The sequence below is a fragment of the Cupressus sempervirens genome, chromosome 2 (assembly GCF_028749045.1).
Source record: "Cupressus sempervirens isolate cs-2001-9-10 chromosome 2, ASM2874904v1, whole genome shotgun sequence".
NCBI lineage: Eukaryota > Viridiplantae > Streptophyta > Pinopsida > Cupressales > Cupressaceae > Cupressus > Cupressus sempervirens.
In genome coordinates, this window is record NC_143119.1 from 482,674,304 (window position 1) to 482,818,482 (window position 144,179).

The following is a 144,179-nucleotide window of genomic DNA, read 5'->3' on the forward strand; positions in this document are numbered from 1 at the left end:
TATAGTGAACAAAAACACAATCCTATAGAAGACTATTTAGAATTTACTCTCAAATCTCTTATTTCAGAAAGTGAGAAGTGAGGAATACAATTTCTTTTTGGATACTTATTCACTTTTCAAGTGAATAATAGTTTAGGATAAATAACCAAGTCACCTAGTTAAATCCTAAATCGACCCAAATGAAAATAGGCTATTCCAAGTAATTGGAATTCATCTATGACAAAGCTGATGGGAATTAAATTAAATAAAAATAAAGTCTGAAATTCCCTTAAACCAAAATCACAAAATTCCTTAAAAAATTTCTCGACAAATGTGAACCTTTAAATGCACTGACATGCTCACAGGTCTAATCACATAATGTAAATGTGCCTGGATTTATTAAATCACCAGAGGATTTAATTTAAATAATTAAATAGGATACATCAACCATACAGGGATGACATTGGTTAAATATGAACAACTATATCATTAACTCCATGTGTCACTACCAGGGATATAAATACTACACTCTAAAAGACACAATTAAGTGTAATTGCATATAATAATGTAGCAAAAGAAATAATTGCATTAAATGACCTAATTTAACCATTTATTTAATTATATTGAAATAATCCATTTATGTTGGTCGCTTTCACATAAAGCATCACAAAGAAAGAATGAAGTAAATAACCATAACATCAAATCCAACATATAAATGTAATTAGAGGGTATGTCCAAATATGAGATAACCAGATATCATTATATAACATACTATCATTTCAAAAAGGGCATCATCATGCAAATATGATCAAATAAACAACATAGTAATCTAACATCTATGATACTGGAATCAAAGTATAACATCTGACCATCAGGTCATCTTAAATGTAAAAATAACATGAGTAACAAGTATCTCTCAGATCAAAATATAATAAGGTATAGACTGCAAACACTAGAGGCACTACAGGGGTCATAGGATAACTTATGACCACTTTCTACACTTTTGATGATGACATGTGCCTTATGATTCTTAGGACCCCTAGGACACATTGTGCTTGTTCATATGGGTCAAAAGGGGTCATAGGATAACCTATGACCTCTTCTGACACATTTGATGATGATATGTATCCCTAGCGACACATTATGCTTGTTCAAATGGGTTGAAAGGGGTCATAGTATAACATATAACTCCTTCCAACACATTTTATAATGACATGTTTCCCTAAGGGTCCTAGGACCCCTAGAGACACATTGAGCTTGTTCATATGGGTCGAAAGGGGTCATAGGATAACCTATGACCCATTTTGACATATTTGATGATAACATGTGTCGCTAGGAGTCCTATGACCCCTAGGGACACATTATGCTTGTTCATATACCTATGACCCCTTTCAACACATTTGGTGATGACATGTGACCCTAGGAGCCCCAAGACACATTGTAATTCTTCTTATGGGTCAAAAGGGATCATAGGATAACCTGTGACCCCTTCTGAAACATTTGATAATGATATGTGTCCCTAGTAGTCCTAGGACCCCTAGGGACACATTGCACTTGTTCATATGTGTCGAAAGGGATCATAGGATAACCTACGATTGCTTCTAACACATTTCATGATGACATGTGTCCCTAGGGATATTGCACTTGTTCCTATGGGTAGAAAGGGGTCATAGGATAACCTATGACCCCCTTTGACACATCTGTCCCTATATATAATATAGATTTAATATCCTATATACTATATCATATAATATAATAAAAATATTTTCAAAATTTTATATAATATATTAAAATATAATAGAATATAATAGAATATAATATAATATGTATATATATACATGTATATACATGTATATATATGTATATATACATGTATATATACATATATATATATATATATATATATATATATATATATATATATATATATATATATATATATATATATATACATGTATATATAGATATATACATGTGTGTGTGTGTGTGTGTGTGTATATCAGAATTTTTAATCACATGGATCATAGAAATTAAAAAACACACTTGGACATCACATAGATCATGGAGGGGATAATCATGACCCTTCCTCAACTTTCAATCCCCACCCTCCATTTTTCATGTCATTAATTTTAATATTTGGGTGGGAGGATATCAGGTATCCGATTAGGCTTGGTAATCACCAAGCCTCCTTGGTCAACTCAAAAAATGTGAATTTGTAGGGTTTAGGGGTGTTTCAAACTTCGATGATGTATCTAATGACTTTTAAACTCATGGAATTCACTGAAATAAAAGGGTTTATAGAGTACATCCTTAGCTTTACAACAATATATTTTTTGTCAAGATTTTAGTCCAATAAGTATTCATTACTTGTTTTTAAACGAAGATACCTATAAGATGTTGATTTACATACTAATTGAAAAATAGCTACAACTTTCAAACTGTAAAACATTTTTGAAATCCAAAATATGTGTCACATTTTATGTTTTTCCTAATACAATTTAAAAAAAAAAAAAAAAAAAAACTAAACTTTTTAATTTCTTGAATTAGTTAAGGTGCTTAGATATAAGTCATTATTTTTCCTTATAATGTTGTAACAAAAAATTCATAATTAATTATTTATTTGGAATAAAAATACCCAAAAATATGTGTCACATCTAGGCATGAGTCTACTTTTGATATCTAAAATCTTAAAAAAGTTATTATAATTTAATTATGATTAAGGTGGTCAAACATACACCTACTTCTTATTTTTGTCCTAAAATTTTTGTAAAACTGTGTTAAAATATGAAATTTTGACCGATTAGATTCAATTATTTTCAAATAAGGCCTAGTAGTATAGAAACTACATTCACTTTCCTACAGATTCTACTCACAAATTTTTAATATATAAGTTATATAAATAGTTCAAAATTGTGTGTAAAGTTGACATAAACATGATTTTCTGATTTTGCACTACCACTTAAGGGTATAGTTTGTCCCACCATGATCTTTTACATACTCATTACTAGTTGTTTTTCTAGTCTAATATTAATGGCATGTTTTGACCTTATGTTAAATGGCATTTCTGGTCTATCTTTGTAAAGATCAACACCCTTGTCATGTTGATTTTTAATATAAAAAATATGTGCTCATTTTTTTTTTTTATTGACTTTATTAATACTCTACATATTACTTTGTAATGATCAATGCATATTACACTTAATTTTCTAATGAGTGACAATATTTAATTTGAGTTCCATGTGCCTCCTCCCATAACCTTGGCTTCAAAAGAACAATGTTGGGGCTCTTGTTGTTGATTTTTCTAGTGTATTTCTAGTTGTTAGTGAAGTTTTAGTGGTAGTCCTAGGTGATATTGGACCTATTGTGTCTCCTAGTGCCTACGATATGGATACTAGTTTTGTTTTTGGTTCTTCTCTACTTGTTGTTGGGCTTCTCTCTCAAGTGGTTTATGGTTCTTCCCATGCCTATTTCTTGGGTGTTGTTGGCCATGTCTTCTAAGTGGTGGTTGTTGAGATCCCTTCTCCTAAGTTTACTCAATCTCGACCATTGGATTCTTTGGATTGGGAGGAAGTTGTTGTGAAGATGGAAGAGGGACTGATTGTGGTTAAAGGAAAAAATTCAAAGTCCTCCTTTCCCTCTTTTGACTTGATCCTTCATTCCCACAAGAATTGGTCTAAAGAGAAATCTTAATTCTTTTTAGATAGTGAGGTTGGATTTTTTTTTGGTCCTTTATAGGTTTTTAAATGTACATGGGATTCCTCATAAAACAGTTGTATTATGTTGTGGGAGCTTGCTAGTGTTACCTTCTCTTTCTTTTGGTCTAATTCATGTTGTGCACTTTCAAGAAATATTGTTTTTACCTTTGTATAGGGTTTTGGGGTCCCTTTAAAACCTCTTTTTGAATTAATTGAAAAATTAATGAATTTGATAAAAAAAGACATTCAACTTTTGAGGACATATAACTAGGGCTTTTGAGTTATAACTAGGGTTAATAACACCTATAGTTTCATTCTGATAAAATAAATTCAATGAATTGAAGAATACATTACTTTCATGAATGAAAGAGATTTGAACTAGAAACAAAGAAATAAAATAACTTCAATTAATAAATAATATATATGAAATTTAGAACAAAGCAGAATTTTGCATATCTAGTATATGGTGTAGTTGAAGTGAGATGTAGTGTATGGTGTGCACAAGCTTTCTTAATTGAAAATCGTCTCCTAGCTTCATTCTAAAACTTTTCATTGTCAATTAAAATAATAATATAAGATATGTATCAATACAAAGATTATATATTTTCCCAAGAATCAAGGAGATAATAAAGGTTTTCTCAAAGTTGTGATTGAGAAAATAACCACTAATTCCTACCAACCACTCCCCCCCCCCCGCCTACCAAATAAAAAATTAAGTTAAATGTATTTATTTAAATAATGATGCAGTTAGAGGCCTTTTTTTGAATACATTCTCAATCAGACCTTCATTCTAGCTAGGGTATTCAAACGAAGGCCTACGAGTTTGAGAAAAGGATAAAATGAGCATTTATTCAGCATACTAGTACAAAAAATGGTTGTTTACCACAAAAAAATTGGCAACATCAATTTTTATTCCTGGGTAAAAGTGTAACTTGCTATTATGGGATCACTCCCTAAAAATGTGTGGACAGTGTAGTCTTATTTTTGCATTATAGTCCTAGACATGCATTATGTTTTTGGTGAGAAATTAAAATTATGTCTTAAAAAAATTAAAACAATGAAAACTCACACAAATAATAGTGCAACACAAATAATTTTGAAATGGTAAAAACAAACCATGAGACTAAGAGTGACAATCTTACCCAATATTTAGGTCACTAACCAACAATATATACTCTCCACAAGTTGTGAGGTATGACATTATTTCTTGGACATAAGGGATACTTTAAGAAATTTTTGGAAAAGTTGGGAACATTTTAGAAAGTTGATCACAAATAAATTTTTTATTGTTGATAATAACATGCTTTGTGTAGAAAAATCAATATAATGTACAACCTCAAACATGTTGATAAGTCATTAGCTTTCATCCAGGGTTTCTCTAAAAGGAGTTGGGCCAGCAAGGGTGTAAAGAACTTTTTTGATACCATCTAAGTGGGCAATATTATCAATTGGTAAGATTTTAAAAATAAAATTGATATTCCTCAATCAAATTAGAGAAAATATTCTATGGTGAGAGAAGCATACTATAAGTTGATTCCTCCAAAGAACTATGAAACAAAAAATGATATAATAACTAATCTTAAGTGGCTTGATGCTACTAGTCTTCCCAATACTAAATCCAAACACATTTGCATAATATTTTCTAATAGCTAAGAAATTTTTGAACATCTTAACTCCCAGTGGAACATGAACCTTAAACCCTTCTAATAGAGAAAAGACCTTTCTTACTTATGGTATAGACCTGTTGAACAAAAGAAAACCTACTTCATGTGGCACTTGTTCCTACATAAAATGTTTGTTAAAAATAAAAATGGGGATTTTAATATTTATTCTCTCTATTTGGTTTGTCAAATGTTCAAGAAGCTCGCCATATTCTTTATACTCTTGATCTTTACTCAGTAGTGTCTAGTCAGATTATCAATGCTCAGAAATCAAAGATCTATTTTTTCAACACTATCAAAATGGTTTTCGATAAAATTAAATAGATCCTGGGCTTTTCAGAAGACTTCTTACCCTCAGTCTATTTTGGCATTCCTTTCTTCATGGTTTCAAATAAATCTTTGTATTGGTCTTCAGTTATTCAGCATATTCAGAGTCAAATTGCATCTTGGAAAGTTAGATGGTTGTCACTGGCTGGAAGAATTTTGCTGATCAAATTAGTTTTAGCTGCAATCTCTAACTACTTTATTATTGTCCTTAAGATCCCACCCAAAGTATTAGCTACAATTCATAAATTGATCAAAGGTTTCCTATGGTCAGGTAATATGGATGAGTCCCGAAAGATTCCACTCATCTCTTTGCAAGATATGTCACATACTCCTAATGTTGGAGGGGTAGAAGTCCATGATCTTTCCTATAGAAATGAAGCATTTGGTGGGAAATTAATTTGGCACATGTTTTCTAAGTCTCGATCCATGTGGTGCAAAATTATGTAGCAAAAATATCTAGATAACAATGATCCTTCTAGAATCTTAACGATTTCTAATCCTCCAAAAGGCTAGGTTATTTGGGACTTCATGATAGCTTCATACAAAATCATAGTTGATTATATTTCATGGGAAGTTAATAATGGACTAAGTATTAATTTTTGGAATGATTCTTGGAATGGTCAAATTCCCCTATCTAAGAGTGGATTTTCTTTGAACATTATTCAAGTTGTTGAAACCCATTGGGGGAACTAGTTGAATCAATATGTGGAATATGTTTCTAAATTTTCAAAGAAAATAGTTTGGAAAGATCCAAATATTCTACCTCTTTCATCCCAAGAAATTAATCAATTTCAAAATTTACTGAGTTCAAGGCAAGTCTACTTCTCTGAAGTCCAAGATCAGATTTTTTGGGCTCCAACTAAGGATGGTAATTATTCAGTGAAAGAGGGGTACAAAATTTTGTAGTAGAATGGTGTGAATAAATCTACTTCCAGAGCTTTTTCATTTTGTTGGAATCCAGTAGTTCTTCTTAAAGTAGGTTGTTTCTCATGGTTGGCACTAAAACACAAGATTTTAACTAGTGATAGATTGAATAGACTACAACTTGCTTCACCATTTAAATGTGTTCTTTGTGGGGAATAGGATGAAACTATGGATCATTTTTTTGTTACATGTTCATTTTCTTACCAATGTTGGTGCTTTATTTTGAGTAAGCTTAAGTATTGTACTCCCTTGCCAATTAATCTCTGGGATCTCTTTCAAGCCTAGCCAGTTCTCTACCAAAAATTATTGTTTGCAAACCTTTGGAAATGTATCCTAGCCTTGGTAGTTTGGGCTATATGGTGGGAAAGAAATAAGTGCATTTTTAGAAAGGAATTCCTTCCGTTAGAAATTGTTTTGAATGGTATTGAAAGATCTATCTCAGAAGTGACTAATTCTAGCTTGAAAATGATTAAATTTAATCTGATTGTGACCCATTGGGATTCTCAAATTTTCCAAGAATGGAAATTATTATTTATTCCTAATGGGTGGAAAATAAGTCCTTCACTAGCACATATCTTACCCCTAAAGAATATTTGGAGAGCCCCATCATTTGGTCTTTGGAAATTGAATTTTGATGGAGCCTCTAGAGGAAATCCAAGTCCTTCAAGTTTAGGGGCATGTATTAGAAATTATTCTAGAGAGGTTGTAGAAATCATAGTATCCGCTTTGCCTATTGACACAAAAAACATTGCTGAGGTTCACGCCTTGTTGGTTGGGCTTTTATTAGCTAATGCAAGTTGTTTCAATAGGCTACATATAGAAGGGGACTCATCAGTTATTATTGATGTTTTTATACATAGGCGCATCATTTCTTGGAAACTCAAATATGTATTGAATCAAATTTGGAGACTCCTTGAGGATTGTTTAGATGTTTTCATTTTGCATATGTATCGAGAAGGGAATAAAGTTGCAGATTTCTTATCAAATTTGGGTTGTGATGGGGTTACTATTTTTACTTTTCATTCTCTACCATTTATTGAGCAACATAAGGCTTTAAAAAATCTTATTCATGATGACATGGAAGCCTCTACTAGTAGTAATGTTTAAAGTGTCGAGCTTAGCAGGTAAAATTTGAATGTTGAGGTAAATTCCAAGTGCTAAGTTGAGCTAGTTTATTAAGATGATGAGAAAAATTGCTTTGGTGCTGAGCTATTCAAGTAGTAGGTACTAAGTTCTTCAAGTGTTGAGTGTTTCAAAATTGCTGAGTTAATAGGATATTTTTAGGTGCCAAGTAGGCATAAAGGTAATCATTGCTGAGTCACTCTACTTAGTTTTGAGTGCCAAGTAACTAAGCCTTAAATCAGATGCCGAACTCATAAGTTATTATTGATGTTGAGGTAAATTCCAAGTGTTGAGTTGAGCCATTTTATTAAGATGCCAAACAAAATTTCTTTGGTGCCGAGTTATTCAGGCAATAGGTACCGAGTTCTTCAAGTGCCGAGTAGGCATAAAGGTAATCGGTGCTGAGTTACTCTGCTTAGTACTAAGTGTCGAGTAACTAATTCTTAAATCAAATGTCGAGTTATTTAAGATGCCAAATTTATTAGGTGTCAAGTTTTGTAGTAGAAAGGAGTGCCCAGGTTAGTAAGGTTGGTCAAGTGCCAAGTTGAATAAGTTATTCTCTAGTGTCGAGTAAAGCAAAGGAGGTTGTCAGGTGCCGAGTTGCCCTGTCATCTTAAAGTAAATTTAATGCCACATGTTTTTCTTAGGTGCATTTATAATGACACAAATTCTAAAGTACAACTTGTATGCTCCAAATATTTTATTCCCTGACGGTATTCAATTTTGAAGTCCTATTTTTTGATTGCCTCATGCGAATAAATCTAAGTCATTAAGGAGTATCATCTTTAGTACCATTTCCAGGCATGATAAGGACAAAATTGGTGATAGTCTACATGGAAAATGACAAGTTGCACTATGATTATTTATTGAAGTTGCCTGTATGTATCTTTCATTACACACTTTTGCAAACATCCTACAAATGCTTAATTAGGCAAATTTATTTTGTGAGCTGAGATTGTGCTTCAAGATGAATTGTGGGTGGAATATTGCTTTGGCTTGCAAAATGTGTCATAAACAACATTGTACCTTCATGCCAAAAAAATTTTGTATTTGGTTGCCACCGACATTAGAGGAAACTGTGTTACCCAATCATGTTACAGATGAGGTGATGAACCAAATGTTCATATTGCATTCACAAATGATCACAACAACTATCTGGCATATCATTGGTGAAGATCTTCTATGTCCATCAGCACATGTGTTTTTCTATCCTTCTCAGGTCATATCTATATTTCTATCCAATGCCGTGGATTTTTTACAATCTCCGGATAGGCTTCAAGCCTTGTCCTGAAAGGTAATCCTGCCACATTTCCTAGTGGATAATAAATTGACTATGGCTATGCAAAAGTATGATTGTGGAATGGTATGGCTTTAGTTGGTGGTCTATTTTCACATTCTCAACTTCTGCAAAAACATGAATTTTATGTTGTTTTTGAGGCTATGAAGAAATCTATAGATACTTGTAGTTTCATTTATCTAAAACATACTCTTCCATCTGATCCAAGATTGATGGGCATGCAATTGGTGGAAGGAATAAAATCCATACAACCAAATGCACCATTAGTAAATCTACAACCAATTGAACAAAGTTTTTGGGATTTAATTGGTGTGATTAATTCTGATTGGCTTGTAGATAGTTCAAAATTTTGATTTGGCTTGGGAATTCTTTTTGATGGACTTGGATTTTCTGGTATCTGGTTGGGCAGGATTGAAAGGCAATGTTTCTAAAGGTCCCTTTCAAGATATGTCATCATCAACTAGTGTTATATTTTGTATGTTGCAGCTCTATGTCTAAGTACTTCATGCCAAAGCTATTGTATCTGAATTTTGTAGAAGTTTAGATTTGGTTATCTTTAGGGCTATACTGTTGGGTGATAACCCTTTGTAATTGCTTGCTCATAATATCTAAATATATGTAAACATTAGGGATGATGTTGGGTTTTCTTCACTAATTCTTTCCCAATTGACCTCATTGAATTAGATTAATAAATATTATAGTGGGTTCCACTTTTGCCTAAAACTTATATAAAAAAAAATTATTCTCTCTGTGAAATCTAGGGGGCCTATTCCATATTTTGTTTGATTATTTTTTATTCCAAATAATTTTGGGTTATCTTTGGCCTATATTTGTACCATAATTTTAGTTTGTTGCATATACTAATTGGAAATTTCTTTAGCCTAAAAGGATTTAAAAAATTGGTATATCCTTTCTTGAAATAATATGTTCTATTTAAAAAATGTGTAATGAATACTTTTTTACTGGTAGAGTTAGAAACCTTATTAGATCTCTTTGAAGTTTCATATATCATAATGTTGTTATGAAAGTGTCTATTATTATGAAGTTAGATGAGAAGAAGTTCATTGAGTTGTTGAATGAAGGTGTTCTTAAAGTGCCAAAAAAGGAGGTAGCATACATATACACCACTTCCTCAGCATAGACAAAGGTACCACCATTTGATCATCCTCTGAATAACTCGAAGAAACAATTGCATGATTTGATGGAGAAATCCATACTTGAGAAGGGTGAAAAAGTGTATGTCACTCTAATGGCTGACTTTCCTATAATTGACATTCCTCCACAAAAAAGAGTTGTTGTATAGAATGAAAAGGTACTTAAATGGACTTAAGAATCATATGGATGAATTTCATGGTTAGATCATATGGGAAATCAAAATTGAATTGAGATATCAATATCTTTTTGTATTTTGCAATATATATATAATTATTATGGTGTGATATCCTCAATAGACTAGTCTACTTATCAGGGGCTTATCTTTTTTATATGGCCAACACATAGCCTATTATAAATGTAGATGTTTTTATTATACTCAATTGAAAAAAATAGTAATTTTACTTTTTCTTTATTTCCCAATATTTTGATTCCTAGTGCATCAAATATCATTAAGAATCAAGATTTATTTTCAAAATATAATTGTATATGAACAAAAAAAAAGGAACCATAATCAAAATCATGTAATTATGGGTCTTTCATATCATAGAGGATCTAGAATGAACATCAATTTGGATATGAACCTATAATGGAAATCAAGACTCATCTTGATCTCAAACTGAGTGCAATAGTGGCTACTAACTCATTATCCTAAATTGGAATTTCCAATTGAGAATTATTGGATAAATGGATTAGATGTACAAAATTAGGTGGACAAATAAAAGCCTACTACATACTCAAGAATAAATTCAACATAACTACTTTGAACATAATAGTCAAAGCAATACACAATTGTCCAGTGAGGTAGAATATATCATGCATTGTATATATATAGAAAAATGTAACAACAATGATCTATAGTGCCAAAATAATGATAATAACAATCATCTATGTCAACATTTGTATATCTATAGAGGTGAAATATAGGATTTTGTGATCATTAAATAATCACATATAAAATAAAACCTATGTTAATAATGGGAAAAATGGTAACTAAGGGAAAGGTAGTAACACTGATGTTCCCATAGAAAACTTTGAATTCAAGTAGAACCATTCCAAGGCCTATGATACCCAATTATTTTGAGGAACCACCAATGGAGATAATAGGAAATCAAATTTATAGTGAAGATTGGGAAAATATATGTAGAAAAAATGAGAAAATAGGAGATAAATTTCATGAGTATATTTCTACAATATTTATTTCAAAGTAAAGTACATAAAGTCAATCGATAAGTGAGGACAAGGAAACAAACAAGAATTACAATAAAAGGTGCATATAATATCTATTTCTAGTTATTATGGCTCAAGAAAATTGTATTGTATGTGCATAGACATAAAATTTAGATGGTTGTTCCAACTTAGCCCCATAATTAAAATAAAAGCTATAAAATTGCTACCCCTTATTTAGATGAGTAAGCCCACAAGTGGTGGTATTAGTAACATTAGGACATAATATCATAACTTAGTATTGAAAATTAATGTAGAAATTGATTAGAAAGTTTTATAGAAAGGATCACACACTATGCTTTAATGATTTATCTTAATTGAAGTAATTCAATTAGTTGATTATATAGAGGCTTCACTTAGTGAACCTAAAGGATACTATGTGAATTCATGGCATACTAAATAATCCCCCTATTTTCAAAAATAATTTCCCTAGCTCCTTTTTCTCATCCCCTCCAATATCTACCCAATACCTCCTACACCTTTTTCTCTATATACATTCCCCCTGAGTCTGCCCTTGCCCCCACCCCCCTCATTTTAAACCCCTAATACTCAAATGAGATTATGAAGACCTTCTAGTTGATTTGTATATTTCATATTTCTATAAATTATCACCTATGTTCACTAATGTGTAATAATATATAAAGTTATTATTGTTTATAGAGAGTGTGTACGAACTTCTCTATGTATTAAAGCATTTATTCCCAATAACTTACACTATATCATAAAGGGGATAGAAATATGGAGACTTTAGCCCCTAAAACCAAATTTCAAATCAAGCTCTTCCAACATAAGAAGGATTAGAAACCTTTTTCCAAAGGATCAAACTAGAAAGAACAATATGGATTATGAGGTTTGAAATAAATTGAAAAAATATATTGATATTTAAACTCTATAGGTCTTTGAAAATAGGACCATATGTGGTTTGGATAGTGTAAGGTGCATTATATCAATGAAATCCTTTTATCACAAGAATGTGCACCCTTTTTGAACCAATTTCAAATATTTGATGAAACATTGGATGCCCTCTTAGATTGTGGGTTCTAATAATAGAGGTCAACCTCGTAAGAAGGTTGATTACTTCCAATACCTCATCTAAAACTATTGCTTGTTTGAAAAAAGGAAAAGAGGATAATTAATGAATAAATCTAGTATTATATGGGTTAATGCACCAAATTTGATTGTGTTCATGGACAAATCAAGATTTACCATACTCATTAATTAGTTTTTTATGATAAGGTTAAGTTATTTAAATTTTAATGAAAGATAAATCAATAATTATTCACAAATAGAGGCTATCGAACATTAACACATAATATAATCTACACAAAACATGTCTTCTTTATTCTATAATACGTGATGATCGAACAAGATATTTACTTCTGGATTTTTTAAATGAAATTACAAAAATATTTTATTTTTATCAAGTTGTATATAATAGAACAAGTTGTTGAAGGCCAAAAGTTATAATTTCATTGCTTGATAAGTGTTATAGTAGCAAGTAAAACTCTTGATATGGATATTCACCTTGATCACCTCAAATTCTTGCCTAAATATTCACAATATACCCCTAACATTTGTATTAATGGGATCCTCTATACTCAAACAAAGAGTGGTATAATAATGTGGTGGGAGATTGGGAGATAATCATTGGGAAAAAAATATCATAATGTCCATGTAGATAGGATCAAAGGTTGGAGATAAGCATTTCATCCAATATTAGGGTATATCACTAATTGAGGTTTTCAAAAATTTGTCATAAAATTAAATATCCCATTTAATACTAAAACCACGATGCATATGAGTTGATTCATTTGAGTATGTATTATTGTCAAGTATTTCGATAAAATGTATTTGAAGTTCAAATTCCAAAGGGTGCATTACATATTGAGTGATGAAAATATAGTGAGATCCCACTAGGCATATAAAATAATATCATTGATCCCTAAGAATCTCACACTTAAATAAGGTTAGTCCAAAGGTCTTATCGGTATGGGACTTAGTGTATCTTGTAAAATGAGCTCCAATATTCTAGAAGTTGGCTCTTAATTTTGGTGGGGTTTTGAAAAGGGGGGTGATTAAACTAAGTGAAACCTACACTAAGTTAATAATCTAATGCAAATAATTTTTAAATATTTAAAATTTCCTCAGAGATACTATATAACTACTATTTTTGGAAGAGAAGACACAATGCACCATAACCCTTCATTGTTGGAGAGGAGGAAGAAATATATCAAGTGATAGGCACATAGAGTTCGATCTTCAAATCCTCATTATCAGCACCTATAAGAGTCTAATGAAAATTGATAGATCCCTAAATATTTTCACAATAATTAACCATTATAGGATTCCTATGATAAGCAATATAGTATAACCCCTATTATGGGCACATTATCCAAAATTTATCAAAATCTTAAGAAGATAGTGGTGTGGGAGCAGCGTGGATGTTCCTCACCATTTCCTTTAACTTTGGTGTATGATTCAATAGTAAGATATTATTTCATGTTTGAATGTAGATGAGATGGTTCATTGTTTATTTGAAGTCATTTGTGTATGTTTTGTCACAATAAGGCTATGCTAGCCACTTGATCAAACTAGGTCAATGTCAATCAAAAGTCAAACCTGCATCAAATGTGGTCATGCAATGAAATTTTATGTCTTGACATTCCATTATGGCCCTTTGGTCATGTTTATATGTTTCTTAGTTGGTTATGTTAAAAATACAAAAATGCTAGAAAATTGCAAAAAATTTACAACTTGTGAAGGCTAACAATAACATTTATGTTTCTTGATGGGGACACCTTCATGGAAATTCAAGGGCCATCTACCACACTAGATAATGTATGGAAGAAGAAAATTTGGCAAGTTAATGAGGTTTTGGATTGAGATTGTTTGTGGAATTTTGTATTGCACTAAACTGTAATTCATTGTTCTATTTTCCATAGTATCCATATTTGCTTTGTAGTTAATGGAATATATGTAAGGATGTTTTCATTGCATTTTGGATCGATTATAGGAATGCATTAAGATTTTTTGATGAACTCAATAGCTTGTAACTGGACTTAGTGCCCATTGTTACTGGTAGGACTACAACTAGGGTTTCAACCTAAAATGGGCTATCTCTCACTTTTGGACCATTAAAAAATGGAGTTCTACAACAAAATGGGAGGTGGTCAAATATTCCATAATATTTGGCAGTCAATAGTGTTTCCACTCATCATATTCAAGCCAAATTTAGTTAATTAGGTTAGGAAATTTCATGTGACTAATTCTACCATCTTAAATTGGAAGCACTCCAATTTATTGATGATTTAGCACCCACTAGTGCGAGGTCATCGATCTCCTTGCTCCTCTTATTTTTTCTACCCTTTTTTGTCCTCCCTTCTAGGTAGAATTGGGGTAGAAGCTACTAGATCCTCTATAAAGCTCCTATTTTCATGGTGTTAAGATCAAGGTAGGATCTATCCTCCTAGGTCTTCTTTTTCCTTCATTTAGTCATTTTGAAGTTGCTCTCTACATCGAAATGCCTATAACTCAGATTTTGTACTTGATTTTTGGGATTCAAGACATGTTTTAGGATCCTTGAGGGATCCCTAAGGTTTTGGGACCATATTATTAGGGACATAGTGCACCCTTGACCAATTAGAGATGTAGTGAACCCTTGATGGGCCAATTAGTGATGTAATGCAAGGCAGAAGAATCCCCAATAGAGATGTTCTAGCTCCTAGAGAATAACCACAAAGAGGAATATAGATAATAACACAGAGATTTAGATCCAAAATAGTATCAATTATCTTAATAGAATCATAAGATTTACATCCAACATGACCAACTGTAAGGCCTTCTAGGTTATGGCCAAATGCATTAGCAATTACAATGATAGTTTTACAAGACCTCACAAGATAAGACACCCCAGGATGCTCCTACATCACACACTCTAGGTTCAAAGAAAATATGTTCTTAACAACTGAAAGAACATATTTTAGGGTTCAACACATAAATCTTGAATTGGTTCTTCACATGTATGTCCTCCAAATTATCAATTTGTATACTCTTACCTTTGTTCCACTTCAACAATTCTTTTCCTACAACAATCAAATTCACAAATTTTTTTGGTGTATAACATGTTTGTTTCACATGTTGATCTCTAACCCTTTCAGAATCTTTCAACTCAACCCACCTTCCAAAACTTAGGTTCCTCCTACCAAGTTTTGCATTCTATAATGGAATAAAGGAATGATTGCATCTACCCTTCTAAATAGTAAGCATGTTCTTGACACAATCATACACTTTCATGATATCATACTACCAAGGTTGACCAAGCGATATGTAACAACTTCTCATGTCCACAATATCATCTAACACTTGATCAATATATTGTCCAATCTAAAAATTAATAATACATTTCTTCCTCACTTTCAAAGCATGCTCATCTTGTAACCTACTGATCCTATAAGGATAAGGATGTATCATTCTCTTCAATCCAAGTTTCTGAACCATCTCTTCAGCATCTAGGTTATCAATACTACCACTATCCACAATCACATTCTATCATTTACCTCTAGACTTACAATGATTCTTGAACAAATTCTTCCTTTGACAAGGTTCTAACATCTTCTTTCCAAGCAACACTCTTTGAATCATCAAATTATCCCCCTCTTTCTTGAGCTCATTCACTAAATCTACATTCTCATTCACCACAACAGCTCTTTTATCACCAACTTTCTACAAACACTCAAAAGATCTATGACCTTATTCACCACATTCTAGAAAGTACCCTTAAATGCACCTCTACATGTTATTCTCTTTTGCTCAATAGCTTTTGGTTCATCTTCAACAATCTATTTATCCTTCACCAAGTGATACTACTTCTCCTTCCCTCAAGAATTACCTTGATTTCTTCTCTTTAACTTATCTTCTTCCCTCAAAGAATATTGATAATCATCCTCATTTGAATCAAGATTCATTGTACCAATATTATCCTGAATATTGAATCACATGCCATCAATATATCTAGCCAACTTTTCCTTAGAGAGTTCTCTATATGTCCAAACTAGATTGTTAACTTATAGAACTTTTTAGTATAATCTTTTACATGCATATCCTTCTCCCTCAAATTCTACAACTTCTTAAACAATTCAACTTTATAATCATCACTTTTGAACTTATCCTTCAATTTTGCCACCATTAATCTACATCTAGTGATCATCATTTCACCTTCCTCTTCTCTATCTCTTGCAATTATTTCCACCATAAAGAAACATGTCCTTTCAAATTAGTTTCTATCAACCTCACTCAAAGTGGGTTTCTAATATCTTCTAACTCAGAGTAGTCTTCTAATTCACCAATCCAATTAATTAGGTCTTCAGGATTCAAAGTACCTAATAAATTAGAAACATCCATCTATGCTTCAACTTGAACTGAGCTACATATGTATCCAACTAACCAGTTCTAACTTCCACATGTCTCTCCATTTGATCGACTTTATCTTCACCACTAGATCTAATAGCCTCAAATTCTTCAAACTTATTCACATCCATCTTTAATTCCCACATTCCTAGGTACACTATCTATAGCTATAATGATCTTTGTGACCATGTCATTCTTCATCAACTCCATCTCAAATCTGAATTCTGATCTAATCTTCTATGTTATCCTTGACTCTACAAAATTATAGAAATCTACAATTTCCATAGGGTCCAATTTTATCAGAGGTATCTTCCAAAATCTTTACAAACCCAAAGCAATAAATCCACAAGAACAATCAACTTTACAAGATCAAGTGGCTCTACAAAAACAACTATCTCCATAAGATCAACCTAGCTCTAATACCACTTGATGTAGTGCAAGGTAGGAGAATCCCCAGTGGAGATGTCCTAGCCCCCAATAATAACCACATAATATAATATAGACAATAACACAAATATTTACATCCAAAACAATATCAATTCTCTTAATAGAATTATAAGGTTTACATGTAATATGATTGGTTATAAGGCCTTCTAGGTTACAACCAAATACATGAGAAATTACAATGATCGTTTGGCAATTACAATTTGGTACAAAACCTCAAGAAGAATATCAACTTGTGCTTGCAAGCTACCAAGAAATATCCTTATTTTTTCGAGCCCACACTTAGCTACTATCCTGGCTAAACTTTTATCCTCTTAGTTACTCGGTAAGTGCACCAAGTTGTGGTGCCAAAAGGGGGGTATAAGTGGACACCTTTTTCTGAAATCAGCAATTTCTAAACTTCAACAATAATTTGAAGATAGTTACACTCAAAATTATAAGATATGACAAAAACAAAAGTAGTAGTCCTTTGAATCTAGTTTCTAAACTACTAATTTTTTTCATAATGGTTTAATTTTTGGTGCTCAAAAAAGGGGGCCATAGAAAGTGATACTGTTTATTCCAAAAAAACGTAACACGATACAAAGTGTGGCACCCCTAAAAAAAATTTGAAAATTTTGAAATTCTTTAATCACTTCGGTCAAAAGTTACTTAACACTATGTAGTTTATCCCAAATTTTTCAAGTAATTTAATAATGTGCATTTTATTTTTGATGAATTTTTTAACTAGACATGTCCCAAAAACATGAAATATCTATGTGCTACCCTTAGAAATGATTGAAAACTAATTTAAAATCAAAACTTCTTTTTTTCAAAGTGTGTAGAATGGAGTCTAGTTTCTGAAAAACTAAGTTGTTGCAACATTTGATGAATGAGCTAAAATCTACAACCCAATAAGCACATGTTTTTTTTTTACCAAAAATGGACATACATTCAAAATAAATTATAGATGAAAGGTTTGAAATAGTCCAAATAAAAAATAAATTATGTGGTTATATAGCTAACATAGAGACCTACAATGTCATGTAACATGATCTTATGGATGCTCAACCATGAGGAATCTTGAAGGAGAGCACACACAAAAAAAATCATTCTTTGTATGTTTGTAGAAAAACATGTCTCAGACCAGTTTATAGACTCCAAACCTTTGGGTTGGATCCCCAAGGAGAAATCAAGCCTTAAGTTTGGTAGAATGCAAAGGTTTGAATAGTGTGTATGCCCTATAGTGCATGGGCACTATAGCACACACATGATATTTATATATTTTTTAATTTGGGTGTCAATAGCATGTGTGTGCTATAGTGCACATGCATATTGAGAACTAAATAGTGCATAGAGAGGGAAGAAGAGAGGAAAAGTAAGAGCAAGAGAGAGAGGTGGGGATGGGTGTGTGTGTGTGTGTGTGAGAGAGAGAGAGAGAGAGAGTAGGGGATGGGAGAGGGGAGAGAGAGAGTAGGGAATGGGAGAGATAGGAAGTGAGAGAGAGTAGGGGTAGAAAAGAGAGTACAGGATGGGAGAGAGAGAGAGAGAGAGAGTAGGGGTGACAAAGAGAGAGTATGGGATGGGAGAGAGAGATTGAGAGTAGGGTATGGGAGAGAAAGGAAGTGTGAGAGAGTGAGTAGGGGTGGCAAAGAGAGTACAGTATGGGAGAGAGAGATTGAGAGTATGGGATGGTAGAGAGAGAGTAGGCAATGGGAGAGGGAGTGAGAGAGGGAGAGAGAGAGGATGATGGGAGTGTGTATGAGATAGAGTAGGGAATGGGAGAGAGTGTGAGAGAGAGTAGGGGTGGCAAAGAGAGAAATTAGGGGATGGGAGAGGGGAGAGAGAGTAGGGGATGGGGGAGAGAGAGAGATAGTAGGCAGTGGGAGAGGGAGTGGGAGAGGGAGAGGGGGGATGGGAGTGTGTGTGAGAGATCTAGAAAGTAGGGGATGAGAGAGGAGAGAGGGGGGTGGGAGTGTGTGGGTTTGTGAAAGAGAGAGAGTAGAAGATGGTAGAGGGTGGAGAGAGAGAGAGTAGGTAGTGGGAGAGGGAGTGGGAGAGGGAGAGAGAGGGGGGGATGGGAGTGTGTGTGAGAGATCTAAAGAGTAGGGGATGGGAGAGGAGAGAGGGGGGGTGGGAGTGTGTGGGTGTGTGAAAGAGAGAGAGTAGGGGATGGGAGAGGGGAGAGAGAGAGAAGGCGATGGGAGAGGGAGTGGGAGAGGGAGAGAGAGGAGGGGAATGGGAATGTGTGTAAGAGAGAGAGAGAGAGAGAGAGTAGGGGATGGGAGAGAGAGGAAGTGTGAGAGAGAGTAGAGGTGGTAGAGAGAGTATAGGATGAGAGAGAGAGAGATTGAGAGTAGGGGATGGGGGAATCGAGAGAGTACATGATGGGAGAGAGATTGAGAGTAGGGGATGGGGGAGAGAGAGAGCAGGCGATGGGAGATAGAGTGAGAGAGGGAGAGCAAGAGAGAGAGGAGGATGGGAGTGCATGTGTGTGAAAGAGAGGGAGTAGGGAATAGGAGAGGGGGGAGAGAGAGTAGGAGATGCGAGAGAGAGAGAGAGAGTAGGTGTTGGGAGATGGAGTGGGAGAGGGAGAGAGAGTAGGTGGTGGGAGAGGGAGAGGGGGAATGGAAATGTGTGTAAAAGAGAGAGTAGGGGATGGGAGAGAGTGTGAAAATGTGAGAGAGAGTAGGTGGTGGAAGAGAGAGAGTAGAGAGGGAGAGAGTGAGAGAGAGAGTGAGAGTGTGAGTGAGAGAGAGAGAGAGAGTAGGCAGTGAGAGATAGAGTAGGGGATGGGAAAGGAGAGAGAGGGGGGGATGGGTGTGTGTGTGTGTGAAAAAGAGAAAGTAGGGGATGAGAGAGTGAAGAGAGAGATAGAGAGAGAGAGTAGGGGATGGGAGAGAGAGAGAGTAGGTGGTGGGAGAGAGAGTGGGAGAGGGAGAAGGAGAGAGAGAGAGGGATGGGAGTGTGTGTAGGAGAGAGAGAGAGTATGAGATGGGAGAGTGTGAGAGTGTGAGAGAGAGTAGAGGTGGTAGAGAGAGAGTAGGGGATGGGAGAGAGAGAGAGAGTAGAGAGGGAGAGAGTGAGAGAGACAGTAAGTGGTGGGAGAGCGAGTGGGAGAGGGAGAGAGGGGGGGATGGGAGTGTGTGTGAGAGATCTAAAGAGTAGGGGATGGGAGAGGAGAGGGAGAGGGGGGGATGGGAGTGTGTGGGTGTGTGAAAGAGAGAGAGAGAGAGAGAGAGAGAGAGAGAGTAGGGGATGGGGGAGAGAGTGGGTAGTGGGAGAGGGAGTGGGAGAATGAGAGAGAGAGTAGGGGATGGGAGAGAGTGTGAGAGTGTGAGAGAGAGTAGGGGGTGGTAGAGAGAGTACAGGATGGGGGAGAGAGAGAGTGAGAGTAGGGGATGGGAGAGAGAATAGAGTAGAGAGGGAGGGAGAGAGTGAGAGAGAAAGATAGTAGGTGGTGGGAGAGGGAGTGGGAGAGGGGGAGAGAGAGGGGGTATGAGAGTGTGTGTGAGAGGTCTAGAGAGGAAGGGATGGGAAAGGAGAGAGAGGGGGGATGGGAGTGTGTGTCTATGAAAGAAAGAGAGAGTAGAGTATGGGAGAGGGGAGAGAGAGAAAGTGGGGGATGTGGAAGAGAGAGTAGGCAATGGGAGAGGGAGTGGGAGAGGGAGAAAGAGAGGGGGAATAAGAATGTGTGTGTGTGTGTGTGTGTGTGTGTGTGTGTGTGTGAGAGAGAGAGAGAGAGAGTAAGGGATGGGAGAGAGTGTGAGAGTGTGAGAGAGTAGGGGTGGCAGAGAGAGAGAGTATGGGATGGGAGAGAGAGAAAGTGAGATTAGGGGATGAGAGAGAGTCTGAGAGAGAGTAGGGGATGGGAGAGAGAATGAGAGTAAGGGATGGGAGAGAGAGAGTAGAGAGAGAGAGATAGTAGGCAATGGGAGAGGGAGTGAGAAAGGGAGAGAGAGAGGGGGGGGGATGGGAGTGTGTGTGAGAGATCTAGAGAGTAGGGGATGAGAGAGGAGAGAGAGAGGGGATGGGAGTGTGTGTCTATTAAAGAGAGAGTAGGGGATGGGAGAGGGGAGAGAGAGTAGCTTGAGAGAGTAGCAGATGGGAGAGAGAGAGTAGGTGGTGGGAGAGGGAATGGGAGAGGGAGAGAGAGAGAGAGAGTAGGTGGTGGGAGAGGTAGTGGGAGAGGGAGAGAGAGAGGGGATGGTAGTGTGCGTAAGAGAGAGAGTAGGGGATGGGAGAGAGTATGAGATAGTAAGAAAGGGGATGGGGGATGGTGGGATAGGGAGAGATGTGTTTTGACATAGTGTGTACGCACTATGTAAAATCACCTAAAAACTATCAAAAAGCAAGTTTGGGTCCCTTTTGATGCATATTCTACTTTTTGTCTATTGTGCATTTTGTTATTCTGATAGAAAACATGAGTTTCAAGCTATTGGAAGTAAGCAAACACTATTTGAAGAATTTTTGAAGCTAGAAAACACCAAATTCAATCATTAGACTGACTTTTTGAATATTATTTCTATAGAAAAGGTTAGTGCAGTCATTTTTAAATATTATTTGTTGATATATAGAGACAAATTTGATTATAATTTGACATGTTTAATATATTGTGAATTCATTTAAATTTGTATGTTTGAATGAATTGTTATTTGGAAATGGTTAAAAATTTGACAAGTTGTTTGATATATATTGTGTATTCATTGAAATAATTGTAATTTTTATATGTATTTGAATGATTTGTAATTTACAAATTGTAAGTAATTCAGATGTTTGAATAATTTGACATGTAGAAATCATCATCATGCTAAGGAAGAAACCAAAAACTCAAAAAAATGAAGATAGGGAGAGAGATTTGGAAATTAAAAGAGATAAAATTAAACTACTACATCAACAAAAAAAATTGCAAAGCAATAATGAAAATTTAACTTTTGAAGAGGATCAAGAACCACTAATACAAAAAAACAAAGAGGAAGAATTGGAAAGACAAAGAGAACAAATGAGACTGTTACACTCAAGAAGACAATTGAATTGTAAAGCTACACTATCTTCCAATTTTGGATTCATATCATCCTCTCATGTTGAAGAGACACTAATTTGTAGATCCGACGATGTACACACTCCATCATGTCATGTTGACATCAACATATCAAGTAGGTGATATTCCATCTTTTGCATCTTATTGCCAAGGCACATCATCTTCGGTTCAAGGTATGCAAAACACTCAACTTTATCTTGATGTTCAAAATGTTGAGGGAACGGAAGAGATTATAACACCACCTAGAATTGATGCAGGAGCATCTAGAGGTATAGGGGCAATCTTGTGTCACCCAAAAAAAATGTACTTAAAATTAGTTTCTATTTCATGTGTTTTCATTTTTGGATACCCATTTGAGTCAAATAAAGGTTCCAACTCTCATAGTTCCACTATTAGTGTTTTGGGTTAGAGTTTTTAATCACCTTGGGATACGTGTAAATGCCAAAAAAATAAGAGTATGTAATTGAGCCATAATTTTGGTGAACTAGAAGGTGTAAGTTGGTTTGATGATTGTCACTATAATTTAGAGCATTCTAGAAAAAGAATCAGGTCAAAAGGCCCCACGGTTTGAAAGTTATCGTAGTTTTTTGGTTTCTGGAGATATCGTAAGAATGCTTCAAAGTCACATTAGGGCCATTAAATGACCTCAAATAGGGCCAAAAAATGGGGTACAATGAAGCTGGTCAATAGGGCTATAGAGCACTTCGAGATCTTTCTAAAAATGTAAATGGTTCATCAATCGGAGCTACGGTTCAAAAGTTATGCCTCCCGGAAGTTCAGTTATCATTTCTGGATTCTTCTAGTTTTGCACCGACTTCTAATGCAACTTTTGGAGCCTTCTATTTGGTTGGTGGATTCCAAATAGAACTTTTTAGAATGTATTCCTAATCCTTAACCCTTCGAGGTCTATTTAAGAACATTTCTAACATTGTAAAAGGCAGTTCGGAGTGGAGTTTGAGAGCAGGTACTGGGAGAAGAATTAATCTCCAGATTTATACTGTTGTAAGCCCATAGGGCATATTTTGAAGTCTATTTTCTCTGTATTTAATGTAATAGCATATTTACATAGTTAATAAAATTTTCCCCTTTCTTGTTGTGTCCATTCTATGCTTGGGTTGTGTCCCCATCAAGAATTCATTTTAGAAGACCAAAATATTTGAATGCTATTGATACTAATATTTTGAAATCAATGTCTGACAAGATTAGCAAGCGTACTTGTCAAAGAAAAGTTAATCATATGTGGAGATTTTATTTGAAGAATTAAATATTACAGGTCAATGCTAATTTTTTTTGAAATGATGAGAATTTTGAAATTTAGGCCTATCATGAAGATTCTTGAGCTAAGAACAATGGACGATTCAAATGAAAAAAATATTATAAAGAATCTAATGAGTGCTTATGACAAAGTGGGTTATAAATCATGCACCAAAGATAGTAATATCACAAGATGAGTACTTACATTTATAATAGTAAGTACCCAAATGAAGAAAGCTCGACTCATGAGAAAGACAAGAAAAATATTTTAAATTGGTAGAGGTACTCTAAGGAGAGCCATGTTAAGGCGTGAGAGATTGGAAGATCCAACCAAAAATGAGTTATGGAAATTTTGTGGTAGACTACTTTGAAAGGATAAAGAAGTTAGTGAAGCTTTGAAATCATTAATCAAAGATTTTTGAAAAAATAACACACATGTTTCCCCTAATCAAATAGATGTTTTAAGGAGGATTGGTGGCCAAAATCGTGACCCACATGCAAAACATTTTTTGGACTCAACTTAGACACAATTTTTTGCAAATTTTATTGGAATGTATCCTCAAATTTGAATAAGTCAAATATTTTTTGAAATGGGTAAACCTTTTTATGTGAAGATAAATCACACATGTACAACTTGTTGTTGTAGGATACATATTGAATTTTCTAACCATTTTAATATTTTTAGGCATATATGTGTGTTTTTGCATTCTAAGTTTTTTTTGTAGGATTGTGACATGAATGAGCCACCAAGATCTTCAAGGAAATTCATATCCAACATTTTATGTGAAATAGGGGATGGCCAAAAAAATTACAAGACATCATGCTTGGATGGTACATGCTTAATTTGTGGTTCTTTGCAACTTTTATCAACTTGTGAACATATGGATAGTACACATGCAATTGGAAATGAAATAGTAGATTAGGAAAAATTTAAGATAGTGACATATGCTCTAAAAGATGGGAAATAGGGTAAAAGATGTGATTTAGTCATTGAAAAGATTTCAGTGTATGAGTTCATGAAGATTTTTTGTGAAAATATTATTTACAAGTATGCAAAGCATATACATAGAGCTCGATGGTTGGATTTGCAATTCAAGTTGTGCAAGGATACATTTTCACTAGATACCATTGTTTCAGTTGTAGACTTCGTAGAGAACTACACACTACAATCACAAAATGACCTGCAAGAAAAGTATTATACTTCTCAATAGGTTTCCATATTTGTTCACATAACATTCATGCATTCACCTACAAGTATAGAGGATGACAAGAAGATTTTGAGGGAGTACCATTTTTACATCAGCGGTGATTGATCACATTTTACGAAGTTTGTACATGGTTGTTTTTAACTATTTTATAGAGATTTGGCTAACAAGGCATAACATATCATTAACACATTATTTAGTCAAATAATTGTGCATCTCAATTCAAGAATGCACAGATGTTCTATTGGTTGAATAGGACGCATAGGTTGTGTAGAATTCAATATATGTGGAATTTCACAAAGGTTGGCCATGGAAAGGGAGAGCATGATGGTGTAGGCACATGCATCAAAAGAGCCTTAGCTCATGGAGAACTAAATTACAAAGATGGATCAATATTGACAGATGCAAAATCCATCATCTAATGGTGTAACACTACAATGAGTCTAGGTAAGGAAGGTGAGTCTATGGTTCGTAAATTTTTTTGGTTGATAGATAATACTAACATTACACCATATGAGGATTGTTGCACACTAACAGTATCTAGTGAGTTGCACTCTTTTAGAAGCTCTGATGTAGGTTCATGGAGTATCCACACATGAAAAATGGCATGCTATTGTCCATCATGTGCAGAGGAAAATTGGGATGACTGTGAGTCAACTAAATGGGTGGATAAATGGGATATATGAGTTTTGGACCCAATTAACACCTATCATCCCCCACAAGCACTGAAAATGGTAGAGATGGATTTGTCTATTGACTTTGACCACTTTTCTAATCTAGTACAACCTAGTAATATATATATTTATATATCTTTTTAATTTCAATATGTAACTTTATAACTTTTACCTAAGTATTTTCTGAATTAATGATTGCATTTTATACATTTTTCACTGTAGGCCACATTTTTGTTGTTATTGCACCTGAAGGCAATGAAGAAGGGACATATTATTATTTGTGTCATTGTGTCCAAGCCAAACAAAAATTGGATCACTCAGTTATAGATGGTGAAGGTTTAGAGTACCATATCAGTGTGGTGGTTGTAACCAACACATGGCTTAGATGATATCCTATGAAGAACCCTAACTTGTGGTTATTCAAGGATTGGCAAGTAGAGAGGAAGATTCTTCATTATTCAAACCTTTTTTTCGCATCAAATGTCCACTTGATAAAATATGGTGGAAAATCACATAATAAGATTCTTTGAAAAGTTTACAAGTCAGACCATGAGGCAATACTTGAGAAATTAAAATGTAGAGCAGATCTAGTTGGTTCATTAGATTGAATAAGGAGAGAGGGAGAGAGAGAGAGAGAGAAAGAGTGATCAATTGGATCTAAATACAATGTTGCAACCTCTCCCCCAAGAATGTCCACATGACAAGGTGGGTGGTGCTATTATGTGTAAGTGATGAGATAAGTTTAAATCATAGATTTTATGTTTTGATTTGTTTAGAATCTAGATACATTATTTGAATTTATATTAGATTCTTTAATAGGACCCATTTTCAGATTAGTCATTTGAATAAGTGAAAGTTTTGGATTTTTTGTTTAGATCAAAATGTAATGAAAGAACATGAAAATTGTTAGAATTTGAATGCTTTGTGATGTAAAGTCATGATTGTGTGCATGTAACTAGAAAATTCAAACTAGTGAAAGCAAGGATACAATGGGAGAAGTTTCCAAGACTCATCAAGCCATTTAGTAAGCCACGTGATCATTGCTAGAAGATCAAACAAATAATTCTTTGCATTTGGAACATTGTTACCAATAATGATTTATGACTAACATGTTTTTATCTTCTTCTTCTTTTTTCATCTATAATTATTTTAGATAAACTTCAAAACAAATTTATATCCAAATCATAAACTTATAAAACCCATCTTATAATTTTTTTAGATGTTGTCTATTTGGAAGTGTTAATACCAAAGTGTATGATCTTTGGTTCACTCCTAATCACAAGATTCAAGTTTTTAGTATGTGTATGGGTTTGGGGGTCAAATCCTTTAAGGATGACCATATGATGTTATGTTTGTTCACTCTTAGTCTCAAGATTTCAAGGTTGTGATTGTGTGGAAGAATCCACACCCTTAAGGATAATCATAAGTGGATGATCAATGTTTAGGCTTTAGGTATTAAACACAGTGGTTGTGCAATATATGTTCATGTAAAACTCAATATTCACAATTCTGACCTATTGAAAAAACTTTTTTTTGTGGATGGAGCTATTTTATGTGCACAATTACCTAAAATGCTTATTTGTGATTATATCTTTGAGGATCTAGCTAGAGATGGGAAATTGATGCAAGGATGGTGGTGATGATACTTGTTTCTTAACACAAAAGCTCTCAAACTAAGATAGGCATCTTCCAAGCCTACCTAAGCATAACATATGCTATCCCTTTCAATTATCTAAGGTTAGAGACAAGGTAAATGGCCTATTCCTTGTGCCAATTTCACCTATTCAAGTTCTCTCCATCTAAACCTTCACAAAATCACACAACAGCCCCCTTACACCTCACCATAGAATAACTCAATCACCTTGCACCTCTAGGATCTTTATCAAAACCATCTCCCTATAAGCTTCTAAAGGAATTAAGTCACTTCCAATATAGTACCTTTACTATTGATAAGGTTCTAGACACCTTAGAGACTTAAAAACACCAATACAAACTACTCTATCTCATAGCCTACCTTGGAATGTAGGTTAAAACTTAAATCCCTTAAATCATCTACCAATACTAAAATTAGATTCTAATACCTTTTACTGCACTTTTTTTTTCAATTCTAAAATCTAAGATTCTGACTTGCTTATTCAAGCATATAATTCAAAGACTTAGGCCTATGCTATTAGGCATACAATCCTCACTCAAACTATGACTCTTAACAACCTCAATAAACTCTACCAAATGAACTCATATACTTCATTACCTCATTAAAGTCTTTCAAATTGGTAATACTTGGCTCCCAATTATTGAGGAGATCTTTAAACTGCCAAACCCTTGTATTGATGAGAACTTTATTGCCAATTACTATGGTTGGCTTCTAAGCTCCAATATCCTACCTTTCCTTCTCTTTCAAATGGTTCTTTTGTGTCATATGAACAAAATAAATCTCCCAACAAGCATGTAGACCACACACCAAATTCTGCCACATTTTCTTTATTTTCAAATTGTTGATTCACTGTTAATGTATGCAGCAACAAGTAACTTGCTGATTTATGGGCATCTCCCTTACAAGGAACAAGTTAAGGTGTTAACTTCGTAAGAGGAAAAACTAGAAAAACCATGGGAACCATTAATACCTTCCACTATATCCACAAATGAGATTATGCAATCATTATCACACCATATTCTGAAAAATTATAGAATTTACTGTCCAAATAGCAACTAATGTATTCCTAGTAATAATATTTAATCATAACATAAAAATGTTCTATCAACCACAGAAGTATTATGCTCTTCACCATAAATAGGAAACTTTAAAGATCATCATAACCATGAATTCCTAAGAGAGGATAGAAGGACTATAATCTAAATTGCAATATAGAAGCAATATTACATCAAAATATTGATTTCCATTTCACAACTATATACAAAACACTTCATTTCTCTTCTCCACAAATTCTCCCCTTCATTCTATATCACTTTTGATATGAGATTACATTTATTTATAGCATAACATGACTCTTTACCTTCCTAATAAGTTCTAACAATATGAATTTCTATTCATCTTAGACTACACTTTCTCAATTTTATAGAATTTGTTGATTGCACTTTTTAGCAATTTTACACCTTTTTCCATATTTTTCATTTTAAGTTCTAATATACTTTACTATGTAATTTAAAAGGTTTGTCATAATCTTATAACATCTTAATACTATCATATATTCCATTTATTCTTTTGCATGGCATTTTTCCATATTTTATTCACTATGACTCATAACACTTAAAACATGAAATCGGTCAACATGACCTTAGTTTGAACACCTAATAACATGATATGAAACAACTAATTCATAATCTATCAAGACTCAAACCATACTCAATAAGATTCAAGATTACATGGGAGATGTTCAGAGTGCCCTACACTAGAAATTCTTGTTGAAGACATGGAATTTAAACAAAAATATTAGGTTGATGGATGTCTTTGATTGCCAAGGTGTAGGATGGTGCAAAGTTGAGAAGAAATGATGGTGGCATTTATTCATCAAACCTTGTATACAATGATTTTTAAAGATCTCATTACAACCAACTAACTATAAAATAGTCAAAGAGAAGAGTAGACATGATTGTAGTCAGTGAATTTCACATTTGGCATTTGAATTTTTGAGGAGTTTGAAGGCATTTTTAGAATAAGAATAAATGAAAATAAGATTTTGGACAAAATTCAAGACTTTAAAAATCATAAATTCAAGCCTAAAGAGGTGTAAGCTTGTAGATCTAAGAAAGAAAATTAGAATATAAGGAAATATCACACAAGTATTAAAGTGGTTAACTCAAATTCTATTTCTACTCTTAGCATTTCATTTCATGCGGTAGTGAATTTTTAAGCACATACTTGATGATAAGAAGAGATGACCATCAGTCCATCCTACTTTCTCACTACATGAATATTGAGTTGTGGAGAGAGATAGAACCAAACCATGTAGTTAGACAAAGAAGTTGTTCCAAGACATTGTTTTCATTTAAGTTGTTCTATTGTTATGAAATGGGTAGATGTTCACTATCATTTGTCAAGATTCAAATTTTGATCTTTAATTGCTAGTGTTTTGGTGGATAAATTCTCTATACAACTAGGTAGTATGTTAGTTAATTTGAAGATGCTACTAAAATAATAATTTTTCTCACAAGTTGAAATCAACTTGAAAGAAGAGGAAAACCAAGATTATGGATTCCAATAGGAGAGTTGTCTTAGTCTTGGTAGTCAAGATTTAGGAGCATGTAGATGGTCTAGATTCCAGAGAGAGGTATTTCAATGAGCTTGGCTACAAGTAAGAGATTCAAGAAGAGAAATGAATTTATTCAATACTAAATCATGACCTTTGATTTCCACAGGAGTGCATAAATACTAAATCATTACCAACTGGATAGTAGTCTTTGGATGTTTATGGTTGAATTTTCGTATTATGCCTATAAAAATTGCAAACCACTGCCAAAAGCCTTCAGACACTTAGCATCAACTTTCAGATTAGAAAGGTCATCATCCACCCCTTATTCTTTCATACTGTACTTGCAAAATATCAAGAAATTGCACTGAAATAGGTATATTTTATTGATTTGAAAGCAATTTTACAATTGGATCTTCCCTCTTTGTCCATTTTTGAACAATGTCTAGAAATTTAATTGGTAAATCCTTGAGAAAATTGTCATGCTTCTTCCATATAGCCTTAGGTCACTTTCCTTGGCGAATCTTATATCTAGTTGTAACTAGCATGAAAGAAGATACAATGATTCAATTGGATAACTAGAATAGATTTGATTTTCAAACTAGGTTAGTAATATTTCCACTTTTTCAAAGTGATGATGTAAAAAGAGAAAAAATGTATAAAATGTTGTCCTCTTGCATTTTTCTCCACATTTTTTCATAACATCAAGAAAATAAATTGAAGATTAGGATACCCATTTTGCTTCTCTATAAAAAATCAAAAGATGGGGTATGGTTATTTTGGACCAAGTCTCTGTTGTTACACTATGAACCACTTTTTAGGCATAAAAACCCCTCTATTTACAAAGGAACTATGTGGAATAATTATCCCCAAACCATACAACTTGGTAAAGTATCTTAATATGATCCTAAAGTGAGGATTATTCAATTTTATTGAACCCATCAACTCTCTATATGTGTTTTTTATGAAACTCTCACCAAACAAGGCCAAAAACTAAGGTCTCTTCAAATCTGACCAAGAAATCACTTCCATGACCTGTTAGTTGATCCTACACCATGTTTATGATTGTTAATTTGACTATTTTACATAAAACCATAGCCTCCTTTAGGAAAATCTCCTAATGCTATACCTATGGCATCAAATTTGATGTAGAGTCTATAGCCACAATCTACCACCACCTCCTGTAGTGCCTAGCAACACCCAACCCACTACAAGATGCCAAGAAAAGTTACCAGCCTCTTCCCAATGTTGACCTCTATCTTTCCAAGTGGAATCCACTTCTCCAAGGTCTTACCCTCTCCCTAGGGTTCACAACAAACTTGGGTCTCAATTAGGCTTTAGGGACACTAGTCCTCAACTAGGCCAAAGAGGGAAAATTAGAGAAAATGCTTTCAAAGGTTCAAAAAAAGACTTTTTTTTGTCATACTCATACCTATTCCACCATTATTCATCCACTTTCAAGGTTCAAACACTACCAATAGACCTAGTTCCCAAATTTAGGACTACAAATCCTAGTAGGTCTATTTCTAGTTTTTAAGGGTTAACTCCCAAACTCTCCAAACAAAGTGATAGAAAAAATACATTTTTGGATACCCTTTTCTAGACTCTTGAAGATCCCAAAGTCTTATGGGTTGATCCTACTCTACCATACCCAAACACCAACTAGGTTCATAGTCCTAATAGGCTTAATTAGGTTGGCTTTCCAAATAAAGTGCCAAGAGACGGGGTCATAGAATCAACAAAACCACTTGAGACTCTTTCTCACCATGCCAAAAAATAATTCCACCCTTCCCCTGGGTCACAGCGATAAGTTTGGGAATTTTAGACCACTTCTTTAAAAATAGGGCTAAATACATAGTGATATTTAGCATAGGGCTTGCAAGAAAAAATAGTAAACCACATTTTCTGCCCTTAAAACTCTGCCATATGTGAAAATACTCCCTTAACTTGCTTCCCACAAAAAATTAGCCTAGTCTCTCCGTTGGGTTGCAAGTTAGAGGTCCATGAATGCAGACTAGTAACGTTACAACACTAACTAGGTAGCCCTTAGTAAAACAACAATAACTTGCACAAATGAATAGATTAAAACATAAAAACAAATTCAAATGAAAGGTAATTCAAATACCTATCCAATAAGACCCAAGATATAATAAGACCCAAGACATAAGGTCAATTGGACTCTAGGTGCCATTATAAGGCAGAGTGCCAAATTGAACCAAGCAGTCAAAAATGAGCAATATAGGTGATTTTTCAAGGTAAAAAGAATTTTTATGTTTCTTAAAAGGTTACAAAGGTTCTTAGGGTCATTAGGTTAAGTTTTAGGCATCTAGGAGGTAAGATGTCAAAAATTGCAAAAAATTGCAAAAGTTGTCAAAGCAAAATTGCAAAAATGTTGACAACTTTGCAAGAGTTTTGGAATTGGTGAAGGGCTGAGCATTTGGAAATAGGTTATTTTAGTGTTGTCAAAAATTTTCCAAGTCATATAAGTTGAATCAAGTCAAAAATGTAAAAATTTCACTTTTTGTGCTAAGTTGCATTGTTGACAGTTGTAAAATTTGCTTAAATTTGCAACTTAGTGGAAAAAGGGTTGTGGGATCGAACTATCTATTCTGTCAGCTCTGGGTGGCTAGGTAAACCCTATCCTAGGCTTCTCACATCCTCTTGAGCACTCAAACATTCTTGGGCATGCCAAACCAAAATGTCCCTAAGGGTCACTAAATGCCATAGGGTAGTGATCTTTGATAGGGCATATCTCGAAGCTCGTGTGAGGTATGGATACAATTCTAGTTACTATAGGACCATGTTACAAAGACCTAAAATAATATTTCTCACTTTTTGGAGATCTTACTCCATTTTAATTTTGCAATGCCATCTTGTGTGATGCTGAAACTTGTAGTGTTGGCCAGTACAAAGTTGCAACTACGAAATCTCTCTCACCTTTCGTTAAAGGATCAAACTGTCTATTCTATTAGCTCTAGGTGGCTGGGTAAACCCTATCCCCAACCTTGTCCCATCCTATTGAGTGCTCAAACATTCTCAAGCACATTGAACTGAAATGTCCCTAAGGATCACTAAATACCATAGGAAAGCAATCTTTGATGGGGCATATCTCAGAGCTCATGAGAGGTATGGATGAAATTCTAATTTCTATAGGAATGTGTTGTGGAGACCTACAATAACCTCTCTCACTTTTTGGAGATCTTACTCCATTTTGATTTTGCGATGCCATCTTGGGTAATGCTAAAACTTGTAGTGTTGGCTAGTACAAATTTGCCAACGGCCAAATCTCTCTCACCTTTTTTCATGGGATCAAACTGTCTATTCCATTATCTCTAAGTGGCTGTGTAAACCCTATCCCCAACCTTGTCCCATCCCATTGAGTACTCAAACATTCTTGGGCAAATTGAACCAAAATGTCCCTAAGGCTCACTAAATACCATAGGGCAGTAATCTTTGATGGGGCATATCCTAGAGCTCGTGTGAGGTATGGATGAAATTCTAGTTCCTATAAGATCATGTTGTGGAGACCTACAATAACCTCTTTCTCTTTTTGGAGATCTTACTCCATTTTGATTTTACGATGCCATCTCGGGTGATGCTGAAACTTGTAGAGTTGGCCAATACAAAGTTGCCAACTACCAAATCTCACTCACCTTTCATTGTGGGATCAAATTGTATATTTTTTTATCTCTAGGTGGCTACATAAACCCTATCCCCAACCTCATCCTATTCCATTGAGTGCTCGAACATTCTCGGGCATGCCGAACCTAAATGTCCCTAAGGGTCACTAAATGCCATAGGGAAATGATCTTTGATAGGGAATATCTCAGAGATTTTGTGAGGTATGGATGTGATTCTAGTTCTTATAGGACCGTGTTGTGGAGACCTACAATAACCTTTCTCACTTTTTGGAGATCTTACTCCATTTTGATTTTATGACGCCATCTCGGGTGATGTTGAAACTTGTAGTGTTGGCCAGTACAAATTTGTCAACTACCAAATCTCTCTCACCTTTTGTCATGGGATCAAATTGTCTATTATGTTAGCTCCATGTGGCTGGGTAAACCCTATCCCCAACCTTGTCTCATCCCATTGAGCACTTGAACATTCTCAGGCACGTCGAACTGAAACATCCCTAATGGTTACTAAATGACATAGGGGAGCAATCTTTGATGGGGCATATCTCGAAGCTTGTGCAAAGTATGGAGGTGATTCTAGTTCCTATAAGACCATGTTGTAGAGACCTACAATAACTTCTCTTTCTTTTTGGCTATTTTACTCCATTTTGATTTTGCAACGCCATCTTGGGTGATGCTAAAACTTGTAGTGTTGGCTAGTACAAAGTTGCCAACTACCAAATCTTGTTCACCTTTTGTTGTGGGATCAAATTGTCTATTCCATTAGCTCTGAGTGGCCAATCAAACTCTATCCCCAATCTTATCTTGTCTTGTTGAGCACTCAAACATTCTCGGGCACGCCGAACTGAAACATCCCTAATAGTCACTAAATGCCATAGGGTAGTAATCTTTGACGAGCATATCTTGAAGCTTGTGCAAGGTCTAGATGCAATTCTAGTTCCTATAGGACCATGTTTCAAAGGCCTACAATAATCTCTCTCACTTTTTGGAGATCTTACTCCATTTTGATTTTGTGATGCCATCTTAAGTGATGCTAAAACTTGTAGTGTTGGCTAGTAAAAAGTTGCCAACTGCCAAATCTCTCTCAACTTTCATCGCGAGATTGAACTATCTATTTTGTTAGCTCCAGGTGGCTAGGTAAACCCTATCCCCACCCATTGAGTGCTCAAATGTTCTCAGGAACACTAAACCAAAACATCCCTAAGGGTTACTAAATGCCATAGGGCAATGATCTTTGGTGAGGCATATCTCAGAACTCATGCAAGGTATGGATGCAATTCTAGTCCCCATAAGACCATGTTGTAGAGACCTACAATAACCTCTCTCACTTTTTGGAGATATTACTCTATTTTGATTTTGTAATGCCATCTCTAGTGATTCTAAAACTTGTAGTGTTGGCCAGTACAAAGTTGGCAACTGCCAAATCTCTCTCACCTTTTGTCATGGGATCAAACTGTCTATTATGTTAGCTATGGGTGGCTAGGTAAACACTAGCCCCAACCTCATCCCATCTTGTTGAGTACTTAAAAATTCTCGGGCATGCCAAATTGAAACATCCCTAAGAAAGACTATGGAAATTGTTACATTCCAAGAAATGATTGGTTGGGATGTACATCATAGACTAAGGGAGATGATATTCATGAATGATTTCAAATAAAAGGCTACTATAATTGTCAAAACAATGTTAATGATAATCAATGCATAGGGTAAAGGCATTACAAAGGAATGAGATAAAAGGAAAATATTCAAGGGAACAATAGTGAGTGTGATGAACAACTTTTTAAACCTTTGTAGTAGTGTAAATATCAATATCTCTAAAAAAACTCTTATAACTTTATCAAAATGCTAATTTCCATAAAAATAATGACATGGTATTAAACTTAAAATTCATGTTCATTTCTAGGGCTTTGTGGTAGGGTTAAAGAAAGTGGAATCATTTCCTATGTATATGGAATAAGTAAAAGAATATCAAGTGGCAAAGTATGATCATGACAATCTTTAAAATCATTCTGATTTTTCTTTCAACTAAGCACAAAAATAATGTTTGGTCCAAACAAGTGAAAAAGTACATGTGAGAAGCCTATGTAGTAGTTATTTGCAAATGCAATAGAGGTGTCCAATTGAGATCAATGATTGATTAAAGTATAATAAAAAACCTCTTAAAAGTATGGAGAAACTTTATAGTAGAGGTATATAAGAACTGATTTAATGGATCATATGATAGTGAATTTAAAAAATAATAAGACATAGTGAGACAACAATCTTAATAAATCCAGTAATCATGTGTAACAGAATAGAAGACATTTAGTACTATTTATAGTAAGGGTAATAAATTAAAATGTTTCAAGGATCTTTTAAAAAAACACCTAGTTTTGTACATGCAAGATGACTCACAATCAAATACTACAATGAGTTGAAAAGTTGTGAGTTAGTTCATAAAGGGATAACAACAAAGGAACAATCATAGTTCTAAAGCTATGAAGAGGAGCTCCAAATGCCATTTAGGTGGTGGTAGGTTGGTAGTTTGAGGAAGCTTATTATCTACTCCTATTTTTTCAATGTTGAACTCTATTAGAATAAATTTACAAGTTTCACCTAGCATGAACTGAGAATTCAACAAAGGCTTTCAAATATTTTTGCATACATATCAGTGCACTAGTGATATATGGTGATTTTGAGGCTACACTATATCAATATATTATTATATTGTTATGAAAAATGGTGATCTAATGAATAAGAACCTAAAAAATCTAGAGGTCCAAAGTTATGCAATTTTCATAGCATTAAGGATAAGACATTGAAACAGTGAAGTTTTCCCTTTGGAGAATGTGATAGTTATAACATTATGGAAATAGTAGTGTTAAAGAAGATGAAAATAGGTGCTCCAAAATTCATGGCATAAATGAGAAAATGGATTCCAAAAGATGTCAAAACAATGAAGTTCATGGTTGTCTTGTTCATGGTGATGTGAAAGATGATTTAAATAGTAGACAAAGCCTCAAATTCAAGAAGTTAAAGAACAAAAAGTTTAGGAAAGTAGTTTTGGTGTAGATCACCTAACTCTTTTTAATTTATATATTGTAATTAGGCCTAATGGTAGACCTAATGATCTCCCTATAACCCATCCATCTTGTAAAGGACACAAGACCCCTTGGTATGACTATAAACCTTAGGCATCATTTGGTCCTAATGGGTGATTTTTTTTTTCATTTTATGTTTTTAGGGTGTGTCTAGAGGTTTGGGAACCTAATAAGGTTCTAGGACTTAATAAAATCCAATTTGAAACACTTTCTTGCAATTTTTTCAATATTTCTTGCTATAGCGCAAGAATTCCAAAAAGCTGTTAAGCAACTTTTACAATTTTGCTAAGCAACTTTTTGTTTCAGCAACCCAAAGGTCCAAACTATTAGGTGGTTGGGAAAAGTAGTTGAAAATGGCCTATATAGGCTTAGTAAATTTGAAGATGGATCAATGGAGAAGATCAAATTGTTATATTTCTTTCAAATCAATAGAAACTGTTGTGTTTCAGTGCATTTTCCTAATTTTGCAAGTACAGTATAGAACTTAAGGCCTACAAGATGAACTTTATGTACTGAAAAGTTGATACTATCTATCTAGGATATTTTCACTTTGGTTTGAAGTCTTTACCTATTCTCTTGCAAAATTTATTGAATTTATTAGTATTTTGGTCTGAGAAACCCTTGATTTTAGGGTTTGGGCACTTAAATGACCCTAACTTGTTAATCCATAGGTGGAATTCCTTCTCCACTAGCATGGACCAAGTTAAGGGTGTATACTATAGGATTTTTGTAGCTTTGAAATAGGAGTTGAAGTTTGCGATGTTTGAGAGCGAGCCCTAGGTCAAATATCCTCATGTATTTGACCTAGTTTTGAACAAATTAGACTAATCAGAGTGATGAAGAGAGTTTGAAGACTTGATGATCAAACAAAGTACCCTTGTTTAAGCTAGTATAACATCCTAGGAGTGGAGATTTGATCCTATACACTCATTCTTAATCACTTGCCTTGAAAACCAAGTCTAAACTAGTGAATTAGGTCTATGTACTTGGTTATGGTTATGATATGCTAGAGTAGAATTGGTCTCTGCAACTTTGGAGTCTATGAGAACTTGGAAAAGGGTACTTGAAACTATAATTTTTTCCTCAAATATTTTGGAGAGTTTTAAAATCATTGGCAAAAATCAGTGTTTGGAGACCTAATAGGATTCTAGGTCTATTCTTGCAAATTGGATTGTGGGTTGTTGGGAGTGCAACTAGCAGTTGATTTGGCTTAAATGGGTTGAAACTAAGTGGATCCAAGCCTTTGTTGGAAGTTGTAAGGTCTAGAACCATAAAATCCCCATTTTTCCCTATTTAAGGGAGTTTGTCCTTATTGCTCATTTTTGGATCAAGTTGGTTTTTGTCTTACTTGTGGGTGGTAAGATTTGAAACCTTTCTCAGTGATTCCTAGGATGGGTAGATAGTTATAAAGAAGAACAAGCCATAAGTTCAAACCTTAAAACATTTTTGATGTGTTGATTAGGGATTGGCCTTGTATTGTGTTTCATTTTTGTGCACTCTACATCAAGATTTTCACAGATGAACATGGGATATGCATCCCATTATCTTAAAGCACTGGCATAATACACTTTTAAGGATATTAATGCCATAAAAGTAGAGCCTTAAGCCAGAAGACATGGATTGAATGAGGTCAAGCAATAGATATATGAAAGTTCTCTATAATAGCTAAAAAAACATTAGATACTTGTAGCCTCTATATTCACCATGCATTAGTTATACTTTGTGACCAGGTTTTGAAAGGTTTTGTAAATTTCTTCAAAGATACCTATCTGATGCTAGTTTTGGAGTTGTTTATCATGAAAGGGTTGTAAGTCTTGTCTCCACCTTGGAAATTCCATGGTCTTCTAGGTTTCAAGGCCACAGACCCTAATGTATTATATTATGCAAGCAAGGGCCCTGAAAGTGAGTGCAAAGAATTCTTTGACCAAGCCCTAGGAGAGCTAGGCAATGCCCAACTAGGGACTATCAACAAAGAAAGAGCTCTTGAGAGAAAAGCTTTAAGAATGAAGACTTTCCATTTTGACAGATTGAAGAGGGGTATGAGGAGGTTCTAACTTGTGGAGGAGGATTTTTTATGAAGTGTGGAAGGTGTCTTAAAAGTGGGGACAATAGGCATCCAAGAAAACCCTACCAAACCCTCAATTTTGCTATTTTTGTTGTACAGCCTGTACACACCCTGAGACCCTAAAAATCCTTGAGCATGGGTCCTATGTATCAATTTTTATTAAGGCTAGAGGTGTTGAAACTCTAAGACAAAGGAGTTATTGGCCCTAGAAATCTGGGTGGAGGCCTAATTAGGGGCTCTCCTTATAGCCCTTTTGTGAAGAAATCTTGAAATTGGTTACAAACCCATTGTTTTTATCCATTCAAGCATAGTAAAAGTGTTCCAATAACACCTTAGGACATCATGGAAACCTTGGTTGGCCTGGGGAGTGCTATAGTACCCTAGTAGACCTATAAAACCTTTAGAGGGATACTGTTCCTAGAAGAGTAAGGGAGTGATGCTGCAAGTTTGGATAAATTAACCTGGTGAGGAGGTTGGGAAAGGTTAAGGGATGTTCTAAGTAGAAAGAGATCCTGTAGAAAACATAGGTGTATAGAAAACACCAAGATCCACATATAATATAGAAGGTTGCACAAGGACAAGGGTACTTGGGGTACTTAGGGTACGTGTATGGGTATGGGTATAGGTACAACTATTTTTTTATAATAGGGGATGAGGGTACTTGGGTATGTAAAACTTTATTTTTAATTATACTTTTTATATTTATAGAAAACCTGAATTTATGAGTCATGATAATGATTTTTCAAATCAAGAACAGTGATAAAGTTTACAAATGTAATGCATTGTTTTCAATTTTAGATTTGTTATATGTTTATAATAATAATTTATGATAAATTTTTAGATGCATAATATAGAAGGGAGGTTTAAATATGAACAAGAAGAACATAAATTATATGACAATGACATATTGCAAATGATAAATTTCTAGCTTTAACACCGATAAATTTTATTGTTGATCAATATTGTATCAAAGTTTCAAATTGATTAGGTATTTAATTAAGCTTGATAAACAAATAATAGAGAAGGAAAACTTTAAACATGAACAAGATCATAAATCATATGACGATGACATATTGGAAATGATAAACTTATGCTTAAACAATGATAAAGTTTATTATTCTATCAAAGTTCTAATTGATTAGGTATTGAATTAAGCTTGATAAACAACAAGCTGATACAAAAAAAAAAAAAATGCAAAAAAAAAATCTGAAATCTCAATCAAGGTCCTTTGCTATGATGCTCTCCACCGAGTGCCCAGTACTTGGGTATGCAGGTATGAGAACCAAGGGTGTCATACATGAAGGAACATATAATATGTTATGATAACCAATAATGTCATACATGAACAAACATATAATATAAAATGATAACCAATAATATCATACATTAACAAAAACATAATATAATATGATAACCAATAATTTCATAAGTCTAATAATGTCATCCATCAAATAAATCTCATACATCAAATATAAAATGTCATACATACATCAAATGTATATCAAATATGTCCACTGACATAAAATCCAACATATATGTCTATTGATGCCTATAAATGTACATCTATCAACTATATCTTCTCCTTCCCATGAGGGGAAGGAAACAAATCTCTAGAGGTCTTCAGTTGTCATGTAGAGGGAGATGATGGTGATGATGGGGTCTTCCTCACACGCTCACTCATCCTCTTGTTGAGGCTCTTTTCTAACTCGAGATGACACAAACAAAGTTGATATGAATCAATAATTATTATACATTGAAATCAAATATATGTACACACAAAATTAATTATTTTCTTACTGCCATCATATAGTTGCTCTGCAAGTCCACCTCAAAGGCTCATGGACAATCGAGTGTGACAAGACCATACAACAATTTAATCAATATAATCACTTATAAATAACATTAGAAATTTTGATACTAACTATTATAAACAACAAATAAAACCAAGAAAATGCTTTCATACCTTAGTCAATGGTTGTGAACCAGCCATAGCTGTAGCCACTCCATGATTGACAAACTGCCAAAGATGAGGAGGAGTCTCAGATGTCAAGAGTTGCATGTCATACAATACACATTACATGTAACATCAAACATGAAACAAATATAATCAAATGAATTAAATTAACATGAAACAAATATAATCAAATGAATTAAATTAACATGAAACAAATGTACTTCTATGAAGCTCATATCACGTCTAGACTCGGAGTCTATAATGAATGTCAATGGGACGTCCTGTAGAGAATTGATGCACATGCATAAAAAAAAAATTCAATCCTTCATATAATTACTTAATAAATATATGTATTAATTTAAATGATTAAATTGATACATACCTCTAGACTCATTGATGAGATGGAAAATGGGGTTGGGGGATCACAACTAGGGCTACCAACACTCTAACCCTAAATTTTGAACAATGTCAATACATGCTAATTAATTAGTCATTCACTATACATATGAAATGCGATCAAATTATTTTATTGTAATTGTAATATACCTATGTGTTAATGCCAAATGTCTCATTCAAGAACTGATCAGTCACTAGCCCATCATTCGCACCATCTTCAACATGACTGCCAAATGTGCATAAGGATTTGCATGATGTGCACATGTGACTGCAATGTGTAGAAGGCTCCTCCTCAACTAATGGACTCATGTAATGAATGAGGTTCTGCATCAAAGCACTAATAGTCCCTAGAGTGCTAGCCTCTACATTTTCCTTCACAACTAAAGGAACAATCACATGCTCACCCTGTGGGTTCACCATAGGTGCCCTAACTACATTAGGGTCATGACATGCCTTGACCTCTCAAATGATGACCCCCCACCTCTACCCTAAGAGTCTAATATATCAAAATAATTAGGGATCTCCCCAAGGACAAACTCACAATACAATTTCCTTAAGAAATACATTAGGACCTCATGATTATTGCAAGGAGGGGCATCAAAAACCATCCACCATCTATCCCAAAAATTATTTCTAATACCATCGTGTGTGCACCAATGGATGGGGAACTGTTTAGTTGTCTCTCTAGCACTATCTTGTTCACCGGGCTTTTTAAATAATACACAAATCCTCCCTTTTGGTATATCTTTTTTTTTAACATCTTGATATGATAATTTATTTCCATAATATATCTTTTGTTCATCCCTCTTAACCTGCCAAATTTCTAACTGACCACTAACAGAAGCTATGTGGGTCTTAATGGACTCGAGAGAGGATGCCAATTGATCTCTCATTGGATTGGTTTGTCCACAAGCTTTCAACCTAAAAATGAGTGCTTCTAATTCAATTTTTGCTCTTTCTATTTCATTTATTATGTTTTCTTGTGTGTTAGGAGGAAGTTTTCCAATTGGTGCAAGTTACAGAATTTTTTGTTCTTGTTGTGGAGGGTTTTGGTTTGGATCTTGTTGAGGGTTTTGGTTTTGATCTTCTTGGGGATTTTCCAATTCATTATTCACATTTCTTGATAAGAAATGAATTGAAATCTAAATAAATAAATAAATTTAAAGAAAATTTGAAAAAAAACCTACAAAAAAATATTATTAAAAATGCAAAAATAAGGTTAGATAGCATATGACGTGCTCGTGATCTTGAACTTCGATGGCGAGGAGGCATATTGACAAGGTAGGTGGTGAAAACCTTCAATTTGTTCAATCTATGTATGCATTGCAAGGAGGGGAAGTAGGAAAATGGAGAAAAATGAATGGGTTGTGGGTATGTAGCCCATTTATAAAAATTTTGATTTTTTAAAAGTGCATACATGCTATAGTTTGTACGCACTATAGCGTGTATGCGCTATTAAAAGTTAGAAAAAAAGGGTGTCACCTTTTTGGCACTACAACATGGTGCACATACCCTACTCCATGTTTAATTTTATGCTTTATAAATATGACTCAAGACATCGCAAGACCCTCTACTTATACTAAACCAATCCATAGGTCACCCTAGCAAGTTACATTAAATAAACCCTCAAGCCACAAGTCGACTTGGCAACAAATATTAATTACATGAAATAATCAAATACTTAGGGCACGCCCCAACTTTATGATGCATAACTAACTCATATGAAAACATGAAAGTATGCACCATTAGGCATAGGTCCACATGCCATCCGATGATCCAAATTCATGAGTGCACACACCAACTCCCTCATATTGAAGCTTATAGAAACAATCTCCAAAGTCTTCTAGTAAATCAGGAATACATTACCAGTAGTCACCAAAATGGTTCTAACTTCAAGATGATTAATCCAACCATTATGCACACTTAGGATAAGGTTCACCAATATGCCTCAAACACATCCCCAAGTGCACAAGTCATAAGTACACAAATCCAATTTTGATGCTCCTATAGACAAAATTATTGACTACCCTAGGATGCTCCTACATCAATCAGGGATGCAATGCATCCCTAATTGGGCCCTACTATGGGTCATTTTTTTAGGTCCCATGTCCAGATAGCTTTAAGGTTTTAATTTTTTAGGGAGATCACCATATGGGAGTTAGTCAATTCTAAGCCTTTTATAAACCCTTTCATTTCCTATATTTGGCATCTCTTCTCTCATATGTGTGAGCACTCAAGATCAAAAGTTATAAAGTATTCTTCCCACATTCAAGGCATTCAAGAAATCTCTTTATTGAAGACAAAGGATTTATACATTCAAGTAATTATATGAGTTTATGCTAGATCCTCTATTGCAATTTCAACATTCAAGATCTCCCTTCATACATTCTAGATCCTTTGTTGCATCTTCTATATTCATCCTCTCAAGATATACATTCATCTACATTCATAAGGTGGATTTCAAGAACATTAATTCATGAAGGTTTTGGTTTCACTTTGATTTATTTTCTATGGTTTTTGAAGTTGAGTCAAAGATATTACATATATATATACTTGATTATATTTTAAATTCAAGAGCATATTCATATATTTACATTGCTTTGTGTTAGATCTATCACTACTACTTGCTAGAATTGTATCTTTATTTCAATTCAAGGTTAAATCCTCAACTCAGGGTTGACTAAGTAAAATGACCCAACAAAAATATAAATAAATCCTTTATTTTGTAGGTTTTGGATCTTATATTAGAAAATAGGTTATGGATATGGATATTCTTTTCATCTTTCTTCAAAATTGAGAAATGATAATCAATGTCATACTCATTCCTTCAAGGACGATAAGGTCACCCCTAATGCTTCAAAAGTGAACTAGTCACCCTTGATGATCTGGTTTAGCCTTGATAGATTTTCAAATGAGTTAAGTTTTTTGTCTATCACACATTTTTAATCTCAAATCATAGATTATAGAAAATTCTAACAATGTTTGGCAACATGTTTTTAGGTTTTTTATTTTTTGAGGTGTATTGTTTTCCTCTTTTTTATTTCCATACTTTACATTTTAGAATTACATTATTTATCTTCTTTCTTGAACCCTCTTAAGGTAGAGGTGAGGGGGAAATAAACTCAAGTTATTCATCCTTTTGAATTTAGCTTTGCATTGATATCTCCTCTTGTGTCAATGGATCTTGGTCTCCCTCTTCATTAATGTGTGGGTTGATCTGCTCCCATTTCACAACCCTAAATTAATTGGTGAACTTGCAATAACTACTTTAATATACACATTCAAAGCCAAATCTCTACGTGTATCTAAATAATAAAGATTAGGGGTAGGTAAGAGAAGATGAAGAGGAGGTCATCCAGGATGTTCTTACACCATTTTAGAAGGATAAGTAACCTATTGGCCTAGTTTTCCACCTGGTGAAGAAACCCTTAAAATTCATTGTGAAAATCTAGGTAGCCTATAGGTGATTAGGGTTTATTTTTCTCTTGATTAAATCATGCCCTAGAAAATCCCTAATTGTTATGCCCTAATATTATTTGTTCCTATGGTTCTTTTTTTAAAATTGTTAAATTGATCACACCTTTCAAATTAAGGTGGGAGATTTGAAAAAACCCTAATATCTTTCAAATTTTCTTATTATAAGGTTTTTTTCTACAATCTTTTTGAATTCTTTCATGAAATTATCGCTTTACCCTAGCTTGTAATTCATTTATTAACCCAAGGTCATGTTTTGGTTAGCCTGTGTCTTTTTTTTCCTTCTTCAAACCCCATTTTATGAGTTATTTATGTGTTTTTCTTGATCAATAGATGTCACTTTATCACACAGTAAAATTTTTTGAAGTTTAACCAAAGAGAGAATGCAAGAAGTAACCAAAGAAAGAATGTGATAAGCTACCACTTATCCATGTGATCCACACTATGCATATAACCATGGGAAGAGATATTAACCATATGTTTGATGAAGATCAGCCAAGGTTGCATCCTTGCATGATGAAGATGCATGATTTTTAACTAAAGTGAGAATGCAAGGAGATTATGTGTGTTTTAGTGGGCCTAAGTTTTAAAATGAATGTAGTGACAACTTAGATCTTTCATGATCGTAGGATGTGAAGGATTGATGGTGGTCATATTCTCACATAATAAAGGTGCTCAATTTTTATCCAAAGCAAGAATATGAGGTCTTGACATGTGTCCTACTTGCCAAAAAGTAATACAGTCATTAAGTTTAAAACAAGACTGTCGTATCATGCCTAGAGAAATGACCAATTTTCAAATTTTTAGCATGACATACACAATTTAACTATTGGATCATTGTTCATGTGAAGGAAATATGCATAAAATATTTAGTTCAATTCATAACTAGTTACAAAGAAAAAGATATCTGAAGTGCAAAGAACTAGAGCTCAAAGTTTGATTTTTTGATACAGTGAATTGTTATGAATAGAGTGTTTTGTGAAATGAAGAAATTTTTGGGTAAGTACTTAAATATTTTGATTGTCTTAGAAATTTTAGTCTCAAATTTTATTGGATTGATAAGATGTCTCCACAAAGAGATTTCTCTAGAAAAGTAGAATACCAACATAGGAATGTGCATGATGACTTTATGGAACAATTACTTTTCCCCACTAATAAAGAAGTTAAAGGAAAAGAGCTAGTTCCTAAAATCCCTAGATTTTTGGTTAGTGAGGGATTTTATGAAAAAAAAAATTGGTTGAGAGATGTTGAGATATCCACTAGTGGTTTGGAGTTGTTCATAAAATGGTTCTTCGAGAGGAAACATGATACTTTGCTAAGTAATGTATGACAATTTGATATTGGAATGTTAGTTGTTCCTAGTGTTTTCTTTGATGATGACCTATTGATAATGATAGCAAAGAGGTATGATCTTGTGCTAAGGATTGAGGAAAATCATGTGGGGGAAAACTTTTTTAGGGTCACACTTGAATTAATTAGGGAAATCTTCATGTTAAACCCTAACCATGTGTTACATGAAAAAATTTACCTAGATGATCTACAAACACTTTATGATGCTCAGAGAGTATACTTCCAGAGAGGGCCATTGCAAGAACATTTTGTAAGGATAGGGCATCTACCATTGGTGACAACTCATACCCCAGAGCCATTGTTAAAGAAATACTTTAATCTGAGAGCATAGACACTTTATTTCTCCCTTTGCAAAATCTTTTTAATGGATGAGAAAGATCACGTCTAGGGATCCCTAGTTTTTATTATTGCTTAGATATTACAATATCGTATGAGCTCTATTTTTTATTTTGCATCATATCTTGTAGAAGAAATTCATAATGGATTAATTGGTATTAGTAAGGCCAAGGTTGAAAAGCCTTTATGTTGGTATTTAGTGTTGATGTATATGTGCATGTACAAAGAAATTTATGCTTTCTTGAAGTAGATGAAGCTAGAATTGGAAAAGGATGGAGAAAAACTAATAGTTTATCTATGGAGTGCTGACATGACATGGGAGGTTATAGATGCCAATTTTGTTTGCTTTGACATATATTTTTCCTCAAAGTTGAGGATTTTATTGACTGGAGATAACCCCAGGATAACCTAGCCCTTACTAGAGTTTATCAGGCCCAAGGATCATGCCAAGGGTTTGAAAGTCAACCATAATTGGGGGCTATTATCCCAGATTCTATATCCACTATTTTTAGAGTATATGGTTTCTAGGGTAAACCTCATGTTCTTCCTTATCAAGTGTGATTGAAAGTTAGAATTGCAAAATTTCTATGGCAAATAGGAGGACTTAAAGAAAACACTAGTACATTTGGGCCAATTTTTTGACATTTATTCGTCAAAATTTTGACCCATTTTTCGACCATAGTTTGACCAAATTTGACTAAGCCATTGGTTAAATATTTTCTAGTTAAAATTTTGACCAATGTTCTTGTTGGTCAAAATTTTGACCAACCTATTGGTTGAAAACCTTCCTGAGAAACAGTGGGAGTTCTGTCAGGGAGTGGTCAAAATTTTGACCAATGAAGGTGCAAAATTTCGACCAATAAAGGTAGAAATTTTGACCAATGCAGGGGAACATTTTGACCAATGGATGTGGATATTTTGACCAATAAAGGTAGAAATTTTGACCAACGAAGGTAGAAATTTTGACCAACGAAGGTAGAAAATTTGAACCAATGAAGTTAGAAATTTTGACCAATGAAGGTAGAAATTTCAACCAATGAAAGTGGAAAATTTTGACCTTTGAAGGTAGAAATTTTGAGCGATGAAGGTAGAAAATTTTGACCAGTGAAGGTAGAAATCCATCATCAGCTAGATGAGAGAGTGCACGATGCATGCAAAATGTCATATCATACGCAAGGCATGTGAACTATTTTATAGAATGCCCGAAAAACATCAACAATAACTAATCAAACAGTCATAAAAATTGACAGTAACTAATATGATTCTTCATTAATATGCTCGATACAATAAGAAAACTTGGCAACCATGCACAAAAAGTTATATGCTAAAAGGAAATCATTTAGGAGATATAGAATTTGAACAACCATATGTTAAGATTCTACAATTTGTATCACTTGCCTGAGTTTGATAGTTGAGAATAAGTTCTTCATCCTCCCTACAGTATGTTTTAATGGCCTGCACATCCACAATAGTTTCAGCATCTTAAATTTGTATAATATGATGGCCTACACATCCAAAAAAGTTTCAGCATCTTGAATTTGTAGAATATGAATTTTTTGGTAGCAAGTGGACATGATTGACAATAATCCCCTTTATTATTCACTATGCGTATAATCCCACACATCCATTTGATCTTGACCGATGATATGTACTGAATGTTGACTATCTATGCTGAGTGCTTGAAAACCATCCATTTCATGCCTTCATCTATACACAATGTCTTTCTAGTTTCTTTCTACTCGCATGCCCATTTCATTTCATATGATCATCTAAAAATTGTGTCACTCTAAGCTCTCAATTGTTTCCTCTTGATTGATCATCTGATAACTGTTGAATGAGAGCTTTGGGATAAGCTATAGGCATCCATCAAAGCATAAAGGATTTTATCAGTCAGTGTAGATGAAGCAGTAGCATTTTCCTTAGGAGACATGCTTGCAAAATGGAAGCATAGATAAGTCATGTGAACTGTTTGATAGGATGCCTAAATGTAATGTGGTCATCAAAAGTCATGGTTGTTGGATATGCACAAAATAGATATATATAGAGAATATATTTGTTTAAGTTGCAACTACCCTGGTAGACATGCATGAAAAATGTGGAATCCTAGATGAATAGTTCAACTGAATCCTCCTCCTGGAGGAAGGCTACAACAAATACATAGTTCAATTGAATGGTCTATAGATACCATCAGGATCAACATTTTGAACAATCCATCACGATCCTATTATGTATCGGTCACTATTCCTAGATGATTTGTAGTCATATGTGTCATGTTTGTGGCATCACATCTCACCACACTTATTGTTGTATAAAGTTTTATGTCTCTACCAGTAGGCATGTTCAACCTACAATAAGTTTGTGATAGTTAATATTAAAAATCTCTTACTATGATTTTGAAATAAAAGCTCCACTAAGTAGCCAACAACATTTCATCCATCTTTTATATAATATTGAGCACCACATTTATCATATGTGTTTTCTATCTCAAGGAGCTTAACTAGACTAGTATTGGGTTGATGATGGCCTAATACTACCTTGTTTTGAGACTGCTACAACTATTAAATGTTGTAGTGATTTGTACTGTTACCTACTTTATTATAGGTTTTGAGATGGGTTATGTATAGAATCACATTTGAATTTTTTAGACTCCTTGCTTGAACCATATTATAAATAATGATCCCATGTATTACTAACAAACCTACACACTATATATGGAAGTACACTTGGTTCTAAGGCCGACCAATGTTCATATAATTTAATTTTATGTCCATAATTCCTTGTCATATATGCCTCCAGTAATGGTTTCATTCAATGCACACCAGTTTATATCATCCATATAAAGAGGATTCTATTATCATTTGAGGACAATGAACAATAGAGGTGGAAAACATCTATTAGCAATTGGAGAATAGAAGTTGGATGAGGTTATTAAGATCTGTCGAACCTATTTTTAGTTAAACTGCAATTTCTAGCATATATCAAGCTAATGGATCTATTTTGTTATGAATCAATAATAGTTCATTGCCATTTCTATTGGTCTGCCATGTGTGTTAGTTGAGTGGTCTATTTTTGTTTCTTGGTTAGATAGCCACTAATGGGATGCTTCAACCTTTGATTTTCTGGACTACCTTACTGATAGGAAGTTTGAGATTTTTTGCTGATTTGCATTATGTTCTCTATGTGTATGTACACTTTTGTAATTTTTTACCTAGTCTCTTGATATTAAATTTTGAGGATTATATAATTTTTGTGTGTTTTGTAGTCTTCTTCTAATCTAAAATTTCATTGCAAAATCTACTCGAAAAGAGAAGATACAGAACAAAGATTTTTTTAGTCCTCGATATGTTTAATTGATTCTATTGACATTTGAATTTAGGACCATGGTTTTACATGTTCTGCTCTTCCAAAAGGAAACCAATTTTAAATTTTGAGGATATGGACACAGATGAAAAACTAAATGTCCTATAATTCAAAGAAAGTCAATAATAAATGAATGTAATGTGTTTAAGGAATACAAATCAACACTTATAGATTGGCTCATAATTAATGCCCACTATGTGAACTAGTTCAAATGGCCATAACTCATATACATTTGTCATTGGCAGTGAGCCTCACATAGTTCAAAAAATTCACACTCTTCAGTAGACTCGCAATCAAATTAAAATTTGTTATCAACCCCATTTTAGCCCTTGAACTCCGACAATGTTCATAGTATTGGCTGCTAACATGTATGTTCATAGTTAATGTCTTCATGGTATGATCACATAAAACATACTAAAATAGCTCACTACCTACCAAAATATGAAGAGTCTACCTATAGTTTCTTCTCCACTAGCATAACCAATAATCACCACAAAAATAGATCCCATCCTTGAAGTGATGAAACTAGTTACTTTCCCTCAATACAATTTCTCACTTAACAATCTTGCACATAAACTTGATAGTAGTATGGAAATCACCACACATGTGAAGGTTTTTCATTATTTTAAGTGGTGTACTAGCCAAGGTGTTTATGATCCCAAAAGTAATTGCTAGATTTTTATTATGGTAGGCAAGATATTGTTCCTTTTCATCCATCTCAACTTTATGAAGCACATAGTTTGTATCAAGCAAGTACCCTGCCTTCTTCATTTCTTCTATCAATTTTGCCAACTTGGCACATATTTCCTCCATCTCTAGGTTCTAGGGGTCACTAACCATGAAAAAATGAACCTTCTTTTTCACTTCAATCCAGTTGCATCCTACTTCCTTCCTAACTCCATTATCTCTCATCAGTTTCCTCACTTTTGCTACTTCACCCCATTTCCCTACTACAACATAGATATTAGCCAGTATCACATGTGATACATGGTCTTTTGGATCAATTTCAAATATATGCTTTGCAACTTGGGCTCCAAGATCTAAGTTGCAATAGATAAAGATCAAATCGGATACTAGTTAAAAATGTCCACAAAAAAAAAGGTAAGTGTTATAATGTTGATCAAAACAAACAAAGTGTTACTTACATAAGGTTGTGCACAATAAACCTCACCATGTTCACCATGTGATTTCACAAATGGCACATGTGTCTATACAAGAACACATAAAATTAGAGATCATGATCCATAAGATACTATAAAATATTAATATCTATTGAACTTCTAGTACTGCTTTAGTCGAATTACTGCTTACCTTCAAAGATTGGATTCTATGGTCCAATTCTATTCTCAGTGCCTCTTTCTCCTCACTTTGATCACCCTCGATGATAATGTTAACAAGTTCATCAGTGTATCTTTGCTTAATTTATTGGGAGATGAACATAGGGTCATTACTAAGGGCAATGCCATGTAGATATGACACCTATATTTTAGATCGCATTTGATTAGCTATCATTCTAGCTTTTTCCTATCATTTGTAACATCAAATATCAGTATAATTTCATCAAAATAACTCCAAATCCATAAAGATAAGAACATAATAATATGACATTTGTTTCTATATTAACATTAAAATTTACAATAATTAATGTTTACCTCTATTGAAGGTGTCTGAGATGGTGCATCCATATCACCCTATGAAAAAAATTAGTAAGTCTTAGAAATCAGCAACAAAATTAAAATAATAGACTTACCAAAAAAAATATTAATAATAAAGTACATTGTATATGTAAATCATTTGTCTTAAGTTAAAAATTTAGTGTAACTAATGTTTATATCTAAAAAAATACTAGACATGTTCTACTTAATGTTTATATGTGCACATATGGTTTGGAAAGAAAAATTTGGTCATACAAGACCCCATCATAGTTGACATTGATCCTACCTAGACATTTCATTGATCATCATGATCTTCATCCATGTCATCATCATCATCACCATGATCATACTTGTCACTTTGATTATCGTCATCACCACCACCATCTTCATCACCATCATTATCATCTTCATCACCATCATCATCATGACCATCATCACCATGATCATCACCATCTTCATCACCATGATCATGATCATGATCAGCATCATCATCATCATTATCACCATTATCATCAGCATGACCAAAATCATCACCATCTTCTTCTTCTTCATCATTGGGTAACTGTCATTCCTGATAATCATTTACTTCCTCTTGTGCTTCTTCAATATCTTCTTCTTTGATCACATTATACTTTACCAGCCTTCCTCTTGGGTCATGTCTAACAACAAATGAGCAACCTAGTTTGTTTGGAACACCAAAGTAAAACACTTGCTCGCATTGGCTTGGAAGAATATAAAGCTCATCTCCAACTAGCTCAAATGACCTTGTATTAATCATAGTAAATCCACTATCGTGTTTAATAATAGTCCTATCAGGATTATTTTGATTCAGTCGTAACCTAAACCATTTGATAAAAAATAGAACTATTTTGATTGAATTAAAGTTACACTCAAGTATATCATCCAAAATGCCATAGTATCAATTTTCATATTGTTGAGGATGTATGTCAGTTCTAGATGAAATATTGGTGACCGCAAAGACAACACTTATCCCAGAATTGCACATTTTCTTTGTTTCTTCTAACTTTTTTGTGCAAAATTTATAGCCATGGTAGTACATAGCTTTTTGGTATTTGACTTGCAATTATTCAAACATGTCAAGAATCTTCTCATTGATCTGTGAGTTGATATTAAACTTATGTCTCATGATTAGTAATCTTATGTGTACCTTTGTATCTCTTAAGCCATATATTAGATCAAGTACCATTGGCATAACATTTTGATCTCCATTATGATGAGATTCTTTAACCAAAAATGCAACACCATCTCATGTTAATGAGCGACCATTTTCTTGAGACTGTTCAATCCATACTGTCATCCAATCAAGATTGTTTACAATATACAAGTGTAGTGCATCCCACTCATGACCAACTATAAAGAAGATAATTACACCAGTTAGAAACAACTTATATATATTGATGATGGATAAGAATTATTAAATTACAAAAAAAACTTATAATTACCTCTCACCCTCCTCAATCTACCTTTCCCTGTCAAGTACTCCCCTTTAAATTTTTCATTAGAGTTGGGATCCCAAATGCGATCTACATGGATATTTTCTGCAAACTTTGAAAGATATTCACTAATGTACACCATGGTCTAGTATATCATATATCCCTCTATCATAGAACCCTCAAGACATGCTCTTTGTCAAACCAAGCTCTTCATAAATTTCAAGTCCCTCTCAATTATCCACATTGATCTAGCTTGTACAGGTCCACACAATTCAATCTCCTCAACTTGATGTATGAGGTAGTGTTCTTGAGCATTGAAAAATGTTGGAGGCAAACACTTTTTCATTTCACACATAAGCTGTGGAATTTTTCTCTTCCAATATTTTATATCTTTTTTATCAATTTCTTTAGATGATAACCACCTAAAAGAGATTCAACACACAAAAATACAAAAATGACATTTCAAATAAAATTTTACAATAGATTTTAAATAAAATGCTACAAATCTAAGAAAAAACACTTCTAATCTCATGTATTTTCCAAGATCATATATAACTTGTTTAATACTTTTGTCAAACTGTTATGGAAGGGATAGATGTAGGACGAAATGCAATAATCTCTAAAAAATGATCATTTCAATATATCATTAAATAATACAATTGGTAGTACATTCAATCTTACAAATATACTGTAAATAAAGAATGTGACTTACTTTGACAAAGGTATGCCAATCATGTATTTTCAACCCTGGCCCAAAATCACTTTTCTTTGATAGAAGAGTGCTTATATTTGTAGCAAATCTTGTTGGAAATTTTGCTTTTTTTATGACTTTTTTAATGCATCACTTTGTTGCTTCGTTAATAACCAAGGAAGGGCACTTGTATTTATGCAGTCTCTATTTCTATTTGATTCAATGAAAGCTTTTAGTGCATGATTGGATTCATGAATGTCAATACAAATTTTGGCAATTTTATCTCTATTATGCCTTCCATCCAACATTTTCCATAGTGTCTCTGTTACATTCTTTCCAATATTCATAGCATCAAACAAATGCGCAATTGAGAGATCCTTGTAGTATGGTAACCTACTAAATTGAGTAGGATAAATTTTCATTCCTCTAAGAAGTTGGTCATTGATGCCTTGATGACCTTCACGAGCATCAATTATAGCATTGGTAAATATAAGACAATATCAAAATACAAATTTTAAACTTCGGATGAAAAATTGGACATTACCTCAATGATTTAGTCAAGCGTATTCCAACTTCCATATATGAGGTGTCATTCTTCATGGCCTTGATGATGTCTCTTCTTTCCCATTGAAAAGATGTTTTTTGGCAATTCGATACCTATGATTACTATGGAGAAAGTGTCTAAACTCATCAAATACCTACTTTCCTAAACTTCTCAAATGATGAGATTTTCCTTTGTCTGAAGACTTAAAAGATCATGTATAATTGGATAATGTACAATTATCATGCATAACTTAAACATTTGATAGTAATGTGTAAGCACTATAATAGACCAAAAACATGTGATTTTAATAATATAACATACCATAAAAATGAGTTAGCCCAAGGGCATCATGTATTTTCCATACAAACATTGCATGGAATTGAAATTGTCGATGTCCTACTAGTCTAGAGATGTCATACATAGTGATGCCATTCCATAACTTCAAAAACTCATCAATTAGGGGCTCAATATATATGTTCATATCTTTAACTTGGTATTTACCTAGCAATTGAATGAACATAAATATTACATAATTATTATGACTATTTTAATGCACTATTTATAAATTAATTTAGATAACTATAAAATGAAAAAATACCGGGCACAATCATTGACAACATTATGTGCTCCCTCTTTATGGAAATCCAAGGAGGAATGTTGTTGTTAATAACAAAAATAGGCCACACTGAGTAAACAGATCTCATATCTCCATATGGATTAACATCATCTCCTGCCAATGAAAGCTTCAAATCATGAGGTTCCTCTTTAACGTGTGACTATGTTTCTTCTATCTCTTTAAATGTAGAACCATTAGTAGGCATTCTTATAATGTCATCTTGACTTCTATTGTCTGCATGATAATCCATAAATTGTGCCAAGCTAGCACTCTTGAATAACTATTGAAGACGTGAAATCATGGGAATGTACCGAAGAACTTTGTGAGGCACTTTTTTTGTTATTTGATCTTACTGATATCTACTAATATGACAATCAGGGCATTCTGTTGCAAATTCATGTTTTTTATGATATAAAATGTGATCATTGGGACATGCATGTATTATTTGATACTTCATTCCAATCTGATCCATAATGTTAGATAATTCTCAGTACAAATGAGGCAAAATGTTTGATGGTGGTAAGAAAAACCCACTAATCAACCTACAACAACAAATATGCATTGTTAATATAATAAATAGTAATTGTATGCTAACATTGAAGATGAAAAAAATAACATACTTTAGCATACGTGACATTGCTACATTGGATATACCATTCATCACCTTTAAGTTCACCAACAACACTATAGCCAAGAGTTGAGTTGTTTGGGAGCCTTCGTATAAGGGCTCATGTGCCTTCTCAAGTAAAGGTATATCAAGACCATCTTCATCATCATTATCAGATTCACTAGTACCATCATTGTGAGCCTCTTCATCACCTGCCCCAATACCATCTTCTTCAATCATGTCCTCTGGCACATTATCATCTTCTTCCATGGGAGTGTTATTCTCAAATTAGATATTCACACCTCCATGTTCCTCTAGTAGGAAATTCACATTCAGCAATGGAGAAAAATCATGGCCCCCTTCAACATGACCATGTTGCCTACAATGACTCTGGGCTGTTGTGATTAAAATTCTTTGATTCTTTAAGCCCTTACACTTTTTGCAAGGACAATAACATTTATCAAGTTTTCTTCGGAACTGAGCCCACAATGTAGCTGTTGGCTCATTATTTTATTCTGGGTTCATATTGTTAGGCATGGTATTTCTTCATAGGGAAATATATCTGAAAATAAATTGGACATGTTGTAGTTAATGTTTATATCTACACATATGGAAATTGTTGATTAATGTTTTGAAATGTAACTAAAATGATCCTATAATTTCTAGAAGGCCTAGATGTTTGCAAAATGTGGATTTATAGACAATGTATCTTAGTTATTTTCAAAATGCCTCAAAGATATGTCACAAGGTGAAAGTTACTTAGGTGCTAACAACAACATGCCATGACTAATCCTAATAGCAATTACTAATGCAATTAATGCATCAACTAATGAAGATGACTAAAAGATCAAAACATATTAATGCAATCTTCAATCAAGAACACATGAGCTCAAAAGATGGGTAAATTTAAAAAACTTGTGAGCTTAAGATCATTTCAATTTCAGCCATGAAATAATTGCAATTGAAATTTGTTGAAAAATAGGCCTGAGTGGGTTGGCCTAAGGGTCAAAAGAAAATTTTAGATTTCACTTAATTACAAATCAATTAGCTTATGCAAGTTTGGCCTCATGGTGGTTGTACAATTTTAAACAACTTAATCCTTAGACCATTTGGGCCTAACATCAAGGGATGTGAATTTAGGACTTAAACGTCTATAAAGGTTGGATGTTGAAATTCTTTGGAACATCCAAAACAATTCCATAAGCATATAAGAAGAGAAAATTGGCGAGTTTCACCTTGGAGGATGATTTTGGAAAAGAAATTAGAGATCAAGATATCTAAACTCAAATGGATTTAGTGTTAAACTTAGATTTTATAAAGGAATATTATATTTGGAGGGTTCAAATGCTTGTAGATTTGAGTTTAGAAATGCAGCATTTTGTTACAAGCAACAAGGTAAGTGTTGATAAATATTTTGTGGAAATCCATAAATGAGAAAGGAGCTATTAGATATCTTCTTTAAGGAGAAAATAGACTGAATGAATTTTGTGATTAAGTGTTCTAATTGAAATTCTTATTTTGTCTAGGAACCACAGAATGCAAATTGTATTTAAAGAATAGATATTATACTCATAAAAATCATCTAAGTAGGATGTCTTCATTGGATTTTGCTTCTTAGCATTTTGATTTTAGATAAAATATGAAACCCAAATGTTTGACAAGTGGTGTTGTCTTGCAGTTTAAAGATGTCGAGAGCTAAAGGTGGAATGATTTCAAGGCAGGAAAGCAAGCTCCAATAATTCCTCTTTAGAATTGCAGCCAGAGTCCCAAGCATTCTAATCTAAATGGTTGTGTATCAATAAGATTTAACACAAAATAATCCTAAGAACATTAAGTAAGTTCAGCTAAAATATATAAGAAAACGAATACATGTTCCTACAATTGAATAATGAGTATCCAAGATTCACTAGTTAAGGGTCAATCAAGACTAAAATATAGATGAGCATAAACTTTGAACATGAAGGAGAAGATCTTCTGCTTGATTTTTACCATTACAAAACAATAATATTTTGTCATAGGAAAACAAGTCTTATTTTGATTCACATTACATTTTTGTGCTATTTTCATTGTATCTGTTCTTTAAATTTTGTTTCTAGAGACTATCCATAATTATCCTAGATCACCATAGACAAGGACTTGTACAGATCTTCATTCTTCATTTCCGACCAATCATATGAGAGAGGTTAAAGATGGTGTCTTGAAGAGAGTGATCTTTTATCCCATGGTAGAAACCTAACCTTTCATCTATGTTAAGATATCCTTTAGATGGGAAATCATTATACATTTATCAAATACTACTTTATGGAAAAGATATAATGGAGCATGCTTCCTCTTGCTTGTATTGTGTAGGTTAATCCTCTATTTTATGCATTCAGGTGGATTACTCTTCTTTTCACACAAGATTTTAGATTCCCTAATATTCTAAGGATTTTGGACTCACTTATAAGCAATTCCTATGGGCCTATGGTATGTTTATGTCTTCCATCTGAAAGAGAGAATCTTCTATTAATCATTTACACAAAGTTTCAATCAGAGTTTTACAAAAGTTATAAGTTGTCAAATACCTAAAAAACTAAATAAAGTAAATATGTGCTCTATTAATTTTCTTTATAATGAAATAAAATATACTAGCATATTGGAGAGCTTGATTTGATGCTTTTGAGGTGTCTCACATTTTTGCATAAAATTTTAGGTTATTTGGTGACTGGGCATTGCTTACTCTGTTACTGCAGGACATATTACTCTGCATATGCTATGCTATGCTAATGTGCTTAAGAAGCTACTTGTTGGTTGGTGATTTTACATCAAATCTAAAGTTGCTTCAACATTATCCATTGATTGACATCAACCATCTCTTACATGTGGCAAATGAACTAAAAACAAAATCTTAAAAGTTTTACAGTATTGATATTTGATCATTCAAAATGTAGCAAAAACTTCTTCTCAATTTCAAATAGGTCTGAGATTTTTTTATAGAGATAATAGCCCAATCCAGAACAAAAATATGATCTAATAGAAAAATCATATGATTGTTTAATGAATAAACTTGTTTTTTTTTACCAAATGGAAAAGAAATTTCTTTTCTCGAGTTTCATCACTAAAAATGATCATAGGTCAGACATTTTACTCATCAAGGTTCAATTATCTAGTTCCCATGTAGCATGATGCTTAGAAAATAAACTGATGTGATTTTATGAAGATAAATCTAGTCCAATCACATTGATTGAATACTTAAGGCATGAAATAGTCATTATTATATATGAAATTTATCAAAAGTTAGGTCATAAAAGAAGGCAATCTACGTAAGATATTTTAGTAATACTTTTACTTTTTAACTGATCTAAGAGGCTTAGATGTATCTTCCTTCAAATTTTGGCTTCTCCTTTTACCCATATTGGGTTGTTTTAACAATTAATATATTACACATAGTATACCAAAATATTACCAAGACCTCTCTGTATATGCTACTTTAGTATGTTAGAAACACTAAATTAAAACAATCAAAAGTATTTGCATACTAATTTAACATAACTTCATGAGAGACAAAGTGAAGTCCTCAAATGAGAATATGAGCCATGGATAGGCTCTCTCAATGAGGATGATCACTTGATGTAGAGGTGTGTCTAATAGATAAGATGGCTTGATTATGTATGTATGCTCAAATGCTCAAATGGGCTTCAATGGAGGATTTTTGATAGATTTTGGTGAATGGATTTGATGTAAAAATGGATTCTCAAAATGGCATTATGGCTTTACTTTCTAGATTGTGTTATTTTTGCAAAGGGGAAGAATCCAATTTATAGGCAAGAGGCTTGAGGGATGGAGGGCTAAGATGGAAGGAAAGGAGAAAGCTTATGGAGGCCTCAGATTGAATGAGAGGAGAGCACATGGATTGTGCTTTCTTATAGCCAATCGAGGAGTGACACATGTCATAGGGTGAGAGGATGGAGGAAAGGGCAAGGGTGAGTCAACAAAGGAGGCTCAAGGGATAATATCTTCATAAAGACCCTTCATAAGTGCTTTGTAAGAGCATTGAAGGAGAGTGTAAGAGATATTTGAGGTTCATTTATGTTGGAGGGTGAGGAATTTTGACTTGGGTTGGATTAGGAAGGTTTTAAGCTTGCTTAAGATTGTGCAAATGATTAGAGGATGGATTAGGATGGTTTAAGATTAGCTTAGGGATAGGAAAGTGGATGGCAATAAATGAGGGTGGGTGAAGGAGGAGATATTTGTTAACTTTGGCTTGGGTTAGGAAGTCTTAACCCATGTTTAGGGAATGTGACAAAGTTAGGAGGGAATTAGAATTAGGATTAAAGATAAGGATTGACATCTTCTAGAAGAGTCTAGGCTTTGGATGAGGATTAAGACTTTCTAGAAGAGTCTAGAACTTCCTAGGATGAGGATAAATAAGGTTTTTAGGAAATAAATAAAGTTTTATTTATTTCAAGGTTTTGGGTTGAGGAGATATTTATTAAAATATTTTTAATAAACATGAGGATTAATATTTAATCTTAATTAAATATTTTGAGTTGGGATTAGGGGTAGGAAATGATGGGATTAGCCTTTAATCGAAATAAAAGAAGGATTAGAAGATTTTGGAAGATGTTAGTGGTCTTAAGGAAATTGGCCAAGTTTTGGGCAAAAAATAAATTATTTATTTATTTTGGGATTTTTGGTCAATTTATTAATTAAATAATTAATAAATAAGTAAATAATGTTTAAATAATATTTAAACACTTTTGGGAGGGATTCCTTAATTAAATATTTTTAATTAAGATAAAGGGATTTAATGGCATAAAAAAATTAATTAATTAATTAATTAATAAATGATGATGTCATCAGGGACTTTTTCAAAAAATTAAAAAAACTTTATTTTCTAAAAGATGTTAGGTGTCTACATTTTGCCCCTCTTTGACATAGTGTTGAAACAACACTATTTCAAAGAAGTTCAAATATAAACAACATGGAGATGACTTTGTGGAGCAACACAGTTGCCCCAATCTTGGGTAGAAGAGAGAGAATGGACTGCACCATGCCCTCTCAAGAAGGCGGTGGGGAGAGAAAATGAGGCTCGACAATTTCTTGAAAAAAATAAGAATATTGAATGAGCAAGGAGACTCAGATTGGCAAAGAGAAGGGGTTAAATTAGCTCAAACACTCACTATAGGAGAATGATAAAGGGAGAATCAGAGGCACAAGAGGAAGCAAGCTTAAGACTTTAGGGAAGGTGGAGGATGAATGAGCAGAGTGCTATAAAAAGGAATCCAAGATAGGGAGAAGGATGAGGGGATGATAAAGCTGATGCAATAGGATTTCAAAGAGTCAGATTGGTGGAAGATGGGTTTCGAAGATCCCTAGGACTAAGATTGTGGATCTCAAAAGATGAGACTTGGTGGATTGATTAGATTGATGGATCCCTAAGACTATGATTGTGGATCCTTAAAGATAAAAGTGAAGATTGATTCAAAGAGATACTAATGCATAAGCTAGGGTAGGAGAGACAGATACTGGATATGGATGGGGGATAATGGAGATGAAGGGAATCCATTGAAGCTTTTTGAGCAGGGAGATACTTCAAAGAGAAGTACCACCATGTAGTTGAGCACTAGATTTGCTATAGGACTGTTGGTTAACTACAAAGGTTATCAAGAACATCAAGGCCGTGTCACCAACCATCTAGAGGACTGACAGACTAACTCAAAAAAAATACACAAGGATTGCCCTAGCATCACACATGAAACCCAAAGGAAAAAGTGTGGAACAGACACTAGGTAACCCACAAGAAAAAAAAAAAACAAACGAAAGACTTAATCAAAACTGTATGGTCAAAGTGCCCCATTCGCAGCATACCATGATATGGAAGATTGTGGCAACCTTGAGAAGGGAACAAAAAGATTTCTTGGAAAAGATACTTCAAGACCCAAAAGGAAGATTCCAAATCAAAAGAAAGTGAAAATCCAAAAAAGAACCATTTGCCAATGAGATGGATAGGACAAGGTACTAATGGACCAAGATCAGACATGAGGAAAGCTATATCCTGTAAGGATCTATTGAAGAGCACCTAAGCTGGTGGATTTGGATGAGGGATGCACTTGGCAAGTTGAACTAAGAAGGATAACACTTTGGTGATAGGAGATCTAGCTAAAGGATGCATTTGGAATAGCTAACCAAGGGTTGTGCGATGTGTGCAAGATGCTGATCAAGGATGAACTGACACGAAAGTTGGATAGATACAATGGTACTAAGCTAAAAAGGATGTACAAGCTGACAGACCAAGATATGGTACAAATGTACAAGGTTGTTCATGTTTTGGGTTGGTGAGATGGAAATTTTTTAGAGTGTGTTGGATGTTTGCAATGTGTGATAGATGGATAGTTGGATAATTCGAGGGTTTTGTGAAAAGCTTAAGTGAAGTAGGATTTGTGTGTGCATGTGATAGGGTACAAACTAGGATACAAGATTATTTACAAGCTGGAATATGGTACAAGTTTTGGACAAGATTTGGATATACAAGCTATGATACAAGGGATGATACAAGATTTACAAGGTATGATAGAAGCTTTGGTACAAGATTTAAAAGCTAAAGTACAAGATTAACAAGCTGTATAAGAGGTATTTACAAGCTTCATTAGATGTTGGATATTTGGTTGGAACACCAAGGGAACAAGCAGGTGTTTTATTGGATTGTGAGTGGATTGATGAGGAATAGGATAGTGATAGATAATGGATTAGTCTTAGTACACAAGGCACCTAAATTACCAAATTTTCACCAAGTTACCTATCCAAGGTGCTTGAATTGCCAAGTTTTCACCATTGGATGCTTATTTCTCTTTACTATTTTTTTTTTGTATTTTTCAAAAGCTGGGTATACCAAGGATCTTCAAGCATAGAACTTCTTGAGATGAATGATGTTAGTAGGATCATTTATGAGTTCTCCTTCCATTGTAGATAGCTGATAGGCTCCAGAGCCAAAGGAGGCATTGACAACATAAGGACCAAGCCATGTAGGTTCAAACTTGCCTTTCTTTTCTCGATCGACCTGGACTTTCATATTTTCTTTGAGGACCATGTTGCCCAACTAAAAGTGTCAGGGAAGCACCTTCTTATTGAAGTTCCTTTTGAGATGAGATTGATAGACTGTAAGGTGATCATAGGCATGTTGTCACTTCTCATCTAGGAGATCTAGCTGGGTGAGCTGAGCTACTCTGTATTCTTCATCTAATATTTTCCCTTGCAAAGATATGCACAAGCCTCTATGGGTAGTATCGATTCGGCACCATAGACTAAGGAGTATGGAGTTGTTCCTGTGGATGTACGGAAGGAGGTTTGATAGGCCCATAGGGCTGGATTTATTTGTAGGTGCCAATCAAAATCAAAATCATTAACAACTTTCTTTAGGATTTTGAGGAGGGTTTTGTTAGTTGCCTCTGCCTGTCCATTACCTTGTGGGAAATATGGGCTAGAAAAGTGGTGATGGATGTGGAGGGAAGTGCATAATTCTTCCATGTTGAGATTTTCAAAGTTACCTCTATGGTCGGTGAAGATGGTGGATGGGATGCTGAAGTGACAAATAATGTGGTACAAGATGAACTTGGAGACCTAAACTCCTGTAGCTAAGACTAGGGGAACTGCTTCCACCCATTTAGTGAAATAGTTTGTAGCTGTTATTATCCATTTATGTCCATCAGATGAGAGAGGTTTGATAGTTCCAACTAGATCAAGGCCCCAACATGTAAAGGGCCAAGGTGGTGCAATAGGTTGTAGATCTTGTGTTGGAGCATGCACAAGATTGGCGTGCTGCTAACATGGGAGACATTTTCTAACAAAGTCATAGGAGTCTTCTTTGATGGTAGGCCAATAGTAGCTTGCTCTAAGGATTTTTCATGCTAGGACAATACCACTCATGTGGGCACCGCAAAGTCTAAAGTGTAGTTCTTTTAACGCCATCATGACCTCATTTTGGTCTAAACACCTAGAGAGAGTATCGTGATAACCCCGATGATATAGGGTATTGGCTATGATGACATAGAGGGATGATTTTTGGATGAGGTTTTGGCATTGGGTTCATGTGAGGTGAGGGGATATGATACCATCTTTAAGGTAAGCATGGATTTCATGGTACCAAGGGGATTGAGGACCAACCAAGATGCAAACATGATTTGAATCCTCATTCGCATAGGTGGGTGTGAGGAACTGCTCGACTAAAAACTCATACTACGTAGCCACTTGGGGAATTTCCAAGAGCGAGTCAATAGTAGCCATAGTGTCTGCTGCTTTGTTCTACATTCGAGGCACTTGTATAAATTGAAGCTTTGTAAAATGCTAGGTTAGCTGATCAACTAGCTCTTTGTAGGGTAATAGCTTTTCATATTTGGTTTGATATTCATTTAGGACTTTCTTGATGATGAGCTAAGAATTTCCAAAGATTTGTAACTTAGTGAGGTTCCATTCTATAGCTATCTTTAATCCTACTATGAGAGCCTCATATTCAGCTATATTGTTGGTGCTAGGAAATTGTAGCTTAAACGCTTTTGGAATGTAATCTCCTTGAGGTGTGACCAACAATATTCTTGTCCCTAATCCATGAGATGTGTATGAGAAATCAAAATAAAGTTTCCATGGGGGTTGTTCTTCAATTAGACAAATATGTTCATCTAAAAATTTTGTGATCAAAGGATATGTATCTACTAGAGGTGCATCAGCTAGGTGATCTGCTATAGCTTGCCCTTTGATTGCCTTTTTGTCAATATACTAGATGTCAAATTTTCTAAGGAGCATAAACCATTTGGCCAAATAGCCTATAAGTGTTGTTCTAGAGAGCATATACTTGAGAGGATCAATTTTGGATACTAGCTGGACGGTATGACTTAGCATTTAGTGGCGAAGCTTTTGAGTTGAGAAAACAACAACCAAACAAGCTTTTTCCATAGGAGTGTAATTGAGTTAATAACCAAATAGGGTTCTACTAATATATTAGATGGCTCTTTCTCTATCGTAGTCATCGTGCTATGCTAGAAGTGCCCCTAGAGCAATAGGCATTGTTGATATGTACAAGATGAAGGGATGACTAAGAACTGGTGGAACCAAGATAGGGGGATTGGCAAGATAATGCTTGAGCTGATCGGAGCTACGTTGACATAAAGAATCCCACTTGAATTTCTCATCTTTCTTTAGTAGATGTGCAAATGGTGTACACTTATCTACAAGCTAGGAGATGAAGCACCAGATGGATTGAAGCTTTCCCTGAAGAGTATGAAGTTGTCATAGTGTTTGGGGAGGAAGCATTTCTAAGATAGCCTTGACCTTCTTGGGGTCGATCTCTATACCTCATTTAGAAACTATAAAGCCTAGAAGCTTGCCAGATGTGACCCCAAAGACACATTTCTTGGTATTCAGCATGAGATGATATTTGGCTAACTTATCAAAGACTTTCTCCAAGTGAGCGAGATGATCCATGAAGGTGTGAGATTTAACCAAGATATCATCCACATAATCCTCCAAAATGCTATGGATAAGATCATGGAAAATGGTTTTCATAGCTCTTTGATAGGTAGCCCCAGCATTCTTTAGGCCAAAAGGCATCATGTTGTAGAAAAAGGTTCCCCAAGGGGTAGTGAATGCTATCTTATGCTGATCCTCTTCTGCAATCTTGATTTGATTATACCCAAAAAATCCATCCATGAGGGATAGAATTTCATGTCCAGCTATAAGGTCTACAATCATATCTATGTTGGGTAAGGGAAAATCATCTTTTGGACAAGCTTTGTTAAGATCTCTGAAATCAGTGCAGATTCTAATGTCATGAGAAGGCTTAGTGATGGGGACCATGTTGGAGATCCACTCTGAGTAGTTGATAGGTCAGATAACCTTAGCAGCTAACATTCTTTCTAATTCAGCTTTGACTAGTAATGCCACCTTGGGGTGCATTTTTCTAAGCTTTTGTCTGACGGGCCTGATCTTTGGATCAACTGCAAGATGATGAACTACAAGCTTTGGATCAAGTCCTGGCATGTCCTGATATGACCATGTAAATTGGCCAATGTTCTCTCTTAAGACCTCAAAGAGGAGATCAGCTTGGCCTTGTGATAAGGATGCAGCAATGTGAACAATTCTGGGGATCTCTAAAGAACCGATGTTGACTTCTCTAGTATCCTCAATTAGAATAGAAGACACCTCTGGTCAATTATCTTGAGGAGGCAATGCTAAATCCTCATGTTCTACTTGTGACTCTAGATTTTCTCACTGAAGGGCTCTCTTCATTGCCTAAGCTAGTCTCAAATTCTCCTTAGTTCTAGTTTTGGGTGTATCGAAACTAGGTTGGGGATTTTCTCCAAAATACCCCTTGAGATCTAGCTTATAGATATAGGCAGAATCTGGCTTTGTTTTCTTGTGAGGAGTTTCAGCTCCCATGAATCGTAGAAGTGCTTCCTCTGATGTGAACTCATCAATGTGTATGACACTTGGTTGGTCCCAATCTATGAGTTTAGGGTGAGCGAGTGGTAGGTCGATGAAATGCATGGATAGTTCTTGGAGAATAGAGTCTCCTAGGGAGATTTGGTTTGGGATATCATCATAGGCTCTCTTTTCAACTTCCTTCAGAATATATTTGATTTCTACAAGGTCACATTGGATGTTCAAAAAGCATGATCGTCTGTATTGGTGCCCCCAGTTGTGGGTATGCCAAAGCCTAGACCTAACTTCTTTTCTCGTTTGTGTGCTTCGATGGGACACTGCATGCCTCTTTTCTCTAGCCCTAGACCACCACCTTGATAGTTCCATTTTTTAGTGATGAGCTTATGTGCTTGGGGATACTTCTAGCTGAAGTGATCAAGGCATGCTTGATTTCTTGGAGGTGTATCCTTATTGAACCAATTGTTGATATCTAGAGTGAGCTCCTCATGAAGAGGGATTCTCAGGGATACAAAGGTTGTTGGACCAAGTTGTGTGTATCAAGGAGGTGGATTCTCCTTGGCTCTATGATATGTGGGTCATCCATGGGTGTGTGGATCAAATGGCAATGCACCAACTGCAAATGCATCAGACAAGCTATACTCTCCACAACCTTTGTTGTTGATCTTTAGGGTAGATAGGGTGAAGGCAAGGATGGTTTCTAGGTCATTATAGGTGTTGGATGAACTGGAAATGGATTGGTCAATTTTGATGCCAAGGCAATGGTTTGTATATGAGGCTTCAACTACATTGCAATAAGCAAAGGGTTCTAGATCGGCATGGATGGTCACTTCAGTGCCCTAATGCAGAAATTTGAGGCACTGATGATATGTGGATGGAATGGCCTTCATGGCATGGATCCATGGGTGTCCAAGGAAGATGTTAAATGGTAGGTTTAGATCAACAACATAGAAAATTGTTTCCTAGATGACTGGCCCAACCTTAATGGGTAGCAAAACTATTCCCTCTATGGTTCTCTCTAGATTATCATAAGCTTTAATGGTGATAACCTCATTGATGATATCTGCCTCAGTATACCCAGCTTGTTTTATGAATTTTAGGGTGCAAATATTCAAGGCTGATCCATTATCTATCATTACTCTTTTTATGGTGAAATTGGATACCATAATAGCTATGCAAAGTGGAAGGGTGTGATTTGGCTCGACCACGGGTATGTACCTGGGCTTGAATGATAAGGCACATGAGGATGAAAGGTGTCCAACAATATTATGAAAATTAGTTGCATTGATATTCGAAGGGACACAGGATTCTATCAGAGCACTATCAAGGATGTCTTTGTACATAGGACTAGTGCAGAGAAGGTCTAAAATGGAGATTTGGGCTGGCATGTTCCCAAGGTCTTCCAAGATATTGTATTGTCTTTTTGATGAAGCTGATGATGTTGTTGGGGTTGATAGTGATGATGGGACTAATGGGGCTGCGATGTTCAATCACGCTCTTTGAGTGGCGACTGCACACTCATTATTTGGGCCTTGGATATTGATAACATTGATAGAAGGCTCTTTCTCAGATATACAACCTATGAGGCTACCATAGTCTATATCGGATGAAGTGTGGTCATTGTTCTCCCCATGTTGTTGGTTTGGCTAGCAGTTGTTGGTGTTGTTGTTGTTGGTTTGGATGGGTGCTTTTCTAGGATTTTGGTTGTTGTGAGGAGGAAAAGCATTTTGATAGATCTACAAGCCTGCGTTGGGAGAGGTTTGTGCTCTAACTGTGATTTCTTTTTGATCAATGAGGTCCTACACATAATCTTTTAGCTTCATGCATCTAAGGGTGGTGTGCCCTTTCACCCTATGAAACTTGCAATACTCATTGTCTCTATACCATGCAGCTTTGGATTGGCCTGGGTCAATTTGCTGGGTAGGAGGAAATTTGATGAGGTTTTCCTTGACTAATTTCTCAAAAATGGCATCCAATGGCTCACCAAGGGGTGTATAGTTTCAAGGTGCAGGTTGGAACTTGGGCTTTGGTCCTATAGCTACATTGATGGCATTAGCTTGATTGTTAGACCCTTGAAAGTTGGGCTTTGGATTGTGGCTTTGAAAGCTTTATTGATTCTGCTATTGGTTGTTGATAGCTTGTTGATTGTTTGGTTGATAAGGTGGGTTGGACTGATTTTGGGAAGGACCAACAATATTTACATGTCTGGTGTTAGTGACCCCATCTGTTGCAACGTCCTTGTTTTTGTTCCAATACCTAGACTTGTCATTTGAATGTGTTTGATTTTGTTTGGCTTCCTTGTAAATCTTGACCACACCATCTCTAATGAGTCCTTTCTAAAGGATCATTCCTTTTTCTTTGATATCTTTATAGGTTTGCAAACAATTCATGGTCATGTGGTGAGCTAAGCTAGGATGGGCATTATCAAAAAAAAAATTTCACCAAATGGCGCTCTAGCAGGCTACAAGATATGTGGGTGGTAAGGGTTTGCCATCTTTGCAAATATTCACCAAGACTTTCTCCACCTTTTTTCTTGGTTTGGACAAGATCAACCACTAATAATTCTGTCTCAACAAGATGGGCATATTGGGCTACAAATGCCTCAGATAATTTAGCAAAGTTTTTGATTGTGCCATATGGGATTCTATAAAACCATTCAAGAGCTGGTCTAGCCAAAATTTTGGGGAAGAGGTGCAAAAGGAAGACATCACTATATGCCACTTCTTGGTAGTTCATGTAAAATTATTTGATATGTGTGACAGGGTCTCCTTTTCCTCTAAATTTGTCAAACTTGGGTATCTCAAAGTGTTCGGGAAATGGTGTCATGGTAATGGCTCTATCAAATGGGTAAGGACACACATTCTCAAACTTGAAGGTTTTTGGGTCATTTCCCTCCTGGATGTTCTTCAAAGCTATCTTCATGGCTTCCCATTCTAAATTAATGAGTGATGGCTATGGTGCCTCCACTGTAGGAGCACTCTAAGGGAGATATGCGCTGAATGGTGCAATTGAATATGGATGGCTTTGAGGTATGGGCTGGTAGGGATTGTACATGGCTTGGGCAACTAAATGGTGGATGATGGGTTGCTGAGGTGGAGGTGGAACATATTGCTACATGTGTTGCAAGGCTTGTTATTGATATTGGATTTGAGGTTGGGATTGAGGAACATAAGTTGGTTGTGGGATAAATGGATTGCTTTGTGGAGGTAAGGTATAAGATGGTTGTGAAGCTTGGGGAAAGAATCAGGGAGCTTGTGGAACTTGACTTTGGATTTGAGGAGTTTGATCAATATATGTGGGTTGTGCCCCTATTTGAGAGGGTATCTGCATGGCAAAAGAGGCCAAGTAATTGGTGGTTGGTGGTGGTGGATTTCCTCATAGAAGTGGCATAGAAAAATTGTTAGTAATAGGAGGTAATGGATTAGTTGGTGGTGGAGGTGGTGGGAATTGAAAGCTTAGAAATGGAACTAATGGGGTTTGATAGCTTGGTGGCTGGATTTGAAAGCTTGGTAGAGTGGTGGCAGGAGCTTGGGTCACTTGAGAGCTTGGTAGAACATTGGTAGTAGCTTGTGGGGTTTGATAGCTTTTTGGAGTGAGGGAAGTAGCTTGTGGATTTGTGGCTAATGGCACTGAGCTCCAAGGACCTAGTTGAAATGATGGAATTGTGCTCTGAGCTAAGGTAAACAAGCTAGGGGTGATGAAAGGTTGATTACTTGGCCCCATGGGTGGCATCTCGATTGTATATTGCTGAGGTTAGCCAAAGATGCTAGCACTAATTTGGGAGATGGGTGGATTTGGAAGGCTGGGTTGGAGAGCAGCAATAGCAATAGTGAAGGGAGTGAATGATGTGGTGTTTTGGGCAAAGGGGGTTTGGGATGGAGTAGTATGGACCAATGGTAGAGTGGTGGTAGCTAGATTGGCTTGCGGAATGGAGATTTCAACTTGAGTGGAGGCTGGTATGTTTGGGTATGTTGGATCATATGAGGTGGGTTAAGACTCTTCTTTTGGTATATACAAAGGATGATTTGGATCATAAGAGCCTATGGGTGGTGGTAGCTGCCCAAACAAAGGGTGAGAAGGATCTAATAAGGGAGGAGGTCTTCCAAAATCAAAGGATCCTATGTTTTCCCTCTGAAAGTTTTACAATACTGCATTTCTTGGTTGGTTCATGAAAGCTTCAATGTCAGTAGGTGATGGTATAGTGTTCTTTGGGCTGAAGGATGGTTGAGTGCTCAAGGAGAGTGATGCTGTCTAATCCAAATGATAGGGCTCCATTGTTTCCTTCTTCTTCTTGGCTAAGTGAGTGATAGGTGGCATGAAAATGTTCCTAGGGATGAGGTGCAACAATGTTGATGGATGCAAAGGGGGGAGGCTTTTCTATGCAAATGATTTCCTAGGCTGAGGAAAAGCTATATGAAAAACCTAAGGAGGATTAGGTTGGGGATTCTAATCTTCAAAGATATGTTGCCAAAGCATGAAAGGTTTGCTTTCCTATGTGCAAGCTTGGTGGCGATTGTGTCAACTTAAGGATAGACTAATGATCCCTTAGGAAAAACACAAGATTGACCACTTGTGGATCCCAACCTTTAGCTCAAAGTGATGAGGGATGACAAGTGACAAAGCTAGATTACCCTAGACAAATCTCTATTAGAGGGATAACCTTTGTGAGACTAGTGGATTTGCAAGATGATAGGAAAATCAAGTTCTAGCAATGTGACAACAATTTTGAAGGCTAGGATGTGAACTTTTTGATTGCTAGCTAGATGGTTTGGTTCTAAGGCAAGGAACTAGATGAGATGGATGAGCTAAAATGCTTAAAGGGATAACCTAGAATGGTTGCCTTTTCTACAAAGATGACCCTAACATGAAGTTTATGCAAGAATATGTGGAGAAACATGCAAGAATATGTGGAGAAACAAGGGGGTCTAATCATAAAAATCATGCCTAGTTGGTAAGGCATAAGCAAGGTTAACTCCTGGATGTTTGCTAAATCTGATAGTGCAATCTAACCAGGCATCTTGAAGGGCTTCATCAGTAGCTTAGTCTTCTACTTTGTTGAGTTTGGTGATTCGAGGGCTTGATGTTACTTCCTTTCTCTTGGCTGAAATTTCTTGGTATACCGGAGATGGCTTGAGTTTGGCTTTGTGAAACTTCTGTTTGGGTTTGGGTTGTTCTGACATAAATTCTTGAATCTGTTTGGCTTTGAGAGATTATGGTTGTTTTGCTTCAACTTTTTTCAACTTCTACAATGGGTAGTGACTATGCTAAGTGTTCCCTAAGCTAGGATTGACTGAGTTTGAAAAATATTCATTCAATAAGTAAAAGATCAAGCAATAGATAGGAACAACTAGATAGAAGTTTTGATTCTCAGAAGATAGTAACTATGCCATGGAGTATGTATATTCTACAAATGTTTTGATTAGTCACTTCAAACACATTAACATCCTAGATCGTTCTCTACAAGGCTGAAAATTGGTTTAGCTAGGGAGTCCTCGATATACCCAAGGTACATGAGGCCCAAATCCGTAGATGAAACCAAAATAATGTCACACAGTCAAGAGGAGTGGTAACTCTCTTCTCCTCTTTCACTTCTCAAGGGTATAAAGTTCCTTGAGGCTTAGCCCGAGTGACAAAATTTTGATCCCAAGAGAGGTGTCTTTGGACTCACCTCCTGATCTTTATACTTCGTTGGAATGCTGGAGTTGAGGTCATCCCAAGGGGTGATGAAATTTCCAAGAAAGCCTCCTAAAAGCTAAGACAAGATTTTGGATCCTAATATTATGCACCCAAGATGGCCTCGAAAGACAACAAGAGGAGAGAAGACTTGGATGATCTTGGGCTAAAAGACAGAGTTCTTTTCCAACTGGCGCTTTAAGTTTTTTGATCTAGACCTTTTAAAAACACACGTGATTTAAGATGCAAAGGTTCAATTCCAATTTGAAATGTTCGAACAAAAGAGAAGTGATCGAAGAATGAATACACCAAGAAGATTTAAGGTTAACAAAAAGTAAACTCACACGCCTAGAGGCCCTCCACGTTAAGTATCGATTGATTTTCTTTAAGGCATTCAAGATTGAGTGTGAGTTTGTTTAAGCCCAAAACAAAGATGTGTGTAAAGCTCGATTTCAAGCGCGCGCCTAAAGGCCCTCCACGTCAATATTTGTTCAATTTTTATGCCCAAATGAAGTGTTAGCGAGAATAATGTGCATTCAAGAAATTTTCCATCTTAGAAAAACCAATAAAAATTCGAGTGGAGTTTGATTTTTGTAGAGCACTTAACACCTTCTTAGGTAGACCCATCCCCATATATGGTGCTGATATTGCAACTAATGGTTAGAATGATGGGTGATTAAAGAGGGTGAGTCCAACAACAAATTTACTCAAAGTGTCTTTATTTGTTTTTATAGCTTAGAAAGTTTCTAAAATGTGGATTCTTTTTATGCCCCAAAAGATGATTATTTGATCTATAGCATTCAAGATTGGATTTGTTGTTTTAATCATGCATTCATAAAAAATAAAAATAAAACTTGATTTCAATCCATGGCACTCAAGAGTGATTTTAGCAACATGCATTCAAAGAAAAGTGATGAAAGATTCAAATTTTTTCCTTTGAGCATTCAAGATTGAGATTTTGCGTGTTGTTTTAAGAACTTTGAAGTGTTTTGTTTTAACCTTAGATCATTCAAAATTGTTTTGGACTCAAAAGTGAAAATGACTCTTTGGACTTTGGTTTTCATTCAAGATTTTGTGTTCTAGTTTGCATGTTTTAAGCCTTAAAAAAAATGATATTCCTAGATTGTTTTGGTGCATGAAAAACCTAGGAAACATTCAAGATTTTGCAACAAGACATTTGCTTGGAACAAATAACAAAGATTTTAGGACAATTTTGGCAACCATTTAGGACTCTTAATTTTCATGAGATTTTTAAAAGAACTTTAAAATATTTGCAAATGAGGTTCATTTTATCCTTGATTGATGCTTTGAGTTTGATTTAGATTTTAGTGTGCACTTAGTGTTGATTTTGAACCTTTTGAAATGGAAACTTGAAGTTCTTTTTAAATTTCCAAAAATGAAGTGTTCCTAGCTTTGCATGAATGCATCTAAAACCTTGATGTTGCAAGGATGCAAATGATTGGATTGGTTTAGTTTCACTTGTTAAAAGATTTTTTTTATTTTAAATTTTGCAAATTTTTAGTTTTTAATGGATTTAAGTATGATTTGGGGGTTCATTTTAAGCACTTAAAAAAAAGTGTGTATGATTTTTCTTCCTTAAAAAAAAAGGCCAAGATCCCTCAAGAAGAAGAAGAAGAAGTAGACAGAATAGAAGAAGAATATAGATAAGAAGAGGAAGAAGAATTCCAAGTGCTCCGTCCACCTATAAGCTTGAAAAATCTGCAAACACTATGAGATAGACTATGAGTTCCTTTGTCTTCTTCATGCTCATGTGGACCTGCAAAACCAATTTATACAATCCTACCAATCCAAAAAATAAGCAAAATTAACCAAAATTAGCAAATAACATACAAAACTTGACTAAAAAATCTAATGAAGATGACACATGCGGGGTCCCACCAGGCATGCCAAAATGTATATGCTACTTTAGTATGTTAGAAACACTAAATTAAAAAAATCAAAAGTATTTGCATACTAATTTAACATAACTTCATGAGAGACAAAGTGAAGTCCTCAAATGGGAATATGAGCCATGGATAGGCTCTCTCAATGAGGATGATCACTTGATGTAGAGGTGTGTCTAATAGCTAAGATAGCTTGATTATGTATGTATGCTCAAATGGGCTTCAATAGAGGATTTTTGATAGATTTTGGTGAATGGATTTGATGTAAAAATGGCTTCTCAAAATGGCATTATGGCTTTACTTTCTAGATTGTGTTGTTTTTGCAAAGTGGAAGGATCCAATTTATAGGCAAGAGGCTTGAGGGATGGAGGGCTAAGATGGAAGGAAAGAAGAAAGCTTATGGAGGGCTCAGATTGAATGAGAGGAGAGCACATGGATTGTGCTTTCTTACAGCCAATCAGGGAGTGACACATGTCACAGGGTGAGAGGATGGAGGAAAGGGTAAGGATGAGTCAACAAAGGAGGCTCAAGGGATAATATCTTCATAAAGACCCTTCATAAGTGCTTTGTAAGAGCATTGAAGGAGAGTATAAGAGATATTTGAGGGTCATTTATGTTGGAGGGTGAGGAATTTTGACTTGGGTTGGATTAGGAAGTTTTTAAGCTTGTTTAGGATTGTGCAAATGATTAGAGGATGGATTAGAATGGTTTAGGATTAGCTTAGGGATAGGCAAGTAGATGGCAATAAATGAGGGTGGGTGAAGGAGGAGATATTTTTTAACTTTGGCTTGGGTTAGGAAGTCTTAACCCATGTTTAGGGAATGTGAAAAGGTTAGGAGGGGATTAGAATTAGGATTAAAGATAAGGATTGACATCTTCTAGAAGAGTCTAGGCTTTGGATGAGGATGAAGACTTTCTAGAAGAGTCTAGAACTTCCTAGGATGAGGATAAATAAGGTTTTTAGGAAATAAATAAATTTTTATTTATTTCAAGGGTTTGGGTTGAGGAGATATTTATTAAAATATTTTTAATAAACATGAGGATTAATATTTAATCTTAATTAAATATTTTGAGTTGGGATTAGGGGTAGGAAATGATGGGATTAGCCTTTAATCGAAATAAAATAAGGATTAGAAGATTTTGGAAGAGGTTAGTGGTCTTAAAGAAATTGGCCAAGTTTTGGGCAAAAAATAAATTATTTATTTATTTTGGGATTTTTGGTCAATTTATTAGTTAAATAATTAATAAATAAGGAAATAATTTTTAAATAAGATTTAAACATTTTTGGGAGGGATTCCTTAATTAAATATTTTTAATTAAGATAAAGGGATTTAATGGCATAAAAAAATTAATTAATTAATTAATTAATGATGATGTCATCAGGGACTTTTTCAAAAAATTAAAAAAACTTTATTTTCTAAAGGATTTTAGGTGTCTACACTCTCTATGAATTTGTTTTGGATTGAGACCTCACATGTTTGAAAATTCCATAAACTGAGTAATGAAGCACATCGTGAATCTTGAATTCAATCCATCCTAAGATGGAATTAGGCTTTTGGACAACCCATGTTTTCTCCATAGGGTGTAGTTTAATGTATACGAGAATATATAGGAAATGTAATGGACAATAATGTTAGAGAACTCACAAATGCTTCTTTATTAATTTCATCAAGTGTTTGAAACATATGACACCAAAATGCAGGACAACAATTACCACAATGCAATCATTATATTGATATCTTTGGGATGAAAGTACATGACATATATAAGTTCCAAAGGGTTGTAAGCTCCAGTTATTTTGATATTTTGATATCCCTTGAAGGGAAATTAATTCCTCATTCCTTTTACGTAGCATTCCACTAGACAAATTATATCATTGAGTACAAAGCTCTAATCATGTGGGTACATGTCGTGATTCCTATAGAGATTAAAAGCCTTCATATACATAGAAACTATATGTTGATAGTGAATCCAATAAAAATTTAAGGGGAACCAATCTAGGTTGTCTCAATATATAGAGTTACCATTGATCTTAATCAATTCTATTACTATACCATAGATAGTATTTCAAAGAGAGAAAATTGGTATGCAGATGCAAAGGCTAGTGTAGCCTCTTTGGTCTGACCTGAAATCATCACCAATTCATATCAATTTGTGCTACAAGTGTTGAGATCTCATGTAGTATCAGAATTTCCAAGCCTTGGTGATCCCATTTGTGTACATGTAGACTCAGAAGAATGGTTTGTTGGCATCTATGGGTATCTAAAGAGAAAAAATTCCCTGATAGAGTTGATGAAAATGCTTATATTAGGATAAAAAAACTCTTTGGTTACTATCTTGTCTTGTCAAATGTCTTGTATCGAAGATCCTATAATGGTCTCCTCCAATGATACTTAACCAAGGGTGAGATACCACTCATTTTTTGAGAGGCTCATTCAAGCCCCACTAGAGGACATATATGTGGTAAGGCCCTAGTTCAAAAGGTAATTCATGTGCAATACTATTAGAAAATAATGGAGAAAGACTCATTTTTGTTTATCAAGAGTACTCACATTGCCAACAACATAGAAATTTGATTTAAGCTCTTGGATAGGCTCACTAAGCTCAAAACTCTCAGTGGCCCTTCTAGACATGGGGTTTAGATATAATTGGAAAAATATCTCTACCACTATTTAAAGGCCATATTTTTATCATCACGACCTCATAGTATTTTAGTAAGTGGGTGGAAGGGGGCCCATTAAGGTCTACTATCACTGAAATTATCTATCAATTTTTACTAGACAATATCTAATTTCATTTTGGTTTATCTTCCACTATTGTCTCAAATAATGGGACATATTTTTAAAATGAGGTAATATAGTTATAGAAATATTTTGTGTCCTACATCACTTCTCTATACCTTACTATTTTCAATCCAACAATTAGGAAAAAGCCTCTCACACGACCATTGACAAAATATTGCAAACATTTTTAACTAAGAATGGGAGATATTGGCATACCCAATTAACCTATGCTTTTTGGGCTTATTGCACTAGTGTCTCTATAGATACATGATCTACTCCTTATAGCCTAGTATATAGAACCAATGCTATCATGCCCCTAAACTAGAGATACCATCATTATGTGTCTCCCTTAAAGGAGTGATCAGTGATGACACTAATAGTTTGAATTATTTACATGAGTTAAAAATGTTGGATGAACATACTCTACACCTTTGAGCTTATTAGAAAGCATTCTGATAACTTTAAGGTAGGTAATCTCATTCTTTGCAAATCCAAATGAATGTAAATGTGTCACCTAATCAAAGAAGGAAATTCAGCCCAACTGGTTGGGGCCATATGTTTTCACCTTTTGCTTATAGGTATGGAACCTACAAGTTATCCCCCATGGACAATACCCCTCTCAAGGAACCCATGAATGTGGTTCATCAATAATAATGTTATGCCTAAATGTGTCATGTAGTATGAATCCAAGTGATCCCCATGACATATTGTCATCAACATGAGTGTTTATCTTTGTGGTAATAACCATGTTTGTGATATGTGTGTGCATGTATGGTGTGACTACAACTGTAAAACATACATAAAGAAAGCCAAGATAATAGAAGAATGGAATCTGAACTCCAAAAACCTATACAATGCTAGAGTGCCTACAAAGTAACCTAGTCAATATTGCTACTAAACAAGAGTCTACAGCCCAATCGACATAGCCAATATCTTGTGATGGAAACCTGATCATACTAGCTATTTAGGTAGGGACCTAGGTCCCCAATTGAAAAGCCAAGTTGTCTAGAACATGCCTGCTATTTACAGTCAGTAAGTTTCTATATCCTCTAATTAAGTGAATTTTTTGGCTTTTTAGACCCCAGTTCCAGGACTTTTGTAACAGTATTTTTTCTAATTCTCAGCAAAATGTGTATGTTGGATAACAAGAGTATCATAAATTTGGAAGTTTATCTTGATGGAAAATTCACAAGAAGAAATTTGGTACATTTATATACTATCTAGTGTCTTAAGAATGTCATGCTTCTGGCTGCATGTACAAATAGGAAGTTGAAACACTATTGAAGCATTTAGCACAAACTACTATCAAATCAGCTAGGTGATAAGTATGTTGCAACTTTATTGAAACTTCATGGAAGATGTTTGGTATCATTCATTACTGATTCCTAATTATGTATTGAGGCAACAGTTAGAGTGTTTTACTTTTGACCTTTTCTAATAGCCCTGGACTAATAGTTCTGATTGGTTGACTATCATGTTCATAATTCTGCCACATTCAATATGCTAGCTGAATCAAGACATTAATCCTTGACTAGAGCAATGGAGATATGGTGTATTCATATACTCATAACTGTAGGCAAGTTGTCTAGACTCTGGTGCAAAGTTGTAGAGTGATTTAATCTAAATCATTGGTGAAGAGACAGATTGGACCTGAATATTGAAAGCAATCTTTAACCACTTTATGTTGTTTCCATATTGTTGGGAATCTTTTGATAAACTTTTCTTTGAGTATCCCATGAACTGTTTTGAAATTTTTCTTAAGGTTGATCTTTCTAATGTTTTATACTGTGTCTAGTAAAAGGGGATGTTCTAGGGATAGGGATAGGACATCCTCCTTCCTACCCCTGGGGGATGTCTCCTAGGAATTCTCCTCATTGGTAAATCCCAAGGGGATGTAAGCCCATCCCCAATATCATCGTGCTATCTCAAAGATGTCCTAAATTCCCCTACAGTAGCCAACTTTCAACATGGAAAAAAGGAAAACTTTGAAATTTTATCAAAAAAAACCATGTTCCCATACCCTCTTAAAGCTAAGCAGCAAAGGTTCTTGGTATTTCAAGGTTTGAGCTAGGAATTCCCATCAAATTTTTACTAAACATGCAAGCCTTTAAGGGTAAGCTCATGTTAGTTACCTCAAACCTCAAATCTGAAGATCCCTAATAGGAGAAAATAATTCAAGTACTTTGGAACTCTTTGTCTGAGATTTTTATTTCTATAATGATAAATTATTAGACATTTTAAGGGAATCCAAAGAAACACATTTCAAACCACAATTTCTAAAACCACACCTTTAAGCAAGCAATATTTTATAGTCCCTTACTCCAAAATCCTTGTTCACTGCATATCAACCAAATTAGGCTTTGCTCCCAATCTGTCTTCCTACAGTCTTGTTTCAGAGAGCTTTCCAAAGTTGAGTAAACTAGTATTTATAGTCATTATTTGCAAGGAATAAAAAAGAATAAAATACTCATCCTCTTCATTATTTGTTGGCAGAAAAAGAAAGAACAAATTCCCATCCAAGGAACAAAAAAGAGTAAAAACCCAAATTATTCATGATCTATAAGAGAGGAAAAAGGTAAACATGCATCCAAATTATTGTTTATACTATGAAGGTGGATTTTAACTCAAGAATGACATTGAGTTAACCAATTGGTTGCTATTGAAAAATACCTCAAAAAATATTGACAAATAAATCTTTATTATAGAATGACAACATATACTCTGGTTCTATAGAATGACAAATAAATCTTTATTGTAGCTTACAAATATGATATTTCATAGTAGCTTGGGAACCCTCTGAATAAAAATAAACTATTTTAAAGATTTTTATAATAAAAATTTATGAATAAACAACTGAATTTTAGTTCTATCAATAGTAGTTTAAAAAAATTAGAATAGTATAAAAACTATGAATTGCTACATGCTTGAATAGTAAACCTATGGTGTAAAATGAAGATAACTATCAAAACTCTTACTCATTGCTAATGCATTGCCCTGGTTTATTAAAACTAAATAGCTTTTAAATACAAACTAATTGTAGATGGTTATCATACCAACGGTTTATATGTTTTAAATGATGTGTATACAGCCACTTCCCCTAAGGAGACTAGTTACAAGTATCAATGGATAAAAAAGAATCTATAACATGTAAAGTGTTGTGCTTAATACTAAATTTTTTTTTATTTTGATCTTAGAAGTGAGGAGAAATTAGGCTTCCACATTAATGGCTAGCAATCTTGGAATTTGAGTTTATTGCATTATATTAGCTTCCATACAGTGACCCTAGAATATGTTTCTTGCAATTTCAATCTAGTGAAGCAGGGATCAAAAGTGTAAACTTACCATAGAGATAAAAAGAGCCCCAGAGAAAATAATTTGTTGGCATGTAAAAGTATTCATAGTCAGGCTCCTCTTGTTAAGGCAATAATCAACATTCCTCATCTCAAAATAAAATAGAGAGCATAGATTTTGAAGGGAATTTTCTATTTGGATTCATCAAATGCCATGTTAACAAGATGTGCTCTGTGATTTCCAAATATTTGATAAGGAATCTATATAATGGATGAAATTCAACTTACTAAAAAAATTTTGACCTACGCATAAATCCTTCTCAACTTCCATGTAAAGAAGTATGTTAATTACTAAGTAATTGATTTGTTACGATTCCTCTACCACTAATATTACCTGATACATAGAGACATGCTAAAATCAAAATATCTAGATCAGAAATCTATGCTAAATAATGATGATTCTAATAACTGGTTGTATAGCCAAATTTGGCATTAGCTTTATATTTTGGACTTCAATTGAAGTTTTATTTTTAAGATTGGACTTCACTATTTCCTATAGATGTAGCAATATTGAAGTTTTGAGATAGAATACAATGTGCTTCAAAAGTTTAGGGGTGTACAACTATAAAATATAGGGGTTTGAAGTCTACAGAATAGTAGATTAGATATTCAAAATGTGCTCTATAATTCTAATATATCTTCAATGAAAATGCAAATTGAATGAAAAACACATAATTTTGCCCAAATAAATTAGAGAAGGATAATTTATCAACAAAATCAAACTGTTGAATAAAAAATATCTACACCAAAAATATCCAACAATGTATCTACAAAAATCTTATTGCTATAATCTGACACATTTAAACCTAGAATATATTGACTCTAGTTGCATTCAAAATAGTGAAATGTTTCAATGGATCCTTGGTCTTTTGGTGAAGTTGAAAGTTGAAATCATCTATAACATAAAAGAATAATTTAATAAGTGATTTCCTTCTTATGATAAGTTTGAAGTACTCACATTTATTTTAGTTATCTCTAAAATCATTTATTTTCTAGAGATCTCCCTATGTTCAGATGATCTCATATGGAATGTGGGGATTTCGGTTGGTGGCCCTAAAATTATATGGCATTAGATATTGAGCCATAGAATAGTAGGGGCCTAGCATCTGATCAGGGAGCTCAACTACCCAGAGGGGGAAGACAGCTATCCAAAAGTTTATGTGACCAAGGAAAGCTATCTGAGAAATGGTTCGAGCATGCTTTCATCCTAGTAACTAATTTGGTCCGAGCATCCCATCCAATTTCTCAAAAAGTCTATTTCATATGAGCCAAAATTTTTTCTTTTAACTCTAGAAGGGAAATTTAGCAATAACAGTTTTCCAACAGGGTCAATTCACTAGTCATATGAGTGACTTTGCATAATGATCAAGTTAGGGGTGTCTAAAATTCTATGGGGCCCAACCATTATTAACCCCAATGCCACCCCCACTAGAAATATAGGCTATGGTTGGGTAACTTTTACTACAATGTGAGCAATGCAAATTTTTGATGAAAGCCCCAGTCAGGGCCGTGATAGATAGTAAGGCAAGGCTCATATGATTGGCATTAAAAATTAAATGATTAAGCATTAAACAATTGAGCAAAGCCATTGGATTAAACTAAATGTTTGTGTTTCTAATGAAGAAAAGAAGGGTAAGAACCCTTACTATTCTAGAGGTTACATCAGTGAAGCTCTCAAACCCCTATTTGCACTAAAGCTATAAAATGTTGTTGGCATGTAAATGTTTGTGTTTCTAATGAAGAAAAGAAGGGTAAGAACCCTTACTATTCTAGAGGTTGCATCAGTGAAGCTCTCAAACCCATGTTTTCACTGAAGCTATAAAACGTTGTTGGCATGTAATCCTCAAACCCTACCTCTACATGTAATCCTGGCACCAAAAAATGCAATGAGGAAAAGTTTAACCGAACAAGTTTTCTTTCGATCACGTAAGAATGAAATTAGGGTGGAAAAGAGCTTTTAATTTTTTTGACATAGTGTAATCTCGTGTTGGTCAAATTTTTGACCAACAAGGGCTTTTATTTTATCTGTGTGTGTGTGTGTGTGTGTGTGTGTGTGTGTGTGTGTGTGTGTGTGTGTGTGTGTGTGTGTGTGTGTGTGTGTGTGTGTGTGTGTGTGTGTGTGTGTCTGTGTCTGTGTGTGTGTCTGTGTGTGTCTGTGTGTTGCCTTCCATATTTCAACCAATTTGACCCCATTTTATTAGATGGTCAAAAAATTTGGTCTAAAAATGGGGTCAAATGTACTAGTGGAAGCGAGTGACATCCTAAAAGAATATGTAATTTGCAACTATCTACAATTACACAAGATGTTGAACAGTAGTCAAAGGGGTAGCTACTAGTCTAGAGGTCTTATCTAGGTATCAATTTTAGATCATTCTAATGTTGTCATTAATAATAATAACTAAGTCTAATCATGATAATAGTAGTTTCTCAGTGGCTACTTTCATTGTAATGGTCATCGTGATATGGGAAGCTGTATCCAACCATTTTCAATTACAAGCAAACATCAGTAAAAAAAAATAGAGAATCCCTAATCAAAATTGAAATCCATCATCATGAAAGATGATTTCCTACCTCTCACTTGTGATCATATAGATATTCCTTCAGATTGGTTAAATAAATAATAAAACATTACAATTGTTTGCATAGCTACAATATTCATTGTGCTCTATGCATCATAATGTTCTACTAAACTTGGACATATCAGATAAATATCATTGGAACATTCTTTTAAGTCAAGTAAAACTGACTGAACTCAAGCAAGGAAAATATTTCATGTCAACATTGAAAAAATCATGTATAGAGGTAATCTTCTAGTAAACTGTGAATAGAAGTAAACAAGTACTTACATCTCTTAGTCCTACATATCCAGACTCAACATGATAGTTTGCCTCAAATGCTTTAAATACCTCCCACCCCCAATCTCAATAAGTTTTATTTCTAGTTGTCTCCAAAGGTACATGAGTGTATGTTTGAATTTTCATAGAAAATACACATCACTATTAAGGTGAAACAAATAAACAATCTGGGGAACACCATTTCTTATGCATTCAATCTTTCTTTGTTATCTATGTATACATTTCCCAATGAATTGGACTAGGTTGTAATTGAATAAGGTTTTCTACATACACATGCACTTATTCTATTTTATCTTATAACAATAACGAGTCATTTAAATTTTTAGTGGTTGCTTTGTGTAGCACCATAAATTCTAACATTGTACAATTTACACTGTTTTATGAGCCCTTGCCTTACTATGTGGTATCTTGGCTCTTATCAAAGCCCATTTTTGACTGAAATATTGCAAATCCAATTTCATATCCACACATGATGATCCAAACCATTATCCTCAACAAAGGATATTTGACCTCCCACTTGCTTCTCTTGTTTTGGAAGGTTAATGGTGCCTAGAGTGTTATTGACTAACAAATTTGGGTCCATTTTCAAATATGTCAATGTCAGGTTATATTCAACAGTTTTTGGTCTCTGGCCCCATTTATTAAAATGTTTATCCTACAATATTGAGCTTATCCTATAATAAAATCAAAGAAAGTTTAAATGCTTTTACTTTGAAGGATATTAAAACTGATGTACTAACCCACATATTAAAATGTTTATTAAAACTGATACTTAAGCATTCCCCATATGGCCCTAGGCAGTTATTGTAGGATAAACATTTTAATATCCAATTTGAAGTGCCAACATGCATATTAAAATTGATAAATGTTTTAAATCCTACAACTAATGTACTAGCCCACATATCCTCCAATAAAATCCCAAATAATTGAATATTTCTATGCATTGATTCAATTCTTGCAATAAGTGATACAAAAAATCCTCTTTAATACATCCTCACCATGCCTAGCAGAGTAAAAACCATGCCCAGTAGAGTAAAAGCCACACCCACCACAAAGCTCTAGGAACTTCAAATTGCCAGAATAAAAACCATGCCCTAAACTTCAATTGATCATTGGAAAAACCCTTACAACTCCTACGTGGATGAATGAAAATAATGAAAGATGTCAAAATTTCCCTTTTTACATGTTAAACTCATGTTGGTCAAAATTTTGACCAACACAGGCATGGATTTTTTAAAAAACATATTTTTCTTTCCATATTCTGACCAATCTAAAACATTTTAGTAGATGGTTGAAAATTTTGGTCTAAAAATGGGGTCAAATGTACTAGTGAAAAGAACTAGTGGGCAGATCCAAGGGGGAAATTTTTCCTAATTTCATAGTCATCCACAATTTTGTGCTCACCAAGGGAAGATGGAGATATCTAGATAAGTTTTTGGATAAATACCAAATGGCTTAGTCTCATCCATGCTTTATTAACCCTGAAGGTTTTTATAATATGTTTAAGGATAGAATCAAAGCTTAATCATATGAATATTTTGTTTACTTTCTTGAGGACATTATAAGAAATGAGTTTTCTTTACAAGAATGGGAAGTGAAGAAGGAGAAATGGAAAGTATATGGTAAGGTTCTAGATTTTATTAATGCATTAGATAAGAAATGTGATCCCCTTTTTAATATTAAATATTGAGGAGATAAAATTAATAAACTTATGGAAAATTTTGTTGGTTCATGAAAACACTTAATGAGAAACAAAAATTGGTACAAGCCTACCCAAACCAAGCTGCAAAGATTGAGAAAAGACTTGCAAATAGGGAAATAATAAGCCTTAGGCAATACACCTTGCAAAGGAAGGTAGGATATGTTGTAGCTAGGAATGTAAATATAGAACTTGTTCCTTTTTATAAGAGGCAACTTTCAGAAATCCCTCCCTCAACACCAACTACTAAAAGGCATAAATTAGAGCAAGGTTCTTCATCTAGAGTTTAGGAGTACTCCCCTTCATAGACTCTCATTAATATTGATAATGAAGATTCCTTAAGGTAACAACTTAAGAAAATGGGGTGTCAAGGTGATATTGTGATGACTTTACTAAAGGTGGAGGAGGGAGAGCATGAAGAGCCTAAATGTCACTCCTAGTCCTTACATTAGAAGATTTCAAGGGCAAGGAGATTGATCTTGTTGTGGAGCAAGCAACAAGGAAATTTTTGGATGATAATTTTTTTGTAAAATCTAGGGCATTCATCTAATTTTGTTGGAGGAGTAACATTGGAACTTTTGAGGCAAAGTGCAAGAAAATAAAAGTAGAGCAACCTACTAGACAAGACTCTAACATTCAAGAGGAAGTAAAGGCCAATCTAATGAAAAAATTTAGTCAAATAACCCCTACAAGGGGAAGACAACTACTACAAGATTTAGGAATAATGATAATGCGAGAATGGGATATTACTAATGCAATAATTTTTGATGTAGTGAGGAAGGAAAAATAAACAAAATTTAGAACTGAGGAAGAGGTAATAAAAGCCCATAGAGGGGTAAAATATAGCATTGATCACAAAGCCTTGATCATGTGGTCCATTCAACAAAGAGATGTATTAAGGACCCAAGAAATCTCAGATTTTGAACACATTGGGACCTAATGGTCTTTAGGGTGGAAGAGGTGGATAGTGAATGGGTAACTCAAACGAATAAGGAAGTAGCTAATTTTGGTGTGGTAGTAGTTAGTAAAGACAAGAACAAATTCCTTGAACTTAATGCAAAATTTGAGAAAGTTCTTGAGGCATATGATGAGAGAGGGGGAAAAAAAAATGAGATGGAGAAGATTATCTCAAATTTCCAAAAGCAGCAAGGCAAAAGGAAAATAGGAGAAGAATCAAGCCAAATTTTGATTGCTTCTTCCCTAGCTCCTCCACCACCCACCAGAACCATAGTTGAAATTCTTGATACACCTCAACATGAAGGAAGCACTACTTGTAGACACCTAAATCTGATTACATCAATCAGTAATCATATTTAGTCATCTCCTAGGACATAATTGATTAAATATTTACTATTTAATTAATTAATCATCATCCCTTAGTTAATTAATTAATTAAATTAACTATAGTCCAACTAATAAAATCAAATGATAACCCAAAATCAATTTATCAATTAAATCCCTTTTCCTTTATTAAATTGAATAAATTCCCAAATCTATTTAATTTAATCCCATATCCCTATTTTATTAAATAAATCATTTAATAAAATATCTAAACCCCTAAAACATCCATAAACCCTATCCTAACCCCTAATCCAACCCATTCACCCATACTAACCTCACTTAGCCACCTAACTAACCCATTGCATCAAAGCTAAGCTACTTGCCCTCCTAACCCCCTATCTAAGCTAATCCTAATCCCCCTCCTAAGCATGTGCATAACTTTAAGCAAGGGTCAAGACTTGCTAACCCAAGCTAAAGTCAAAATATCTCCTCCCCTCGCCATCCAACCTTTATGACTCTTACATCCCCTTTATGACTCTTACATGTCTCTTACATACTCAACCTCCCTCTTTATTCTATTAACCAAACCTTATCCTATCCTCTCACACTCATCCTCCTTGTGACAAGTGTCACCTCCCTATTGGGGCTAAACAAGCACAATCCATGTGCTCCCTTTTGATTGCATCTTGACCCTCCCTCACCATCTTACCATCCTTGCATCATGATCATCCATCTCTCTACCTCTTGGCCTATAAATGAAACCCTCTCCTTTCACAAATATCATCCACCTTTCATGCAATGTTATAATGTTGTTTTGAGAGCTTGAAAACTACCAAAATACCATTATAATGCTAAAATCCCTCCATACCTCCATTTTTGAAGCCATCCTCTATACACACCATCAATCCACTTGAAGCTTGAGCACAATCATGAGCATACATATCTACTTATTAGGGACAAATCTAATTCACCATGGGTTATGCCATAAGGAGCCTACCATTCTTGGTTTTCTTCCTTTGGTGGTGATAACCATATTCATCCTATCATAAGTGTTTACTATTTTTACTATTGAGAATGCTTTAATAGATTAGTATTCAATTTTCTCTACTAGATAATAGGTGATACACTACTATAGAGGAAATAGGTGAAGAAGAGAAAATAAAACTCTAGGAACTGTAGGTAGAATTGGGAATTCAACATGAGGATAGAATACGAGATACAATTTTGTTCCTAGTATATAGAGTTAATTGGCCCCTTTTTTCATTTGGATTTGTCTAGGTTGGTAGAAATTTGGAAAGAATTGAATGGCAATTAAGCCTTCTAAGACAATTTTTGAATAAATAGATTAGTAGAGATGATGTCATAACTTCTCTATGTTTTTCTATCATTGACAATATTGATGATTGGGTGGAAAAAAATATGATCAAGCTAGTGACTTACTAGTTTTTTACCATAAAAGAGATATGTTGCAGAGAAGACTAAAAATTTGTTTCTCTAGATATCTCAGTTAAATTTTTGATACTTTTCTCAATGCATTAAAAGTTCTAAGTTGTATAAAGTAAAAGGAAGAGTGGGGGAATGAAATGAAAGAATTAATGAGTATTAGAATGAATAAAGTGGTAAACAAAGAGAATTATAATTGGTTAACAAGGACCACAGAAGAAATTGTTCAAGCCCAATTATTTTTTAATTTTTTCAAACAAGACTTTGTTGAAATAAAGAAATTGGGGAAGGATATCTTGGAGAGAGAGATAGAGAGCTTCAATTGGCCAGATGACATAGTTTTCAACAAGTGGATGGCAGACTATTCTTCAGCTATACAATTGTTATAGGTGGCTTCTCAAGAAGAGTTCATAGATAAAGCAACATCCATGGAGGAGATGTAGTTAGTTGATCAAGCTATTTAGATTGGTGATAGAGAAAAATATCAACCAATGACAACATTTTATCAAGTTGTTCAAACTAACAATGAGGAGAATGATCAACAAACTGCAACAAACACCCAGGTGTTAGAGCCAAGTGCAATAGAAGGGGAAAAAATGGTCCCACAACATGAGGAGCAACAAAAGGAGGAAAATTAATTATTAGTTAAATGGATGAACAAGAAACTACCAAAATTGAATTGGCCCCACCAAAAAGCAACAAATAAAGATATTGTTTTCTTACCAGGAAAAAGGCCACCAATTTTTATTCTTCTCGTGCAATTTTTGATAGTGATAGTTTTGTCCTTTTTTAATCTTGTATTAAGAACAATTATCCTTTTCCCTCAAGGCCTAAAGCTTATTTTAACTCACACTATATATGTGAGTTCCCAAAGCTAGAGGAGAGTTTGAATTCCTTTTTGTTACACTAGTCTTGCAAATTTTGAGTTGGTCCATGCATATTGCAAATCTATTCTAGATTTGATTATGAAAATTAATAGTTGTTGGTCTATTTATTTTACTTTTTGATAGGGATACTAACCTAATTGTATACAATTTCAAAGAAATTAATACAAAATACACAAAGTTGATTGTTCATCCCACATCTTGCCTCTTTTCTCATTTCCATTTTTTTCTCTAAAATTTGGTAGCAAATATTATTGAGTTTCATTTGTAATTTGTTTTGTATTATATTTTAATTAAATTTTTTGATAATCTACTGGATTATGTAAATACTTAATATAAATTTAAAGAACACTATGGTTTTTAGTAAAAATATGATGAGAATGAGATTTGGAACTAAACACTGGTAAGCTTTGTACAAAGTGTAAGGACAAAATCTAGAAGTAGGTGTATGATTCTTTTAGGTTGTAGCCCAAGAGACAAGGCACTATCCATCCTCATAAGTTGATCTATTTTGGGATGCCTTACATAGTGCAGAGAAATCAGTCAATATTTTTATGTTTTTTTGTTCAAGTCTCAAATGTCAACCTACACTTGGTTCATGAGATTTAGGCTTTGATAAAATAGCTAGTTATCATCTCTTTGTTACCAGTGAATTAGAAGAAATAGGGATAATTTATCTATTATTTTTGGAGTTCATGTTGAGAACATTGATTGTTAAATAAGAGTGAACTCCTAAGGTAAACCTACCTAAATCTTGCAGAGTTCAAAGTGGAGAAGACTTTAGGTTCTTCTTAGTTGATCCTTTTCTTTTTCTATTTAGACTACCCACTATGGTTTCTAGCTAATTCCTAGGTTTTTTGACATTTTAAAAGGTAATTGAATTTTTTTCAAATTAGGGACCAACAAAATGGTGACTACTGGGGAGTTGTTAGATGAAATCTACTATGTGAGGATATCGCAATCTCTGGTATAATTTGTACATCTACAGTGTCTCTTTAGTTGTGCCTATCTTGTGTTTGTATTAGTATTTTTATAGTGACAAGCCTTGAGAATCTAAAAATTCTAATACAACATAAAGTACACAATGTGAGATATGTTTGAACATTTCCTTATCTACAATATAGAATCTACACTTCCCAAAGTACACCATATGCAAGTTTCTTTTCTAGGTTGGGCATGTCAATTCAATTTTTAAGAGTGCATTTTTCCCATGATATCCTTCATATCTCCAATCCATTTGAAAAGTATAATTTCCCTTCACTGGGTGGTGACTCGGTCAAAGGTTTTGTAACTATTGTTATACTTTATAAGTGATCTTTTCAAAATGGTAGACAAAAGGAACAATACAAGATCATTCACAAAGGCTAACCCAAAAGTATCACTATACACAGAGTTACCTCCTATGAATAGGAAGAACCAACTAAAGAAAAAAGGAGATCCTAACCATACACGAAAGCCTAGAGGTAGTGTGTTAGTCCATTCACAATACCAACTAGTGATAGAAAAAGAATCCTCTTTTGTAAACTCTAAATTTGAAACCACTAGGCTTTCTAGAGAAATATTCACCACCCCACTACCATAAGAGAGGATCGATCAAGATAAAGTTGTATCTTCTATAGGAGATATCCCTCTTAGACATAACATGGAAAGAGAGGTTAACCATGGGTGGGGATATAAAGATACTTTGGATACTGGATTTAATCCTAGACAAATCCTATATGTTGAAAGAAATCTCATAAACCTAGATGACCTAGTTAATTTAGAGACCACTTCTATAAACCCAGTTGAGTTATTGTGAGAAATTGAGACTCTTATGAAGAAGGTTGTAGAAGAGGATTCTAAATGCATCTTTTCTAAAAAATAGAAGGTAACCATCACGATGAATTCTCTAATAGAAAGGGAAGCTTTTCTTAGAAGGATGGGAGCCTTGAAAGAACAAAACAAGAAGTTAGAAGATAGATCTGGTACCCTACATCTAGATATTTTTGGAGATGTAGAAAATTTAAGATTTAAAGTCCATGAAAAAGAAAACCTTCTAAAGGAGAAGGAAAGACTTTTTGTTTCCTAGATCCATCCCTATAAGCCCATTCAAAAGGATGTCATAGATTTGACTGTGAAGAACCCTAATAAAGGAAAATAAAAGGTTGTAGGGATACAAATAAATAAACCCCAAGTTTCTTCTAAAAATCCTATCATGTCCAAGTTTGATTTGGAGTTAGAAAAATCTAAGAAGGAAAAAGATCTAGCTAAAGAACTTGAGAAAGTTGAAAATGAGGCTCAGGCTATAGAAACAAGAAGGAAGATGCACTTTATTGAATCTACTTCTTCCCTAGCATCCTGGCCAAACCAACCTTCATAGTGCATGTCCTTTGTTCCATTTTTTCAGCCTATAGTAACTAGCCAAAACTTGTCTCAGTCAGCACCAACTTCTTCTTTCATAACAATTGGCCAAATATCTTCTACCGAGCAAACTCAAATCCCTGTATAAACTCAAGGGATAGGACCAAGTACCTCTAACACTATAGGCTTCCAGAGAAGACCTTTCTACATGGAGAAATATAAGAAGATGTCTTTTGTATGCATGCATGGTTTTCCTCATCCCATTTCAAATGATTTGAGAGAAAAATTCATTAAGGTTTCAGGCAATAATGCTATAACTAGTGAAGAGTATCTTAGAAAGTTCATTGATATGTTCAATGACTATGAAGTTGAGCATGAGGATGTGCTAATGAAGTTGTTCATACATTCTCTTATTGAAGATGCAAGATATTGGTTTAGGAAGTTACCTTATGACAGTATTGGTTCATGGAATGATTTGGAGAAGCTTTTTAAAGAGCAGTATGGTGATAACACTAACACAAGTTTTGTGTTAAATGAATTCAAAAAGATTAATAAGAATCCAATTGAATCAATGTAAGATTTTAGAAGGGAATGTATAATTTGTTCCAAGTGATGATACTAGGTGAAGATATGTATCTTACAACTTGTTTTAATGTTTTTTATAGTAATATGTCGTACACCTTAAGAGATAAAGATCCCAAGACATTGAGGGATGATTATAAGATGGTCAACAACATAGAAAATAATAGTAAAACATCTAGTGAGTTAGGGAGAAGAGATTATCCAAAGTTGTTCAACCCAAGGGGTAGTAGAAGAGAAGGTGATAAGCTTGCTACAACCAAGAAACTTGAAGATCACAAGATGGAATAGATTATGAATCTTCTTAAAAATATTAATACACCAATAAATTATGTAAATAAACCAAATATGGTGAGAACCCTCAATTCAATAATAGTTATAATAAGCAGACCAGAATGCATAATTATCTCTATAGTACCCAATAGAAAGATGGAAATCCTATCCTAATCCTACCCAAGGCACAAAGGATAAAGGTAGACTAGATCCATTACAAAAAAATTCTATGAATATGGTTGAAGACATGCCTTGGTGTATTAAATGCCAATCTCCTTATTCTCCTAATTATTGTGCAATTGCCCAATCTTTTTCAGAAAATCAGCAAATATAGTAGGAGGAATGTGAAGAAGAAAAGAGTCATGAAGATGTGGTATATAACATGATAAACTTACGTGATAATGGTGAGGAATTTTATCTAGAAGACTCTAAGATTGATGCTTATAGTCAAAGGAATATGTATCAATTGCATGACCAACAAGTATTTTCAGATGATGAAGATCAAGAGGAAGATAGATTGTGCAATATGATATTAGATGTTGAGCATATGAATTTAAGTAAACCATCCAATGAAGAAATTGATAGAATAATTGTTGAGATGGTAGCCCAAGTTCATAATACTTACAATCTAAGAAATAGAACATTGAACAATAATGTTGGAAAAGCATCTAGTATTTTCATCAAAGATATCAGTCATAAAATGGATGATAGAAATAAAGAGAAAAACCCATTGATGACCAAGATAAAAGATAGTAAGAATAAGAAGTGGGAACCAAAAAATAAAGTGCAATTCCAAGGTGTAGAGACAGTCAAGGTTAATGTACAAGAAAAGAAAAGAAATCCTAATGTCATGAAACAAGTGAAAGACCCTATTGTTCAAAAGCAAGCAATTAGAGGTAATTTTTTCAAACCTATTGTATATGATCCTATAGACATGATTTCCATGTTGTTACAAATTATTGTTAAAGACCCACCATCTAAGATGTTTAGGATAGAAGAAGACAAGAATAAAGCTCTCTCTTGGTTGGGAGGAATTGGAAACAATGATGTTGTTAAAAGAGATTCATCAATAGGGAAAGAAATACCACTTGTAGTGAAAGATAACGAAGACAAAGGAGTCATGTCCCAAATACCCAAATGTATATGGATAATTCATCTTCAACATATATAGAGAATATTGACCTTTTCTTCCTTAGCCTTATCATAAATTGGAAGGCCTTAAAAGATTTCATGATTGATTAAGGAGCCTCAAATACTATCACGCCTTTTAAAAATATGGAAGCCCTTGGTTTGAAAGTAGACACAAATTATGGAAGGTGTAGAGCTATGGATGCAAGAGATATCCCTATCATAGGAGCAATTAATGTATTTCCTTTTAGATTAGTTGCATACCCTAATATTAACTTAACTATGACTATGTTAGTAGTTTATATTCCTCCACGGTATGGAATGTTTCTCTCAAGAAAATGGAGCACTACAATGGGAGGTAGCCTGAAATGTGATAGAGCCATTAAGGTTGATAAAGAACCAACAGTTACCTACATGCTTGAAGACAAAATTGACACAAATGCTACATGTTTTCTAGACATCGAGGTGAATGCTTTTAGAGCTAAAATCACCATTCAAGAAATTGAGAAGCTAGTCCCATTACTTTCATAAGATGAAACAAAACATCTGAAATTTTACAATCTCTGGATTGTGTATTCTGATGGGGCTAACTCTAAAGATGGTTCAAGAGCTAGGGTAGTTTTCATATCTCTAGAGAAGAACACTTTTATGTTTTCATTCACCCTAAATTTTACATGTACCAATAACATTGCAGAGTATGAGGCACTTTTACTTGGGTTAAAAGTGGCAACAAATCATGATATCAAAAATTGCATGTTGTTGGCAATTCAAAATTGGTCGTTCTCAAATTAAGGAGACACATGCTTCCAAAAACAAGAGGCTAAAACATTATAGAAACATTGTCTGAGATGAGATTAAAGTGTTTGATTCTTTTTGTATTTCTTGGATGGATAGGAGAAACAATAAGATGGTTTATCTTTTGGCTAATGTGGCAATCAAACCTGATGCTATATCATTCACTATTGTATCCAAGATTGAGATGAAGAATAGACCATCCATTCTTGATAACATAGAGAATTGGCAAGTATTTGAGGACAATAAAGGTATTTTGAATTGTCTTCTTAATGAGGACAAATACCATGGCCAAGAAATGGATTGCAGTACTTTGGTTGAAATAGTAGATGGAAAGGAAACCATATTGTTGGAAATATATATGATAGGCTAAGTTACTGAGAGGGGAGGGGTGAATTAGTAACCAATAAAATTTAATCTTTATTTACCAATTGACCCTTCATGATAATTTTGATCTAATTCCATGCATAAGAAACTAAAAGCATTAAAACATTCATAACAATTTGACAAACAATATAGTGGCCTAGAAACCTTCCAAATAGAAAGTAAAACTGAGGTGTAGATGATACCCACAAGCTTTAGTACTACAATATAATGTTGGCCTATTAAGGCTTACAATGATCACTTCTAATGATCTGCCCTGTTAACCTTGCAAAAGGATTTACAAACATTCAATAAAGTATGCACTCAGTAAAGAGATTTATAAAAGACTATTAAGTCTACCTTGTGAAAGGATTTAATTGATCCACCTATTAGGATTAAATAACGGCTGATCTTCGATTTGCAACTTGGATTTGTTGAATTAGATTCCTTTGAGTGTAATGATCACCTTGTTGTGATAGATAAATCTTTGCTACTCCTTATACTATTGTAGCCTTTTTACTTCACACGTATGCTCTTAGAATTCACATTATACTTCTGGTAATATTATATTTGGATGTGATACAATTCATTACATATATACCAATCCAAATTATGAAAAAAAAAAATTGCAATACAAGTTTACACAAAACACACAGTTGGCCTAACTGCAAGAACTCGGGTTCTAAGGACTAGCTCGATGAGGTTCTGATACTCAACATCCACTATCAATTCTTGGAATTGTCATGCATTTGGTGAATGTAGAAGCTCAGTCCATACTAATCACTTCTAAGTATTCTAAACTTAGTTTATACTGGTGACTCGATGAATATTGCAAAACTCAACATATAAATTGAATCACTTGATTTTCATTGCATAGCTTGGTTAGTGCTATCACAATGAGCTCAATATAAACTAAATCACTTCATTAACACTAAGTGGCTTAATCAACACTAGATTCACATCACTCTAACTATGAACTTGGTAACCACTGCACAACTCAGTTTGCACTAAGGAACTTGGTAAACACTAAGAATCTTGGTTTACATTGTTGATCACCATTGTAGTAGAAACTACTTGACACAAACTAAATACTATTCCTTGAACTCAGTAGCAACTATAGAACTCAGTAAAGCTTTAAATGCTTCATTAACATTGTTACCTATACAATAAGCTCAGTAAATACTATCTATCTAAATAAGTATATGTCACTAGTAACAAACTTGACTGTAATGTCAACAATCTCCCCCTTTGGCATTAGTGACAAAAAAACTTATCAATCAAAATTAAATTCAAAATAATCATTATTCTTTAACTTGGTAAAGTGTTCTATTTTTGAGATTTTTCAAAATTGTTTGTGTAAGAGATGTTTCTCTAAATATCTATAAATTTATAATATGATAATACTCCCCCCCCCCACCACCCCCACACACACACACACATATATACAATATACTTTTATTTCTTCTTACTTCTTTTCCTTTTTATGTAGTATGCCTTATATACATCATCTCCCCCTTTACATATGTTATATATATCTTCTGCTCCTTTTTGACATAAATGCCAAAGGTGTATTCTATATACTATACAGTAATGCCAAAATGTGACAAGAAATAAAAATGTACCTTTAGAATTAGTTTGATTGTCTTGTCCTAATTTTCTTGCAATACCTTGCATGTGTGCAATGCAACTTGAACTTCTATTCAAAGTTCTATCATGTGGTCTACAATAGAGAAGTTGTTATCATGGATGAGAATTTTAGCATGAGAAATATGTTTCTAAAATACATCTATGTTTAGGAGAATCATTCCCTATACGTCTACTGATGTAGCTCTTATCCTAGCTTCTTCTCTTATTAATTCTACCTACATATCAGTTAAGAATCTGATCTTTGTATAGTGGGAAAAGTTGTAACTCGAGTCAAGTTGCAACTAATGTGCACTTGTCTTCAAATCTTCATCAAGTTTAGAAATTTAATCTTTAGTTTCTTTGGTAAAATTTGAAGTATCATAGAGTTTACCAAATAATGAAGTCACATTTTTGCAAGAGGTCTCCAATGAGCCTAGAATAGTAGACAAGTCTACTTGATGAATTGCAATCTTTTGTGCTAGCTCCAATAGTTTATTCTCAAATTTCTTCTCTGCTTTCTACAAAAATTTATCCTATCCATTCAAATCTTTGTTGAATTTCTAGACTGCCTCTACTAACTGAGCCAAAATTGGTTAAGAAGTGTCAACCTCTGTGTTGAGCATCTCTGCAAGAATATTCTTTACATCTTCAAGCACTTGAAATTATTTATTACTTTCTTCTCTAAGCCTTTGTTTCTTAGCTTTCTTCTAAAGAAGTTCTCTAATGATGTGCATTTAATCAAAATTAAGATTGGAGATATCCCAATTTGGGATAACTATCTCCTCATTAAGATCAAATTCTTCTTATCTTTTCCTTTGCTTAGAACTTTTGTACTTGGTTGAGGCTTGGTCTCAACTATTCTTGCACTTATTAATTGCATGCTCAGAATAGAAACAATGGTATAAATAGTAGGACTAGAAAAAAAAAGTAGATACTGCACTTATTGAAGAAATACCTTATAAAACCAAAATTGATGGAGGAAATGTTGATTGCTTGATAGATGAAGTGCTTGTCACTTCTGTCAATGAAATACTGAGATGAATAGGGGCAAAAATGGATTGAGTACTTGTACTTGCAATGTTTGACACAATCAATTTTGTAGTAGCTTTCTCTCAACTTGGTATTTTCAATGCTTCACTTGGAGAATGAGGAAGTGAGGCTATGGCTGCTACTACAATTTTCTCTGTGTCAGTCTCCTCAATTAACTAAAATTCAAGTAGATCTTCCTTGGTAGCTTCTTGTTCTTGTTCCTCATCATCTATATTTTCATTATTTGTTTCCTCTTCATCATTATTTACTTCTTCTTCCTTTTCATCATCATCACCATCATCATCATCATCTTCATCACTGACATTAACAATAAAATCACTTTGCTTATGTAGATTATAGATGTTCTTCCATGTTTCGGTAGCATTCTTCACTACATTTTCAATGTCATTGATTAATAATAGAAAATTGTTACTTCTGTTGGCATTATGATACATTTTTGTCATTAGTTACAACACTTATTGGATTCTAAATGCCTACCGAGCTCTCACCGGACATTCCTTTGTAAGCCAAGCTTTACCTAGTTCTCAGTGTTTACCGAGTGATCGAGGTGAACAAAGAAGTCAGTGTTTACCGAGTGATCGAGGTGAACAAAGCAGTCAGTGTTTACCGAGTGATCGAGGTGAACAAAGAAGTCAGTGTTTACCGAGTGATCGAGGTGAACAAAGTAGCCAGTGTTTACCGAGTGTTCGAGGTAAAGAAAGGAATCAGTTTTGACCGAGTGAAGATGTACTTAGTATTGACCGAGAACTTCGTGATAACTGAGCTCCTGAGGTTATCAAGGAAATTAATTTTACCGAGTCACAAGGTTCTATCGAGTGTTTCCTTTGATCACCGAGCTACAGTTCAGATAGAAGTGTTCACCGAGTGACATCTCTTCTACCGAGTCTCCAGTGGTTACTGAGTTCAGAACTACTCGAAGTGTTTAGTATGGACTATTCCTTCACTTCTACCGAGTGCATGACGATGCCGAGTAACGTAGTGGACGCCGAGTATTAGAAGAACACCGAGTCAGTTCAGTGAACCCGAGTTTTTACCTTGGGCCAACTTTGTATAGAGATTTGCACTTGTTGTTTTGGCCGACCTTGCATGTATTGTTTATTTGGATGGTATATATATGCAATGTATTGTATCGTTAAAATGCAATGGTAATGGAAATGAATGAAAAGTGCGAAAGAAATACATGCGTGCGAAAGTATGTGTGCTGAGTTGTGAAGGTATTCAGTAAGGTCAAGTTTTGGAGCAAAAAAGTTTTATCTATCACATCAAGGTGAATCAGAGCATAGCGGATCTTATCAGCAATCAGTTGCAATCAGATCCACTGTTTCATTCTAAAAGGTGAGTCAATTTTTGAAAATCCTTTAACAAGGTAGACTTAATAGTCTTTTGTAAATCTCCTAACAGAGTGCATACTTTATTGTATGTTTGTAAATCATCTAACAAGGTGGATCTAGCAATCCTTTGTGCTCCTAACAGGGCAGATCACCAGAAGTGGTCATTATAAGCCTTAACCGGCCAACTTCATACTGCAGTAACGAAGCTTTGTGGGTTTCATCCCTACCCCAGTTTTACTTTCTATTTGGAAGGTTTCTGGGTCACCAAATCTGTGTGTTCAAGTGTTGCAAATGATTTTTTTTCATGCTTACAGTAGGTTACTTGGATGAATGGTGAATATATCAGTATGCAATTTTATTGTTTAAAATTTTAAGAGTTACTGATTCACCCCTCCCCTCTCAGTAACTTGTCACATCTTGAATATTTCCAACAATTGGTATCAGAGCAATAAGGTTCTCAAGATAAAAGTTTCACAGCTTGAGCAAAGATCAAGGACAATGGAGATATTCAGACTTGACAAAACTATTGAGAATGAAAAGCTAGATCTAGAAATGGCCATGGCTCAACTCAATGAAGCAAAAGAGCATCTTTCACAATCCTTAAAAAGAAGAAAAGAACTTGCAAGGCAAATGAATGACCATCAGTATGTTGAAGAAAAGATTGAAGATCTCTCACCATCAAGTAGTTCAGATGAAGCTGACAAAGTAATCAAAGAACTTTTAGAAAAGAATGGATCTCTGCAGGAAGAAGTAAGAAAGCTCAAAAGGGAACAAGGAATCCAGTCCATTAGGCTATGTGAAATCTTGGAGCAAAGAAACAAAGCAGCTGAAGACTTAGAGGTAAGGAATAATCAATCCTCTTAGCTTGAAAATCTTGTAACTCAATTATCTAATGCAAATGAAGAAATTATGAATCTAAGATCTGAGAATGAGAATTTGAGAAATGACTTAATTACTGAAAGGCAAATCAATGCAAGCTTACAAAGTGATCTAATCTCTTAAAAATAAGTCAATGAGAGAATGGTAAAATCTCAAAAGGACATGGATCAAAAATGAAGAAAATTTTCATAAACAAAATGGTAAAGTAGGCCTTGGATACAAGGAAGAAGGTGAATCCTCCAAACAGGGTACTCAAAAGAATCAAAGACCTACTTGCAGCCACTGTGGTAAGTTAGGTCATACATCTAACAGATGTTGGAGCAATGGAAAAGGAAAATTTAATGGAAAGTCCTACAATTGCAATAAGCATGGACACAAAGCCAATGAATGCAAAGAGAAATCAAAATTTGAAGGTAAATGTCACAAATGCCAAAAGCAAGGTCATAAGGCATCACAATGCAAATCCAAATCATTTAATCCAGCTGAACTACTTGTCAAAGCAATATTTGGTTGGGACTACAACACTTGGTGCAGATGTCATTATTGTGGAGAATATGGTCATACTGGCATAAACTGTGCAAGGCATCACCTAAGGAAAAGGGATACCACTATAAGATGTTATACATGTACAGAACTTGGTCATATATCTAAAAACTGCATGAACATAAAGAAAGTCGAGGATGAGAAGAAAATCAAAGTAGACAATATTCGGAAGCAAATGAAGCAGCAATGGATTCCTAAGTCTACCGAGCCAGATAATTCAAGTGATGGAATGGTCACTCAAGAAGTGAGTGACTCTACCATTTCCAATTAAGACTCATCAGGATAAGACCAGGACTGTATCTACAAAGCAATATCCTAAGCAGTCCTAGAATGAAAATATGATCAAATCAGTATTTCAGATACATCAGGATCATGGTTGGTACATGACCTTACCGAGCTCAGTCGGGTGCAATAAGGCTTCTTTCACCAAGTTGCACTTACCGAGCATGGTTGGTTCTTCTCTTACCAAGTTAAGGTTGGTTTAACCTATTTTCTTTTGGTCACCGAGTTGCGAAGTTTAAGCCAAGCTAGTGGATGACAGTCTGTCGATCACCGCTACCTCCGTACTGAACATTAATGGCAAATTTTTCATCAAAAGGGCAGATTTTGACCTCATTTTTCATCGCAAATTCGAGATTTACACAGAAGAAAAAGGGCTTTCAAGCGAGTTGAAGCGATTTGAAGAGATTTTCCAGTGAAGTATTCTTACGAAACCTTTTCACTCACCAAGTAGCAATGGCATCCGCAAGCACCAGCAGCAGCAAGGCAAAGAAGGGTTCTGAAATGCTTGTGAAGGGAACGAAATGGAAGGCACCTTCGTTCAAGCTCGTTCCTGCCATCGCTGAATCGCTCGATCCCAATGGAGCTCAATCACAGATTCCACCCAAAGTACTCCTCGTGAATGACATTCGCACTCATTTTAAGTGTGCTATTCAAGAAATAGGGACATTGGACATGGATAATGCCCTAGCAGAGTTATGTGTAAATGGTTCTCTCAAAATCAAGCACAAGCATTTGGAAAGTAAAGGTTTGACTCACATCGCGCATATGCCTAGAAACTTCCAAACCAAATGGATTAGGTATATCTTGAGTCGAGTGCATAATGGTCAGTTGTGGTTGGAACAACCCGTTTTGATAACCAAGAAGATGATTCACAAAATTACGGGTCTCCCGATACTCAGCAAAGCCAAAACCACCAAAACCCTAGGACGGGATGAGTTACAGAGGCAAACCCTAGCTGAGTGGGATGGTAGAGGTTTGAAGGTTAACATTGTAACATATCCGAAACTAAGATTTGGCATACATATTATTGCATATAAGTTATATAGTTCCAGCAGGTTAAATAGTGTACCGTGTGAAGCTGTGGATTTGGCCCTGAAAATTGTAAAGAAGAATCTTGAGTTTGATCTGTCAGAAGTAATGTTGAAGCAGTTAAACAAGAACATGGAAAGTATAAGGACATCGAAGAATAACCCCTATAAATTTGGATCTCTGTTAATATGTTTACTATTTTATGTACAAAAATTCTTTCCATCAAAGGGAACCGTAGAATGGAGAAAAGACGTCCCAATTTTGTATCAGATTAAAGAATTTATAGCAGAGATGGGAGAAAATTTTAATAGTATCATGGATAACTATTTTGAAGACTTTAAGGAGAGGATGAATAACCAATTCAGAATTCCTCCTAGGCTTGTTGAAGAATATAAAGATGACGTATGTTTTATGGTTGACTGTGACAAGGTGTACATACAGGCAGTTAGACCCCGAGTTGCATGGTTGAAACCTCTTCCATATGAGGTAAATATTGATGAAACAAGGGATATCATTGAAGCACTGGTAAATGAGCCAGTAGACCCAAGGCAATAGATTTTTGGTACTTATGATGAAGCAAAGGCCAGAATTGAACTGGAAATCAAAATTCCACAAGCCATCAGCAAAGGTAAGAGGAAAGTGGCCAAACTGAAAACTGCAATGGGTCCTCTTATGCTCACCGAGGGAAAAGGTGAAGATAAAGAAAGTGAAAAAGAAAAAGTAGGAGAAGAAGAACCAGAAGAAGAGCAACCGGCAAAGAAGAAAGGCAAGGTAATCATTACCAAGCCCAAGAAGCATCCTACTGCAGTATTTACTCAGAGGACAAGAAAAGGTATTCAGGAACTTGTATTGGTCAAGCCTGCACCTACATTTGAGCAAAGGCTCAAATATTGGAAGAAGGAGCTGGCATCGCAAATTTCAAGGCATTGAGATTTGAGACAAGGTCTGATGCAGAGAAAATGTAGATTGAGGAACTGGTACTTAACAAAATGGGAAAATGGAAATACTCCCCGGACCAGATTGCTCCTCATATCTCTAAAGAACTACTGGAGAGAGTACAGCCAAGATGGGAGTTAGCCACCAAGACGGTAAAAGATATATATGAGCAATCCCTGAAAAATCTTCGGCCTAGTCTCACTGGAGCAGAGGTAAAATCTAAATTGAAAACCTATGAAGGTAAAATGATGATCAGATTCCACACTTGTTTGATTTTGATCAAAGATATAGAGCATGTTGTAAATGATGCTACAAACATGTGGAAAAACATCTATAATCTACATAAGCCCAGTGTAGACCCAGTAGAAATAAAGGATGATGACAGCAGCAGCAGCAGTGATGAATCAGATACCGCTCCATCCATCACAGTTACACCAGGAGAGTTGCATGCAATGATGGAAGAGAAAGAGGAAGAAGACAAAGAGGAAGAAGCTGAAGAGGAAGATAAGGAGGATGATCCAGTAAAAATTGTAGCAGCAGTTATTGCATCCCTTCCTCACTCCCCAGCTAAACCTGTGACATCATCAAGGTTGGAGTCAGCTTCAGCAGGTTCATCTACACCAGATTTACCATCTACACCTGCCATATCTCAGCTCCAGGTATCGTCAGTAGAAGTGAAATACCTTCTAAAACCAAAATTGATGGAGGAAATGTTGATTGCTTGATAGATGAAGTGCTTGTCACTTCTGTCAATGAAATACTGAGATGAATAGGGGCAAAAATGGATTGAGTACTTGTACTTGCAATGTTTGACACAATCAATTTTGTAGTAGCTTTCTCTCAACTTGGTATTTTCAATGCTTCACTTGGAGAATGAGGAAGTGAGGCTATGGCTGCTACTACAATTTTCTCTGTGTCAGTCTCCTCAATTAACTGAAATTCAAGTAGATCTTCCTTGGTAGCTTCTTGTTCTTGTTCCTCATCATCTATATTTTCATTATTTGTTTCCTCTTCATCATTATTTACTTCTTCTTCCTTTTCATCATCATCACCATCATCATTATCATCTTCATCACTGACATTAACAATAAATTCACTTTTCTTATGTAGATTATAGATGTTCTTCCATGTTTCGGTAGCATTCTTCACTACATTTTCAATGTCATTGATTAATAATAGAAAATTGTTACTTCTGTTGGCATTATGATACATTTTTGTCATTAGTTACAACACTTATTGGATTCTGAATGCCTACCGAGCTCTCACCGGACATTCCTTTGTAAGTCAAGCTTTACCTAGTTCTCAGTGTTTACCGAGTGATCGAGGTGAACAAAGAAGTCAGTGTTTACCGAGTGATCGAGGTGAACAAAGTAGTCAGTGTTTACCGAGTGATCAAGGTGAACAAAGAAGTCAGTGTTTACCGAGTGATCGAGGTGAACAAAGTAGCCAGTGTTTACCGAGTGTTCGAGGTAAAGAAAGGAATCAGTTTTGACCGAGTGAAGATGTACTTAGTATTGACCAAGAACTTCATGATAACCGAGCTCCTGAGGTTATCAAGGAAATTAATTTTATCGAGCTCAGACGGTTATCAAGGAAACTAACTATCACCGAGTCATAAGGTTCTATCGAGTGTTTCCTTTGATCACCGAGCTACAGTTCAGATAGAAGTGTTCACCGAGTGACATCTCTTCTACCAAGTCTCCAGTGGTTATCAAGTTCAAAACTACTCGAAGTGTTTAGTATGGACCATGCCTTCACTTCTATCGAGTGCATGACAATGCCGAGTAACGCAGTGGACGTCGAGTATCAGAAGGACACCGAGTCAGTTCAGTGAACTCGAGTTTTTACCTTGGGCCGACTTTGTATAGAGATTTGCACTTGTTGTTTTGGCCGACCTTGCATGTATTGTTTATTTGGATGGTATATATATATGCAATGTATTGTATCATTAAAATGCAATGGTAATGGAAATGAATGAAAAGTGCGAAAGAAATACATGCGTGCGAAAGTATGTGTGCTGAGTTGTGAAGGTATTCAGTAAGGTCAAGTTTTGGAGCAGAAAAGTTTTATCTATCACATCAAGGTGAATCAGAGCATAGCGGATCTTATCAGCAATTTGTTGCAATCAAATCCACTGTTTCATTCTAACAGGTGAATCAGTTTTTGAAAATCCTTTAACAAGGTAGACTTAACAGTCTTTTGTAAATCTCCTAACAGAGTGCATACTTTATTGTATGTTTGTAAATCCTCTAACAAGGTGGATCTAGCAATCCTTTGTGCTCCTAACAGGGCAGATCACCAGAAGTGGTCATTATAAGCCTTAACTGGCCAACTTCATACTGCAGTAACAAAGCTTTGTGGGTTTCATCCCCACCCCAGTTTTACTTTCTATTTGGAAGGTTTCTGGGTCACCAAATCTGTGTGTTCAAGTGTTGCAAATGATTTTGTTTCATGCTTACAGTAGGTTACTTGGATGAATGGTGAATATATCAGTATGCAGTTTTATTGTTTAAAATTTTAAGAGTTACTGATTCACCCCTCCCCTCTCAGTAACTTGTCACATCTTGAATATTTCCAACAACTTCAAGGTAAGTTTCTATTCATTCTACTTCATGGACTCAGTAACTTCTTTATTACTCAAGCTCAGCTTGAGTTGCCTCAAGGTCTACTCATATATGTCTTTAGCAATTTTCTTGGCTTGTTCCCATCTTAGCTTAACTTTCTCCATCAATTTACTCAGAATCTATTGAACAAGGTGGTCTGGAGAATATTTCCATTTTCCCATCTTAGACATAATCATGTCTCCAATTTGCTTCTACTCCTCTGTAGTTCTTATTTCATGCGTTAGTGATTTAAAATTTTCCATACCAGTTCCAATGTCAATTTCCTTAAACTTTTCTTAGAATGAAGGTGGTGGCTTTTTGAAGATTACATTTCCACCTTGTTTCTTCCTGGATGCCCTCCTTGTGAACATTGTGGTAGATAGTTTTGTAGATTTGATTATAATAACCTTGCCTTTCTTCTTTACTAGCTCTTCTTCCTCTAACTTATCTTCATCTTTTGCTTCATCTTCCTCAATGTCATCACCTTTACCTTTAGTCAACAGAAGAGTGGAGCTAGTTTTCAATTTTACAATCTTCTTCTTCCCTTTGTTGACTACCTAAGGAGTTTTATTTCAAGTTCTATTCTTACTTTTGCTTCATCATAACTGCCAAAGTATGTAGATTTTGGGTCAATAGGCTCATTTAATAGTGCTTCAATAATTTCCTTGGTTTCATCAATGTTAACCTCATAACCTAGAGGCTTGACCCATATAATTCTCAGTCTTACTACTTGTACATACACTTTATCACTATCAACCATGAAACAAATATCATCTTTGTAGTTATCAACAAGTTTCTTTGGTATTATAAATTTATTATTCATCTTGTCTTAAATGCATCAAAGTAGTTATCCATAATACTAACACATTTTTCTGCCATTTCTGATATATATTCATTAATTTGGTAAAGAACAGGTACATCCTTCTTCCATACGACTATACCTTTTGATGGGAAGAACTTTTGCACATAAAAAAATAGACAAGTTAAGAGTGAACTAAACTTACAAGGATTGTCCTTTGAAGTTCTTGTGCTCTCCATGTTTTTGTTGAACTAATTCAACATCAACTTAGAAAGGTCAAATATACACTATTGAGTCTATTCAATTTGTATATCTTATGTGTGATGACATGTATCTTGAACTTCAATTCCATATCTATAAAATAGCTAATCTTCATTCCCCTTCCATCCCACTAGATAAGGGTTTTCTTTTCTAGCTCGAACCAACTTAGGGTTTTAGTGGATTTGGCCTTTACCAACATTGGAAGCCCTATGATTTGATGGATCATTTTCTTCATTATCACAATAGGTTGCTCCAACCATAACTGTCCATTATGCACACAGCTAAGAATAAATCTCATCCATTTAATTTGAAAGCCTCATGGCATGTGAGGAATGTGAGTCAACCATTTGCTTCAAGGTGTTGATGCTCTAGTTTTAACACATCATTCACCCATAATAACAAGTTACTCCTGACCTTTATCAGTAGAGTCTTGCAACCTGACCTCACTCAGTAAGGTCTGCAACTTGACCTCACTCAAAAATTAATGGCATCTTCTTGAATGCTTGGTAATCCCTTTATATCTTGAATGTTGATATGGATATTTCATTCTATTGATTGGAACTAATGTAAGATTTTTCCTTCTAAATCCTAGTCCTAGTTCTCCTTGAAAGAGATCAACTGGAAATACTTTAGTTACCCAATTCTTGAGTAACAGGTTCATCATTACTCAAACTTGCATTCTCAGAAGATTTTGGAATCCACTGCTATCTCATCTGCATTCTAATGTTATCAACCTTGGCTTTCTTTTCATCTTCAATTCTTGTAGTATTTATATAGTTCTTGGCAAGATGACCAAGTTCTATGCAAATAAAACATCTTCTGGTGGTGTCTCTTGTCCTCATGTGATGTTTTACACAATTGATTCCAATGTGTCCAAATTCTCCATAGTAATGACATCTACACCAAGTGTTATAGTTCCAACCAAATATAGCTTTTACAATATATTCTGCTAGGTTCAATATCTTAGTTTTGCATTTTAAGGATTTATGCCCATGCTTCTTACATTTGTGACATTTTCTTTCAAACTTAGGTTTCTCTTTGCATTCATTATCTCTATGACCATGCAAATTGCAATTGTAGCATTTTCCATTGAATTTAGCCTTTCCATTGCTCTAATATTTGTTTGATGTATGACCTATCTTACCATAGTAACTACAAGTAGGTCTTTGATTCTTTTGAGCTCCTTGCTTGGATGATTCGCCTTCTTTTGTATATCCAATTCCTACTTTTCCCTTTTATCTATATTGGATTTTCTCATTTTTTTGATCCATGCCTGCTTGAGATTTCATCATCCTCTCATTGGTTTGCCTTTTAATGATTAGATCATTTTCTAATCTTTCATTTTCTAATCTTACATTCATTATTTCTTCAGTTGCATTAGTGATCTGATCAATGAATTTTTCCTACTGAAGGGATAGGTGTTGAATTTCATTGTTCTTTTCTTCTATCTCTTCTTTTATCTTATTTTCCTTTTCCATGACTTTATATAATCTTACTAACTAGATTTCTTGCTCTTTTCTCATCTTTTTTACTTCTTTAAGTGTACTATTCTTTTCTAATAGTTCTTTGATTGCCTCATTTGCTTCATCTGAATTGCTTTATAAATGGATGTCTTCAATGTAGAGTTGGTCATTCATTTGTACTACAAGATCTTTTCTTCTTTTCAAGGATTGAGAGAGTTTCTCATTTTCTTTCTTGAGTTTTCCAATAGCCAATTCCAAATCCAACTTTTCATTTTCAATAGCCTTGTGAATTATGAATACCTCCATAGCTCTAATTATTTTTCAAGTTGTTAAACTTCTTTCCTAAGAATCACAAAGATCTTATACCAATTGTTGTAAATATATATATGATAGGATAAGTTACTGAGAGGGGAGGGTTGAATCACTAACCAATTAGACTTAGCCTTTATTTACTAATTAATCCTTCATGAGAATTCTGATCTAATTCCATGCATAAGAAACTAATTGCATTAAAACATTCATAACACTTTGACACACAATATGGTGACCCAGAAACCTTCCAAATAGGAAGTAAAATTGGGGTGGGGATGATAACCATAAGCTTAAGTATTGTAGTATAAAGTTGGCATGTTAAGGCTTACAATGATCACATCTGATGATCTTCCCTATCAGGAGCAATAAGGACTGCTAGGTCCACCTTGCAAAAGGATTTACAAACATACAATAAAGTACACACTAAGTAAAGAGATTTATAAAAGACTGTTAAGTCTACTTTATGAAAAGATTTAACTGATCCACCTGTTAGGATGAAATAGTAGTTGATCTTTGATCTACAACTTGGATTTGTTGAATGAGATTCCTTTGAGTGTAATGATCACCTTGTTATGATAGGTATATCTTTGCTGCTCCTTATACTATTGGAGCCTTTTTACTTCACACGTCTACTCTTCAAATTTTCATTATACTTCTTGTCATATTATATTTGGATGTAATACAATTTGTTACATATATACCAATCCAAATTATAAACAAAGTCACCTACAATACAAGTTCCCACAAAATACACAAAGTCAGCCCAACTATAGGAACTTGGGTTCTAAGGACTAGCTTGGTGAGGTTTTGATACTCAACATCCAGTGTCAGTTCTCAACATCATCATGCATTCGATAGATGTAGAAGCTTGGTCCATACTAATCACTTCTAAGTAGTTTGAACTTGGTCTACACTAGCAACTCAATGAATAATGCAAAACTCAACATATAAACTAAATCACTTGATTCACATTGCATAGCTCAGTCAATACTATCACAATGACCTTTATATAAATTGAATCACTTGGTGAACATTGAGTGGCTCAATTAAGACTGGATTCACATCATTGTAACTATGAATTCAATAGGCACTACACAACTTGATTTGCACTGAGGAAATTTGTAAGCACTAAGAAGCTTGATTTACACTATTGATCACCATTACAATAGAAATTTCTTACACAAATTGAATACTATTCATTGAACTTAGCAACAACTATAGAACTCGGTAAATCCTAAAATGTTTGGTTAACACTATTACCTATACAATAAGATCGGTAGATATTATATGTCTGAATAACAGTGTGTCACTAATAATAAACTTGACTATAATGTCAACACATTTTTGGTCAAGAAATTTTGTAGCTAAAAACAAACAAGGTGTTCAAAGGATAAGTGGTATTAGAGAGTATCTTTGACAATCAAGATAGGGTGCATTCAGATGCTACGAAAAAAAATCCACGTGAGCTTCAAGAAATAAACCTTGGAACAATTGAACCACCAAAGAAGGTATATATAGGTAAGACTTTGTCCCCTACAATTCAAAAATCCTTAATTGATTTTCTAAGAAAATTTAGACATGTTTTTACATGGTCATATGATGACCTTAAGGCTTATAAGGAAGACCTTTTCCAACAAGTAATACCTCTAAAATAGAATGTGAATCCTTTTAGACAAAAGCAAACGCCTGTCAATCCCACATTAGCCCCCAAAATGCAAGAAGAACTTATGAAGCTAAGGGGTGGAGGGATAATTAAACCTATTAGACACTCTTCATGGGTATCAAATCTAGTGCCAGTCAAAAAGAAAAATGGTGACATTAGGTTGTGTGTAGACTTTTGGAATCTAAATATAAGTTCCTTAAAAGATAATTATGGCTTGCCAAATATGGAAGCTATGCTGCAACAAGTGGGCCAGAATTGATGTACATGATGGATGGTTTCTCTAGATATAACCAAGTGTTATTGGATGAGAAGGAATAATTTAAGATAGCTTTCACAACCCCTTGGGGAACTTATGTGTATGTTCGGATGCATTTTGGTTTCATAAATTCAAGAGCTCCATTTCAAAGAGCCATGGATGTTTTATTCAAGGAATACATTGATAAATTTATGGTTTTTTATCAAGATAATTTTATAGCTTATTCAAAAAAGGCTAAGGACCACTATAAGCATCGGAGAAGATTTTTGTGAAGGCTTTGGAGTATGGATTTTCATTGAACCTGCAATAGAAAATGTACCTAAACCCAAAAATGTTAAAGGTATTCAATCCCTTTTTGGCCAAGTCAATTTCTTGAGATTGTTGAGATCAATAGTCCTATTTCCAAGATGCTCAAGAAAGGAGTAGTAAAATTTGGGAAGGTTAACCATATGTTTCTTTCCTAGAAAGTAAATGCTATAAAAAATGCACTAGTACTAAGGATGCTTGATTATACAAAACCAATGCATATATTTTCTTTTACCTCTTTCCATACCATAGCAGCAGTCCTACTTCAAAAGAATGAGGAAGGGTATGTACAACCCATTGCATTTTTAGTAAATCACTTCAACCTGTAGAATTGAAATATGAGATTAATGAGAAGCAAGAATATGCACTTGTCAAAGTTGTTAAGTTAGTGTATTTTCTATGGCATTTGTGCCTAGTGTAGCAGTTAAAGATATTTTTTCTCAGCAAGAGGTTTCTAGCAGAAGGTGCAGATGGATAAATAGGATCCAAGAATTCAACATTGACATCTAAATTACTAAGTTGGTGAGAGCCAATGGATTAGCAAAATTGATGGCTCAATCAAATTTGGATTCTAACCAAATAAATGTTGTATGTGAAGACCTCAAATCTTACACATGTGATATGGATTATTGTTATTGGTATAAAAATGTGATATACTGCCTACAACACATGGAGACTTCAGCCCATCTTACTGATAATGAAAAGATATTTGTAAAGTTGAATGCAATTAGATAAATTATCATTAATGGAAGTTTATGGTGGAGAAATTTTGAAAGAATCCTTTTGGATTGTATTGATTAGAAGGAATCAAAAAGTATACTCATGGAGATGCATTCAAGAATATGTGGAGGTCATTACATGGCAAAGACCATTGCCCACAAAGTAATAAGGGTTGGTTTCTCATGGCCTGATTTGTCTAAGGATGCACATATTTTGGTTAAGAAATGTGATTATTGCTAGAGATTTTCTAGAAGACTAAAATTATCTATAAATACCCCTTTGAAGTTAGTAGAAGTGCAAGCTCCTTTGCAGCAGTGGGGAATGGACTTCATAGAAGAAATATCAACTAAGTTCAATATTAGTTACTCCTAGATACTAGGAGTAATAGATTTCTTCACAAAGTAGGTAGAGGTTATTCCTACAAGGAGGGCTACTAGTAATGTGGTGAAAAATTCTTTATTGAATAGCATGATAACTAGATTTGGACATCCTGAGAAGATTGTGATTAATGATGATATGTACTTTAGATCAGAAGAATTCATGAATTTTTGTGATAAATATGGAATTACAAGATCAATATCATCCCCTTATCATCCTTTGGGAAATGGAAAAGACAAGTCAACTAATAAAATTCTATTGAAGATCATAGAGAGGAAACTAGATAACAAAAAAAAAGGCACGGGATTCCAAACTTCAGCTGGCAATGTAGTCTGATAGAGTAATAGTAAAAAAAAGAAATAGGTGTTTCACTTTTTGACTTAGTATGTGGTATCCAACCAATAATGCCCCAAAATAACTTGGAAAACATATATAATTGGTGTAGGGCACCAAGGTGACATAACCAGTAACAAGGTGGAATAAGGCACATTGTGATGATTCATCTTATGGAAGACATATATTGTTTGGTTTTCTTTTGTGTGTAATAAGTAATGATCCATTTGTATGGTCAAGGAACTTGAGGTATTCATATAAACCTAAGTTCACTTAGTCCAAAAGGATACCAAAATTGTATATTTTGAGTAATAATAGGACTTTTATATATTTTCTAAGTTTGTGTACCCTAATAAGGTTTGTGGAATACTAAATGTTCAAGTATAAAGGTATTTAGGCAAAATGTTGTAATTTCTTGTTGACAACTTTTGTCAAAAATTGAAATTTTTTTGACCAATGGTCCCAACCTTTCAAATATCAGTTGTAACCATTAGAAATGATGTATTTAGGCCTAAAAACACTTGACACATGGAGAGGTTTGATATTTTGTATAGCCAAACTATTTTGGAGGAGGAATAAATAGATGTTTTGAGCATTTATTACTAGCATGGACTTGTATGGATTGGGAGAGAAAAATTAATGATATTATTGGATATGTTTGTGAGTCCTTATTCCATTTCACTTTTTCTTATTCAATTTGGTTAATTTTTAATGGATATATTGTTTTTTTCTGTGACTAGATCAGCAAACCCTGAAATTAATGGTTTCAATGGGTTTTTGGTCCTAACTTGCAACTCCATGGTTGGAATTCAATAGCTTCCTAGATTATGAAAGTATAGGACACGTATTAATAGATTCCAAAATTGTAGATTTTTCTCAGATGATTTGAAGGTCCTATGATCAATCCCTAGGTTGAATATCCCTATGTGTTCAACCAAGTTTGTGAGGTTTTGTAGGGTAAACAAGGAGATGGAAGCCTAGAATTTGGGGGGATGATTGTTTCATGTTGGAATAAGTAAGATAAGACATTCCAAGTCAATTCTTATACCTAGTAACCCATTCTTTCTCTTTACTAAGTGTTCCAAGCCTAATTTGGCCAATTAGGCCTGAGAAGCCTTTGTAAGTTCAGGGGTGCTAGAGTAGGTTGGAGATTTGAAAATTTGAGGATAGATAGAAGATGCAAAAAGGTATATGAAACTATAATTTTTTTTCCAATTTCTTTGATATAATTCTAAGTTGCTACCCACCCATAAAAGCACTACTAGGAGTTTTAGGCCTCATAGTACATTTGTTAGTTTTATAGGTTGGGGGAACCAAACTATTGTGGAATCTTTGTCCTTGTATGTCCCTTGAAATGTACCAAGCATTTTTTTGGGTCAAGGAGTTGGGTATTGACAATTTCTCAAGTTTGTGTCCCTAGATCCAAGGTTGGCTTTTAGAGTCACTTTGTTAAAGATTGTTGTAAAGTTTAAGGAATTGTGTTGGAACTTATGGTAGGTTGAAGTGGTATTATAAGGATTCTTGCAAATCCTTGAAGGGTAAGATAGGTGTGAGATACCTAGAAACATTGAAGTGTTTGACTTATTACACTTTTGCTAAAGACCTCTACACCAAGTGGTATCAAAGCCACTTATTTCTTTAGGAAGACAAAATGGTAGAATAAGATGTCCCCTTGAGGAGAAACAATATAAAGTTAGAAAAAATAGTAAAGGAGAAGATGGTTGAGAGTAGAGATGTGAGGGAACAAAACATAACTATGAGAAGAGAGATTGAAAAATTAAAGGGACAAGTATGCAAGGGAGATGAAGAAGAGTCTGAAGAAGAAAATGAGGAGGAGGATGACTTGCCTCAAGTGCATGTGGATCAAAGGATGATTGTAGAAGTTCTACAAAGGATAGGAAAGAAGGACAAGGGAGACATACCCATGTTTGATGGGAAGTTAGATCTAGAAGCATGCATGGAGTGGCTAGAAGCCCTTGAAAATTACTTTGAATACGAGGAGATCCTTGCAAGTCAAAAGATGAAGATAGAAAAGTCTAAAATGAAAGTGCCAACTTTAAGTTGGTGGAAATTCCTTCAAAATGAAAGGATGGAAGAGGAAAAGAAACCCATATCCACACAAAAGAGGATGATGGCAGGGATAATGAAACCAATTTTTCTTAATGATAAAGAAGTAATGATCCACAAGAAGTTGCAGAACCTTAAAGAAAGGGACATGGATGTCAATATCTATAACCAAGAGTTTCATACATTAGTTCTCAAGGATAAGGTATATGAAAATAAAAATAAAAAAATTTCAAGGTACATAAATGGTCTCAAGTAAAATATACAATATGAACTAACTTTGGTATAAATGGAATCAATACACAAGTGTTACCAACTTGCTCTCAATATTGAAGACAAAGTCAAAAGGAATAATTATTAGAATAAAGGAAGAGGAACTAATTTCAATGGGAGAGGAAGGTTCCAAGGAAGGGGATCCAAGACCTCAAGAAGAATCAAGTCACTAGGATAATGACAAAGAGACAAACTCTAGAGGAAACTTTAGAGGAGGTAGAGGTAATAGTAGGGGAAGATCAAATGGAAGGGGCACCCGTGTGTTCACTGGAAGATGTTTTTCTTGCAACCAAGTAGCTCATCAATCCTTTAGATATCCAAGCAAGAGTGGAGTATGCACAATTCATCAAAACAATGATAGGAGGGTACCACTTGCATAAGAAGAGGACTGTCAAAGTGTGACCTCTTACCATTCAAGAATTTTCAGACCTCTTGAACTAAAACAAGGAGAATGTGTCATGTTCAATAGAACACTCTTGAATATGCCATTATAGAAGGAGCCTCCCCAAATGAAAACCTTGTTTAGGACACATTACAAGGTAAATGGAAAGATTTGAAAAGTTATTATTAATTCTGGTTCAACAAAGAACTTAGCATCAGTAGATATGATAAATAAGCTTGGTTTAAAGAAATTTCCACATCCAAACCCCTACAAGGTGTCTTGGTTAAATAAGGATCAAAAAACCATATTAAATTAACAATGTTGGGTAGAATTTGAAATAGGGGAGTACAAAGACAAGGTCTTGTGTGAGGTAACCAAAATGGATGCATGTCATCACCTTTTAAGGAGACCATGGCAATATGATGTTTATGCCCAACATGAGGGAAAGAAGAATGTGTATACTTTGACCAAGGATTGCATAATATATACTTTGACACCCTTACCTAAGAGTGAAGGGGGAAGAGCCTTATCTAATACTATGACCCTAGTTGGAGAGAAAGAGTTAATGAAAGTCCTAAAATAAGAGAATGTTCCATGTTGTGCCATCATAGTGAAACCAAAAACCAATACAATTAGGAGAGTGAGTCAAAAAGAAGTTATAGACCTATTATACTAGTATAAAGGGATAATTACTAATGAAAGTTCAAATACTTTACCACCTATAAGTGAGATCATTCATTGTATTGATCTCATCCTGGGATCCACATTGCCTAATAAGGCTGCCTACTAACTGACCCCAGAGAAAAATGTAGAAGTGGCAAGGTAGATACAAGGTCTATTGGAGAAAGGTTTCATAATAAAAAGTGTTAGCCCTTGTGTTGTTCTAGTATTACTTGCTCCTAAGAAGGAAGGTACATGGAGATTATGTACTAATTCTAGGGTAGTCAATAGGATAAATATTAGATATAGGTTCCCAATGCCTAGAATGGAGGATCTCATGTATTTTTTAGGGAGTGCAAAGTATTATTCCAAGATTGACTTGAAGAGTGGCTACCACTAGATCAAGACTAGAGAGGGGGGTGAGTGGAAACCTACCTTCAAAACTAGTGAAGGATTGTTTGAATGGGTTGTGATGCCCTTTGGCATGTCCAATGCTCCAAGCACCTTTATGAGGGTCATGAATGAAGTCCTCAAACCTTTCATAAATATTCTTAATATTGTTTACTTGTATGATATATTGACTTTAAGCAAGGATAAAGAACATCTAATGCATCTTGATATGGTGTTGAAGAGATTACATGAGGAACAATTGAAGATCAGTTTGGATAAGTGTGTCTTCTTATGGAAGTAGCTTGTATTTCTTAGTTTTTTTATCTCTAAAGGCAACCTGAAGATGGATCCTTCAAAAGTGGAAGCCATATTGAATTGGCCTACTCCAAAGTCAGTTGGTGAGGTAAAGAGCTTACATGGCCTTGCTAGCTTTTATAGAAATTTTTTTAAGAACTTCAGTGGGATAAGTGCACCTATGGTTGATACTATCTAGGGGGAAAGGAAATTTCAATTTAAGTAAACTAAGGATGCAGGCCAATCATTTGAATACTTGAAGATGAGGGTAGCACAACAACCTATACTAGTTTTGTTTGATTTTAACAAGGTCTTCACTATAGAGTGTAATGCTAGCAAGAGGGCAATGGGTGGTGTCTTGAGTCAAGAAGGTAGGACTCTGGCCTTTTTGAATAAAAAACTTAATGAGGATAAAAAAAAACACTCCACCTATGATATAGAAATTTATGAAATGGTTCAATCCCTTAGAAAATGGAGATACTATTTATTACCTAAGGAATTTATTGTTTACACTGACAATCAAGCCTTGAGTTTTCTAAATAGACAGGAAAATTGGAACCATAGGTGCATCAAATGGATGGAGTACTAGCATTCATACACCTTCTCTATCAAACAAAAGAAAGGGGTGGCCAAAAAAGTTGTTGATGCTTTAAGTAGGAGGAACCTAGCCATTCAATAAGTCTAGTTGGAAAGTGTTGATATCCCTACCTTAAAAGACATGTACTTTACTGATGAGGATTTTGAAGAAGCCTACGAAGTTTGTTTGGAATTAGGGGATAGGTATCACACTAATTCTATAGAGAATGTCATTCAAGAAGGCTTCTTGTTTAAGGGGAGTCAATTGTGTATACCTCGGTGCTCTCTGAGGGAAAACATAATTAGACAAAAACATTGTGGGAGGCTAGCTAGTCATTTTGGCCTTAACAAAACCTTGGAGTTGGTAAGGAGATTCTACTTTTGGCCTAGGATGTAGAATGACATCAAAAATATTGTGGAGACTTGCATGATCTACCAAAAAGCTAAAGGAACAATATCTAATCATGGATTATATACACCATTTCCTATACCTACAAAGAATTGGGATTCAACTAGTATGGACTTTTTCTTAGGTCTTCCTAGGACCAAATCTAGATATAATGGTATATATGTAGTGGAAAAATTTTCCAAGATGGCACACTTTTTTCCTTGTAAGAAAACACATGATGCTTTCAGCATTGTAGACCTATTCTTAAAGGAAATAGTAAGCCTTCATGGACTCCCTCTCACCAATGTTTCAAATAGGAACCCTGAGTTTGTGTGACATTTTTTGTGTACCCTATTGAAGAGACTAGGAACTAATCTTGCTATGTCATTTTCTTATCACCCATAGTCTAATGGGAAGACTAAGGTCATAAATAGATCCCTAGGTATCCTTCTTAGGTGTTTGACAAAAGAATATGGTATTGTGTGAGATACTATTCTACCTCAAGCTAAATTCTCCTATAATGACTCTATGAACAAAAGTATAGGCCTTTATCCTTTTCAAATCATCTATGGCTCTCATCCAAGGGGTGTGTTTGAGCTCAGATCTATAGAGAAAATTGGTTAGAGGAGTGCCTTGGAAGATGACTTTCCAAAAGTAATGAAAGATATCCACCCAAAAATCAGGGAAAGGTTGTAGTAGAGCTCTCAAAAATTCAAGCAGGCGGTAGATGTAAAGAGGAGAGAAATCCATTTTAAAATTGAGGACATGGTCACGGTCCATCTTAAGAAAGAAAGACTTCCTAAAGGAAAGTATAATAAAAAACTGCATGTGAAAAAGATTGGCCCATTTCAAATCCTCAAACAATGTGGTTCTAATGCATACAAGATTTATTTACCTCTTTATATAGGACCTTTACCCATATTTAATGTATCTAATATTTATGCATATAATACTTCTAGTCCTATTGACATTGGTGATGTAAGTTCTATTGATGTTCTTCAAGATCTATCAAGACAAAAACGTCCAAGCATTGAATGTATTTTAGAAAAAAGGATCAGCAAGAAGATTAGAAAGAATAAATATTATAAATATTTAATCAAATGACAGGATAAACCCTTGGAGGAAGCAACTTGGATGTCTATAAAAGATATTGAGAAGACTGGTGTCAAACTTGTAGACATTCCCACTCAAGGGACTTGAGTGTCTTTTGGCCAGAGGATTATTGTGCAGGGCACCAAGGTGGCATAACTAGTAACAAGGTGGAACAAGGCACATGGTGGTGATCCATCTTATGGAAGACATATGGTGATGATTCACATCATAATATTGTTTAGTTTTCATTTGTGTGTAATAAGCAATGATCCATTTGTATGGTCAAGGAACTTGAGGTATTCATATAAACCTAAGTTCACTTAGTCCAAAAGGATCCTAAAATTGCATATTTTGAGTAATAATAGGACTTTGATATGTTTTCTAAGTCTTTGTACCTTGATTAGGTTTTTGGAATATTAAATGTTCAAGTATAAAGGTAAAAGTTTCTTGTTAGCATCTTTTCTTGTTGACAACTTTTGTCAAAGGTTGCAATTTTTCAACCAACGATCCCAACCTTTCAAATATCATTTATAACCATTGGGAATGATGTATTTATATCTAAAAACCCTTTACACATGGAGAGATGTGATATGTTTTATGGACAAACTAGTTTTGAGTAGGAATAAATAGATTTTATGACCATTTATTATGGGTACAAACTTGTATAGAATGGGAGAGAAAAATTAAAGATATAATTAGATAGGTTTGTGATTATTTATTCCATTTCACTTTGTCTTATTCAATTTGGTTAAGTTTGAAGGGAGATATTGTTGTATTTTGTGACTAGGTCAACAAGCCCTAAAATTAAGGGTTTCAATGTGTTTTTGGTCTTATGTTGTAACTCCATGATTGGAATTCATCGACCTCCTAGATTTTGAAAGTTTAGGACATTTATTAGTAGATTCCAAAATTGTAGATTTGTCTCAAAAGATTTGAAGGTCCTATGATTGAGCCCTAGGTTGAATATCCCTATATATTCAACCAAGTTTGTGAGCTTCTATAGGGTAAACAAGGAGATGGAAGACTGGAACTTAGGGGGATGATTGTTTCATGTTGGAATAAGTAAGATAAGATATTCCAAGTTAGTTCTTATATCTAGGAACCCATTCTTCTTCTTTACCAAGTGTTCCAAGCCTAATTTCGCCAATTAGGCCTAAGAAGCCTCTGTGAGTTCAAGGGTGCTAGAGTAGGTTGGAGAATTTAAAATTGGAGAATAGATAGAAGACCCAAAAGGGTATCTAAAATTGTAATTTAATTGCCAAGTTCTTTGAAAGAATTCTTAGTTGTTACCCTAAAACCCATAAAAGTACTATTAGGAGTTTTAAGCCTCTTAGTACATTTGTTAGTTTTATGGGTTGTGGAAACCAAAATATTGTAGAATCTTGGTCCTTGTATGTCCCTTGAAGTGTCCCAAGCATTGGTTGGGGTCAAGGAGTTGGGTATTGACTATTTCTCAAGTTTATGTCCCTAGATCTAAGGTTGGCTTTTAGAGTCAGTTTGTGAAAGATTGTTGTGAAGTTTAAGGAATTATGTTGGAAGTTGTGGTAGGTTGATGTGGTGTTATAAGGATTCCTATAAACCCTTGAAGGGTAAGATAGGTGTGGGATACCTAGAAACTTGAAGTGTTGGACTCATTACACTTTTGCTAAAGACCTCTGCACCAATAACTACATTCAAATGTATGATGATGATATCATAGATGATATGCATGAGAGAATGGATGTATTGGTAGGATTTATTGAAACCAAGAAGCAAGCCTTTGCTAAAAATGCAAATTTTCAATTGCAGGCAAAGAATCTATATGATAAGAAAGTAGTGGCCAAAAAATTTAAGCCTCAAGACCTAATTATGATGTAGAATGCAAAAATTCAAGATAAAGGAAATCATGGTAAATTTGACCCCATTTGGTTAGGCCCATACTTAATTGAATCTACATGGGGTGAGGACTCATATATTTTGAGGGAACTATCAGGTAACATTCTTGAATTTCTAGTTCATGGATAATTCTTGAACAAATACGTTTGTTGAAGGTATTCTTTTTCCATGAACAATAGTTTAGGTATATGTGCATTATGTATTTTCTTCTACATGTGTGTTTTCCCTCTGTATATATTTGTTGTGCTTCCTAGTTAGTGTTTTTCTCTCTAAGAAGGTTATCATTTTCATCAAGAATGTGGTCTACTTCTACCAAAGATTCTAAGCCCTCATACAAATCTATTAATTCATCATCCCCAGATAGAGCCACTATAGGCCTACTTTTCTGCCTACTAAAAAACCATCTTAAAATTTCTTGTGAAAATCTAGGTAGCCTATACGTGATTAGGGTTTTTTTTTTCTTGATTTAATTTTTCCCTAAAAAATCCCTAATTGTTATGCCCTAATATCAGTTGTGCCTTTGGTTCTTTTTAAAAAATTGTTAAATTGATCACACCTTTTGAATTAAGGTGGGAGATTTGAAAAATCCCTAATACCATTTGAATTTTCTTATTATAAATTTTTTCTACAATATTTTTGAATTATTTCATGAAATTATCATTTTACCCTAGCTCGTAACTCATTCCTTAACCCAAGGTCATATTTTGGTTAGCCTACATCTTTTTTTCCTTGTTCAAACCCTATCTATTGAGTTATTTATATAACCGTTGGTATTTTACTTGATAAATAGATGTCACTTTATCAAAAATTAAATTTTTATGAAGTTTGACCAAAGTGAGAATGTGAGAAGCTATCATGTATCCATGTAGGCCATACTATGCATACAGTTGTTGGTAGATATCTTAACCATCCATCCAATGAAGATCAACGGATGTCACATTCTTGCAAGATGAAGATGCATAGTTTTTAACTAAAGCAAGAATATGAGGAGGTGAGGTGTGTCTTAGTGGCCCCAAGTTTTAAAAGGAATGTAGTGACAAATTAGATCTTTGATGATTGTAGGATGTGAAAGGATCAATAGTGGTCATTCTCGCATAATAAAGGTTCTTGAGTTTTAGCCAAAGTGAGAATATGAGGACTTGATATGTGTCATACTTGCCAAAAATTAATGCAATCATAAATTTTAAAACAAGACCATTCGATCATGCCTAGATCCATGACAAATTTTCAAATTTTCAGCATAACATACATAATTTGACTATTGGAGCATTAATGGTATATCAAAGAGAATTCTGCAAAGGAGATTTGCATAAAATATGCAATTCAATACATAACAAGTTACAAAGTTAAAGAGATTCAAAGTGTAGAGAACCAAATATTATAGTTTGATTTTCTCATATAGTGAATTGTTGTGAATAGAGTGTTTTGTGGAAGAAAGAAAATTGTGGGTAAGTACTTAAAGCTTCTGATTGTCTGAGAAATTTTGTTCCCAAATTTTATTGGATTGATAAGATGCCTCCACAAAGGGATTTATTTGGAAAGGTAGAATACCAACATAGGAATGTGCATGATGACTTTCTAGAACAATTATCTTTCTCCACTAATGAAGAAGCTAAAGGAAAAGAGCTAGTTCCCCAAAATCCTAGATTGTTGGTTAGTGAGCGTTTTTATGACAAATAAAATTTCTTGAGAGATGCTAAGACATCTATTAGCGGTTTGGAGTTATTAAGAAAATGGTTTTTGAAGAGGAAACATGATACTTTGTCAAGTAATGTATGGCAATTTGATATCAGAAAGTTGATTGTTCCTGGTATTTTCTTTGACGATGACCTATTGACAATGATATCAAAGAGGTATGATCCTATGCCAAGGGTTGTGAAAAATCATGCAAGGGAAAACCTTTTTAGGGTCATACTTGAAGTAACTAGGGAAGTCTTCATGTTAAACCCTAACCATGTGTTACATGAGAAAATTGACCTGCATGGTCTACAATCATGGTATGATGCTTAGAGGGTATACCTTTGGAGAGGGCCACTAAAGGAAAACTTTAGAAGGATAGGACATCTACCATTGGTGATAACTCATACCCAAGAGCCATTTTTAAAGAAAAACTTTAGTCCTATGAAACACAATCTTTATTTCTCCCTTTGCAAAATCTTTGGTATGGATGAGAAAGATCACATCCAAGGATCCCTAGTTTTCATTATTGCTCAGACATTGCAATATAGTATGAGATATAATTTTTATTTTGCATCATATATTATAGAAGAAATTCATAATGGATTAATTGGAATTAGTAAGGCCGAGGTTGAAAATTATTTCTATTGGTATTCAGTGTTGATGTATGTGTGTCTCTACAAAGGAGTTTATGCTTTCTTGATGGAGATGAAGTTGGACTTGGAAAAGGATGGAGAGAAACTACCAATTCAACTATGGAGTGTTGATGTGATGTTGGAGGTTATAGATGCCATTTTTGTTCATGTTGATAGATATTTTACCTCAAAGCTAAGGATTTTTTTTGATAGGAGATAACCCTCGCATACCCTTGCCTTTACTAGAGTTGATCAAGCCCAAGGATCATGCCAACGGTTTGAAGTTCAGCCATAATTGGGAGATATTATCCCTTACTCTGTATCCACTATTTTTAGATTATATGGTTTCCATGGGAAACCTCATGTTCTTCCTTTGAAAGTTGGAGTTGCATAATTTCTATGGCAGATAGGAGGACTTGAAGAAAAAGAACTGGTGGGAAGATCCAAAGGGACAATTTTTCCTAATTTCACAGTCATCCACAATTTTGTGCTCACCAAGGGAGGATGGAGACATCTAGATAAGTTTTTTGATAAATACCAAATGGCTCAGATTCATCCACATTTTATTGACCCTGAAGGTTTCTATGGTATGTTTAAGGATAGAACCAAAGCTAAATCATATGACCATTTTGTTTACATTCCTGAGGAAATTATAAGAAATGAGTATTCTTTACAAGAACATGAAGTGAAGAAGGAGAAGTGGAAAGTATATAGTAAGGTTCTAGAGTTTATTAATGCATTAGATAAGAAATATGATCCCCTTGCTGATATTAAATATTGGGAAGATAAAATTAATAAACTTATGGGAAAAAAATTGTGTTCATGCAAACCCTTAATGAGAAAAAAAGAATTTGGGTACAATCCTAGCCAGACCAAGCTATAGAGATTGAGAAAAGACTGACAAATAGGGAAATAATAAGACTTGGGAAATACACCTTACAAAGGAAGGCATGATATGATGTGGCTAGGAATGTAAATATGCAACATGTTCCTTTGTATAAAAAGAAAATTTTAGAAAGTCCTCCCTCAACATCAACTGCTAAAAAGGAAGAAATTAGAGCAATATTCTTCATCTAGAGCTGAGGAGTACTCCCCTTCATAGAATCTCATTCATATTGATAATGAAGATTCCTTATAGGAAAAATTTAAGAAAATGGGAGGTCAAGGTGATATTGTGATAACTACATCAGAGGTGGAGGAGGTAGCACTTGAAGACTGTAATGCCACTCCTAGAAGGAAATTGATCCTGTTGTGGAGAAAGTAAAAAGGAAATTTTGGGATGATGAAAATTTTGTAAAGTCTAGAACCTTCATCCCTTTTTTGTGGAGGAGTAACATTGGAACGTTTTAGGCAAAGTGCAAGAAAATAAAAGTAGAGCAACCTACTAGATAGGACATTGACATTAAAGAGGAAGTAAAGGCCAATCTGATGCAAAAATTCAATTAGATAACCCCTATAAGGGGAAGAAAACTACTAAATTATTTGAGAATAATGATACTACCATAATGGGATATTGCTAATGCAATGATTTTTGATGCAGTGAGCAAGGAAAAAGAATCAAAATTCAAAATTGAGGAAGAGGTAATAGAAGCCCATGGAGTGGTAAAATATAGAGATGATCAAAAAGCCTTGGTCATGTAGTCTATTCAACAAAGAGAAGTTTCAAGGACCCAAAAAATCTCATATTTTGAACACACTAGGAGCCTAATTGTCTTCAAGGTGGAAGAGGTGGATAGTGAGAAGGTAGCTCAAATGAATAAGGAAGTAGTTGTTTTTGGTCTGATAATACCTGCTAAGACAAGAACAAGTTCCTTGAACTTAATGCAAATTTTGAGAAAGTTCTTGAGGCACATGAGCAGAGGGGCAAAAAAATAAATGAGATAGAGAAGATTATCTCAAATTTTGAAAAGGGGTAGGGAAAAAGGAAAATAGGAGAAGAATCAAGCTAGCTTTTGATTGCTTCTTCCCCAACTCCTCCACCACCCACCAAACCCATAGTTGAAATTCTTGATACACCTCAACATCAAGGAAGTACTACTATAGAGGAAATAAGTGAAGAAGAGAAAACAAAAATCTAGGAACTATAGGTAGAATTGGGAATTGAAAATTAGGATAGAATAAGAGATACATTATTTTCCTCGTAGATAGAGTTAATTGGCCCCTTTTTCATTTGGAGTTGTCTAGGTTGGTTGATATTTGGAAAGAATTGAATGATAATGAAGCCACTCTAAGACAAATTTTGAACAAATGGATCAGCAGAGTTGATGTCATCACTGCTCTATATTGTTCTATCATTATTCTAATGATTAGGTGGAAAAATATATATGATCAAGCTAGTGATTTACTAGTTTTTTACCATAAAAGAGATATGTTGCAAAGAAGACTAGTATTTGTTTCTCCAAATATATCAATAAAAAAATTGATTTTTTTCCCAATGCATTAGAAGGTATAAGTTTTATAAAGGAAAAGGAAGAGTGGGGGAATGAATTGAAAGAAGTAATGAGCATTAGAATGAATAAAGTGGTAAATAAGGAGAACTATGTTTGGTTCACAAGGACCATAGAAGAAATTGTTCAAGCCCAATTTTTTTTAATTCTTTCAAACAAGAATTTTTTGAAATAAAGAAATTGGGGAAGGATATCTTTGGGGGGGGGGGGAGACATACACACATAGATAATGAACTTCAATTGGCTAGATGACACAGTTTTCAACAAGTGGATGGAAGACTATTCTTTAGCTATACAATTGTTATAAGTGGCTTCTCAAGAAGAGTTCATAGATAAAACAATAGCCACGAAGGAGATACAGTTAGTTGATCAAGCTATTCAAACTAGTGATAGATAAAAGATCTACCAATGACAATATTTGATCAAGTTGTTCAAACTGATAATAAGGAGAATGATCAACAAATGGAAATAGACACCCAGGTGTCAAAGCCACACATAGTAGAGAGGAGAAAATAGTCCCATAGCCTAAGGAGCAAAAAAAGGAGGAAAATCAATTATCAGGTATAGTGGATGAACAAGAAACTATCAAAACTAAATTGGCCCCACCAAAAAGTGACAAATAAAGAGATTATTCTGTTACCAGGCAAAAGACCACCAATTTTGATACTTCTCATACAATATTTGATAGTGATAATTTTTTTGCTTTTGTAACCTTGTATTAAGGATAGGTTTCCTTTTCCCTCAACGCTTGAAACTTGTTGCAACTCACACTATATAAGTGAATTCTCAAGGCTAGAGGAGGGTCTAAATTTTTAGTTGTTACACTAGTCTTGTAAATTCTGAGTCAGTCTATGCATATTGTAAATCTATTCCAGATTTAAATATGAAAATTAACAATTGTTGGTCTATTGGTTTTACTTTCTAATAGGGATACTAACCTAATTGTATAAAATTTCAAAGAAATTAATACAAAATATAGGAAGTTGACTGTTCATTCCACATATTGTCTCTTTTCTCATTTCCATTTTGTTCTCTAAAATTTAGTAGCAAAGATTATTGAGTTTCACTTGTAATTTATTATGAATTATATTTCAATTTGATTTTATTGATTATCTAATGGATTATGTAAATGCTTCATATAAATTGAAAGAACACTATAGTTTTCAGTAAAGATATTATGACATTGAGATCTGGAAATGAACACTAATAATCTTTGCACAAAGTGTAAGGATAAGATCCAAAAGTAAGTGTATGATCCTTTTAGGTTGTAGCCAAATGGATAAGGCACTAGCCTTCCCCATAAGTTGATCTATTTTGGGATTTCTTACATAGTGCAAAAAATATATATCAATCAATCTTTTTATGTTTTATTATTCAAGTCTCAAATGCCAGCCTACACTTGATTCATGTGATTTAAGATTTGGTAAAATAGCTAGTTATCATCTCTTTGTTACCATTGAATCATAAGAAATAGGGCTAATTCATCTCTTATTTATAAAGTTGATGTTAAGAACATTGATTGTTAAATAGGTAAGAGTGAAATTCTAAGGTAATCTCGCCTAAATCTTGTAGATTTCAAAGTGGAGAAGACTTCAAGCTATTGTTAGTTGGTCATTTTATTTTTCCATTCAAGCTACATACTATGGTTTCTAGATAATTCCTAGGTTTTTTGACATTGTAAAAGGTAACTAAAATTATGTCAAATCAGAAGCCAACATAACCAATATTATGTTTGTCTATCTTAGGAGATATATGAATAGGATCTTTAATAACATTTTCATTAATACCAATTCCTAAGCCATTGTAACCTTGAACGTTTAGGATAATTTGTTAATTGTTAATCTCAGAATGGCTTTGACAAAAAAATAACAAAACACTTAGTCATTATTCAGTAGAATTACAGTGCAAGTCAAGTGATCAAAGCATGTCAAGCATTAGTTACTAGAAAATACATGCCGAATAATATACATAGTCAATGTCAAGCACCAGTATGTGTCAAGTAGATAGGTAGTGTTGAGTCACTCAGGAGCCCAGTTAACAGAGTATGTTGAGTCATTCAAAAGACAAGTTACAACATTGAAGATATAGTGTGTGTAACATTAGAGGCTTCAATTGCCGAGTGAATAGTTTTGGACATATTTTTCTATAATGGCACAAACTTCTATGTATACCATTTTTGGGCCAACTTAATGATTTTTTTACGATTCTAGAAGATGTATATAGGTGTATATTATGAATCCTTATGTAGTGCATGCAACCAATCAAATTGAGGGATGTTCTAAGAAAAAAAATGGATCAACCTAAGTTGTTGATACTAACCTAACCCTAGCCAACTTGTGTTTACTTGAGGAGATAAACCCTAAACTGATTGTAAGATGCATGAAGGAAGAGAAGAAGACACACGAGAGACAAATGCTAATTATGAGAATTCATAATGGCTATGGAGGTTGTGACAATGTTATTAATTGTAGAATCAGTTAGAGAGAATAGAAAAAAGCAAAGAGAGGATAGAGGAGACATATCTGATTAGAAGGATCAAGTACACACCAGGAAAGAGAAGAGTTGACATCTAGCAATAGAGTGCTAACCAAAGGATCATGGTGTTGAATCATTCTAACAAGTGATGTAGAGAAAATCTCCTAATAGAGTAGTCTTAACAAGCTTGTGTAAATCTCTTAACCGAGTGCTTGATTTATTGCAAGTTTAATTCATCTAACAAGGCACACTTTTAGCAGGGTGTCTAAATCCTTTAATAAGGTGAGACCCAAAAGTCTTTGTAAACCTTTAACAAGGTAGACCTTTCATAGGGTAGATCATATATAGTTTATGGTCAAACTTCTTGTAACCTTAATTGGCTACACTTTACAATTGTAATACTGAAGATTTTTGAGTGTCAACTCCACCCCAGTTTTACCTTTTGATTGGAGAGTTTTTGGGTGAAAAATTTATTGTGTTATGTGTTATTTGTTTTATGTTATGGATGAACATGTATAGTTAGCTATTTTAGTTTACATGTTAAATTATGAGATGGATGTGTGGTGAATGTTGTTATGGATAAATTTTTGAAGCACTAATCCAAACCCCCCCCCCCCCCCCCCCCTCCTCTCAGAGTGTACTTTCTTATTTTTATTTCCAACAATTGGTATTAGAGCCTTGTTCTCTAGAAAGGAAATCTTTACAATTTTGAGTAAAGATCTTGAAGATGGAAGTTTGCAAGTTGGAAAAGACTATTGAGAACTAGAAGATTGAAATCCAACTTTCCTTACAAAAACTCATGGAAGAAAGAGATAAACTACAATGTTCATTAAGGAGAAGGAAAGAGATAGCTATTGATAAAAATGACACTCATTACCAAGAGGAAGATACTACTAGACTATTTGAGAATGGGAGCTCAAGTGAGTTTGATGCAATAGTTGTAGATCTAATGGAAAAGAATGGTGCCCAAACTAAAGAGTTTAGAAATCTTAAGATAGAACAAGAAGTCCAATCAGTATTGCTATGTGAGGCTACTGAGAAGAAAAAGAAAGTTGATGAAGACAAATTCATGACTGAAGCTAACAAAAGAACTCTGACTAACAGATTTGAAGAGAAGACATCAGAGGTACAAAGGATTTCTCACATGCAACTAGATACAATGAATCAAGTGATGTTTTTCAATCATGAATTAAATGGAAATGATATTGAGATCACAACCATGAATTTACAAAATGAATAACTAAGAAAAGAAAAGGAATTTGATGAAAGTTTCAACAAACCTAGTGAAGCCATCAAATTCTTTGAGAAACTAATGAGATCTCCTAGATCTAACAATGATACTACTAGATTAGGATACACCAATACTGAGGAAGGAGAATAATCTAAAAGTGGTGAGCAAAGAAATAACAAAGGTAAGAACTACAAACCCACTTGTCATAATTATGGAAAGTTAGGTCATATTGTAAATGTTTCTAGGAGCAACGATGCAAATTAGAACCCTAAGAAGAAATTCAAGGGTTACTATCAGAAGTACAACAAGCAAGGACATTAGGTACATGAATGTAGGACCAATACCTTAAGCACACAAATATTTGAAGGATATTGCCACAATTTTTAGAAGTATGGATATAAAGCATATGAATATAGGTTTAATGCTATTGGACATCAAACAAGCAAACAAAGGTACAACAAAATGAAAATTCCTAAAATTGGGATTACAATACAAGGCACAGTTGTCACTATTATGAATAGTATGGACATGTTCCTAAGAATTTCATTAGAACACATTTTAGAGGAAAATACAATAAATGGTTGAGTGAGACTACATGCTTTAGCTATTTGAAGACTGGTCATATTAGCAAAAATTGTCCAACTAGATCACCAGTGTTGAGTAATTGAAATAATAAAAGGAAAGAAAAGGCCAATGTTAAGAAGGTCAAAGTGTAGATGAACAAGACATCGAAGAAGGAGGATTATAGTACATAAGTTTAGATGAGGTCACTTCATCCAATGGATCAGGTGATCACATCACCTCCAACTAGACAATCAAAAGGTATGTGTGGGATTGATATTTCAATGATATATTCTACATTAGTTCCAAGAATCTAAGTTTTGAAAAGATTATATATGCATGAATCAAGATGTAATGTATTGGTTAGAGCCTAGAAGAAATCTATAGTTTTGTTAGTTTTTATGTTGTTGTTGGGCATGAAAGGTTTCACAGTTACTGCCAAGCATGAATGGAATTTTAGTTGTTGCCAAATAATGAAGGTATGGTAGTATTAGCCAATTTTTCTATGTGAACCAAGCATAGTGGAAATCATGTGTAAGTCGAGTGAGTTGCAAACCCTATGATGACCAAGCTTACACCTATGTAAGTATTAAGCATTTATTTCATAATTTTAAGGGTTATATAGTCATTGCTTGACTCATTTGCATTCACTAGCAATAAAAGAGAGCACAAAGAGAATAAATGAAAATTACAACATGACATTCTTGCATTTGCAAACCAAATTCAACTGCAACTCAACATATTCATTAGATTGGAAAGGTATTTTACCGGTGTTGAGTTTTTTTGTTTGAATTTTCATGAACCCTAAGTATTCAATATAGAAGATAGCTCTTCTGCAAGTATTAGGAAGGAAGGAAAGGAAATTTTTAATTTGTAATTAATTTGTAATAATGTAAGACAACCACATTTCTAAGAAATACCTAAAATTTCTTATAAAGGAAACCTGTTTGGTGCGCTATCACTGATACCACCAAAATTCTTAATGATTCGGGATGTCACATGTTGTTATACATGCAAAGTTGGAATTATAGGAGACATGGAGATAAGGGATTTTTTTAGTCAACTTTGTATAGATGGAGTCTTAAGGGAAGAGAACAAAATTGTAGAAAGGAAAGGGTTGACTCATGCCCTAAATTTCCCTAATGTATTCAAGACTGAATGGATAAATATTGTGCTCAGTAGAATAAGTGATGAATTTATATGGTTGTAAAATGGACCAATTAAGATCACTAAAAGGATCATCAACCAAGTGATAGGGTATCCTACCCTAGATAGACCCAAGACCATACAAAGTGAGTCAAAGGAGATTATTGAGAAGAACATAGGTGTATTGTCGAATAAGAGGGGAATGTCTATAGATTCTACCTTAGACCCCCTAATTGCTTTTTTTGTGAGAGTGATAGCTCACAAGTTCTTTCAATCTAGCAGACCAAATAGTGTATCTTACATGGAAGTAGATTTGGGATTTAAAATAGTGAAGAGAGACCACACCTGTGAACTTCTCAAGTTACAACTTTAGAAACTATTTGAAAACTTGGAGACCATAAGGAAAAAAAAGAGTGCATCTTGAAAATTTGGCTCTTTACTAGTTTATATATCTAAGGTACTTGAAAAGATATCTAGTGTCATTGAGCTATATTAATTTCACACTAAGGTACTTGAAATCTAAGGTACACTAGATCAACTTCGGTCTAGTGTCTAAATCAACTTCGTAGAGTGGATTCTTGATCTAAGGTATTGAGCTATATTAATTTCACACTAAGGTACTTGAAAAGATATCTAGTGTCCTTGCACTATGACAGGTTGATTTAGAAACCAAGATGGAGAGTGTGAAGAAGGTGTTCGAGAAAATTTTCTCTCTTTACACCAAATTGTGTGATGTGAGATTTAGAAGCATGTTGACCAATTGGAGGGAGGTCTAAAGACTACATGTAATATCTTAAAACTATCTCTTGGCCAATGTTAGTCACATTTTCAAGGACTACTATCCTCTCAAGGTAGGCTTGCCAAGCTAAAAGCACAAGATTCTAACATTTGAGCTACTTTGATTAGCTACCAATCCATGTTGACCCCACACATGGAAGTCTTACACAAGGAACTAGCTTATGTTGAAACATTAATGAAGAAAGATTCTCATCTTTCCACTCATGATGGCTTATTTAACCTTTTTTTTGAGCTAGATATCCAATATCAATCTCTAAAGGTAGCATGCAACAATTGGGATGCAGCATTGAAAATCATAATGGAGGTCCATAAATCATTTTTGGATAAACACACTATCAGTGTACCACCCATGACATAAGTGTCAAAAAAGGGGGATAATGAATATAAGGGGGATATAGCATAGAAAGGGATATAATGTAGAAATAGGGTACAACTAATATACTCAGTAAGGAGTATCAAATTTAGATGCAAAAAGGAAACATTTACTCAGGGGGAGTAATGAAGTAATGGAGGAATGAAGTATGACAATTCCTCATCCATTTTACAAAATTTTGAAGCTTTAAAATTTTTTATAAGAATCGAGTCACAAATATATATTGTTTGAGTTATGATCATAATAAGGATTGTATATATATGACAACATGCTTTTTTCACGTATGTCAAAGGGGGATATTGTTAATCTTAGATTGGTTTTGACAAGACAGTGACAAAACACTTAGTTATTATTCAGCAGAATTACAGTGCAAGCCGAGTGATCAAGGCATGTCGAGCATCAGTTTAGAGAACATATATGCTAAGTAATATACATAGTTAGTGTCGAGCACCAATATGTGCTAAGTAGATAGTTATTATCGATTCACTCAAGAGCTAAGTAAATAGAGCATGTCAAGTCATTTAGAAGATGTGTTACAGCATTGAAGATACGGTGAATGTTGAGCATCAGAGACTTAAATTACCGAGTGAACAATTTTGGACATAGTTATTTGTAATGGCACAAACTTCTATGTAAACCATTTTTGTGTCAACTTAATGATTGTTTTATGATTCTAGAAGATGTATATAGGTGTATATTATGAATCCCTATGCAATGCATGTAACCAATCAAATTGGTAGATGTTCCAAGTGGCAAAATGGATCAACTTAAATCATTGATTCTAACCTAACCCTAGCCAACTTGTGTTTACTTAAGGAGAAAAAACCTAAATAGCTTGCAAGATGTATGAAGGAAGAAAAGGAGATGCAAGAGAGACAAATGCTAAGTATAGAGAGAATTCATGATGGCTATGCAAGTTGTGACAATGTTATGAATTAAAGAAGTAGTTAGAGAAAATAGAGAAAAGTAGAGAGAGGACAAAGGAGACATATCTAATCAAAAGGATCAAGTACACACTAGGAAAGAGAAGATCTAACATCTAGCAATAGATTGCTAACCAGAGGATCATGGTGTTGAATCATTCTAACAAGTGATGTAGAGAAAATCCCCTAACATAGTAGCTTTAACATGCTTGTGTAAATCTCTTAAATGAGTGCTTGTTTTATTGCAAGTTTAATTCCTATAACAAGGCACACTTCTAGTAGGGTGTTTAAATCCTTTAATAAGGTGAGACCTAAAAGTCTTTGCAAGCCTTTAACAAGGTAGGCCTTTCACAAGATAGATCATATTTTATGGCCAAACTTCTTGTAACCTTAATCGGCTATACTTTACAATTGCAATAGTGAAGATTTGTAGGTGTCACCCCACCTCAATTTTACCTTCTCATTGGAGGGTTTCTAGGTAAAAAAATTGTTGTGTTATGTGTTATTTGTTTCATGCTATGGATGAACATGTGTAGTTAGCTATTTTAGTTTACATATTAAATTATGAGATGGATGTGTCGTGAATGTTTTTATGGTTAAATTTTTGAAGCACTAATTCACCCCCCTCCCCCCTCTTAGAGTTTACTTTCCCATTGTTATTTCCAACACTTTTTTTTTTGTCATTCGGACTACCCAGGTTTTTACCTAATTCCTAGGTTTTCTAACATTGTAAAAGGTAATTAAAATTATATCAAATCAGGAGCCAACATAACCAATACTATGTTTTTCTACCTTAGGAGATATATGAATAGGATCTTTAATAACATTTTCATTAATACCAATTCCAAATCCATTGTAACCTTGAACATTTAGGATAATTTTAAAAAAATAGATAATATTGAGAGGGGGGGGTGGGGCGGGGGGGTGAATCAGTATTCTACAAACTTTTTCCCACAATTGAATATTGTTAATTACTTTATAAAATGCATATGAAATTAAAACAACAATGATGAATAGTAAATAAATGAGTGTACAAATAGAACTCATAATATCATATTTTGTTAACTAGGGAAACCTTGGCCGAGGGAAAACCCCAGTGGGATGGTATCCACAAAATGATCCACTAAACAAGAAGAATTCAATTAAGGATATTGACCCTATTAGGATTCTATGAATTAAATATAGTGCCTTGGTCCTTGTTAGAGGAATACACCCTATTAAAAGCCTCAACCATGTTAGGAGTTGGTATTGCAAAATCTTTGCAAGATGAGCCCACTACCCAAACATGCAATTAAACAATGTAGTTCTTATATACAAAAGAGATAGATAACAAAATCTCAATACAGTTGTCCACTGAACTTCACATATCTATAATCATATATCAGAATTTGCATCACATATACCTCACATATCCTTCACACAAGTTTTTATATCATATTCATCATATTCGCATATTACACATATTGTAATATACTTTGCATAATTGGGTCTTTTACTTATACCTTTTCTTTTTTATAAAACTTGCCCTATTGGCCTTCAAGCATTCACGCACTTGGTATAATACAAAATTAATTCTTTCTAACATAGGGTTAGCATATAGGATTTCCTCCCTAACTAGTTAAGTAATTATTTTGTCACAAAAATAAGTCCTTAACCTATAAATACCTCATAACTGATGTGCTCTATTATGTTTTAATCACTTCCTTTACTAATAAAACTATTACATACGATATCATATTGTCTCTACCATACTGTGCTCTTGAACACATCATCATGACACTCCTATTGGAAAATGAAGATGGGGTAACTGAGAGGGGAGGGTTGAATCAGTTACCAAAAAAACATTTTCAAAAGTCCCAAAGATGCCTTAAACTTAGTTGTTGCTGCTACTCAATAAACACAAAAATTACTGCTTAAAACTTGATAGATGTTTAGTTAATTTATGAAGCATTTACTGAAATAAGCAACTATGCAAAAGAAAGTAATCATTAACATAGTAGACACCAGATTTACGTGGAAACCCAATATGGGAAAAACCACCAGCAACTAGTCACCAATTTTCACTCTTCTGAAGTGAGCCCTGTTAGGAGCCAACCCTGTTAAAGGTTACAAAACACACTGTTAGGTGTGACCCTGTTAGAGGATTTAATCACCCTGTTAGGAGTGGCCTTGTAAGAGGTCTTTTGAACAATTCAACTGAATTGCCACCCTATTAAAGGATTTATGAAATGGTTGTTAAACCAACTCTGTTAGGAGATTTTGGAATCACTGTTACAATGGTTAGAAAGCAACAATGAATGATCTGAAAATACATGCAACTTATCTTGTTGAATATAGATCTCAGTTTAGCTCCACAAGATCCTTACTGATCAAATATATCTCTGCAGCTCCAAGATTTCCCTCTGCTTAATTCTGCTTAGGCACACGCAAGTCTCTTCCTTGCACTTCCTTGCACTATCTGTACATGCTCTCTATACTATTTTTTTTGCATCTTGAGCACCTCATTATATATTATTCATAATACCAGGTCGGCCCAACCAACTTGTCAAAACAATTCCAAAGTCGGCTTGCCCAACCAACTTGATGAAACATATTCCCAAGTCGGCTTGAACTAAAAAAAAAAATTCTTCACTGGCCGACGCTGCTCGATCAATACAGAACAAAAACTTCCTTCCTGTGTTAACCGACAGAACTCGGTAAAAACTACAATTACCGAGGAATTCGATAAACCTGCCACTTCCTTTGGAAACCGATTGGACTCGGTAAAAGCTGTCTTCGACTACCGAGTGAGCTCGGTGAAAACTCAACTTTCCTTAGCTTACCGTGCGAACTCGGTTAACACTAATCGTTCGCTACAAAATCCTTTGATACCCGAGTGATCTCGGTAAGAACTAAACTTTCCTTAGCTTACCGAGTGAACTTGGTTAACACTAACTCATCGTGTGACATACAGGAATGCTCGGTATACACTACAAAAGGCTGTTACTGACCGACTGAGCTTGGTAGACTCTGTAAACTATTTTCCTGGTTGATAGAACTCGGTAGACTCTGTCTAATAACTGATATGACATTTGTGTAACATCAAAGACAATACATAATTATTTAATTGTATCCAACAACTCCATACTATATATATGCAAATTTTCAAATGTGAAATGTCTTTGTAGAATGCACATTACCAAAACTATCTATGTGTTGCCAGTAAAGTTGTATGATACTTAGACAATTTTATGTCATAGACTGTGAGATCTTTAACTATAAATGATGCCTTCTCATTCTGATAGACACACACACACACACATATTGCCATAAATTATAATACTAACTATTCCTACTTATCCATATCCATATTTCCAACAATCTCCTCCTTTGGTATTGATGGAAACATATGGGAAAATTAGCTAAGTCCCAAAATGTTGTACAAAAACTTCTTCAAATTTGGCCTTCAAAAGTTTACAAAACTTCAAAAATTCAAAATCTGTGGATAATAAAATTGTAATAATATTTCCTTATAACTCCTTATATAATACTAAGTAACACCACTCCCCCTTGGTATATAGTTTTTACTCCCCTTACATACTACTACTCTATACAATTTTCATGTACTCTTCTCCCCCTTTGACATCAATAGCAAAGGTATCAAAACTTATTTACATGTCAAAGTTTGTTACTATTTTTTTTTAACTTGACATTCTAGATAAGAAATATGAAAAATCATTCTTCAACATCTCAATGTTTGCCTTTCATATATCCCTCATGCCTTTTTTGGTGCTCAAAAGTGCACACAGTGCATAGGATGCCATTTCAATTGCATTCAAATCAATATAAGAAAAAAATTCATAGGAAGTCTTAGTAGCAATACATTCTTCCAATTTCTTATGTAACATGCTGATCTTTACTAAGATATGTTCTCTAAGTATAGAGAACCTTTTGGTTATCCTTTCCTTGTTCAATTCCATGATCCTGGTAGCATTATGAACCTAGGATATCCCAGCCTCAACATCCTTAATATTTGCATTAAGTTGCTTCAATCTATCAATAACTACTTGGAGATCACTCATATGTGCTAAGATTTCATCATTCATATTCTTTAGATAGTTATAGGACATAGTGCACTATCCCTATAACTTCTTTCCTTCTTGCACACAACTCCTTTATAGACATCCAGTCTTTGCATATCATTGCATACATTTCTGCAAATTGTATCAAACAGTTGTATATAATGTGTTTTCTATGCTTGCACTTGTGAAATGTCTGATAAAGTGGTAAACTTTGTATCAAAGAGTTACACCATTTCCTTTCCTTTCTTCTACAAATCAGGCTCTGTCACCTTTGAAATCACTATATTTTGCATTCTTTCCAAAACTTCTCCCAAGGTTCTTTCTAGAGTTTTTACTATCTTGTTTGTCTCTAATAACTTTCACAAAGAAGGTATGAGACCTCTCTGGTCATCATCATCATTAGATGTTGCTGATAGGATGGAGATCAAGGGTGATCTATATTTCATAGGACTAGCTAATAGTATGTCTACCTCATGCTAAAATGTTACCTTGTCCTCCTCTATAGGTACATGCTTAAGAAATGGTTGGAATGAAGACTCTTGCATCACAATTCTCAAGCCATGCTTCATGTTCTCCCCAATTTCCTTTTCTTTTCTTCTTTTCTCTTCTTCTTTTTTTCTATTCTCCTCTTCTACTCTTCTTTTCTCCTCTTCTTCCTCCTTATTCTTTTCTTTTGCTTCTCATCTTTTCTTCCATTCTTCTTCTTATTTCTTCTTCTACTCTTTTCTTTTCCTTTTCTTCACTTTCTCTTATTCTTACTTCCTCATTTCTCTTATTCTCCTCTTCCTCTTTCTTTCTTCTCTTTTCTATTGCATCTTATTCCTCATTAGAGCTAGAGTATCTAGTTATATTGCCAACAATGCTAGTTCCATAACCCTTAAAAGGATCTTCCTTGTTATTAATGGTTATATGAGTATTTTTCACTTGCATGGTTTTAGTACCAAGATCTGTGGAGATAATTTTGACATCTTGGTGTCCTTGACTTCCATTGCTTCTAATGTTAGTGTACTCTATTCAACAGACATAGGGATTTCTCCCCCTACCCTCTCACCTTTCTCTGTGATTCTGGGTATAGAATTCATGTATTTAACAATGGCTTCTTCTATATCTTTATTCACTTCTTCATAGTTACCTTCCATTAAAAGACTTTCTCTTCTTCTATTCTTTAGTAGGGATCAATACCCTTCAATATTCTATTCATGTCTTCATAATTATTAACTTTGTAAAAGCTTCTTTATTATATTGTCTTTGATTCTCTTGTCTTCATCAACAACTCTTCTTCTCCTATTTAGTATCCTATTATACTAATCTTGTGGAATATTCTTCTAAATATCCTCAAACCTTTTTCTTTTCAAAATCATATTCCTAACTACTATATTTTCTAACTGTAGTCTACGCATTTTATTATACAAGCTATAATACTTACTAAATCAAGAAAAACTATAATTATCAATTAATTGAACATTTAAATTCTCTACCTTTGTCTTCCAAGCCTTCTTTCTAGCTGATGTTCTTCCTTTTGCAAATTCCTTCTCAATAGGTTGGTCCTTCATTCCTTGTTCATCTTCATCAGACTTTGACTCAATTGTCTATAGTGATTTTCTCCTTTTCCCTGGTTCACTAGTTTTTTGTTTTACTCTCTTCATGGATGTTGACTCAATAGGTTCAATCTTGACTCTAGAAATTCTTTCTGACTTCCTATCACTTTGAGGCATGACTTATTTTTCTTCAACTATCTTTGTTTCCTCTAAATCTTTCTTCTTCTTAAGAGAAATAGGTTTCACTTGTGAAATTGTGACATAAGGGGCATTAGGGATCTTATTAGATGGCCCTACTACTATAACACTTTTTGAAGTTCCTTGCACTATAAGAGGTGTAGCTTCCAATACCTCTTTCTATTCACTTGCCTTCATTTCCAAGGTAGTACCTTTAAAGTCATTGAATTCCTCTCTGGTCATACCAGATTCCTTCAAAATTGCTTCTATTTTTTTGTCTACCTTTTTTTTAATGTCCTTCCTATATAGTTCACTATGAACTTCTTTCATCTTTTCATCAAAAGTACCCCATCTAAGGAATTCCTTATCCCTATCAAACTCCAAGATGATCTTCACATAGCTTTCTATTAGTTCTTCACTCATTTCATATCCCATGGGGTCTATGAATTTGACTCTGGGTTCTACTAATTCCATACATGTGACACCAGTTTCAACCATGAAACTTATGTCATCCTTATACTTCTCTACTAGTGATGGAGGGATTATGAATCTCTTCTTCTGTTTAGATTGGAAACTCTTCATCATCTTAGTTACATCTTCAATGATTCTTTCCTTTGACTATCTTTTGTAATGATAAGTGATTAGGTTCATTGTACACTAGTTTCCATGTCATTCATGGTCTGGCATACCTAGAAACTTTCTAATAACTTGAAAGAATGGGTGAGTTATCAATGATTCAAATCTAAAAATTGTACTCTTTGTTCTTTTTAACTTCTAGATATTTTCAAGCAATTGTTTCTTCACAATTTTGCATAGATTAATCTTTTCCTTTTTCACTTTCATTAGGTATGATGCATGGATGAATCCAACAGGTACAAAATTTAACCTTGACCTATAGTCCATCTTGTATCCTAAAATTTTGCTAATGATTCTTACATCCTCCTCCTTATTTAAATCAATTATCATGTTCCTTCCATCTGACTTGGTGTTCAGATTGGTTTCAACCATTTTCTTCACATTATTTTCATTTACTAGAATGCTCCATTCCTTAATCTAGTGATCCTATGAATCATTTCATTTTCAATCATAATAGGGATGTCTCCTATCTAGAAAATTCACTCATGGATCACTATCGCCAATAATATCAATTTTGTAGTGAATGTATGCCTTTACATCCTCTACATGTAATACATTTGGAAAAACTTGCAAAAAAAATTGCTAAAGGATCATCTTCCAAAGACGCAAATGGGTGTTTCTTGAACTTGTATCATGGTCTCTCACTAACATCCCTTATAGTAGGATTTTCCATCTTAACTACTTCAGGGATCTCAAAAACACAACTGAAAACTCTATAAAATACCTAGAATTAGTGTAACTAGGTTTTTTTTGCTTCATACTTTAATTTTCCTTTAACTCGCTATTAAATATCCCTCAAATGCTTCTTAACTCTTTACAGGATTGAATGGTACACACAATCTTGTTCGCATCCTTTAAGTCCATTCAAATTGAACTTCACATTGATTGCACAACTGCTCATACCACAAAAAGTTATTCCTAATCATTAGTAAACTTTTTTTCATTTTTACATCTTCTTGTGATCTCCAAATGGCTTGCTCTCTTAATGAGAGCTTCCTTATGATCTTCTTTTCCTTTTGTCAACTTCATAGCTTTTGATTTGATCTCTAACCTTTGTTCTATCTTTTCGGTGCTTTGTGTTCAATAGAAAGGTGCTTAATTCAAATCAGATGAATCAAACACAATGGTTGACTTTAATCTCTCATTAGGTGCATCAAAATATTGCTCTTCTAATACCACTTGTGAACTTGATGGATCATTTTTCTTCACAAATACCTCCTTGAATTCTTCAACATGCTCTTTGCATGCACCTTTCTCACTACTATTGCTATCATCATTCCTTCTATTATTCCTAGTGTTGTTCCTTCTAAAGTTTGGATTCATATTGATGTTCCTCATATACATTCTAAAAAAGCTCACAATGTGACCAAAGTTACTGCATAATTGACATAAAGTTGTACTCCTTTGGTTAGGTCCATCCTAAATAATCGGTGCTCTACAATTCCTCGCAATGTGTCCAAAGTTTTTATACTTATAACTCACAATGTTTCTCCTTGTTCCACTAGTGCTTTCCCCTTAATTATATATTCTTTAGGATCTCCTTCTTTCATTACCTATAGGGTTAATATCCCTAAAAATTCTATTATTTCTTTTATTACTATCAAATTTAGGTTTCCTACAATCTATTGGTTTATGTCCAAAACCATGATAATTATAACAATAGAAATTAGTAATATGTTGGAAAGACTTACATGAGAAATCTCTCTTCATATTACCAATTTCATTACATATAAAACATCTACCTTTGAATTTATATCCTACTTCTTAAGGTGGTTCAACTTGCTCTTTTTGTTTAGGTTCATCACATTTCTCAAGTTGACTTACTTGCTCAATTTCTTTAGATACTTCTTCAAATTTACTTGACTCAATTTCATTCTGATCACTCTTCTTAGGTTCAAGTATTTCAACAATTGGATCTAGTTCTCTTCTAGCTTCGAGTTTATTTTTTGATGTTTCTCCAATGAAATATCCAAGACCTATCTTATCATAAGAATATCTCTGATAGAGTAGCTCTTCATCAATTTTCTCACTACCATAATATATCTTCTTTAACTGTTTCTTAGTCTAGGTCAATTCTCCTTTCATAATGATATTTTACTTCTTAGTTTTGGTATGCTCTATTTTGATATAATCTAGTTCAGATGTCACTTTTATAAGATGGGATCTTAAATTTGCATTCTCAAATTTCATATCAAATTCAAACTTGCTATCATCCTTCTCCAGACTTAGTTTTAGTTCAACAATCTTTAACTCATGTTTCAAAATCTCATTTTCTTTCTTTAAATTTGCTAATTCATTACCATCACTTTTCTTCTCTCTAGATTCCTTTCTATATTTGAGCTAATCCATCTTATCTTTCAATTTCCCAATGTAATTTTTTGTGTCATCATACCTTTCTTTTAGGGTGACTCTTTCTTTAGTAAGAAGACAAATCTACTAAAGAACTTATTCAATATTCCTCTTTAACTATTACATATTCATAGGGATCTTACTCAATATGTTAGGCCTCTTTTGAGTAACTAAGCTCTGATACCAATTGTTAGAAATAGATAATACTAAGAGGAGGGGGATGTATCAATATTCTTCAAAAAATTTCCTATAATTGAATATTGTTAATTACTTTATAACATGCATATGAAAGTAAACCAATAATGTTGAACTAGTAAATATGTCCATGCACAAGGAGAACTTATAACACTGTATTTTTTTAACAAGGGAAACCCTAACCAAGGAAAATCCCGATGGCCCACAAAATGATCCACTAAAAAAAAGGAATCTGGTTAAGGATATTGACCCTATTAAGAGTCTATGAATTGCATATAGTGTCTTGGTCCTTGTTAGAGGACTAAGCCCTATTAAAAGCTTCAACCTAGTTAGGAGTTTATTCAACCCTATTAGGAGTTGGTATTACAGAATATATTCAAGATGCAAACATGCAATTATACAATCTAGTTCTTACATACAAAAGAGATAGATACAAAAGCCTCTTTATTATTGTCTCTAAACTTTGCATATCTCTAATCATACATCAGAATTCACATCACATATACCTCACATAGCCTTCATATAAGTTCTCATATCACATTTAGCATATTTTCATATTACACATATTGCCACACTACTTTGCATAATTTGATCTTTTACTTATACGATTTCTTTTTTACAAAACTTGCCCTGTCGACATTCAAGAATTCACATGCTTGGAATAATACAAAATTATTTCTTTTTAACATAGGGTTAACATATAGGATTTCACCCCTACTTAGTTAAGTAATTACTTTGTCACAAAAATAATTCCTTAACCCGAAAATACCTCATAACTGATGTGCTATTTTTTGTTTTGTTCACTGCCTTTACTAGTAAAACTATTATATAAGATGTTGTAATGTCCATACCATACTGTACTCTTTTACGCATCACCATGACACTCTATACTATATGTATCCAATTTTACACATGCCAAATGTCTCTATAGACTATGCATTACCAAAACTATCTTTATGTTGCCAATAAAATTATCTAATACTTAGACAATTATGTGTCATAGACTGTGAGATCTTTAACTATAAACTATGCCTTATCATTCTGATATATATGTTTCCATAAATGAAAACACTAACTAGTCCTAATCAACCATATTTCCAACATAATTATTCATCAAATATTCAATAGTAGGATATCCTTCTCTATGTTCCCCTTATTAAAAGTAGGAGGAGTAGAAGGTCGATCAAGGAATGTGGTAACATCCTCATCATGAACTAAGGTTTGAGATTGAACATATAATTGAGAAGTTCTAGGAGATAAAGAAGGAGAAGGAAAAGTGGGAGGGTTATGCAAAGGGTTAGGAGGGTTAGGAGGATGATTAGGAGAATCATCAACTAAATCTTTCATATGATCTAAAGAATAAGTAAGTCAACCACATAAAGATTGAATCATAAACTTAAATAAGGAAAAGATGTATTTGCTAACCTCAAAAGAGCATAAGAAGGAAGAGAATGAAGAATCATAAATCCTATAAAGTGTAGGAAGGATTATATTGAAAAAGATAACCATACACCAAAAGATCTTCATAATGCAAGATGTAAACCAAAAAAATGCACACAACTATGAAGATGAAGATGCAAAGAATCTAACTCTAAAAAGGGAATAAGTCAAGTTCACCAATTATGGAGAAATTTGAACAATAAAATGTAATAATCTAACTCCAAATCAAAGAAGAGAGCACATCAGATTTACCAGTTAATCGGTGCCTTAGTGTGCTTCCATTTAACAACCCTACACTAACCTGCAATAGGAGAATACTTTCTTACATTATAGGTGAAATATGAATTTAATTAGTGAAATTTTTGTATTTTAGTGCATATTAGATGTTTACATTATATACTATGAAATTTAGAAAGTGGGTATTTCCTTAAGATACTAAAACAATATACACCCTCATTTTTAGGCCTAAAACCCTTCATCCTAGGGTTTGTGGAAACAAGGTGTAGAAAGGGATTAGAGACTTGAACCTTTAAAATTTCATAGAACTCTAAAATGGTTGTGTAAAAGTCCATTTTTTTAGGTGTTTTGGAAGAATTTTGATTTTTTTCCCAAAAACTCGATTTGGAGGTGTAATTATTTTAGGTATGTTTTAGGCATGTTTGATATTTTCTCTTTGTGTGTATTTTTATTGAAGTTTTAAACCTAAAAATTTATTGATTCTAAGTTGGATGAGATGTGTAAAGTCTTTGGGATTCTCTTCTTCAGTTTGTGGTAAAAGATCTTTGGGGATGCTTGTGTGATAACCTAGGAAGGTGAAGAGTCCATTTACGTTTTGGTGAAGCTTGAAGCTTCATTGAAGGAGGTGTATTGATTGTGATAGGAGGTATATTTGGGACCTATAAAGGATTTATTTTATTTACTTATCCTAGGAAGGGTCTTTGATTGAACCCTTTTCTTTGGAGCTTACGATTGGAGTTTGGGTCCTACCTTGCCAAAGAGCTAGTCTACTTACATTAGATAGAAAGCAACATCAAAAATAATATCACATTAATGTTTCAATGATAAAAATAATTTTATTAATAGTTAAAATAGAGTCAATAATTTCATAGTATAAACATGTTGAGGCCAAAATGTGGATGACACATTACACAATCATTAGCATAATATATCTCCTACTAGATCCAAAGACTTCATAGAAGGATAAAAAAAATAAGGCTCTCAAAATCTAAAATATAACTACACTCAATAAAAATTCAAATGTAAAAATTATGACCCTTATTACTACATACTCATGGGATTTTATACATGTACCTTTTGCCCATATACTAGTCACATGGTGATCTAATCACGTGGCCATTATAATTGTCTTCCTATTTGTGATTTTGCATCATTATCCTCTCTAACATATGTATGATAAAATTGTGGTTTCGATTAACTCATGTTTAATCTCAAATTTAGACTCATGTGGATTCCCTTAGCTTGTACCTGAAAATATAAATCTGGTGTCCTAGACTGATGAGAGGTATAGCGATTGTTTTCTCAGGGATGAAGATAGAAGTCCATGTGTGGATGAATGCATCCATAAAAATAAATATAAAATAAAGATAAATAAATCAAATGATAGGAATTATCACTTCCTATATACTAGAACTACACACAAAACACACACACAAAAAATTGTTTAAAGAAAACAAAACTTCTCACCAAATCAATAATATATATATAAAAATTTTCCTCAATTTTGTATTTGTGAAATTGAGGCAACCCTACAATAAATTTTGTAGGATAAACTATGGAATTTTATTAGTTGTCATGATTTATTTTGGATTTTTTTTCCTAGGATTGTGATATATTTAATTCAACTTATTTTGAGCTATATTGGGCCTGAATTCGATTTTTCTATCAAAACTATATTAAAGAATTAAGTGTTCAACAAGTGGGTTTCTTCAACATGTCTACATATCATTACTCTTTAATTAAAATCTCACCTAAGTGTACATTTTGTCAACCATTTCATAACACTTTGGGAATATCTGCATGTGAATGGGAATTAAAAAAAATCTATTTTTGTATGTTTGCATGAGGATATATAAACTTTTTAATGTTTTATCTAATGGTTGGTTTTAAGACTCTGATTACACATCTTCTCTTTTAATTGGTTACTTTTAAATGCACAAGAGAATACCCCTAAGCTTTTTTATCATGGAAATTTTTCAAATGATTTCATGTATTAATTCAAACCTTAGATATTTTTTTCATCTTTTATAAGTTCATATGGTGGCAAGTTTTATAATTATTGCATGTGTCTTTTAAACAAAGTTTAAAAAAATGTTATAAACTTCAAACAACCTGTCCATACTAAAGATGGAAACTTTGAACTTATTTTCTTCTATTTTAAAACAAAAGAAACACATTCATCTTTCTTCCAAAATCATGTTATGACTTCTAGGGTATATAGATTCTTTATAAATGATTATTAGTCATTTTAAATTGTCAAAGGCAAGGTGGAAATTTTCAATTCATTGCATATTATAAAGACATGTGTTATAACATGCAAGTGGAGTCTCAAAGTCCATCATTAGTCTTCATAACTTCATTCAAAAACTTGGTGGGAATTTTTATATCTATTGCATTCTTAAAATTGTGTATGATCTTAAAAAACCCATCTTTAATTAAGTTGATGTCTAGTGCTATGTATTCATAGTCAAAAATCTTGTCAATAAGGTTTAAGTATCATTTTTTATTTGGACTAGTGATTATAGAATGTTTTTTCACCATTTTAATACAAAAAAATATAGGATAACACTTTTATTTATTGGTCCCAACATCGGGTCAATATACTAAGAGGGGAGGGGGTCAATCAGTATACTCACTAATCACAACATTTTACTTCAAATCACACTTCTCACTTATCGACAGGTTAATGATAGCTATAAATCAACCAACCAAGGTTAAGAAAAAAATAAGTACCATGAAAATAGCAACACATAACACAATATTTATCTCATGGAAAACCAGCTAGGGTAAAAACCACGATGTGTGAATCAGTCCTCATAAGTTTTCACTCTTCTGAAGTCTACTTGGTCAAGAGCTTGTCCTTGTTAAAATATTACATCAATATTGTAAGGTCTCACCCTATTATGGGATTTTGAAGAGATGTGTTAAAGTGTTTCCCTATTAGGAATAGCCTAGTTAAAGGACTTGAAACACAAGTTAATGTGTTTCCATGTAAAGGGATTTATACAAGGAACATGTTAGGGTCCACCCTCAATAGGATTTGTTGTTGTAAATACTAGTACACAATGCAGAAATGATCTAACAATTTAGATATCAAACTTAGCTTTATATTGATCCTTCTTCAGCTCTCTTGACCAATATGGAACTAAGCTTTTCTTTCTTCCGGCTCCACAACTTTAGACTCTGAGCACTTGTATGCTTTACTCTATTTTCTTATGCACATGATACACCTTTTGCTACTTACTCCCTCTCTCCTCTTCTCAACATAATCACTCCTTGTGGATAACCTTTCTCTAATCACTCTCCCTTTACTTTATGAGATTCTACTTTGGCTCAACTCTTCTGGCTCTCAAGATATTCACTTGGCATTCTATTCTTTACTCTTTCAACTCTATTTTCTTTTATACTCTTCTCTTTCTTTTCTTGGAAGACATGATTCAAGAATTAAAATTTTTAATTCTCACCCTACTACTAGCTCAACCTCCCATTGTAGTAATGTGTTTCTTTTGTCAGGTTATGGCATGTTTTTACAATAGTCATTTCTGCCATGTGTTCTTGGTGACTTGCTATAGTTGGAAAGAATTCAATTTTGAATTCTTTTGAGTGTTCCTCGATCCTTTCTCTCATCACCAATATTAAATTCAATTTTGAGTGTAATCTTACCCTTTACATTACTAGGAAGTCACATGTTTCTTGCTTCATGCATATCATGTTGACCTCACTAAATCAACTCACTATTTTGTCTATTGTTCCTTCATGCTGACTTCATTTAGCATGCTTTGTCTAAGTGGATCACCTTTTCCATTGCCCCTACTATTCTACCACATCTTCTTGATTCATATTACTCATATTACTCTTCTTGAATCATGTTTTTACAATAGTCGTTTGTGCCATGTGTTCTTGGCGACTTGCTATAGTTGGAAAGAATTCAATTTTGAATTATT